This window comes from Stomoxys calcitrans, chromosome 3, assembly GCF_963082655.1.
Source record: "Stomoxys calcitrans chromosome 3, idStoCalc2.1, whole genome shotgun sequence".
Classification (NCBI taxonomy): Eukaryota; Metazoa; Arthropoda; class Insecta; order Diptera; family Muscidae; genus Stomoxys; species Stomoxys calcitrans.
Genome location: NC_081554.1, coordinates 58,667,540 through 58,793,793, shown reverse-complemented (window position 1 = coordinate 58,793,793; position 126,254 = coordinate 58,667,540). Strand labels below are relative to the sequence as shown.

Sequence of the window (126,254 nt, the reverse complement as noted above, 5' to 3'; positions counted from 1 at the left end):
ACTGCTTACTTACTACTTACGTTGTATATCCATTAGTCGATATTATGCTTAGTTTTATACTTTTTGGTTTAGTAGTTGATCTGTTTCTATAATAAGGCAATTGTAAAGGGTAATTTTTGGCTATTATCTTTTTGGCAAGACTGAATAGCCATACCTGTTTAGCTATGTTCGTTGGTTTGCCGATGATATTAAGCTTGAGGAATTGGTCATTTCGTTTGATAACAGGAAACGGACCTTCATATGGCGGTTGCAAGGTACGGCGTACTGCATCGGTTCAAACAAATACTGCAGATGAAGTGTGCAATTTGTTTTCGATGAATGGAGTCTTTTTTGCGTGATTGGATGTTGGTTGTGGTTTAAGACGTTGCATTATCGATCTCAGACTGTTAAGAAACTCACTCTCGAAAACATTTTTTCTTGTTGTAGTTTCCCCAAGAAACTCGCCAGGCAATCGTAATGTGCACCCGTAAACTAATTCAGTTGGGCAACTTTTAATATCCTCTTTATGTGACGAGGATACCCGATTTTCGGTTTGATAGCTCATTAAATCCGGATTTAAGGCTCTCGTCAGCTGATTTTTTAAAGGGAAAACAGATGATCGAGCCGTTAAATCCGTATTTAAAGAGGTAATACCTCCACCCATTTTTCGATTTGATAGTTCATTAAATCCGGATTTAAGGTAATACCTCCACCAATTTTTCGGTTTGATAGCTCATTAAATTCGGATTTAAGGCGCTCGTCAGCTGACTTTATAAAGGGAAAACAGATGATCGAGCCGTTAAATCCGTATTTAAAGAGGTAATACCTCCACCCATTTTTCGATTTGATAGTTCATTAAATCCGGATTTAAGGTAATACCTCCACCAATTTTTCGGTTTGATAGCTCATTAAATTCGGATTTAAGGCGCTCGTCAGCTGACTTTATAAAGGGAAAACAGATGATCGAGCCATTAAATCCGTATTTAAAGAGGTAATACCTCCACCCATTTTTCGGTTTGATAGCTCATTAAATCCGGATTTAAGGCTCTCGTCAGCTGATTTTATAAAGGGAAAACAGATGATCGAGCCATTAAATCCGTATTTAAAGAGGTAATACTTCCACCCATTTTTCGGTTTGATAGCACTGCTCATTAAATACGGATTTAAGGCTCTCTTCAGCTGATTTTTTAAAGGGAAAACAGATGATCGAGCCATTAAATCCGTATTTAAAGAACAGTGTAAACGGAGTTTAAGTAAGAAATTCGGTGATTCACATAAGAAATCATCTTCATTTTCCCCACATGCCCTACACATGCTATCACTTGCCGCATCGATTTAGTGTAAGTGAGATCGTAGTCCTATGTGTCCCGTTATAATACTAAAAGCTGTACTGACCTCCTTCTTACTTCCTTTCAGTAATTACCAAGAAATAGCGTTATGCCCTGCGCTTTCCAAGGTTATGGAGAGCATGATCAATTACCATCTTGTGAGATACTTAGAGTCCAATGGTCTTCTTAGCGACCGACAATATGGGTTTCGCAGAAATCCCTCCGCGGGTGACCTGATGGCATTCCTGTCTGAACGTTGGAGTCGCTCTATTCAACAGTTCGGTGAGAGTAAGGTAGTGGCTCTAGACATCTCCAAGGCATTTAAAAGAGTCTGGCACGGTGCACTCCTTTCAAAGCTTTACGCCTTTGGTGTCGGTAATAAGTTCTCTCGATTTATATCGAGTTTTCTCAAAAATCGCTCTATAAGAGTTGTTGTAGATGAGTTCTCCTTTGACCAATATAAATTGACCGCAGGAGTACCACAAGGCTCTGTTCTTTCTCCCTCACTTTTTCTAATTTTCATTGACGATTTGCTGGGTCTGACTTCGAATCCGATCTTCTCGTTCGCGGATGACAGCAACCTCAGTCATTCAATTTCATTCGACCATAGGCCGAGTCTTCGAAAGATTGAAGACAGTAGGGGGATTATGGACGTAACACTCTGCCAGGACTTGCTGGCCATTTCGGAGTGGGCTCGAATTAACAGAGTAGATTTTAATGCACGCAAAACACAGTGGTGTTTGTTGTCCCACAAACGATTTACTGACACTTTACAATCGCCATTATCTATCGACGGTGTAGATATCAAACAGTCAGAGGCTCTTGATGTTCTGGGCATGAAGATTCAATGTGATGTCCGTTGGTCAAAACATGTATTCGAAGTGTCGAAAGAAGCATTCAAGTGCTTGGGCTTTCTTAAGCGGTGTAAGATATATTTCACTCCCGCTGATCTTCTTAATACCTACAATACGTACATCAGGCCAAAGATGGAATATAACTCGCATATATGGGCCGGAAATCCAAAATCATCCTTGGAGCTGCTTGACCGTGTCCAAAGGCGAGCGTTGGCGTTGATTGGAGATAAAGGGGATTCCAACTCTATTGTTTCCCTTGGGCATCATAGAAAATGGCGTTGTTCTATCGATTCTTCCACGGTATGTATTCTTCGGAAATCAGTCTTCTGATTCCTGGCTTGAGGTTGTTTCTCAGAAATACAGCTGATCGGAACATGCACTGCCGAGAGAATTCTTTTCTCGTACGGACGGTTCGTTATGGAATAGATGTTTTACCCGCTACTTACGACACCCAGAAATTCAAAAAAGTGTCAATGAACACTACACCCTCTTTCCCCCTCCTATCCATAACTATCCCCTCCAACGTGTTGGTTGATTGAAAGAAAAAAATATCCTCGTCCTCTCATGATTCGGGCCAGCCCATAGGATTGTCATCGTCCTACCGACCGTTTCTCCGTTCCACAGGGTTACATGCGCATTCGTAGTCCATGCTCTTAACTCGGACTGCGTCGACCCGAAAAGCTTCGGGTTAACCAAGTTTATTGACGGCAGTCCTCTGGCCTTCACCGCCAAATCGTCTGCTCTCTCATTCCCCCTTACTCCGTTATTGCCCGGCACCCAAACGATACGGATTTTGCCTTTATCAGAGAAGGCGTTAATCTCTGTCTTACACTGCAAGACTGTTCGTGATCTTACCGTCCTGGTTGTTATTGCCCTTATGGCCATTTTACTGTCTATAAAAATGTGCACACTCGACATCCTCGCGTTAGCACCACACCACCTCAGGCATTGCGTGATCTCCCGGATCTCCGCCTGCAGGACCGTATTATAGTCAGGTAGTATAAAACAGATCTCAGTCCTTGGGTTCTTAATGTAGACCCCCAGGCCCACTCTTTCCTCTAGCTTTGATCCATCCGTGTAACATGATCTTCCAGATGGCAATGCTAGGGTTCCGTCGGTCCAAGACTGCGCCGCTAGCATCAGTGCCTCGCAATTGACCTCAAGTGTCGTCTCAGGAATCCGATTGGAAACCTCTTCCCTTCCTCCTAGGTTTCCTATCGTCACCTCCCCTATACCGGATGGTATGAGCTGGTCCCATCCTCAATCCATTCTCTCATCACGCTTTATCTGTATGTCTATGGGTCGGATATCTAGAATATTCTGGAGTGCCCTAGTGGGCGTGGTCCTCATCGCTCCACCAATGCCAAGACAACATGTTCTCTGAACCTGTTGTATGATCCTTATGTTGCACTTTTTCTCCACAGCAGTCCACCAAACTACTGAGGCGTATATAAGTATTGGTGTAATCACGCTCCTGTAGAGCCTGTGGACTATCCTCGGATTCAGGCCCCATTTCGAGTCTACGGGCCATCTACATAGTGTGCAACATCTGTGAGCCTTCTCAGTACGCTCCTTCGATGAGTTAAAATTGAGACACCTGGGTCTAGCCCTGTTATTTGCCATATGCAAGACCTTTTCGGCCATTCTGCATGGCTGGTTCGAATCCTTACCCTTTAGAAGTATTATAACATCGTCTGCACATCAGACGCGCTCAAATCCTTCCTTAGTCAGCAACCGTAATAGGTTATTTATGGTGGTCACTCAAAGTAGTGGCGATAAAATGCGCCCCCGTGGCGTGTCCTGCGCCACTTTCTCCCTTATATTTATGTCATGGGACCCACAATTTGTCCACCTGTTCCTTAGCCTATGGTTTATTCAGTACCTAAGGACCCGGTCCACCCGGTACTGGTCTAAGGATCTGGATCAATGTGTAGGTCCGCACATTATTAAACGCCCCCCGATGTCAATGAAAACCGCCAATGTGAACGTCTTGGCATCGAAGGATTCTCCTATTTTATGCACAACCTAGTGCAGGGCAGTCTCCACCGACCTTCCCTTGACATAGGCATGCTGTATGTATTTGAGAAGTTCGCTGGATGTCCTCCTTTTTATCATGGTATCCACAATACGTTCCATGGTTTTGAGTAGAAAGGCAGTTTATGGGCTGGTGGCATCATTGGACCGTACTTCTTCAAAGATGATGTGAATCGTAAGCGCTACAGTGAGATGATATCCAACTTTTCTGCCCAAAATGCAAGAGCTTGACTTGCAACAAGATGGTGCCACATGCCACACAGTTAAAGTTCATGTCTATACAGAAAGCCCGCTTCAATTGACAACATTGAAGCATTTATTCGTGAGATACTAACCGAAATGTTGGAAAAAGTGTGCTAACATTGGACTAAGCGGCGCAGTCACGGTCAACATTTGCATAAAATAATATTCAAAAATTATATGGACCGTACTGTCGATTCAAATAAAGACTTTTTCTGAATTTTGTGTGTATTTTTAAATTTACTATAGCTCTTTAAAAATCACCCTTTACTTTTTTGTTTGTTAATTGACCTGTTTCTATAATGAGGCAATTGTAGTTCGGCTATAAGAAATTTATTATACAAACCACCATGGGATGGGGGTATTCTAATCTAGTCATTCCGTTTGTTACCTCTCGAAAAATTCGTCTAAGACCCCATAAAATATATATACTCTTGATCGTCTCGACTACCTGAGCCGTTTTTGATAAAAAGTACTGTACCACTATTCTAGATAGAACCGATTGCAATTACGATATCCCTGTTAAAAGAAGTTACATAGTCTTCTATTCGAATGGTTTCAAACTAGACGATCTGGTGGGCTTTGGGTGTACTCTAAAGATCTAGAACTGGTCATATCGAAAAGGTTACCCGGCCACTGCATTGTGTATCAAGCGGAAATGGTGGAATGGGTAAGATATAATGTCATAATGATGATTGGCATAAATATCTTCTCAGACAGCCAGGCTGCCATTAAATCCCTGGAGAACGTATTTCTGAACACAAAAATTGCCCTCGAACGTTGCGGTTGCCGGCCCACAGAGATATCCCGGGGAATTGTAAAGCGTACGAGCTTGCGAGACTAGGAACCGCCGCACATATTGCAGAGAAACTGGAATCTGGGCTTTTGTTGGGCTTTTTAAAGCGATCTGGATGATTCAACGGTGGTAACTAGAAGGCATCTTCTTTCTTCTGTTCCTGTGGTATCAAAATGGAAGAAAACGTCTAAGTGAGTCTGATGGGAGACTTCCACTTAAACCTAACGTAACCTATATCAGGTTATCAACCGATTTAGACCATACTTGGCACAGTTGTTGGAAGTCATACCAAAACGACCTACGCAAAATTTCTACCAAATTGGATAAGAATTACGCCCTCTAGAAGCACAAGAAGTCTAATCGGGAGATCGGTTTATATGGTGGCTATATCAGGTGATGAACTGAGTTAGACCATACTTGCCATAGTTGTTGGAAGTAAATCATCAACGATGTGTGCAAAATTTCAGCCAAATTGGATAAAAATTGCGCCCTCTAGAATCTCAAAAAGTCTAATCGGGGGATCAGTTTATATGGCAGCTATATCAGGTTATGAACCGATTTTTAACCATATTTAGCACAGTTGTTGGAAGTGAAACACTACGGGCTAAATTTCAGCTAAATCGGATAAGAATTGCGCCCTCTAGAGGCACAAGAAGTCAAGACCCAAGATCGGCTTATATGGCAGCTATATTAAAACATGGCCCGATTTAGCCCATTTAAAGTCCCAATTGAACTACACTAATAGGAAGTATTGGTGCAAAATTTCAAGTGTCTTGCGTAAGCGTGTTTTCGATAGACAGGCGGACGGACAGATGGACGGACATGGCTAGATCGAGTTAAAATGTCATGACGATCAAAAATTTATGTAGTTGATGGGGCCTTGGACGCATATTTCCAGGTGTTACAAACGGAATGACGAAATAAGTATACTCCCATCAAATGGTGGAGTGTATACAAATTATCAAAGCATTTAATCACATTTTTATACCCACCACCATAAGATGGGGGTATACTAATCTAGTCATTCCGTTTGTAAGACCTCGAAATATTGATCTAGAAAGCCATAAAGTATATATATTCTTGATCGTCTCGAGATTCTGAGTCGAACTTGCCATGTCCGCCCGTCCGTCTGTCGAAATCGCGATAGCGGTCGAACGCGTAAAGCTAGCCGCTTGAAATTTTGCACAGATACTTAGTATTAATGTAGGTCGTTGGGGATTGCAAAAGGGCTATATCGGTACAGATTTGGATATAGCTCCCATATAAACTGATCTCCCGATTTGACTTCTTTAGCCCTTGAAAGCCGAAATTTTTGTCCGATTTGGCTGATATTTTGCATTGTTATGACTTCCAACAACTGTGCCAAGTACGGCTCAAATCGGTCAAGAATCTGATATAGCTCCCAATTTAAACCGATCTCCCGATTTGACCTCTTGAGCCCCTGGAGGCCGAAAATGTTTGTCCGATTTGGCTGAAATTTTGCATGTAGTGCTCTGTTATAACTTCCAACAACAGTGCCAAGTACGGCTCAAAACGGTAAAGAACCTTATATAGCTCCCATATAAACCGATCTTCCGATTTGACTTCTTGAGCCCCTGGAAGCCTCAATTTTCATCTGTTATGAATTCCAACAACAGTGCCAAGTACAGTCAAGAACCTGTTATAGCACCCATATAAACCGATCTCCCGATTTGTCTTCTTGAGCCCTTACAAGCTGCGATTTTTATCCGATTTGGCTGAAATTTTGCACATAGTGTTTTGTTATGACTCCCAACAAATATGACAAGTTCGGTCAACAACATGATATATCTCCCATATAAACCGATCTCCCGATTTGATTTCTTATGCCCATACAAATCGCGATTTTTATCTGATTTAGCTGAAATTTTGCATATAGTGTTCTGTTATGACTCTTAACAACTGTGCCAAGTACGGTCCAAATCGGTCTATAACCAGATATAGCTCCCATATTTTAGCACAATCCATGGTGGTGGGTTCCCAAAAATTTTTAAAAATATTTTTTTATTAATCAATACCATTTTTAATTGGCCAAATATAAGTCAATATTTTTTCTGTGAAGGATACAACATAGATTCATTTAATTAAAGCAATAGTAAGTACATTTCGTAGTGTAGGGTATTATGTATATAATTTGTTCTCTCTGACTTTGGCCTTTCCTTATTAGCTTTGCATTTAAATATGTTAAGACAATAATAAACCCAAAATATCTTTTAAAGGAACATCTGAAAAAGATTAATTTGCATTTAATAAACATTTATTTATTTTTTTTAACATTTATGCTAATTTAATGACAATAATATTTATTACCGATATTACTTGTATTACCACAACCAGTTGGTTTCCCATATTCCACTTTATTAAGATTGGCAAGAGCTTAATTCTTTATGGCATGCAGGGCATAAAACAGTGTCGTGGATTTGGTCCATCTCCAAGAGTTATGGAAAAAATTATATGAACTGCCTTTCACGAGTATAGTATCACAATTCACTGACAAAGAAAAAAATTAAGGTGCATGTATTAATAAATTATTATAAATATTTAATACTACATTCTTAAATAGTAAAATTTTTAAGTAGTAAAAATTTTTTTTCATAGGAAGATTTATACACTCAGAAAAATGCCTATCGTATAAATGAGTTGATTATATAGTGTATTATAGTTCATGATCTTTACTCGCGTTTAATTAAAAATTCGTAAGGGGTTAGAAAATTAACTTTGTACAAGTAAAACTAACTATTCATGAGTATAGATGAACCAGTTAAAACATCAGATGGTCTTGGCTGAAAGCATATCGTCGACGCTACCCCTCTTCTGAAATTTAATACTGAATGAACTACTCGAAGAAATTTGGAATTTTAGTTCAATATATGAACGAGGATTACCTTCTATATTTCGGGATTAGAGAATACAAAAACAAATATTAATCATCGAAAATTGCTTTATTGTTTTTCAAAATATTCCCCATTAAGATCTATACACCTTTGCAAACGTTTGAACCAGTTGTCGAAGCTCTTTCAGCACTCTGATGCATTCTGAATGCATCAACCGCTTCTTCAGATGTCGAAAAACGCTTACCTTTCATTTTATTTTTTACGTACGGGAATAAAAAGAAGTCATACGGCGGATGACTCATCAAATCGTTTTGAGTGCTCAGAAATGCAGTTGTTTCGTGTTTTTGGAGCATTCCTTTCGACCAATCGACAGGACCCTTTTTTTTTAAGCGATTAACAAATTGTGTGGGATCCACGCGAACAAATTTTTTGACGGTCAAATGTGCATGCAATATTACCAGCATACAGCTGGTCCCACTAATGCCTAAGGTTGTCTCAATCTCACGATAGGTCAGACGACGATCTTGCAATATCAGTTGGCGTATAACATCTTTGGAACAACAACTGATTTTGGACGACCTTCACGAAATTCGTCTTAGAATGAACTACGACCTCGGTTAAATACACCATATCATCGATAAACACTGATCCTTGATGGAGCTTCATCGCCAAAAATTGAATTAAGTTCATCGATGCACTGTTTTTGAGTTAATCTACGTCAAAAGTTATAAAAAATGGTCGCACAAAAATGTTCACGATTTAATTCCATTTTATGGGCGAGATGAATCTCTTAAGTTACTGTAAACAACACAAATAGCGCTCGTATGTCAAAACCTTTTGAGTGCGTATAACCTCAAAAATGTTAAGCTTTACGATAGAGCTGTCAGTTGGCAGATTGCAATACAAGGGTTGTCCAATCCCGAAATATAAAAGGCAACCCTCGTAACAAAAATGTTTAAAATTTTTAACATAACATGCTTGGAAATAAGCTTAATTTAATAACCGTTAGTTATTAAATTGTGAATCCGAGGATAATCCACTGGCTCTATAGGAGCGTAATTAGACCAACACTTACTTACTCCTCAGTAGTTTGGTGGACTGCTATGGAGAAAAAGTGCAACATAAGGAACATACAACAGGTTCAGAGAACATGTTGTCTTGGCGTCCACGTCCACTAGGGCACTGGAGACTATTCTAGATATCCGACCCATTGACATACAGATTAAGTGTGAGGCAGCCACTGCGGCTATAAGACTTAAGGCGATGGGAGGTGTGAGGCAGCCACTACGTCTTTGAGTCTGGCGATGGCAGCCACTGGGGCTATGAGACTAGGGCACTGGAGACTATGCTAGATATCCGACCCATTGACATACAGATTAAGTGTGAGGCAGCCACTGCGGGTATGAGACTTAAGGCGATGGGAGAATAGATTGAGGATGGGAGCAGCTCACACCATCCCGGTATAATGAGGCGATGATAGGAAACCTGGAAGGAAGGGAAAAGGTTTCCGATCGGATACCTAAGATTAACCTTGAGATTGAGTACGAGGCAATGCTGCCAGCGGCCCAGTCTTGGATTGACGGAACCCTGGTATTGCCATCCTGAAAATCATGTTACGCGAATGGATCAAAGCTAGAAGACAAAATGGGCCTACATTGAGAACCCAGGGACTGAGATCTGTTTTAGACTGCCCGATATAATAGGACGAGGACGTCAAGTGTGAACATCTTTACCGACAGTAAAATTGCAATAAGGGCAATAATAACCAGGACGTTAAAGTGACGAACAGTCTTGTAGTGTAAGGAGGAGATTAACGCCTTCTCTGAAAATGGCAAAATACGCATCGTTTGAGTGCCGGGCCATAACGCAGAAAGGGGGGATGAAAGAGCATGTGATTTGGCGGTGAAGGCCGGAGGACTGCCGTCAATAAACGTGGTTAACCCGAAGTCTTTGGGGTCGACGCAGTCCGAGTTAAGGGCGTGGGCGACGAATGCGCATGTAACACTGTGGAACAGCTAAACCGTCGTTAGAACGGTGAAAATCCTATGGGGGGATCCAGATCGTGAGAAGACGAGGCTATTACTGAAAGGAAGCAAGAAGGAGGTCAGTATAGCTATTGGTATCATAACGGGACACATAAGACTACGAGCTCACTTATGTAAAATCGGTGCGGCAAGTGATAGCATGTGTAGGGCATGCGGGATGATGAGACGTTGGAACATTTCCTTTGTCATTGCCCGGCTTTTGCGTTCAACAGATACCGGTACATAGGTGGAGACACAATATCAGACATGAACCAGCTTAGGGGAGTGGCATTGAAAACAATTAAGGATTTTGTAAGTAGCACGGAATTCCTAACTTAAAATTTTCTTTTTAGAGGTTACTTTATAGTTTTTGGAGGGCACAACAAGCCGATTACTGGCTTAGGAGTATGTTCATAGTGGCATGGGGCGGATTAATATCCGCACCCTCTTTTTAACCTAACCTAACCTATATTCCGTTAGTAACACTTTAAAATATTGGTGTGGTGAGACTTCGTTCACCCAATTTGTTTCAGGTTTAGATAAAAATGTTTATGTATTTAATTTGTGGTTTCCAACAAACATTCCAAGACCTCGTCTGTAGGGCTTGTAAAAAGGATTCGGTTGGTTTTTATTTAAGCATATATGTATTTGATATGTTTTATTTGGCGTTTTAACGTTGAACAACACTAAGCGAGAATATCCACTTATAAAAATAAAACAAAACTTTAATTGTTTTTATGTGTAAACACCAATTAGGTGATCTGATTTTCTCGAGCGTATAAACATTTTAAATGACGTCAAGAGACAACATTGAATTGGCTATTATCTTCCGCAGCCAAATGCTAGTTTTCACCTAGAAAACAAGTTGAAAATTGAAACTTATCGAGAAAACTACGCATGACTCTTAAAAACAACGTGACTCAAAGGCCTTTTGTTTATATATTACACTATTTTCGTATCAATAATATAAAATTTCCCGCCAGAGTTACAGCGACATGTCCATGGGAAAGCAACGTTAAGGTTTTATACACACATAGGAGGGTGAATATGCTCCTGTCAACAACATTTGTTTGTTGTTTAAGAAAAACTCACAATTATCTTATATATAAAACTAGCTGACCCGGGCCCGCTCCGCTGCGCCTTCTTTTACTTTATATGGAACAAAAGTTTCCTTGGAATATTTATTTTCGACAATTAAAGAGCTTTTAGTGAAATACCATGCTACGAAAATAGTATATCGCTTGATTAACAGTTTAACAATATAAGTGCCTTTGTCCGAATCCCATATGATCTTTATTGGTCTACGAATTTAAGTTTGGATGTAAGGTGTACTCCATTCTTAAAGTACTTTATTGCAGCCCGATATTCTCATGATGTCTGACTTAGGGGTGTTTTCGGCGGTGAGGTGGTCTCCCAGACACTTGGCCCTGAAAAAATATCAGAATCGTGCTCTTCTCTCAAATACCATTTATTTTAACCCCATATTGCCATTGCATTAAGGGGAGTTTACACGATGAGGCGTCCCCCAAACACATAGCCCCAAAATTGGTTATCAATTCCAATCTCAAATATCTTTGATTTGAGCCATATATTGGCATGGTCGAAAAATGTTTACCCTTTTGGGGGGTGTTTCGGAGGAAGGGGTGATGCCCTAAATACATGGTTCTACATTTGGAATCAATTTCGTATTCTACTCTCAAATATCTTTGTTTGAGCCCCATATTGCGATGGTCAGTAAAAAATTGCTGTTTGTGGGGTATTTTGGGAAAAGGGTAGACCCCCAGAACATTGGTCCCGACAGTTGGTATCAATTCTTGCTTTAACCCCCAATACCTTTCATTTTCCTATTTGGGTGGTGTTGTGGGGTGGGGTGGCCCCATAGACACTTTTCCCAAATATTGATATCAGATTCGTGCCTTACTCCCAAAGACCTTTCATTTGAGCCCCATATTGCTACGGTCGTAAATTTGTCCCCTTTGGGGGATGTTTTTGGTGAGAGGCGGCCCCCCAAACACTTGGTCCCATATTTGGATATCAGATTCTAATTCTACACTCAAATACCTTTTATTTAAGCCCCATATTCCCATGGTCAGTAAATAAGTCCTGTTTGGGTGTGTTTTGGGGAAGGGGTGGACCCCCAGAAACGTGGTCCCGCATTTGGATATCAGATTCGTATTCTACTGCCAAATACCTTTCATTTGAGTGTCATATTGCCATGGTCGGTAAATATGTCCGATTCAGGGGTGTTTTGGGGGTTGGAGTAGTCCCCCTAGCACTTGGTTCGATAAATGGATATCAGATACGTTTTCTTATCCTAAATACCTTTCATTTAAGTCCCATATTGTCGTGATTGGTCTAAATATATGTTTGGTAAGTTTAAGGGTGGGGCCCCCTAGGTACCCCATCTGAAATGTGGATACCAAATTTTTATTTTTAGGGTACTATATGAGACCACACAATATTTCGCTTAAATCGCACCACCCATCTCCGAAATCTGGCGTTTCTGAAAATAAGGGTAAGGGGGAGGGTCAGATATCACAAAATGTATTACCCTATTTTCACCACGTGATTATTATGCACCATCTGTGAAAATTTCAAGAAAATCTGTTCAGCCGTTTCTGAGTCTATAAGGAACACACAAACATACAAACAAACACAAATTGATTTTTATATATAAGATTGAATTTGTGTTTGTGGTTTGTTTGTTTGTTCAGTATAGACTCAAAACCTTGCCCCTAAAGTACTACCCAAAAATAAAAGTGGATCAATCTGGACAATGATGAAAGGTATTCAGGAGTAGAATATGAATTTCATATTAAAAATTGGGTCCAAGTAACTAGGGGGCCGCCCCAACATCAAAACCCCCCTAAAATAGGTTTTTTTGGACAATCATGACAATATGGGACTCAAATGAAAGGCATTCGGGAGTAGATTGCGAATATGAACAGGAAGTAGAAATAAGCTTTAAAATTTGTTGATCATTCTCTCTATGAAATTTTCTCAGAAGACAATATTTCTATGAGGACCAACATTTTATAAAGTTTGCTCTAAAGACAAAAATTCTATGAAATTTTCTCTAAGGACCAAAATTTTATGAAATTTTCTCTAAAGACCAAAATTTTACAAAATTTTCTCTTAGAAAAAAATTCTATGAAATTTTCTACACAAAATGTCTATGGAATTTTCTCTGAAGACAAAATTTCTATAAAATTTTGTTTAACACAAAATTTCTATTTTTTTTTTTTATTTTTTTTATGAAAATTCCTCTAAAGACAAAAATTCTTTGAAAAAACCCAGAAGTTCGATTTTGATTCTAAAAATTCATACTTTAGGTAAGGTTAGGTTGAAAAGAGGGTGCAGATATTAATCCGCCCCATGCCACCATGGACATACACCTAAGCCAGTAATCGGATTGTTGTGCGCTCTAAAGACTATAAAGTAACCTCTAAAAACAAAATTTTAAGTTAGGAATTCCGTGCTACTTACAAAATCTTTAATTATTATCAATACCACTCCCCTAAGTTGGTTCATGTCTGGCATTGTGTGCCCACCTAAGTGCCGGTATCTGGTAGACGCGAAAGCCGGACAATGACAAACGAAATGCTCCAACGTCTCATCATATTCACCGCATGCCCTACACATGCTATCACTTGCCGCACCGATTTTACATAAGTGAGCTCGTAGTCCTATGTGTTCCGTTATGATACCAATAACTATACTGATCTCCTACCTACTTCCTTTCAGTAATAGCCTCGTCTTCTCACGATCTGGATCCCCCCATAGGATTTTCGCTGTCCTACCGACCGTTTCGGTAGCATTCGTCGCCCACTACCTTAACTCGGACTGCGTCGACCCGAAAGGCTTCGGGTTAACCAAGTTTATTGACGACAGCCCTCTGGCCTTCACTACCAAATCGTCTGCCCTTTCATTTTCCCTTACTCCGTTAAGGCTCGGCACCCAAACGATGCGGATTGTGCCTTTATTAGAGAAGGCGTAAATCTCCTTCTTACAATGCAAGACTGTTCGTGAACTTACCGTCCTGATTGTTATTGCCCTTATAGCAATTTTACTGTCCGTAGAGATGTTCACACTCGACATCTTCCACCACACCACTTCACGCATTCCGTGATCGCCCGGATCTCCGCCTGCAGGAGCGTATTATGGTCAGGCAGTCTAAAACAGATCTCAGTCCCTGGGTTCTCAATGTAGACTTTTTACTTTAATTAGCTATTACACAACATTTGTCCCATTAGCCGAACTCAGAATGACGTCTCGATCTTCTGCGCTCCTTCTAAAATCTCAGACACCAAGTTTCGAGATATCATTCACCACCTGATCTTTGCGTATACCACAGTGACCACCTTCAAAACACTTCTTCGCTGGAGCTTCTTCATTCGTTCTGACAACATGATCTAGCCAACGCAAACGTTGTATTTCGATACGTTTAACTACGCTAACGCAGTCGTACCTCGTCTGCTTTCAAAAGTTACCATGCCTCGGAACCATGTAACAACATGGGTAGTATTAGTGTCTTGCAGAATATAATCTATTGTACTTCCGTCGAGAGGTGGCCTTCTTTCTAAACTGTTAATCCAAAGTAGCATCTGTTTGCATGTATTATTCTTCGCTTTATTTCAAAACTGTTGTCATTCGTTTCGGTTATGGCTGACTATCTCAAAGTTGTAGTTTCCAACTTTCTTCATCTGCCCGGGTTTACAGGGAGTTTTGGGAGTTGATAACACCCATTTTGTCTTATCACTAAATTTCCCTAGATAACGATTTTCACTACCGTAATAAATTACCTATCAATGACAATGATCATGTCTCATACTGGAAAGTGACTTGGTGGCGTATTAGTTTTTTCTTTCTTTAATTAAAATATTACGTATACGTGCGGATTTCCATTGCAAATTTGCTCTCGAAAACTCCATAAGCCCAAATAGCGACAAAATACCCAAAAATAAAGCTGTCTTATTGATAGAATAAAAATCTGAAGTAAGTTAAATAAAATTTGTCCGTCAAATAGCTCAAAAGTTCAATAAAAATGTTTTGAAAAATTCTTGGGAGGGAGATCTCTAGAAACTGTATTTCTTGTTGCATTTGATGGTTTGCAAATGCAAATTTTTCCATGAACATTTCATTAAGGAACAAGGGCAAACCTTAACTTGATGGTTTAAGCCGCTCTACCACACGGAAGCGAAAGATTTTCGTCTTCTTAGTTTGTCATCCTTTATGCTGAAAACTCTTGAGATGTTGAAAGGGCAAAGAAACAACCTTTCACGACCTAGTCGGCTAGCATTACTTGACGTTGAAGGTGCTTTCAATAATGTAAAGCCGACGTCAATCATAAAGGTGTTGGAGTTTCTAGGCATCAATTCTACCATAAGAAAGTTTATTAATAACTTACTTACTAAAAAATGCATTACGGCATGCTTGGGATCTGGGGATCTGTAGCTGAGTCAGCAAAGGAACACCGCAAGTAGGTGTACGGTCTCCTCTACTTTGGAATATAGCCATTAACATTATATTTTTGTCTCTGGACGAAAAAGTTGTGAAAGCGGTCGCGTGTGCTGATGACGTGGCTATTGCGGTTAGGGGTTTCCCAGCACTCTATGTGATATACTTCAGGAAGCTCTACCTGAAACAGCAAAGTGGGTTACCGAAAGTGGTATAGGTATAAATCCGTTCAAGACAGAAATAGTTCTTTTCAGCAGGAGACACAAATTGCCTACAGTGGAACCTGTCTCCTTGGGAGAAGGGTATGTTCCACTTACAGAAAGCGCAAAATACCTGGGTGTTTTGCTGGACAGGAAATTGAACTAAAAATCCAACATTTTGGAAAGGTCAAGAAAGGCAACTCTTGTCCTATACACCTGCAAGAGAGCCATTTGCAGACCTATATGCTATATGGTGTTGTGGTCTGGGGGACGGCGCTTCAAAAATCCACCTACTGCTTAATACTTAACCGGATCCAAAGGATGGCTTGTTTGTGCCACAGCCGCACTGAGGATGATACCATCTGATGCACTGAATTTATTGCTACATCTTATGCCTCTGAACATTGTGGCTGGACAAATTGTAGCGACCACTGCCGTGAGGTTAGGCGAGCTTTTCCATTGGTCATATACTGCAGTTGTCAGACCTATAATGCTATATGGTGTTGTGGTCTGGTAGACTGCGCTTCAACAGTCCACCTACAGCTCAATACTTAACCGGATCCAAATGATGGCTTGTTTGTGCATCACAGCCGCATTGAGGACGATACCATCTGATGCACTGAATTTAATGCTACATCTTATGCTTCTGAACATTGTGGCTAGACAAACAGCGACCACTGCCGTAAGGTTAGGGGAGCTTTTCCATTGGTCATATACGGCAGTTGTCAGACCTAGTCTGGTGGACGGCGCTTCGAAAGTCCACCAACTGCTCAATACTTAACCGGATCCAAATGATGGCTTGTTTGTGCATCACAGCCGCACTAAAGACGACACCATTTGATGCACTGAATATAATGCTACATCTTATGCCTCTGAACATTGTGGCTGGACAAATTGCAGCGACCATGCGGCGGCTACGGACACTGGTTTATCATTGATACAATATCCGATGTTCCAGGCAGTGTGGATTACACCCTACCTGAGCCGTTTTTTGATAAAAATTACTGTACCACTATTCCTGAACCCATTGGAACTACGATATCCCTGGCAACAGAAGTTGCATTTACTTCGAATGGTTCCAAAATAAACGACCAGGTGGGCTTTGGGGTATACTCTAAAGATCTATAACTGGTCATATCGAAAAGGTTACCCGACCACTGCAGTGTGTATCATGCAAAGATCCTTGCAATTAAGGAAGTGGTGGATTGGCTAAGATATAATGTCCTAACGACGATTGACATAAATATCTTCTCAGACTCCCAGGCAGCCATTAAATCCATGGAGAACGTATTTCTGAACACAAAAACCGCCCTCGACTGTCGCAGATCTCTCAACGAGATGGCTGAACAGTTCAAAATTCACCTGTTCTGGATGCCGGTTAACAGAGATTTCCCAGGGAATTGTAAAGCAGACGAGCTTGCGAGACTAGAAACTACCCTACACATTCCAGGAATACTGGAATCTGTGGATATGCCTCTAACGAGGATTACATCTTACCTGAACCGCTTTTTGATAAAAATTACTGTACCACTATTCCTGACAGAACCAATTGGAACTACGATATCCCTGGTAATAGAAGTTACATAGACTTCTATACGGATGGTTCCAAACTAGATGACCAGTTGGGCTTTAGGATATACTCTTAAAGATCTAGAACTGGTCATATCGAAAAGGTTACCCAACCACTACAGTGTGTATCAAGCGGAGATCCTTGGATATTCAACTCCAACTCGAATGAAAAATGCTCCCTTTATGGACTCAATACTCTATATCGGGAGATCGGTCAGCTATATCCCAATATGGTCCGATCTGGACGATATTCAACAAAAAGGTTTAGAGGGTTACCAGAACTCGTTGTGCCAAATTTCATTGAAATCGGATGAAAAATACTCCTTTTATAGGCTCATTGCTCTATATCGGGAGGTCGGTCTATATGGTAGCTATATCCAAATATGGTGCAATCTGGACCACATTTAACAGGAATGGGTAGGGGTCTACCAGAACACACTGTGCCAAATTTCATCGGGTTATAAATGGATCTTTTATGGCCTCAATTCCATATATTGGAAGATCGGGCAGTCGGTCTAAGGGCAGCTATATCCAAATATAGTCCAATTTGAACCATCCTTCACCGAAATGGGTAGGGGTCTACCGGAACTCACTGTACCAAATTTTATCGATGATGGGATGAAAAATTACCAATTTTTTGCCTTAAGACTTTAAATCTGAAGATAGGTCTATATAGCAGCTATATATAACTAAAATCCGATTTTTGAGATCAGAAGATCAGGTTTATATACAAAGAATACAAAATCAACAAAAATTGTTTGGAAAATATTTTTATGTCCAAGATATCGACAAAATTACAAATACCCAAAAAGGGTATTTATTGGGTATTTACCTAATAAATACCCAAACGTTGGGTATTTACCCGGTAGAAACCCATCTCTGCCCATACGGACATGCGAATGGTATGTAACTTCACCTTAACTTTATAATTTTCAGTACTTTCAGTTACGAATGCGGGTTAGGTCCATAGCTACAAGGTCAGCAGTAGTGGTTCAAGAAGTCCAATGAGGAGATTGATGTATAAGGGAAAAATTTGTGTATAATAGAAAAATAACAGGCTTAATAAACAAGTAAAAACATTTTGAGTTTGCCGAAAAAATTGCAGACTAATCGAATGAAAGTCGGGCGATTTGTCAACTTGAACTATTGAGCAGGTACAAGGAGAATTTCTAATCTAAATTAGGTTCTGTTCTGACTTCCAATATTGCAAATTGCAAATTTGCATATATCAATGAGTGCAGTCCGATTATAGTTTAAGCTCAATGATAAGGGGACTTTTTGTTATAGCCGAGTCCGAACGGCGTGCCGCAGTGCGACACCTCTTTGGAGAGAGGTTTTACATGGCATAATACCTCACAAATGTTGCCAGCATTAGGAGGGGAAAACCACCGCTGAAAAATTTTTTTTCTGATGGTCTCGCCAGAATTCGTACTCAGGCGTTCAGCGTCATAGGCGGACATGGTAACCTCTGCGCTACGGTGGCCTCTTCCTCTGACTTCCAATATACATGCCGATAATAGCCAACATTAGTTAAGTTTAACTTACTTGCATTTAAGATGTGTTCAACTTGCTCAGGTGATATCATTTTTCCATAATGATGAGTGCCAATTGGAATCATGCGCAGAATATATTCACCAATTAAAACCCCAACAATCCACATCGAGATAGTTTTGTTTAGAGTAGTTATAAACATGGACCCTCCTGGCTGCAAGCACAGACAGTAACGGAGTTATCATTAAGAAATAAATTTAAATGTATTTTATAAAAAAGGTACCTTCAAAGTTTCTACACTTGCCGTCAGAAATCCGAGTTTATCGTCTACATGCTCCAATACTTCCGAAATAACTACAGCATCATAATAATCTTTTCTATAGTTAGCATGAAGTTCTATGGGTTCAATTTTGTAATTAACTCGATTGACCAGTTGATGGTTTTGCTGCAACGATAGGTGCTGTCGAGCCAAAGTAATCAGTTCTTCACTTAAATCCAAGGCTGTTACAGTAGCACCTATTTGGGCCAAATTTTCTGTTAGAATTCCTCCACCGCAACCTATTTCCAAAATGTTTTGATTTTTTAAAGGTTGCGGTGTATTCAACGCTTCAGATGATATCTTATGCTGGGCCTTTAAACCCTCACATATAAAGGGGACTCTGAAAATTATGTTTTTTTTTCTTTTAATATTCCATCCATTTCATTATGGGAAATGTTTGATTTCACCTTAGTTTGTTCAAGGTGTGTAGACCTTTTAAAGGGCCCAAAGGATTCCACCAATAATTGGCCAAACTTGAATGATGTTTCACTTCGCTCTTCGTCTGATCACTTAGAGAAAATGGCTGGATAGATGGAGTCTCTACATCTCCTGATGAAGGAGTCAAAGGCTTTTCCTTTGTTTGCAAACATCGTTTACCAAGAGATGCCCGCGAGTGTTTGTTAACACCACTGTAGATGGATAGATAAGAAAATTTTTCCATAGTTATTGCATTAAAGCCAAGGTAAGGAGTATCTATACCTGATATGATTCAATCCACGAAGCAGACAACGATCAGACATGCTGTAAAGTTGAGTTGTTAAATAAAAGTGTTGGGAAAACTATCCCTTCATTTAAGAATTTGATTTGTGGAAAGCAAATGAAAGATTTAAAACTTTTACATAAATACAAAGTTGTTTGATTGAACGTAAATGATTGATTGTGAGATTGAAATCGAGATAAAAAAGTAATTAAATGCAATTTTACCATACCTCTGTAATGCGAATATATCATTGCAATTAAAGTGTAACGACTACGAAAAGAATAAACAGTTAGATACACTTAAACAAAATAACAACCCTAGTAAAAAAGTTGGAAGTTCGGGAAAAATTTGATATCTAATTACATCTTATTGTATCTGATTAGATCTAATATGATCTAATTATATCCGATGACAGATATAAATGCATCTGACCCGCCCGAATGAGAAACAACAAGTAGCAAAATCGGGAGAAAATCGGAATCGGTTTATATGGTAGCTGTATCAAGCCATTGATCGATTCAGACCATATTAGGCACGTATATTGAAGGTCATGGGAGAAGCCGTTGTACAAAATTTCTTCCACATCGGATGAGAATTGCGCCCTCTAGAGGCTCTAGAAGTCAAGATCCCAGATCGGTTTATATGACAGCTACATCAGGTTATATACAGATTTGCGCCACACTTAGCACAGTTGTTGGAGGTCATAACAAAACACCTCATGCAAAATTTCAGCCAAATCGAACGAGAATTGCGCCCTCTAGAGGCTCAAGAAGTCAAGACCCAAGATCGATTTATATGACAGCTATACCAGATTATGAACCGATTTGAATCATACTTAACACAGTTTTTGGAAATGATACCAAAACTCTCCGTGCAACATTTCAGTCATATCGGACGAGAATTGCGCCATCTAGAGGCTCAAGAAGTCAAGACCCAAGATCGGTTTATATGGCAGCTATATCAAAACATGGACCGGTTTGAAATATACTTAAAGCCGTTGTTGGAAGTGATACCAAAACACTACGTGCAACTATTCAGTTAAATCGGACGAGAACTACCGCCCTCTAGAGGCTCAAGAAGTCAAGATCACAGATCGGTTTATATGGCAGCTATATCAGGTCATATACAGATTTGCGCCACACTTAGCACAGTTGTTGGAAGTCATAACAAAACACCTCATGCAAAATTTCAGCCAAATCGGATGGGATTTGCGCGCTCTAGTGGCTCAAGAAGTCAAGATCCAAGATCGGTTTATATGACAGCTATATCAGATTATGAACCGATTTGAATCACACTAAGCGCAGTTTTTGGAAATGATACTAAAACTCTCCGTGCAACATTTCAGTCAAATCGGACGAGAATTGCGCCCTCTAGAGGCTCAAGAATTCAAGACCCAAGATCGGCTTGTACGGCAGCTATATCAAAACATGGACCGATTCGAACCATACTTGGCGCAGTTGTTGGAAATGATACCAAAACTCTACGTGCAAAATTTCAGTCAAATCGGACGAGAATTGCACCCTCTAGAGGCTCAAGAAGTCAAGACCCAAGATCTGTTAAATGACTGCTATATCAAAACATGGACCGATTTGAACCATACTTAACACAGTTGTTGGAAGTCATACCAAAACACTACGTGCAATATTTCAATCAAATCGGACGAGAATTGCGCCCTCCAGAGGCTCAAGAAATCAAGACCTGAGATCGGTTTATATAGCAGAAGCAAATTTTGCCCATGAACATTCCACTAAGAAACAGGGGCAAACTTCTCACATATCAATGAGTGCAGTCCGATTCAACATTTAAGCTCAATGATAGGGGGCCTCCTTTTTATAACCGAGTCCGAACGGCGTGCCGCAGGGCAACACCTCTTTGGAGAGAAGTTCTACATGGCATAGCACCTCACAAATGTTGTCAGCATTAGGAGGGGTAAACCATCGCTGAAAAATTTTCTGATGGTCTCGCCAGGATTCGAACCCAGGCGTTCAGCGTTATAGGCGGAAATGCTAACCTTTGCGCTACGGTGGCCTCCTCCGGTTTATATGGCAGCTATATCATGTCAACATGGACCGATTTGGCCCATTTACAATTCTAACCGACCTATACCAATAAAAAGTATTTGTGCAAAATTTCAAGCGGCTAGCTTTACTCCTTCGATAGTTAGCGTGCTTTCGACATACAGACGGTTGGACATGGCTAGATCGACTTAAAACAGGCAAGAACTTCGTGTGCCAGAGTACTTAGAAACAAAAAGTTTCTTTACGAACAACGTCTTCGTGCCAAAGTTATTGATTCTCCGAGGGGAAGCAAGAGGTTCTGGTCATATGTAAAAAGAGTAAAGGGCAACCCATCGGCAATCCCCACTCTTGTTAAGGATGATCAGTTGTTCACTGACCCGGTTGATAAGGCTAACTACTGGCGACTGGCTGAAATGTTTGCAGGAAATTATTCCTCGCCATTTAGCAATCAACCACTCCCCGTGATTGATAGTGTTCTTAGTTCGATGCGTCAGATATTCTTACGAACACGTGGAGTCAAAAGGGACCTTGCGGATCTCGACGTTAATAAATCTCCGGGCCCGGACGGTATATCAACACTTGTCCTTTGTAAGTGTTCTTCGACGCTTGCTCGTCCACTACGTAAACTTTCCAACCTTGCTTACCGTGCGGGAGTTTTCCCGGCGCATTGGAAGTTTGCGAACGTTCAGCCCACCACTTCGTTCGATTTATATCGAGCTTTCTCAGAGATGGCACTATACGAGTTGTTGTAGATGGGTTTCCATCATCTTTTTCTTATTTTCATTGACGATCTATTGGGTCAGACTTCGAATCCACTCTACTCATTTGCCGATGACAATAGTCTGTGTCTTTCATATTCATTCGACCATAGGCCCAGTCCTCAAGAAATTGTGGACAGGAGGCGCATTATGGATGAGACGCTCTCCCAGGCCATTTCCGATTGGGGTAGAATGAACAGAGTAGACTTTAACGCACAGAAGACGCAGTGCTGTTTCTTGTCTAACAAGCGATTCACTGACCCACTACAATCGTCGATATCTATTGACGGCATAGATATTGAACATTCATATGCTCTTGATGTTCTGGGCATGAAGATACAATTTGATATCCGTTGGTCAAAACACGTATTCGAAGTGTCGAAAAAAGCATTCAAGTGTTTGGGCTTTCTTAAGCGGTGCAAGAAATATTTCACCTCTTTTGATCTTCTCAATATCTATACGATCTACATCAGGCCGAGTATGGAATATAACTCTCATATATGGGTTCAACGGAGAGCGATGGTGTTAATTGGGGACAGTAGGGTATCCAACTCTATTGCTTCTCTTGAACATCGTCAGAATGTGGGTAGCGTTGTATTGCTCTATCGTTATTTTCATGTCGTGTATTCCAGGGATATTCGTCTTCTTATGCCTGACATTAGGATGTTCCCCAGGAATACAAGACTTGCCAAGAATTCACACCCGTTTGTAATTGATTGGCCAGTCGACCGAATCATGCATTACCGAGAAAATTAATTTTTCGCCCGGACCATTCGTATGTGGAATCGACTTCCGGCTAATGTCTTTCTTACCGACATTGACGTTCAGAAATTTAAGACGAATATCAATAAACACTACTCCCTCTTTACCCCCTCCAACCATTAACTTTCCTGATTGCCAACGGAATGCACTGCATATATAGGGGAAATCCACTGCGTGTTGGTTAGGTGAAAAAAATTTTTTTCTGCCAAATCGGACGAAAAATTACGGCTTCCCGGGGCTCAAGAATTCAATTGGAAGATCGGTTTATATGGGTTCTATATCGGGTTATACACAGATTTAAATAGTACTTGACACAGTTGTTGGGAGTCATAAAATTGCACTATGTGCAAAACTTCAGCCAAATCGAATGAAAATTTCGGCTTTCCGGGGTTCAAGAAGTCAAATCCGAAGATCGGTTTCTATGAGAGCTATATCAGGTTATAGACCGTACTTAACGCAGCTGTTGGAAGTCAAAGCATAACACTATATGCAAAATTTCAGCCAAATCGGATAAAAATTGCGGTTCCAGTGGCTCAAGAAGTCAAATCGAAAGATCGGTTTATATGGGAGCTATATCAGGTTATACGGACCGTACTTAACATAGTTTTGGAAGTCATAACAGAACACTATGTGTAAAATTTCAGCCAAATGGATGAAAATTGAGGCTTCCAGGGGCTCAAGAAGTCAAATCGGGAGATCGGTTCATATGGGAGCTATATCAAAATCTGAACCGATATGGCCCATTTGCAATCAATGACGACCTACATCAATATAAAGTTTCTGTGCGGCTTGCTCTACACGTTCCACCGCTATCGTGATTTCGACTGACGGACGGACGGCCATGGCTAGTTCGACTCAGAATATCGAGACGATCAATATTTCGAGGTGTTACAAACGGAATGACTAGATTAGTCATTCCGTGTTAGTAGACGAAATAGGTGTAAGAGCAGAGGCTTCTGATGTGAATGTATTTTCCACAGAATATGACGGGACACGCGAAGACACCAGCATTTTGGAACAATGAGATAGATCGATGGTTCATCATTCCGGAATTTATCGTTAAGGAAGCTTTGAGGAATTTTCAACTTTTTCAGATACCAGTACCTGGTGAAATATTTACTGCAGAGACAAGCGGCTACCTGGCTTCCCACCTGGCCGCTATTTACACAGCGACACAATATCGGACATGTACCAACTTAGGGGCGTGGAATGGAGAACAATTAGGAATTTTGTGAGTAATTGTGAGTTTTTTTGTATGTCCATAATGACATGTGATGGATTAATATCCTCCCTGTCTTTTTAACATAACTTAACCTAAGTCTAAGGCATTACAGATGAGCGATGGGTAAATACCCAAAAGGTATTTGGGTACATACCCAAAAGGTATTTGGGTAAATACCCAAAAGGTATTTGCGTAAATACCCAAAAGGTATTTACCCGGTAAATTGGGTAAATACCCGGGTATTTACCCATACATACCCAAATACTGGGTATTTATAATTTTACAGACATCTTGGGTATAAAAACATTTCATATTCTTTGTATATAAACCTGACCTGATCCCATAAAATCGGAATTTTGTTATATATATCCGCTATATAGACTGATCTCCAGACTTAAAGTTGAGATAATAAATTGGTCATTTTCCATCCGATTTCTATGAACACAGTGAGTCCTGGTAGACCCCTACCCAATTATGTGAAGTGTGGCCCAGATCGGACCATATTTGGATATATCTGCCCTATAGACGGGCTGCCCGATCTCCCGATATATGTTATTAAGGCCATTAAAGATCCATTTATTACCTGATTTTCATGCAAATTAACACAATAAGCTCAGGTAAAGCCCCACCCATTCTTGTCAAATGTGGCCCAGATCGGATCATATTTGGATATAGCTGCCATATAGACCGATTATCCCGATATACGGTATTGAGCCAATAAAAGTAGCATTTTTCATTCGATTTCGATGAAATTTGAAATAATGAGCTTTGATAGCTGCCTAATAGACCGATTTCCCGATAAAGAGTATTTGACTCATAAGTGGAGCATTTTTCATCCGATTTCTATGAAATTTGGCATAGTGATCGACCCCTACCCTTTCTTGTTAAATTTGGCCCAAATCGGATCATATTTGGATATAGCTGCCCTATATACTGATTTCCCGATATGGGGTATTGAGCCTATATAAAAGTAGAATTTTTCATCCGTGTATTTACCCAATAAATACCCAAGCTTTGGGTATTTTCCCCGGTAGAAACCCATCTCTACACTTAAGGCATTGGGAGTTCAGTATTATCGAGGCGATGATAGGAAACCTTACGTGTGTCGTCGTGTGTGAGTCAAACCAACTCATGTGTGAGTTGGTTTGACGGACTCCTGACATTGCAATTTGTTAACTCATGTTACATGTCCTTTGCCATGGAGTTTTCTCGGGTTTTCTGCCTAAAGGGCGGTATGAACCTCAAACGAAATTTTAATTTCCATTAGAAATGCATAGACATATCTTCATATAAATGCCAGGGCGGATTTAAAAAGGTGGTCTCACGCGAACAGCCGTTAGCAGTTGGGCAGGTTTGACGGTATCAAGATGATTTTTGTTTGCATTCTTTTTGTTGTTATCTTCATTCTCGCATATTCTCTGCTCATGTACGCACACGTATACACACACGCACACAAATTTCTTTGCGTGTGTTGGCAAATGGACGATCAGCTTGATGTCAAGATGGCAGATTGCACCATATGATTTGCGGCTGTTGTACAAATTAGACCACCTTTAATTGTTTCGCCATGACATTGAAAACTATTGCTTTTATAATTTTTTACACAACTAAGTGGATTTATTTCTACAAAATAACGCTTAATTTTGATAAATGCGTAATTTCGCAGCAAAATAGCAGACTGAAAATTTTGATTAAGATATGTCAATGCATCTCTAATGGAAACGAAAATTTCGTTTGAGGTGCGTACAGCCCTTTAAGGAATACGATTACCTTAGGCCACCCACGCATAGAATAAGCAAAATTCCAAGTAATAAGTTGTACTATATCTTAGTTCCTTCTTGTATCAATTTGCTTCATAGTGGCTTTGGGTCCTCTAAGACCGCACTGCGGATTCTAAAGCGCTCGTTCACCCCCTCTATCGAGGAAGATGTATGTCCCGATTGTAACCAGGGACCGCACGACACACGTCAACTGTTTAACTGCCGGCCAGATCCACTCGACTCAGACCCAGATCCCTGTGGACGCACCAATATTAGTCGCAGAGTTCCTGGGTCTTGATACTCAACAGAATCAAGCAGACGAAAGATAGAACACAATAAACTGCTACAACAATAACAACTAACCTCTGTCGAGTCACAAAAATCGACCCCTGAGTCCCTTAGACTCTTAGCTTTCTCAGTCGAACATTTCTTTGACTTTGGTATTTACTTGTAATTATCTTAGAGCTAGGTTACTTGTTGGACATTTTTTTATTTCGGTTTTTTTACTTTAGATTTATTACGCGCTCACGGTCTGTGGGAACGTGGACTTTTCCTTTTTTTCAATAAATAAAGATTCCTTTTAATGGGTAAGCTAATATGGTAATAACATAATAACATTATTAATGCTATATCAGGCTACATGGGTACAAACGTATATACAAACATCAAAATATCTAAATTATCGTGATTTTAAAAACAATTCAAATGTCTCCATGTCACTTTTTGCTATTTTTCGAACAAAATGAAAATTATTGCCTTCTACCATAATTTTGGGTGATATATACATGTCCTTCTGTGGATCGTATTGTGCTCGTCCTAACATTTTCAAAAATTCATGACGTTCTCTTAGACGAAATTCTCTTGATGCTAAAATTTCAGGTTGCTGAAGTAGCATTTCATGACTCAATTTCATTTCTTGGTGGGCATAAGCAAAACGTTCTACCAAATCATCAGGTTCTGGAAAATAACACAAAAATATGGTTAGTATATACAATAATGGTAAAATTTGCTTAAGAATGGGTAGCCTACTTAACATCCATAATCGTGGTTTACTTAGCAGCAGAACTTTAATTTCTTCCTTATTGAAACCCATTTCTTCCCTTATGCAAAAAGTTGCATCCTGTATGTGTTGCATGTTATAGGTAATAAGTCTTGGCTGCTTGCTGCTCAGGAATCGCACATCATCTCCACTCAAAGCGAACTCCTTTTGAAAATAACCCAAGCGCTTATCAACACGTCTGGTGGAGAACATTATCCAGTAGGGGTTCAATGTAAGTATTCTTTGAATTTGTTTTTTTGTGAACTTTTTCGACTCTAAGTAATTGACCCTGGTCTGCATGTCATCAAGTTCAACTTTAAATATTAAAGGATTCTTAGTAATTAATTCACCAAAGTGTTCGGCGGCAACTCCTTGATCTTGCAAGAAAAGTAAACGGGGATGCACATCTTTCTCCAGATCCAGCTTTAGCACAAATTCGGGCAAGCCTTTACGTTTTTCAAACGAACTTAAGTCCACACCCAATTTTATGAAGCCCTGCAATAGCTCCGATTTAGTGACATAAGCAGCCAAATTATATGTGGGTTGCAGTGGTAGTTTCTCCTCTACGGAATGTTGGACTTCTTGTTGTTGGTTTTCTTGTTTCAGGGTAAGGGCAAGTTTTGTGCCAGCTTTAGATGGTTTAAGCATTTGTTTTAATTGCTCTAAATCCATGCCGCCGGTTAGTTCAGCCAATTCTTTTCTGGCCATTTCCACTTCATCGGGTGGTTCTCCATTTTGACTTGGTAATATCCTTAAGACTTCCTTTTGACGAGGCAAACCTCTGATATAACGTTTTTGTGTAACAACATTTTCTATTAGTTTAAATTTGTTTTTGGGAAGTTTGGATAGAATTCGTAACATGCTGCACCGTACAAAAATGTTTTATTTACTAAATCAGCTGATTATTACAAAAACAAAAGTAAACATAGTCACTAGGGGGCTTTCAACTAGATGAGTTCTTTAACGTCGCACAGTGAAACAAAAAAAATTTAATAAGGGCTGGAGATTTTGTACTCTTTGAGATTAGGAGCTTTTATTATCGCAGTAAAACTGAGTATTCTGTTCAGTATTTCGAGTTAAGTGCTGTCAAACTCCATATAAAAAACAAGTCGCTGAAAACCGGCGGAAAAGTAGTACTCTGTTTAAAGTGAGCAAAATGGCAAAAAATGTTATGAACTTGAGAGGTACTGTTTGTTGTGGAGCTTGAAAGTAAACCTTTCTAAATCGAAAATTCTTGTTTTTCGTAGAGGTTCTAGAATCTCTTCGAATTTAAGGTGGTGCTTTGGAAATCAGAATATTGAAATTGTTAATAGTTACACATACCTGGGCGTTGAAATAACTTACAATTTGTCATTTAGAAAACACTTACAGAAGAAGCTTGCGGATTCCAAACTGGCCATAAATAGCACATGGTCGAAGTATATAAGTCACCCTAGTATTGCTAAAACTAATAAGATGAAGATATTCGATGCATGTTCCAGATCTATAATGTTTTACGCTGCACAGGTTTGGGGTTACACAAGGTTTGATGATGTAGAGAAGCTCTTTCGCTTTTTTACTAAGAAAATGCTTTATTTGCCTAATAATACACCAAATTACATGTTGTATCTAGAAACTGGATTTTCTTCTATGTTTTGTAACACTCTTAGAATCCATTTTAACTACATTAATAGAATATTGCGACTTAGCTCTCACCGCTTGCCCCGCTTGCTGGCGGAGAAAATCATAGAATTGAATGCATTATGGGCAAAAGAATGGTCAAATATTTGCCAAACCCTACAATATATTCCTGCTAATGCTACAAATCCGATATGCATGTATTCAGACAAAATAGTAGAATTACTGAGAATTCAAGAACAACGTGAATTTGAATCAGATGCAAGAAATTCACAGTTCCACGATCTTTATTCTGTGCTTGAGTATAATATAATTCCATTTCATACTGCTGACTTATCTTCACGAGCTACTAGCTTAATCATTAAAGCTAGAGGTGGTTTACTCGACCTTAACTCGAGATCATTCAGAAGTAACACCCATGGCACTTGTTCTATGTGTAATACAGATCAAGATGAAAATACACTTCACTTTATTGGCGCCTGCCCACTATACAGAGAATTTAGAAAAAGTTATTTCGGAAAATATTTCCTTAATGAGTCCGAAGTATTAAATATATTAAATGGCACGAATAACTCATCACTATATAAATACATAGAAAATTGTACTAAGTATAGAAAATTAATTATTAATGAATTCAGTTTTTAATAACCAAAATGAAAAAAGAAAAAGCAAGAAACATATAGAAACAAACAACAATTTAGTGATAAGCATTGTATTACGGCTAACAGCATTTTTGCTAAGCCTAACATAGATTGTATTTAAGAACTTTATGAAATACTATTCTTGAATTGTAATTTGAATTCAATCTATTAATAAATAATAATAATAATAATAATAAAAAATGGCAAAAAAAAAACTATTTTAGTGGCAACACTTGAAACTATTGTCGGCATCATTTTAGTTTGTTTTATTGGTTTCAATGGTTCCTTTTTCTTTATATATTTGAGAAAAAATATATAAAATAGAGAAAACCTATAAGTGCAGATAAAGAAACGTGTTTTGGTATGGGAACAAAAACATTTGATTGCTGTCAAATTCCGCTCGCGAAATAATTAAAAATTTCAGCGGCTATTCCGATAGCAAAATAGAATACCAACCCTAAATGTGTAGTTGTTGTTGCCAATAAAAGACTCAAGATTTACTCCACATCTATTTAAATCTTGTAGCAGTTATATATTAATATTTTTACTTGTTCATTGTGTTTTTCTTTCATATTATTAAATGTTAACGTCTTTTAATTTACTTTAACACATACTTTTGCATTGCAGTGTGTTAGATTTATTTTGAGTCAAATTTCGTTGATCAAGAAGAATGTGATCTAATGCGCATGACTGTTCCCAGTTTTAAGAAAGAGAGAGAGATAGAGTGAGAGACTCATTGAGTGTTACTTTTGCAATGTAACGCAATGTAATAGAGTCTTTTTGTGCCTGTTGTTATTGTAATTTTTTACAGTCATTACATTCTCGCTTGTGAGACAATAATTTAATAGTAATGTTTCTCAGGAACAGTTTCTTTTACTCTTATTGAAATATGCTTAAGTAATATTGTTTATCTCAAACATGGTTTCCTATAAAAGGCACTGCAATGCTTAAGTCTGTCTTGATTTTTTTTTGGAAACATTCGTTGAGGTATGAACTAAGGCTTCATGGAAACGCATTAGCGTGGCCGGTTGTCTTTAATCGTACTTTGCCGACGGCAAACAGCACTTGGCGAAAGCGAAAGCAGTCACTTGTGTGAATGCCTGAGGCAGTAACGAATTTAATTCAACCGTAAAGTAATAATTTTTCATTTACACCAATAAATTTATAACGTTTTGCATAGAAATCTTGTTGCGGGTTTGATTTACTAAGGCTGATATTTTGGTAAACCTGTCTACGCAATAAAACCTCTATAAATTTGGCGCCCAACCCTAGTGGCCTGTGTTAACCCCATTTGAATGAAAAATTCTAAAACTTTACGTAGTAGTCAAAGACTAACCATGTCTACAAATCCTTCCTTAACTACTGAGCAGTTTGAAAGGCTTATGCAAGCGGTAGCAAAAGCCAATGTAAAGTCTGGAACCTATAGTCACTGTACGGCTCGCTACAACGGCGAAAGAGATCCTGTCAAGCTTGAAGAATTCATAGCAGCTATAACCACTTTTAAAACGGTAGAGAAGATAGAAGATGATGATGCTATCAATAGCATGCCGATGTTGTTGCTGGGGGACGCTTCTGAGTGGTGGAGTGGTGTGAAGAACAAGGCGAGAAAGTTTGAAGATGTTGTGAGAATGCTCCGTGAATCGTTTTGCCCACCAAAACCTGCATGGCGTATATATGCAGAGATCTTTGAAGCAAAGCAGCAGAAAAACGAAGCAACGGACACATTTATACGGAAGAAAAGGGCTTTGTTTGCGAAACTTCCCAAAATTCCTCTAGAAAGCGATCAAATTGATATTTTGTTCGGTATGCTTCATGTCCAGATTCGAGACAGAGTTTTTCGTCACAAAGTGGCCAACTTCGACGAGTTGCTAAAGGATGCACGAGAAGCCGAAGATGCTATTAATGAGCGTGGTAAACCTGTGAATACCGAAAATCCGTCCGTCGGTGGTCCAGTCCGATGCACATACTGTCGAAAGAAAGGACATACAAGAGACAATTGCTTCAAAAAAGAAAAATTTGATGCCGAGGCCAGGCAAGAAGCTAATGTTATAGCCCAAACGACCACGGCCAAACCAAAATTGGCATGCTATGGATGTAATATGCCAGGATATGTTCGTGCTAATTGCCCAAATTGCAGTGGTGCTAAAAAGCAGCAGAATCCTGAAGGACATGTCCATTTTAATAATATTTCAATGCGCCTAGTCGGAAGAGAGATTCCAGTTGCCAACATTCAGATGTTCGGTGTCCCTGGGCAAGCTTATCTCGATACTGGAGCTCGAACCAGTATAGCCAGTGCGAACCTAAAGAAAATTATGGATTTTCATGATTGCATTTACAATAAAGTTCGAATGGAGATTTCTTTGGCCGACGGAAGTAGATCCGTCCAAGAATGTTTGTCCACGGTGTGTAAAATTGCAATAGGAGGAAAATCATTTAACATACAGTTTGTTATACTGCCCAATGCTCCGGACAATAGAACATTATTAGGGGCAGATTTCCTAGAACAGGCAGCAATTATTCTAAATATGGGCCAAGGATATTGGTGTTTTGAAGACGATCCTGGCGTACATTTTGAGTTTCCGGATTTGTTACCGTTAAATTTAAACTTGCTGGAGACCATAAAAACGGCGAATACAAATAAGGTCGTCAAAAATTCTTCTGAGGCCGGTAAAAGGAAGTCGCAAGAATGCGAACCAACAACACCAAAGCGTTATAACCGCCAAGTCCACTTGTTCGAATTTGAAAACTTTGGCCCTGACATAACCGGAAATGATTATTCGCCTCACTCAATTCAGGCAATTTTCAAAGATTGTTTACCTGAAAATGAAAAGGACACACCGGTTCGAAACGCCAGTTCTGAGCTGGTTGCCAGCTTTGAGTACGATGACGATTATATCGACTCGATATTCACACCAATTTTGATGGTGGATTTCAAGTTTTTAAAACCATCAGATGGTGAGTGCCTTGCTCAGCATGAAAGACATGAATTGGAGCGTATTTTGCAAAAACATGCCACTATTTTTGGCGGAATTGGCGAACCAACTCCGTACATGGAACATTTCATAAATACGGACAATCATCAGCCCATAGCTTCAGCTGCATACAGACTGTCCTTTGCTAAAACAAGAGAACTTAAAACAGAAGTAGACCAAATGCTGGAATTGGGTATAGTCGAAGAATGTGAATCTGCATGGGCCTCGCCTGTCGTAATGGTGCCAAAAAGAGATGGTGGTATACGAGTTTGTGTTGACTACAGAAAATTAAATAATATAACCACACCAGATAGGTACCCACTGCCACGTATTGATGACCTTCTTCATGCTGCAAAGAGCACCAAGTTTATGACCACGTTGGATCTGCAGAGCGGCTATTACCAAATCGCTGTGAATGAAAAAGATCGAGACAAGACCTGTTTCATTACACCTTTTGGACTATTTCGATTCACAAGGCTGCCTTTTGGTTTGAGAAATGCCCCAGCTACATTTCAACGATTGATTGATCGGTTCAAAATCGGATTAAAGGATATGCTTATATTAGCCTACTTGGATGATCTTATTATCTGTTCCCCAACTTTTAATGATCATTTACGCGACTTGAATCTGGTGTTTTTTCGTTTAGAGCAATTTAAACTTCGAATAAACAGGTCGAAATGCAAATTCTGTTGCCGCGAAGTTAAATACCTAGGTCATATTCTAACACTGGATGGCATTGCGATTGATTCAGCAAAGACTTTAGCAATATCCGAGAAAAGGGAGCCGAAAAATGTGAAGGAACTAATATCTTTCATTCAAACTTGTTCTTGGTACAGAAAGTTTATTGATAACTACGCCCAGATAGCCAAGCCCCTTACAGATCTAACCAAAAAAGGTTCATCCTGGTTATGGGGAGATATTCAAAGAAAATCTTTTCAAGAATTAAAGAGAAAGCTTATAACCCCTCCTGTTCTACGACAAGCTCGAGATGGAATTCCTTTTATTATAAAGACGGATGCAAGTTCTTTTGCACTCGGTGCGGTGCTAATCCAGGGGGAGGGGCCCGATGAACACCCTATTGAATACATAAGCAGATTGCTTTCAAATGCGGAAAGAAATTATTCAACGACGGAAAGAGAAGCACTCGCAATTGTATGGGCATGCGCAAAGTTTCGGGGATACATTGAAGGCGCTGAAATAATACTGATGACCGACCATCAGCCCCTAAAGTGGCTGCTCACTATGAAGTGTCCAGTTGGTCGTTTAGCCAGATGGGCCCTACAAATTCAGCAATACAACTTTCGCGTTGAATATACCCCTGGGAAAAGTAATTCTGTAGCAGATATGCTATCTAGACCCAATGGAAATGTTGAAGAACCTGATGCCGTTAATCTATTTAGCTTTCAGATCGATTTTCCCCACAAAAATCCTGAAAACGTACGTGAAGAACAGATGAAGGACGACCTTTTAAAACAAATCATAACATGCATAGAAAGCGAGGATGAAAACCTCAGCCACTGGCTCAATCGTGGCTATGTTATGAACGATGGAGTATTGTATCGATATAATAATGATGAATCAGATGAAGCGCAATTAGTAGTTCCAGAACATGAACGATCTGATATATTAAAGATATATCATGATGAAAGTACGGCAGGACACTATGGTGCAGAACGAACTATACAAAGAATTGCTAGTAGATATTTTTGGCCAGGCATGAGAGCCGAAATAACAAAATATACTAAATCTTGTATTGAATGCCAGCGGTTTAAGGCATCTAATGTCAAACCAGCAGGTCTTATGAAAACCACGAGTTGCAAACAACGATTTGAAGTGCTAGCTGTTGACCTCTTTGGCCCGTTGCCCACAACAGATGAAGGATATCAGTGGATCCTAATAGCTGAAGATGTTGCATCCCGATGGATTGAGCTATTTCCACTTAAAGAAGCTACCGCCGAAATGTGTGCTAAGTTACTTATCGAGGAGGTCTTTCTACGCTATGGAGTACCAAGGCGACTTAAAACTGATAATGGTGTCCAATTTATTTCTGCCATAATGCAACAAGTAACATTTTGCTTCAAAATACAACAACAATTCACACCGGTCTACCACCCACAAGCCAACCCAGTTGAACGCAAAAATCGTGATATGAAGGCACAGTTGGCAATCTTAGTGCAGTGTCACCACAATGCATGGGCCAATCACCTCAGTGCTATTCGATTCGCCATGAATACCGCCAAATGCCAGACAACAGGGTTTACTGCCGCATTCTTAACATTTGGACGTGAACTAAGAACCATTGATGACGTTAATAAAGATCTACGGTCCATTGTAGAAGGCGAAAACTTTTTACCCCAAATTTCTACGTATCTTCAGAATTTGTCTACAATTTATAAAGATGCTCAAGAATCTGAACAGCATCGCCAAGATGACAACAAGAACGCTTACGATTCTCACCGAAGACCTCAACCGAGTTTTGATGTTGGGACTACTGTTATGGTCAACACGCATGTCCTAAGTCAATCATCGAAAGGCCTAACTGCCAAGTTTATACCAAAAAGAGATGGCCCCTATGTTATAACCAAGAAAATTGGCTCTACATCCTACGAGATTGCTGCTCCAAACAACATAAATATGCCTTTGGGTACCTACCATGCATCAGCTTTAACTTTATTCAGAGATGACAACTGTAATGTGATGCCAAATCCTGTTCATCCAATACGCAAACGGGGAAGACCAAGAAAGTCCTAGGTGGTTGTCGTGCTCCCGAGCCGTCTTCGCACTCCAAAGGGGGAGAATGTAGCAGTTATATATTAATATTTTTACTTGTTCATTGTGTTTTTCTTTCATATTATTAAATGTTAACGTCTTTTAATTTACTTTAACACATACTTTTGCATTGCAGTGTGTTAGATTTATTTTGAGTCAAATTTCGTTGATCAAGAAGAATGTGATCTAATGCGCATGACTGTTCCCAGTTTTAAGAAAGAGAGAGAGATAGAGTGAGAAACTCATTGAGTGTTACTTTTGCAATGTAACGCAATGTAATAGAGTCTTTTTGTGCCTGTTGTTATTGTAATTTTTTACAGTCATTACATTCTCGCTTGTGAGACAATAATTTAATAGTAATGTTTCTCAGGAACAGTTTCTTTTACTCTTATTGAAATATGCTTAAGTAATATTGTTTATCTCAAACATGGTTTCCTATAAAAGGCACTGCAATGCTTAAGTCTGTCTTGATTTTTTTTTGGAAACATTCGTTGAGGTATGAACTAAGGCTTCATGGAAACGCATTAGCGTGGCCGGTTGTCTTTAATCGTACTTTGCCGACGGCAAACAGCACTTGGCGAAAGCGAAAGCAGTCACTTGTGTGAATGCCTGAGGCAGTAACGAATTTAATTCAACCGTAAAGTAATAATTTTTCATTTACACCAATAAATTTATAACGTTTTGCATAGAAATCTTGTTGCGGGTTTGATTTACTAAGGCTGATATTTTGGTAAACCTGTCTACGCAATAAAACCTCTATAATCTCTATTTATTTAATATTCGTATAAAATTGTGCGACAATTAATTCGATTAACTTTTACGAAAGTCTACAGCTGAAGGCTGAACAACTCACGAGCAGATGAAGAGTTGCCATCTCATTTACTCTCAGAAGTCGGCAAGTTCGGGGTTGCCACAAATGTTTTACAATTATATTGCAATCTCATGGCAGCCGTTTGTACATGCCGTATTGATCCGATGGAGTCCTTCATCGGTAAGGACTGCCGCCTCAGTGTACAACACATATACGGTAGGTGCAAAAGGATTCACTTTATAAGACGCAAGTGATGTTCATCTAATTAGCATATTACGAATTGTATGTGTATGGCCGGCCTAATAGAGATAAATCTTCTCTCTTTCTCTCTCTCCGACTCTCTATTTAACTGCAGGGAAATTAATTTATAGAAAAACGAAAAAAAAGGTAAATGAATGGGAAAATATCGTTAAAGAATGACTTCAGTGAGTACACTAGCATCAGTGAATTATCACCTACCCCAGTACGAGTTACTTCGATGAAAATTTGAGACATCATTAACGCCAGTGTTCACTTAAGATATAATCTATAATTGTACAATGGTTAATTCAGTTGCCGTTGGCTTTGTAACAGTCGGTTGAAGCCAGTGTTCACTTAAGATATAATCTATAATTGTACAATGGTTAATGCAGTTGCCGTTGGCTTTGTAACAGTCGGTTGAATACCACAGGTAAGACCTGATTTTCAGTTGTAGGATGCGAAACTTCCAGGGGTGCTTTGCACCGATCCTGCGAAATCTTTAGGGCACTTAAAGCACTGTAATTCAAGTGCCGGTATTGAAAAACTGCTCTATGGTTAAGTCACTCTCGAACTCCGGTTTCGGGGACGTAATCGTGACCGACGCAAAGAGATGCGTCAGATTGTTCAACGTTCAATTTATAGAGCATACCAAAAATGACAGAAAGAGGGGAGCCATTCGAAGTATACGTGGTCGTTGAGTCGATGAAGCATCATTTCTTTATTGCGTGGATGAAGTTACGAAAGTCACCCACAGCATCAAGTCTTCCAATGGTTTGGGACCCGACCAAATACCTAAACTAATGCTAAAACCTATCCAGATGTTTTAGCATTAGTTAAGGTATTTCGTATGTGAAATTTAAGGATAAAAAGTCGAAGCCCCATTATGCAAAGGCTCTATTCCTTACCTCCAGATTGCATATATTCAGTCCGTTGCTTTTTTTACATAGACTAAGATGAGGGAAATTTGATGATCTCTAAGACTCAATCTTCAGTCACATTGGGCACTACATGGCCAGTGGAAGTAAGCTGAAGGCTGATGTAAGTGTCGACTACGAAACGATTTTGAACACAAACTTTCCCAAAATAGGTAAGCTAAGTATTCTGTTCAGCTTTCGGAATAGTTGCAAAAACTTTAACAAAATATCATATCAAATATTTTTTAATAATTAAGTATAACAATCCATAGAATTTTTATTTCTAGTATAGCATAGCATAAATAATAAAAAATATAAACAAAATAAATAGTTAGTTACAAACTCGCTTTCAACATTATTGTGATATAAAATGTATCTTAAATCTCTGTCTTAACTGCTTGTAAAGCATAACACATGCTCGTTGAGTTAATCCATCGCCACGAGTTGTTCCAAAAATCATAGGTGCTACCATTTACCAGCACAGTGTGACATCCCACTGTACAAAAACAAATTGTAAAATTTTATATAAATGCATTAAGTGTCTCGAGTTAAAAAAAAATCTTACTTGTATCCAATATACGCTGAACGTCTAGTGGCGATATCATTTTTTCATAATGATGGGTACCCTTGGGAGCAATGTTCATAACATACTCTCCAATCAAAACACCTCCAATCCACATGGGCAAAGTTTTATTTAAGGTGGTAATGAAAATAGAACCTCCTGGCTAAAAAGGAATCAATAAATTGCTTTTATCACAATGTGTTATATTACCTTTAAACATTGTACACTTGCAGTTAGAAAACCAATTTTGTCGTCTACGTGTTCTAAGACCTCAGAAATGACCACAGCATCATAGAAATTTAAGTGATGGCTATCTTTGGCATGAAGCTCTATTGGCTCCAGTTTGTACTTTATGAGATCACATAGTTTGGGATTTCCTTCTTGTGATAAATGCTTTCGAGCAGCCTCAATAAGATCTTCACCTAGATCTAGGGCGGTTACAGAAGCTCCTAGTCTTGCCAATTGTTCCGTAAGTATGCCACCTCCACAGCCTATCTCCAAAATTGTTTGAGATCGTAAAACATTTGTTGTACCAATTAAGTTTGGCTTAATATTGCCATGGGAAACCAAGCCATCACGTATAAAAGGTACTCTATATAAATTAAAAAAAACCGGCCTTTGTAATTTCTTTCTATGCGTTACATTAACAACTACCTTAAAACATTTAAAGCATGCAACGCTTTCATGGGTCCATTTCTATCCCACCAATCAATGGCCAATTTTGAGTGATGCTGAACTTCTCGTTGAGTTTCTTCGTTAATATTAGCCGATTTTTTGTTCTCCTTTGCATTGCTCTCTGTTTGCACATAACGTTGCGAAGCTTGAAAGTTATTTGCTGTCCAACAAGCAATGGGTCTCCTGTATATATAATATATATAAATTAATGTATATAAGAAATCAATATATGAAATTTTTCACACCTTGTTTGCCTTAAAGCAAAAGGAAGTATTTTTATTAAGCTCGACATAGTTTTCTTCAGTTTCCTTTTCTCCCACAAATCAAAACAATTGAATAACAGCTGTTTTTGTATGTTTTCCACAAGGCCGTTTTTACACATTTACTTACCTAAACTCAGAGGCAAAACATTACCAAAATGTCATTCTGTGTCAGCCAGGGTTGACGGTTTTAATATATCAGTTATTATTTGCATTTTCTTTGTTGTTATCGTCTTTCTGGCATATTCTCTGCTCATGTACTCACAAGTATACTCGTATTCACACAAATTTCTTTGTGTGCGTTGGCAAAACGTCGATCAGCTTGATGACAAGATGGCGGATTGCACCATATGAGTTGTGGTTGTTATACAAATAAGACCACCTTAATTGAAAAGAGTCTGTCGGATTTCGCAACAATTTAAAAGGCATTTTTGCTGTGAATGAAGTCAGTACTAGGCTATAAAGAAAAACGAACCATTGAAACCTATAAAACATAAAAAATATGCTGGCAATGGTTTCAAGCGTAACCTTATTGATTTTTTTTTTCATTTCCCTCACTATATACCAGAGTGCTACTTTTCCGCCTATTTTTAGCCAACGTTTCGCCGACATTATTTTATATGGAGTTTGACAGCATTTCGCTCGAAAAGCTGAACAGGATACTCAGCTTAAGGGTTGCTACTCTATTCTGCTTTAGGAATAGTCGCGGAAATCTTTAGTTGTTTCGCGAGCGGAAATTGACAGTTATGTTTTGTTTATATTTTGATACCAAAAGAAGATTTTTTATCTGCAATTATGGTTTTATTATTTTTTTTCGCAAATAAATAAAAAACAAACCATTGAAACCAATAAAACTAAAATGATGCCGACAATGATGTTAACCGTTGCCACTAAATTTCTTTTTGCCATTTTCCTTACTATAAACAGAGTACTACAATTTGTTCACCTATTTTCCTCCAGCGTTTCGCCGAGGATTTTTTATATGGAGTTTGGCAGCATTCCGCCTGAAAAGCTGAACAGAATACTCAGCTTAAGCAGAGTACAACTTTTCCGCCTATTTTAAACCAACATTTTTTATATGGAGTTTGACAGCATTCCGCTCGAAAAGCTGAACAGAATACTCAGAAATCTTTGATTGTTTCGCGAACGGAATTTGACAAATGTTTTGTTTTTATTTTGATACCAAAAGACGTTTTTATCTGCACTTATGGTTTCATGATTTTTTTTTCGCAAATGAATAAAATAAAAAGAGAAAACGAACCATTGAATCCAATAAAACAAATATAATACTTTTATTAATTTTTTTACAAGGGAATGAATGAAATCTACAAGTCTTTTTGCTTCCAAATCTTGTATCTAAAAAAGTAACCACGAAAAAATTTTGCGAAAACCGAACCATTAATTAATACAAACTAAAGTTTAACTAATATCAGGACGTACAACAATCCTTTTTCAGCTCCATTGAACAGAAATGACATTTTAGCAACTAGTTTTTCTTCGAGCTGAATTCCCCCAAAGTTGGATATGACTACATAACCCCCCTTTTTTAATTAAAAGCACTGCCTTGGCAACTCTATTAAATGCACGTGTATCGTGTATAGTGTAGCAAGCAGATTTTGTTTTGAGTTACTTTACTTTTGTGGATCAGAAATAGAAAAATTAAGATAAAATGAAGGTTTTGGCTAAAAACCCCTTAAAACCCAAGTCTCTGGACAACATTGAGAAAAAGAAAAAGTTGGTAAAACCCCTGGGTAAAGCCAAGAAAGTTAAAAAGCAAGATGCTATCAAAAAGACTAACATCTTGGAGGAGGCAAAAAAGCCGCATAAAAAATTAGACAAGAAAATGTCAAAGGAGTCCAAAAACACTGAACAGAAAACCAAAAACAAAGAAAAGAAGAAATCCAAATCGCACAAGGAAGACTTGGAGGGCTTGAAAGATATTGATCCCGAGTTCTATGATTTTTTAAAGAAAAATGACAAGCAACTGCTGGAATTCAACATGTTGGATAGCGATGATGATGATGATGGAGATGATAAAGTGAGTGAGGTAAAGGAAAAAACTAAAGCCAAAACGAAAAAGAAGTCTTTAGAGTCGGATGACGAAGAAGATTTCTCAGACGAGGAAGATATAGAAGATGATGATGACAATGGTAAATACCACAAACCCAATGCCGATTTGGAAGTAGCCAGTGATGAAAGTGATTTTGAGGATGAAGATGAGCCCGAAATGGCTCCCGATGGCACACAAAAAGTTACCCTGAACCTATTGCGCCAATGGCAGCTGCAATTGGAAAAAGCTCAAGTGCCCATTGACATCATTCGTAAAGTGACACAGGCTTTTAGTTCAGCCTTAGCTAGCATTACACCTGACTGTGAGCAAGCACAGCTGGCCTATAAGGTTGTTGGCTCGGCAGCCTTTAATAGTATCATACAATTGTGTGTTTTGCACCTGCAGCCAGCCATATTGAAATTTTTGGGCGTTAAAGAGAAGTCTGCCATGCCGTTGCATAAAACCAAGAAATGGAATAAAGTTCGTGGTTGTTTGCGTTACTATTTGACCGACTTGATACGTTTGGTCGAACAGGTTTCCAGTCCACATATTCTGTCAGTTCTGCTGAAACATTTGCATCAAATGGCCAATATGGTTGCTCCCTTCTCCACGCTTGGCAAGACCATATTAAAGCGATTGATAGTGTTATGGTCCACGGGAGATGAAACCATAAGGGTAGTGGCATTTTTATGCATTTTAAAGATTACTCGCAATCAGCAGGTAGGTTTGAGGTAATATAAACTTGTACAAATTTCTGATACTAATTCGGATTTCCTTTTGCAGTTTACCATGTTAAATCATGTTCTCAAGGCTATGTATCTTTCCTATGTACGCAATTCCAAGTTTGTCTCTCCCAACACTTTGCCCTCGATCAACTTTATGCGCCGTTCTTTGGTGGAAATGTTCGCCTTGGACTTGAATGCCACCTATCAACATGCTTTCTTGTATATACGTCAATTGGCTATACATCTACGGAATGCTGTTATTCTTAAGAAGAAGGATAGTTTCCAAGCCGTCTATAATTGGCAATATGTCAACTCGTTACGCCTTTGGTGTGATTTGTTGGGTCTTACAGCGGACAAGCCACAATTGCAACCGCTGGTTTATCCTTTGGTCACCATTGCCATGGGAGTCATACGTTTAATACCCACAGCTCAATATTTCCCCCTAAGATTTCATTGTCTGCAATCTTTGATAGATTTGGGAAAGAGCACAAATACTTTCATACCTGTACTGCCCTTGATACTTGAGGTTTTGCGCAGCAACACCTTTAACAAAAAGCACTCGACAGTGTCAATGAAACCCATGCAATTCACCTGTGTATTGCGTCTAAACAAAGCCCAGCTAGGTGAAAATGGCTTCAGAGATGAGGTTATTGAACAAGTGTGTGGTTTAACTTTGGAAATAATGGCCCATGAATCAAATTCATTGGCGTTTTGTGACTTGGCTGTACACACCGTCACAGCTTTGAAGGCCTATCTAAAGGAATGTCGCAACGCCAATTATTCGCGTAAAATAAAGCAGTTGCTTGATAAAATAGCAGAGAATTCCAAATTCATTGAACAAGAAAGGCGCAAGATTACCTTCGGCCTCAAGGACGTTGAACAAATACGAGCTTGGGAAGCTAAAGTGCGCAACAAGGGCACCCCCTTGGATATCTACTATAACGCGTGGGTTAAGACACACGAAACTAAAAAGAGACGTCAGGCGGCACAGGCCGATCGTGTTAACGATGATTACGATTTGCCCAGCATTAAAAAGCCCGCCAAGAAGGCTGTGTCCATTAAAAATGAAAATGGCGAAGTTGAACTATTTCCCTCCGACTCCGAAGATGAAGTTGTTTCCAAATTGCCTGGAGCTAGCGAAAGCGAGGAAGACATGGACATGGAAGATAAACCTAAAAGGGTTCCCAAAAAGGACAAGAAAAAGAAGAAGGATAAATTGTCAACAGCAGCAGCAAAGGAAAGGGAGTTTGAAGTGCCCCTGGAAGAACCTGAAGATGAAGATTTGGATATTGTTAAAGATTTGGATATGGACGATTGGTAGAATAAGAATTTTTCATTTGATTTTTAATATTAGCAATTAAGTAACAAAAAAAACGAGAAAAATATATATTCAATATATGAATGTTTTGAATTCTTTTGTTGATGTACTAGCATACGTTGAATAATATAGAATATTGCGGTTAAGTTGGAGGTAAGCATATTTCTGAAATTGTTGCAATCGTTTTTTCTATTTTCCCTTTCTTCCTTCTCAGCTTACCGTTCTGCACCACCTTTGCAATACATGGTTAAACATAATAAAAATGATTTTGTAAAACTTAGCATTACATTAAACAACAAATTCTTTATTGTACTACTTATAGCTACACATATTCATCCTTTCCATATTTTAGAGCACAGAAAACTTAGTATTTCTTCTCTGGATCTTTGCTTGGTATAATCTCATACTCCTTGTACTTGGGAAATGTGCCAACTGTTTCCTGTGGTGTAATAAGTTTCCCAGCGGCATCTTTTTTGCCATATTTATCATCCAATTCAGCAGCGTTCTTTTTCTTCATATCCATAATTTGTAGATTTCGAACAAGTTCTTCTTTCGTTGGAGGTTCTTCGCGGCGTCCCCTTAACCAAGCCTCCCATTCGGCGGTTAATTCCTGATCAAATGCCTCCTTGTCGGCCGGCTCAAACCATCTCGATGCCTTACGCTTACCAATTGATGGATTGGGTGGTATCTCATAGTATTTATTTCCAAAGTAGTCCTCGCCCACATAATTGCCACGTATTTGACGCGGTCGAAGAGATTTGAAAAGATTTTGAAATATAATCTTAAAAATATCCCTTGTTGGTGGTTTGGCCATTTTTAAGAGGACAATCTTTTAATAACTATGCAATCCAATTTTTCTTATAAATAATTTTTTTGGTTATGTTTTTGTTATGACATGTATCAGCTGATCAAATATGAGTTGCAGCTTTTATACCAATAAGCACAAAATCTAAACAAAAGGTCTGTTCGCTTACTTTTCCAGTAAAATTTGGCAGGAGAGTAAGAACAGAATTTACCGTCTTATGCTATTTATTTGAATTACACAGCTGCTTTTCACAAAACAGTTCTTGGATGCCGCAAATACCCCTCCAGTAGAAATTTGCAAGCTCTCAATTACCAAACTCTCAAAATTCTGCTTGCTCTCGCGCACTCTCCCGCTCTGTTATACTGGCAAATGACTTTTATTTTAGTGCTATATAGTGAAGTGCAATGAAATGTGCATGAAAATTACATCTGTCCAGGACAACGAAGTTCTCAATTTTGACAAACATTTTCAATTACATCTGAATACAAAAGTGAGATGTCACAAGACATCTACATGCCGTGTAATATCGCCTTAATTCTCGATAGCAGTTACTCTTGTTCTTGAACATGGTACAATTAGGAGGTAGTGTCATTAATACAACAACAAAAAACTACCCCTAACGAAACTACCTTGAGCGGCAAATGCCGTAAATTGTAATGTCAAAGTGGTCTTAGAAAATTTGTCTTACAACTTATCTTCTTCAAATGAATTTTATATTTGTATTTCATCTTTATAACACAGTTTTGTTGCTTATGTGTGGAATATCGGATCAAATGGAATATCTTTTGAAGATTTTAGAAAAAAATCACAGTTGTGTTATCAAGGCTTTGACATATAGATTTGCTGCAAAATCAAAACACAAATAAAAAAAGTACTCAGCTGTTCGCATGACCAAGTACGCAAGATATATTAATTTACTGGTAGTGGCAGTTGCGCAACAACAAAGTCTTGAGTGCACTATTTGTCAAAATCAGTGATTAGTACAACTGTGATTTTGAGTACATCACTAGTTCGCACCATTTTCCACTGCTTGGATATGTATCGTTCTTAACAATAATACACAGCCACACAATCAAAACTCGTTGACAGATAGTGTATTTCGCGAAAAAAAATTGTACTCAGCTGCTTACGGTACTCTACCTGTTAATAATGTCATGAAAGTACGTTTACACTGCTCATTAATTCCGGATTTAAGGCTCTCGTCATCTGATTTTATAAAGGGAAATCAGATCATCGAACCTTTAAATCCGGATTTAAAGAGCAGTGTAAACAGAGTTTAAACGGGGTTTCACACTGCTCATTTAATCCGGATTTATGCCCTTGTCAGCTTATTTTTTAAAGGAAACAGAGGCGGTTGAGCCTTTAAAGAAGTTTTAAATTAGCCGGTGAAACAATTAAATCTGGTCTCATTTGTTCAACAGCCACAAACCGTATGGTGCAATCCGACATGTTGTCAACCAACTGATCGACATTTTGCCAACACAAACCAAGAAATTTGTGTACGTGTGTGTATATGAGTGCGTACATGAGCAAAGAATATGCGAGAAAGAAGATAACAACAAAGTGAATGCAAGCAAAAATCTGACATCTTAATGCCGTTAAACCAGGCTGGTAACAGCAGTTCGCGTGAGACCACCTTTTTAAATCCGCCTTGAGTGAAACAAAATGCGTTGAACTCTGTTTTGAGCGCTGCATTGAAAAAATGCAACTCTTCAAACAAATGCCAAAAAAGTAACGCGCATAAGTTTAACAATTTTTAACTTTCTTACCAAAAAACAACGTCACCTATGTCATTTTCCTCGTTTCCATTTTATGCGTTCCGATCAAAGATGGGCACACTAACACAGTTTAAAATACTAAACTGTGTTTGTGTGAGGGGCAGTAAAATCCGAACAATCAAGTAAATGAAGATGCTGTGTAAAAAACGACAATGCGTCAGCCGAATGAAATCACACGAATCTGTTTACACTTTACGTGTGCACTGTTTGTTTTTTCTAAACCCTAGGGCATAGGAATTGATGTACGGCTGTGTGTTGTTGCCCATCTGTGGTTTTGACAGTTGTCCGGGTGAAAAGTCCAAGTCAATACTTGGCGTCTGATCCATTTGCAAAGGTTCTTTTTCGACAGGCATTGACGTAATCATATCCAACTTTTAAACTGGTATTTTCGTAACCGGCAAACCAGTAACTGGTACTGGGGTATCAATCCTTTGTTGAATTTTCGTTGTCGTGTAAACACGGCTGAACTTCTGTTGCGGGACAGAAAAAGAAAATAAATCCGTATTAATTTAAAAAAGGGATCATTTTAGATCCTTTTTTATAGGTTGCAATTTGGAAAAAAGTTGTTTAAATATTAATACAATGATTGTACAATAATACTTCGTGAAGCGGAGGTTGGCTAAGCCATCAAAAATATGGTGACTGCTACACGCGTTTCAGATCACAGTTGGTAGTGTTAAGTGCTAAAAGCAAGAAGCTGGAATGGAAGAAAAAAAGTGAACAATTGAAACACGTCCCCGCAAACGAACGAACATACAATCAGCAACCATGCTGCAAAAAAACGCAAGAAAAAGACAACTTAACCAAAATCTAATAAAATCTGCTAATTACAAATTAATTATCCTATAATAAAAAAATAAGGAAATTTATGTGAGAGTGAGTGAGTGAGTGAGAGTGAAAACGACATAAGATTGTGTGGAACAGGAGGAAGAGAGGGAGCAGAGGATACATAGCTGAAGGAGAGAATTAAGTAGGACGGGAAGAAACAAAACGAAGGAAAGATAGAGTAATAAAGAAGAAGCATAGTGTATTGAAAATAAAACGAAAGAGTGGAAGCTCGAAAGCAAGAAAAAAAAACAAACAAAACAAACAAGTAAATAAATAGCTCCTACATGCATGTTATTGGACATAATTCACAAATCAAAGTTTTCCGGTAAACGTGTAAATCTCTTCCAAGGATAGTTTGAACAATCATTAAACAGAAGTAAGTGCGTGCCTGTGTGGCTTTTGTTTATTGTGGCTGGTGGGCATCCTTTACCAGCATTTACAAATACATTTTAATGTTTACTTTTGTTTATCCCATAGTGTTCACTTCACCATTACATTACTCCACAATGAGACCCCAGCCCCCCGGGGCTGGACAAACATTAGACGCTAATGCCGAAGAACTACGCAATATTGAATGGTATTGGGGTAAAATGACACGTGAGGAAGTTAAAAACATTTTGGCCGGAAAACCGGATGGTAGTTTTTTAGTCCGCGATGCCCTCTCCAAGGAGGGTGAATACACATTAACCCTAATCAAGGATGGCACAGAGAAATTGATAAAAATTTGCCACCTGAATGGCAAATATGGTTTTGTTGATTGCAAATTCAACTCCGTGGTTGAGCTGATCAATTATTACAAAGTCAATTCCCTAAAGTTGTACAATAAGACATTGGACATTACGCTTAGTAATCCCATTATTAGGCCCATTGATGACGAGGAGCTACAGCCCAATGCCGACCTGCGCAAATTGGCCGATCAATTCTTGGCCCTGCACCACCGGTTAAATAAGCAACAGCTGAGTTTGGACCAAAAGCTGAAAAGTTTCAAATCCATCGAAACCGAATTGAATGATAAGAAACTGCACCAGGAGGTTTTTCAGCGGGCCGAGAAAATGTTCCAAAGTCAAATAAAAATATTGGAAAATTTCATTAATAACCAACCGCCGGCCGGTTTGGGCTCGAATATGAATTGTTCCAATACCTCGTCAACAATACCAACGAACAATACCACCCGCCAACAAGAACAAGAACAGTTGCAACAAAACGCTGCCCTTATGAAGGCTCGCCTCAGTGATCTCTGCAGTGAAATGAACAAACTGAATCGTTATGTTGAGTCCAAAAAGGAGGAGTATAAAGGACTAGAGCGACAAATCAATGCAGCCAAGCCCGAACTGCAAGCCATTAATTTGAGAAAAGAGAAATTTCTAGAGTAAGTACACAATACCTTTAGATTTTATTTTTGTTACTTAAAGCTAGAAACCAGAATTACTAGCAAATTCTGTTAAAATATTGGCTAGTTCCATTTGGAAGGCACTAGACCTTCTTATCCAACATTGGTTTTGGTTTCCTTCTTTTTGTCCAGACTTTTCGAGTCAATGACTAAACCATGGCGTAGCTTTTGCGCTTTTCATTCATTGCATTCGCCAAAACTCTGTGACTATTGAGTTTCACTAGGTCAGCGAAAATTTTGTCTTGATACATGAGGAAATGTGTTTTTTTTTATATACATAAGTACATAATAACTTTAAACGACATAGTGATATATGTACGTAGTTTGCTTTAAAAAACTGGGATAGCTGATGTGGGTTTTTATGGCATATAACAATTGTTAATTATTGGTATTCTGAACTATATATGCGTGTTGTAATGTTCAAATATCATCTAAAGACTTTTCAAAAAATTTTCTTTAAAGACTAATTTTTTAAACAATTCTTTCAACGATACAATTTCAAAAAAAAAAAAACATTTCTCTTAAGACAAAATGTACAAGAAATTTTCTATAAAGTCGAAATTTACAAAATAATTTCTTTAAGACAAAATGTCTAAGAATCCATTTCTTTCAAGGATAAAGTCTCTAAAAAAATTCCTATAAAGACAAAATAGGTCTGGTCGCGTAATTTTCCAATAAAAATTTGCCTGTTAAAATTTGCAGGAGAGTAAGAACAGCCTTTACTCCCTTTTGCTTTTTTTTTAATTTTGAATTAAACAGCTTAATTTCCTAAAACAGCTCTTCGATGCTGCAAATTTTTGGTGGGGGAAAAAACCTCAAGTAAAAATTTGCAAGCTCTCAATTAGCAAACACTCCCGGCACAAGATAGCTGTGAGCACCACACAGGCTAGAACATTGAGGTCCGATCTGTGTGCTGTTTATTGGTGTCACAAGAAGCTTATCTGGGCGAGCGCCCGGTAGCGTCCTAATGTTGCGGATAGTGGAATGCTGGAATACAGAGTAGCTGCAACGGCAGTCGCGGACAACGAGCTGAGAGTCTCAGTGAGAGGCCGGGCGGCACCGGCTCTTGTACAAACACTGAGTACCTATGATGCTCGATATGACAAGGCCATTCATTGGCGCCTTTAAATAACCTGCTGCGATCGGTCCTTTGGACCGGAATGAGCTTGCTCATACAGGAGTTTTACGAGGATCGCCATATTTACATGAAGATGTCACTACAACAACAACCAAACACTCGCGGGATAATTGTGAGCACCACACACTTGAGGTCCAATCTTTGTGGTGTTCATTGCTGTCACGAGAAGCTTAGCTGCGAGCTACCGGACAGGTACATAGGTTGCGGATAGTGGAATGCTCCATACGGAGTAGCTGCAAGGTCAGTCGCGGACAATCAGCGATATCGAGCGAAAAGTCTCAGTGAGATGCCGGGCGGCGCAGGCTCTTGCACACTTACTGAATGTCTATAATGCTCGATATGACAAATGACAAGGCGAATCTTTATATAGCGAATGGCCACCTTGTTCCCGTGGCGATCGATCCAATCCTTTTCTTTTGGACCCAAACGAACTTGCTCATACAGAAGTTTGACGAGGATCGTCACCTCCACATGAACAACCAAACGCTCAAAATTGTGCTCGCTCTCACGCAGTCTCTCTCTGGCAAATATAGAACGCGAACGACTTCCAGCGACAATTTTTGCGAATTTTCCACATTTTTGAGCATGTCGAAGAAATTTTCACGAAAGTAGAGCGTCCCGATAGTCGAGTTGTTAGTATACCGGATTGTTTCGATGGAGTCCTTCATCGGCAAGGGATGCCGTACCAGTGTACAACACTAGCAACCAGTCTGTCAATACTGTAGGCTTAAATTGCCTAAGCGAATCTGTTTTAAAGGCCGCCACTCTAAAAAAAACCAAAGAAATATGTCAAGGGGGGAATTTCATAAAGGTTAAATTTTGAATAAATTTTCTTTTGACCCATTAAAGTCTGACCTTCGATTCCCTTGTCCGATTTTGATGAAATTTCATAAATTCAATTTAGAGCATTTAGGTGATGTATACATATTTTAAACAAACTTAGCTTTACTTTTTCAAGACCTGCAATAACTGATTTGAAAAAAGCCCAGTGATACAAGTCACTCTCTTCATATTCTTAAATTCTTTACCCCATCAAATAATACAAGATTTTCAAGAAAATTTATCAACATCTAAATTTCGCTAAGAAAACTTTGCTGTATCTCCCAAACTATACGTCCAAAAAAATCGAAATTTCATCGGAAATCCATCCTAAACCTAAAAATCGCCAAGAAAACTTTAAATTGAATGTATCACCTAAACTATGCGTCCTAGAAAGAAATTTAGGAGGCAAAAAATTTTAAATTTCATTTGAACTTGATTAAAAACTGTAATTTCACCAAGAAATCCTTAAAAGCGCCCGCAATATCAAGAAATTCTACCAATAAATATTCCTTGACAGAGTATAATTGTCGAAACCGTTAGATGTGACGAAGACTTTAAGAAAATCGATTAGGTCATTGTTAAGGCTATATGGGCATGCAAAAACAAAAAATAAATTGATTTTTTTACATAATAAAGCTATGAGCCCATCACTTATTGCAAAATACTGCATCCTCTCCCTTATTGCTTTAAACCGTCCACCAATTATTTCGTTCATAGAGAACATAGTATAGCCACACAACTAGCTACTTTGGCTGAGCAGAATCGTTAACTGGTAACATTATATATTTCACTTCTATGTTTAAGTACAAATAAGTGACACACCCACCTCCCCCTTACATTTTCCATACGACCTGTACTGTAATTACACGATTTTATATTTTGTTATGCATGCTCGCAATAGATATACAAACAACAACAGAGCCTTAACCAATTGGCTTACCTGTAGAACCATGTACATCACACCCCCACAGCACTCTCGCCGAAATAGTGAAACTTTCTCTCGCACATCTACCACTTGCTTCCCTGTCTCTCTTATTCATCTCATGCTCTCACAATATGACATTATATTCATACAAATAACGAATGCTTAATAAAAAGCAACAAAAATTTGCCGTGATGCTTCTTCTTCTTTTTTTTTTTTGATAATTAATTCTTTGAATTCCTCATTTTCAGCGCTTTTCTGTAAGAATAATAAAATTTTATATATTTTCTGTACATCTTTCGATTGAAATTTCTTTAAAATCCATTTAGCCGTTTGGCCGTAAAATGCATCTCAAACTCTCCTTTAGGAACCCGCTCTGCTGTGCCTTCTACAATACACAGAATTTAAATTTATTAATAATTAAAATCTAAACTGCTAGGTCTCATGGGTGTTTCTTGACTACAAATATATTCCACATTATTGGCATACACAACTTTCCAACAGCTTTCGGTTGCATGCAGTGCATATTCCAAAAATTTAAGATTGTGAAGCCGCACAGGCACTTAACCCAAAATGTTGTTTTTTCTTTTCAATTAATTGTTTGTTGGATTCGAACTCTTCTTTTTATATTTATGCCCCATATTGTTATTATCGGGCTATTTATCCGTTTGGTGGGAATAGAATGCACTGCAAGCTTTAGAAACTTGTTGCCTTCTGAGGTAAAACTCTCTGAAAGTTGAACCCATATTCTCGCACATACCAGTCACCTCTCGCACTCTCACCACTAATACACCCACCTCTGGCTTTGCATTCACACAAATGAAGGATGCTTAAGTAAAAAGCAACAACAATTTGCTGCGTTTCTGCTTCTTCTAATTTAATTGAAAATTAATTCCTCATTTTCATGGATTTCGTTTTCGAAAAATTAATTTTCATGTATATTCTGCACATCTCTGGAAAAATATCTCACGATTGATGCCAATTTCATTAAAATCCATTTAGCTGTTTGACCGTTATATGTACCACAGCCTACTTATAAAACCAACCTAATGCATATGAACTGTAGTTATAAAATTATTTGTATTGTTGTGCAGCCTCGTAAAACATATATGAACAACAACAACGAAAATGTAAATGCCTTGCACGCAAAAGCCGAACTCTAAGAAATTAGCTGACCTTCATGCCAAGTAGGGCCACGCACAGAACACCCCCACATCACCCTCACCTAAAGAGTAACAGTTTCTCTCGCACCATTTGTTTCTCTTACTCTCACCATTAACACTCCCACCCATGGCTTTGCATTCACACACATAACAAATGCAATAGAAAAAACCAACAAAGTTTGCTGTATTAATGCTTCTTCTTTCTTTATTGAAAATTAATTCCTCTTTTTTATGGCTTTTTTTTAAGGAGAATTATTTTTCATATATAAAGGGTGATTTTTTTGAGGTTAGGATTTTCATGCATTAGTATTTGACAGATCACGTGGGATTTCAGACATGGTGTCAAAGAGAAAGATGCTCAGTATGCTTTGACATTTCATCATGAATAGACTTACTAAAGAGCAACGCTTGCAAATCATTGAATTTTATTACCAAAATCAGTGTTCGGTTCGAAATGTGTTCAAATTTTGACAAATTTTGTTCAGCGATGAGGCTCATTTCTGGTTGAATGGCTACGTAAATAAGCAAAATTGCCGCATTTGGAGTGAAGAGCAACCAGAAGCCGTTCAAGAACTGCCCATGCATCCCGAAAAATGCACTGTTTGGTGTGGTTTGTACGCTGTTGGAATCATTGGACCGTATTTTTCAAAGATGCTGTTGGACGCAACGTTACGGTGAATGAACACATTTCGAACCGAACACTGATTTTGGTAATAAAATTCAATGATTTGCAAGCGTTGCTCGTTAGTAAGTCTATTCATGATGAAATGTCAAAGCATACTGAGCATCTTTCTCTTTGACACCATGTCTGAAATCCCACGTGATCTGTCAAATACTAATGCATGAAAATCCTAACCTCAAAAAAAATCACCCTTTATTTGTCGCTTCTCTGAAAAAATATATTTCGATTGATGCCAAATTCATTAAAATCTATTCAGCCGTTTGGCCGTAATATGTACCGCAAATCGGCTTTAGGTTATGTCTTACGAAAATAACATACACCTGTATGTTATTTTCGCATGATATAACCTTGAAATGTGAGCAAATCTGATTTTTATGCGTAAAATTGTTAAAGTTGTGAGAAAGGTGGCAAAAAATCCTGAACTTGTGAAAAATTAATTTAGTTTTGCTTTCATGCGACTGACAACAAAAACAGCCGATTTCTTTATATTTTTATCAGAAGGAATAGAGCATGCTTTTAATCAAAAAAATTACATTTGCTAAGATCGGTGTGCTGTAAGGAAGCTTTTCTATGTTCTATGCAGAAACCAGAATGGATGAAGAAGCTCCAACAAAGAAGTCTTTTGAAGGCAATCGCCCATAGGACCGGAAGACCAAAAGCCCGATGGAAAGATCAAATGGTGGGAGACAACTCGAATCTCGATGTCAGGGATTTTAGAATGAGCGAAAAGGATCGAGGCGCTTGAAACGCCATTCTACGTTCAGCTAGTAGAACAAATGTACTGTCATAGCCAATTAAAGAAAGAAGAAATCCAGAAACCAGGTTGTTATGTGTAAAAATGACTAATTTTAATGGGCATTGAGATTTGAAATTTGTTTCTTGTAAATATTTAGGAGGAATTCTTTCTCATGTCGATTTTTTTTGTCAGGGCTTAAAGAATGGTAATTGGAGATATCAACAAATTCTTAGTTTTCTTAATCTTTTCTAATTGCTTCTTCCCATTTGGGCAACAACAAAATTCAAAGATGTTCTTAGTCTCTTATGAGTATTAAAGTGAATCACTCGGGCATTAGCAATAATTTCGAAAATTGATATCAGCTTAACAATCGCTTTGTCACCTATAATGAAATACACTGACGTAGATTCTGACACTGGTTATACAAATGTTGTGTAATTTAGCTGATTTAAATGATATTTTATGTTAAAAAAAAGAATTTTTAATTTGTAATTTAAAAAATAATTTCAAATATAAGATGGAAAACAAAATATGGTTAAAACTATAAGATGTGGAGCACAATTGCAACTTGCAGATTTGCCCATAAACATTCCCTTTAAGGAACAGTGGGGATACTTCTTCCATAGCAATGAGTAGTGCAAATTATCTCATGAACATTTCATTAAGGAAAAGGGACAAACTTCTCACATATGAATAAACACCGCTAAAAATGTTTTCTGATGTCATCGCCAGGATTCGCAACCAGGCGTTTAGTGTCAGAGGCGAACATGCTAATATTTGCGCTACGGTGGCCTCCCATATAAATGAGTGCTTAACGATAAAAGTTTATGCTCATTAATCTGTTGAGAGCAATTACAAAGTTGTATTCCTTTTTATACCCTTCACCATTGGATGGTAGTATACTAATTTCGTCATTCTGTTTGTAACTAATTGAAATATTCGTCTAAGTCCCGATAAAGTATGTATTTTCTTGATCGTCGTGACATTTTAAGTCGAACTATCCATGTCCGTCCGTCTGTCCGTCCGTCCGTCCGTCCGTCCGTCTGTCCGTCCGTCTGTCCGTCTGTCCGTCTGTCCGTCCGTCCGTCTGTCCGTCCGTCCGTCTGTCTGTCTGTCCGGTTGTCCGTCCGTCCGTCTGTCCGTTTGTCTGTCTGTCTGCCCGTCCGTCTGTCTGTCTGTCGGTCCGTCTGCCTGTCGAAAGCACGCTAACTTTTGAAGAAGTAGAGCTGGCCGCTTGAAATTCTGCACAAATACTTCTTATTAGTGTAGGTCGGTTGGGATTGAAACTAGGCCAAATCGGTCCATGTTTTGATATAGCTTCCATATAAACCGATCTTGGGTCTTGACTTCTTGAGTCCCCAGAGGGCGCAATTCTCGTCCGATTTGACTGAAATTTCGCACATAGTGTTTTGATATCACTTCCAATAACTGTGCTAAGTATGGTTTAAATCGGTTCATAACCTGATGTAGCTGCCATATAAGCCGATCTTGGGTCTTGACTTCTTGAGTCCCCAGAGGGCGCAATTCTCGTCCGATTTGACTCAAATTTTGTACAAAGGCTCCTCCCATGGCCTTCAACATACGTGTGTGCAATATGGTCAGAATCAATCTATGGCTTGATACAGCTCCCATATAAACCGATCTCCCGATTTTGCTTCTTGAGCCCCCAATCGAACTATAACTTGATATAGCTGCTCCACCGTCCTTATTCATTATACCTTGTTTGCCTAAAAACAAATACTGCGCAAAGAACTCGACAGATGCGACCAAGGTGGAGGGTATAAAAGATTCGGCCGGGCCGAACTTACCACGCTCCTACTTATTCTAATTTACAAAGTTATTAGACTTAAATATGAAAATATTATCACTATCTAAGTACATATTCATATTAATAAATAATTTTTTTTAAAACTACTCTTCCATAGGATAAAAAATGTGGGCTAAAAATAACCCAGCTCTTAATTTTATGTACAAGTGAAAGTAACAAATTATATTCTCACTTGGAAACAACCATCGATTGCAACAAAGTCAGTCATTTGCAATATTAAACAGGTTTAATTTTGATAAATTGCTTAAATAATGAAAAAAAATGAAGTAGCATTCACATCTTCTTAATTTATTGAATCTTCAAAAAAAAAAAAAAAACAAAAACACACACACACACATGTATACTTGTGAATATGTATGTATGTATGTACATAGATTTTTTCACACCGTCATGCTTTGATCGATAGGCTTTTTTTGCTTTCTGAGTAGTACAGGTTTTGAGCAAAAATTTTACTTCTCGTATGCTTCTTCACCTCATAGACATACAAACTTACGAGCGTATCTAAACATATTTAGCACAATTGCAAAATTTCTATTATCTACATTTTTAATCTAAGAGAAAAAAAAAATAAAAAATAGACGACAATGTGCAGAACAAGAACTTATCAAATAATTTGGCAGGTTTCGATTTCATTTTTTTTTCTTTTGAGTATGATAGATAGGTGACGTATTGGTTAGGGAACTAATGGCAAAAAAAAACTTAGAATATGTTGAAACAAGTATTTAGGGTCAAAATTTGGGCAAAAGGGAAATTTCTCTAATTTACACCAAAAAGCACCGAGGATATGATAGTAGCAAGCCTTGACATTAGTAAATCACACTTTGTACTGGATGCAAATGCAAATTTTGCCCATGAATATTGCCGTAAGGAACAGGGGCAAACTTCTCACATATCTATGAGTGCAGCCCGATTCAAGTTTTAAGCTCAATAAGCCGAGTCCGAACGGCGTGCCGCAGTGCGACACCTCTTTGGAGCGAAGCTTTACATGGCATAGTACCTCAAAAATGTTGCATTAGGAAGGGAAAACCACCGCCGAAAATTTTTTCTGATGGTCTTGCCAGGATTTGAACCCAGGGGTTCAGCGTCATAGGCGGACATGCTAACCTCTGCACTACGGTGGCCTCCTGTACTGTATGGCTTTCCTTTATAAGGCATACGATTCAGAGATTTCGCCTTAGAACCTAAAGTTGCTGTTAGAAGACTCTTCTGCGGGGAAGTATAACCTCAATATGGGTAGTGATGCTACCACAAGATATGGGCAAGTTCGGATGTAAATGTCAGCGATAGAATCTGTCACTGGGAAGTCTTGGGCGACAACAGTTTAATCATCGTTACATTAGCTTCAGCCTTGGTGAAAATACTAGAGAAGTGGTCACTCTGCTAAACTGAACGAAGTCGGATGGATTGGGATAAGTCTCTGCACACATTTTAAAGTAACATTTCCTATACACCTGAGATATTAGTGGACACTGTGCAGGACATTGATATGATATGATGGTCAAGTGGGTTAGGAAAGCCCAAAACGACTCGCTTAAATCTGCACTTTCTGGAACTAAACCTATGAGGAAACAACAACTGTCATGTTGAGGCATGCAATCTTAGTGCTTTTCGCACTGGATTTGGTGCGATACCATCTACTGCCAAAATGAAAAAAATTTTCAAATATCTGAATGCTTCACAAATTTCGCCAGCATTAACGAGGGGAAAATTAGCACATTTTTTCTAGAGGTCCTCCACTACTTTGAAGCTGCGTGTTCTAATGGGTAAACCAAATCAACGACGTCCCAATTCGTCAATTCGTTCACTCGTTGCCTTGAATTTTTGACTTATTCCAAGAACAAGCCTAATGCTAGTCCACAGCACCAATTTTGTTCCTTAAAATTGTACACATATATCACAAAATTTCCAAAAATCGAAGTTGGTGCTTTTTATACCCACCACCATAGGATGGGGTTATACCAATCTGGTCAATCCGTTTGTAACACCTCGAAATATTCGCCTAAGACCCCAAAAAGTTTTTATATTCTTTATCTCCTCGACGCTCGGAGTCGATCTAACCATGTCCGTCCGTCTGTCGAAATCACGATAGCGGTTGGACGCGTAAAGATAGCCGCTTGAAATTTTCCACAGATTCTTAATATTGATGTAGGTCTTTGGGGATTGCAAATGAGCCATATCGGTTCAGATTTAGATATAGCTTCCATATAAACCGATTTCCCGATTTGACTTCTTGAGCCCTTACAAGCGTCAATTTTTGACCGATTTGGCGGAAATTTTGCATGTAGTGTTCTGTAATGACTTTCAACAGCTGTGCCAAGTATGCTCCATATCGGTCTATAACCTGATATAGCTCCCATATAAACCGATCTCCCGATTTGACTTCTTGACTCTTACAGGCCCCAATTTTTGTCCGATATGAATGAAATTTTGCATGTAGTGTTCTGTTTTGACTTTCAAAAACTGTGCCAAGTACGATCCAAATCGGTATATAACCTGATATAGCTCTCATGTAAACTGGTCTCTCGATCATCCTTGTTTGGTTCCTAGAGATTTAATTTTTGCTGGTTTGACCGAAGTGTGGTATGTCGAATAAAATTATGCCCTTTAAATTAACTTATTTTGTATAAATTTCTAGCGGAATCGATGGTGGTGGTTTCCTAAGATTCGGCCCGGCCGAACTCAGCACGCTTTTACTTGTTTACTCTTTTTTACACAAAATTTAAATATTTTTACCCTTTTTACAATTTTGGTTTTGCTTTTTGCTGGTAGATTGTTGGCATCACGGATCATGGTGGTCGAATGAACTCGTTGGTCAAGGTTTACAGATGATTCTTCAGCTCCATGGAAAATACATCCCAGGCCTTTAGGCTACGGACAATTCTATCATCCATAGCTTTTACTGTAGGATACAAAGAGGTAACAATGGAACTTCTCATGTATACTCATTTCCTTGTTGTTGTTTGTACCCACATTTGCATGTGGAGATAGCAAGGTGGGCAAGCTCGTTTCGATCCATTGGACCGATCACCGCGGGAACATGATGACCATTGGTTATTTTAAAGCGTCAATAACTAGCCTTGTCGAATCGAACTCAGTATTTATGCAAGAGCCGGTACCGCTTGGTCCCACACTGAGACTCTTCACTCGATAACGCTGATTGTTCGTGACTGCAATTACATTTACCACGTATGAAGCATTTCACTATCCGCAACTTGTGGACGCGCCCTGCTGAGAAACGCTAAACACTACATAGATCGGAGCTCAAAGTTGCAGTGTAACTGTGGTATTTAGGGACACAAAGGTCATTTTTATTTTGACACACAAAAAAACAATTTTTTTTCGCTAATCGATACCCCTGATTGTTGTTGTAGCAGTATGTTGTGTGCTATCTTTCGCCTGCTTGATTTTGTTTAGTATCCAGATCCAGGAACTCTGCGACTAACATGGGGTGCGTTCAGAGGGATTTCAAATAAACCCATAACACCATTAAAGTGAGCATCGTCACTAGAAAAAAGTATCACGTCTTCAGGCAGGTTGTCAATCAGCAATTCTCATGCATTTTGACGGGCACAACAGCCAATTTATTTTTGGTAGAGAGCGTGCACTGAGTCGAGTTGGGATAGAATTGATCCTTTTTTTCGTCGCCGTCGGGTTCGGTTGGCGCTTAGCATTGTACAATGGATATTTTGCGGAATTTTGAATTTAATCTTGCCGTCATGATGAGTTCAGATATAACATTGCATGATAGAAGAGCTCGGTGGATTTCATTGCCTGAAAAAATAAAATGGTAGCCACCTTGAAGATCCATAGTTCCGGATTTTAGCCATCGCACTTCACTTAAACCGATGATGTCTAGGTTGTAGTTTGACATTTCGTTCTGGATTGGGTAAAGTCTCGATGCCTCAGATAGTTCTGACGTTCCATGTTCCTATCATAAACCGTGTTCTGAATCTATAGATCGTCACCGGGGGATGTCAGTTCCATTATTTCTTATTCCGGATTTTAGCCATCGCACTTCACTTAAACCGATGATGTCTAGGTTGTAGTTTGACATTTCGTTCTGGATTGGGTAAAGTCTCGATGCCTCAGATAGTTCTGACGTTCCATGTTCCTATCATAAATCGTGTTCTGAATCTATAGGTCGTCATCGGGGGATGTCAGTTCCATTACTTCTTGTTGATGTTTCTGTAATCGTGTTTTCTTTAGTTGAATGGCGGATCGGGCCTTCGCATCGATGCTTAATGCTGCCAGCGACCAACTAGGCCGGCCTTTCTTGATGGTTAATATGGCAACAATATGAGAAATAACATCAACATCAGTAACAGCGGATATCCTAGCAATAAAAGAGGTGGAATGTTGTTGTAACCACATTTTCATGAAGAAGTGAAAATGTGGTGAGCAAGCTCGTTCCGGTCCAAAGGGGCGATCGCCGCGGGAACAGAGTGGCAATTGGTTATTTAAAGGCGCCAATAACTCACCTTGTCATATCGAGCATCATAGGCACTCAGTAATTGTGCAAGAGCTAGTGCCACACGACCTCTCACTGAGACTCCCCACTCGATACGGCTGATTGTCCGCGACTGCCGTTGCATCTACTCCGTATAGAGCATTAAGGAGGCCCCTTTTCATTGAGCTTAAACTTGAATCAGACAGCATTAATTCATATGTGAGTAGCTTGTCCCTGTTCCTTGATGGAATGTTCATGGACAAATTTTCATTTGAGTAAAGGTTGCAAGGAGCGAAAGGTTACAGGTTATGATTTCTGCACCTGTGTGCATCTGTGTGGACGCGGAAGAAGAACATATGCTGTGTGACTTTCTGGCACTTGCAAGAAGAAAATGTTAGGCTTTATATGGAGCGTGACCAATACTTACTTATGTCTCAGTAGTTTGGTGAACTGCTATGGAGAAAAAGTGAACATAAGGGCCATACAACAGGTTCAGAGAACATGGTGTCTAGATATAGGGGGAGCGATGAGGACCTTACCGACAGAAACGGTCGGTAGGACGGCGAAAATCCTATGGTGGCAGCTATTGGTCATCATAACGGGATACACGAGCTAACTTATTTAAAATCGGTGCGGCAAGTGATAGCATGTTTAGGGCATGTGGGGAAGATGATGAGACGTTAGAGTATTTCCTTTACCATTACCCGGCTTTCGCGTCTAACAGATACCGTCACTTAGATGGGGACACTGTATCAGATATGAACCAATTTAGGCGAGTGGCATGGAAAACAATTAAGGATTTTGTAAGTAGCACACAATTTCTAACTTAGATGTTCTTTTTCGAGGTTACTTTTTGGTATTTAGAGCGCAAAAAAAGCCGATTACTGGCTTAGGTGTATGTCCATAGAGGCATGGGGCGGATTAATATTTGCACCCTCTTTTCGACCTAACCTAACCTAGGCTTTATATGCTTAAAGACTTATCGAGAATTAGCTGATCTGAACCTTCGCGATCTGGCTGGTTCAACGGCATCTTCCTTCTTCTGTTCCTGTGACATCACGGAGCATATCGCAATTGGTCTGTAATTCGTAGGATAATTTGTCACACCCTTTTTGGGGATCGGCTGAACGTTCGCAAACTTCTAACGCGCCGAGAAAATACGGGTAGGGAATGTTAAACAGGTTGCGTAATTGACGAGCAAGCGTTGAAGAACACCTAGACAGGACAAGTGTTGAAATACCATCCGGGCCCGGGGATTTATTTACATCGAGATCCGCAAGAAACCTGTACGAAAGAATATCTGAGGCATTAAACCAGATACGCCTTCAATCACAGGGGGTGGATGATTGCTTTCCAGCAAGGAAGATTTCCCTGCAATCATCTCAGCCAGAGTAGGTTAGCCTTATCAACGGAGTCAGTTAATATCTGGTCATCTTTAGCTAGAGTACACTTTGTCGGCCTTCTTGGATATTGAGGGGGCCTTCGATAATGTGGAGATAGGGGCAATAGTTGCCGCACTGGACCTGTCGGGGCTACACCCCTTAATCTCCCAGTGAATCAATAGTATACTTTAGTGCAGGATTATTAATGCGAAGCTGGGAGATAGTGTGGTCAGAAGGCGGGTGACCAGAGGAACGCCCCAAGGAGGGGTGTTCTCGCCGATTCTGTGGAACCTCGTGATTAATGAAATCCTAATGGATCTCGGTGGAGACAGCACGAGGAATAACGGTTATGCGGACGACGTCATGCTGCTGTTGCGAAGCAGGTTTCTGTCGACGATCAGCAGGATCATGGTAGGGTCACTGAGGAGGTTGTCACCATGGGCTACCAGAAATGGGTTGAGGACCAACCCAGGAAAGACGGAGCTGGTGCTCCTCACGCGTAGATATAAGATACCGGAATTTAGACTCCCTTCCTTGGACGGGGTCACCCTGCGGTTATCGAAGGAGCCTCGTGATTAATGAAATCTTGATGGATCTCGGTGGGGACAGCACGAGCATTAACGCTTATGTGGACGACGTCGTGCTGCTGGCCCGAAGCAGATTTCTGTCGACGATCACCAAGATCATGGTAGGGTCACTGAGGAGGTTGTCGCGATGGGCTACCAGAAATGGGTTGAGGACCAACCCAGGGAAGACGGATCTGGTGCTCTTCACGCGTAGGTATAAGATACCGGAATTCAGACTCCCTTCCTTGGACGGGGTCCCCCTGCGGCTGTCGAAGGAGGCGAAGTACCTAGACATAGTCCTCGATTCGAAACTGTCCTGGAAGAGGAATACCTAGGAAAAAATCCGGCTGGTTCAACGCCATCTTCCTACTTCTGTTCCTGTGACATCACAATGGACTGAAAGGTCTGTGAGTGAGTTTCATCGCAAATTGCAACTAAAATCTTACATAACCTGGTTTTGGAGACCACATGATTGACTTTACCTGAAAAAAGTCCTATACTTATTTTAGCCAAAACAAAGTAATTCTTAATCTAGGAGGCCACTGCAGCGCAGTGGTTAGCATGTCCACCTATGGCGGTGAACGCCTGGGTTCGAATCCTGGCCAGACCATCAGAAAAAAATTCAGCGGTGGTTTTCCCGTCCTAATGCTGGCATCATTTGTGAGGTAATATGCCATGTAGAACTTCTCTCCAAAGAGGTGTCGCACTTCGACACGCCCTTCGGACTCGGCAATAAAAAGGAGGCCCCTTATCTTTGAGCTTAAATCGCACTCATTGATATGCAAGAAGTTTGGCCCTGCTCCTTAGTGGAATGTTCATGGGCAAAATCTGTATTTGCAGTTATCTATGCATTAATCTTAACAATAAGGACCATTCCAATGTGCCATTCCATTGTGGTTCGAATCCTAGCGAGACCATCAGAAACAATTTTCAGCGGTGGTTTTCCCGTCCTAATGCTGGCAACATTTGTGAGGTAATATGCCATGTAGAACTCCTCTCCAAAGAGATGTCGCACTGCGACACGTCCTTCGGACTCGGCAATAAAAAGGAGGCCCCTTATCTTTGAGCTTAAACTGCACTCATTGATGTGTGAGAAGTTTGGCCCTGTTCCTTAGTGGAATGTTCATGGGCAAAATCTGTATTTGCAGTAATCTATGCTTTAATCTTAACAATAAGGACCATTCCATTGTGGTTCGAATCCTAGCGAGACCATCAGAAACAATTTTCAGCGGTGGTTTTCCCGTCCTAATGCTGGCAACATTTGTGAGGTAATATGCCATGTAGAACTTCTCTCCAAAGAGATGTCGCACTGCGACACGTCCTTCGGACTCGGCAATAAAAAGTAGGCCCCTTATCTTGGAGCTTAAACTGCACTCATTGATGTATGAGAAGTTTGGCCCTGTTCCTTAGTGGAATGTTCATGGGCAAAATTTGCATTTGCAGTAATCTATGGTTTAGTCTTAACAATAAGGACCATTTCAATGTGCCATTCCATTGTGCCATTTGGTGTAAGGCATCAAAAGAATGACTTTACCCAACCCAAGTCCTCATTACTATTATTTCTTTAGAATTGAAAATGTTGTCCATAGCTTAACTGCTAGGTGAACCCTCAAACAAGTGTCACATTGAAAGACCTTGAAGTGTGGATCACAAAAAAAAAAACGTTTTTGCCTAGCAGTTCATGAGAATTTTATTTGGTTGCCTTTGTGTATGAAAGTGTGCCTTTATCTAATTGTCTCCTTTTTCCCAAAAAGCAAACTACTATCCTCTGTGGCATATTCCACAAGAGTCCATGATTTGTGAGTCTTTTGTAAACAACTTTGATTCAAATTTCATTTCTGCGCAATACACTAAGTAATATTTTCTGGTGTTTTCCTCCCTTCATTCAACATAGCCACCAAGTCTTCATGTTACTGTCGCAAATTATGTGCTGTAAGTAGTAGGGATGGCTGTGACTGAGTGATACGATGGTAGCGGAGGGGGGAGCTAATAAAATTTTTGTAGTAAAAATTACAAACGTAGTATTTTATATTTCTTTTTTTTCGTGTGTTTTGTTTTTTTTTTCTATACAATTCGTCGTCGCCACATTTTGTGTACGTGCCTTTTTTAAATTTCAGCATATATGAGTTCATATTTTTGTGCATTGTCTTTATTTTCCTATATCCCTACATCAGATACACATAGTATTGTTTATTGTTTAATAGAGTACATTTGCAATGTGATTCATTCATTTGTAATCTTTTGAATTTTTTAAAGCAAAATATTTTTTTTTCCTAAAACAAAAAGTACATAAGGTTTTGTAGGGGAAATTCCGGGGGAATTCGATTTTAGAACATGCAAGTTATTGGAACATTTAAAATTCATATTGGCCCCAGACATATGCCGAAAGAGTTATTGAATACTACTTATGCAAAAATATCTACACCAAACAAATTATTTGCAAATGGCAAACATATATGAATGACAATGGAAGCAATTGTTTTTTTTATATATATATCGATTGATAAGAATATTTTTGTTGCCTTCAGGAGTTTCATATTAGCAGTCTTTATAGAGTACTATCTAAATGCGACTGGCTTTGTTGCGTCTTCCATTGCAATAGGCGATATTTATTAATGTTTGCATAAGTGCAATCCCCTTGCATATCTTCTTTTCAATGGTTTTCTTTGTATAACTTTTCCAAATTTCTCCACGAACATTCGAGTAAGGAATGGGGCACACTCCTCTCTTATCAATGAGTGCAGTCTGATTTAATTTTAAGCTGAATGATAGGGGTCTGATTTTTTTTTATAGCCGAGTTCGAAAGGCGTGCCGCTTGACAACATCTTTCCCTAGGGAAGTTTTATATGACTGAATACTTCAGAAATATAGCCAGCATTAGTAAGGTATTGGGCTGCCCAAAAAGTAATTGCGGAATTTTTTAAACGAAAGTAAATGCATTTTTAATAAAACTTAGAATGAACTTTAATCAAATATATAATTGCCATTTTGTTCGATAACCTTTTGCCATCTTCCTGGCAAATTTAGTATTCCACGCTCATAGAACTTCTGGCCTTTATCTGCAAAAACTGAACCAAGTGCGATTTTATAGCCTCATCATTGCCGAAAGTTTTACCATTTAAGGAGTTCTGCAAAGATCGAAATAAATGGTAGTCTGATGGTGCAAGGTCAGGGCTATATGGTGGATGCATCAAAAGTTCCCAGCCAAACTCACTCAGTTTTTGGCGAGTGACCAAAGATGTGTGCGGTCTAGCGTTGTCCTGGTGGAATATGACACCTTTACGATTGACCAATTCTGGTCGCTTCTCCTTGATGGCTGTATTCAATTTATCCAATTGTTGACAGTAAACATCCGAATTAACCGTTTGGTTCCTTGGAAGCAGCTCAAAATATACCACACCCTTCCAATCCCACCAAACAGGCAGCATAACCTTCTTTTGGTGGATATCAACCTTTGAAGTGGTTTGAGCTGGTTCACCATGCCTGGAGCATGATCGTTTTCGACTAACGTTGTTGTATACAATCCATTTTTCATCTCCAGTTATGATTCGTTTTAAAAACGGATCGAATTCATTGCGTTTAAGGTGCATATCACAAGCATTGATTCGGTTTGTTAAATGAATTTCTTTCAATACATGTGGTACCCAAATATCAAGCTTTTTCACCAGTCCAAGACTTTTTATGTGATAATGAACGGTTGGTTTTGATATATTTAACTTCTCTCCTATCTCACGCTCAGTTACATGACGATCCAATTCGATTAATGCTTAAAATTTGTCAACGCCGACTATATAAAAAATCCGCAATTACTTTTTGGGCAACCCAATATTACAAAATATGGCATTTATAGTCATAGAAGTGCATTTCAGATGAATGATATTTATGGAGGCTACTTTTAAACCTCCACCAATTTCAATGAAATGAGCGAATCAGCCAAATCAAACACCTTGTATAAAATTTTGTACATATCGGACTAAAATTGTGGCTGCTACAGCCATAATAATGAAAGATATATATAGGAGCTATGTCTAAAATTGTATCGATTTTGCGGAAAAGATAGGATTAAAACTGTGGCTGCTACAGCCATAATAGCTTATATTCGATGAAAGATATGAATGGGAGCTATATCTAAATCTAATTTTTTCCAAAATCAATAGCGTTCGTCCTTGAGCCAAAGAAATGGCAAAATTTGATGTTTAAGTTAGGTTAGGTTTCAGTGGCAGTCTGCCATCAGACTCACTTAGACGCTTTCGCCTATTGTGATACCACAGGAACAGAAGATGGAAGATGTCTTCTAATTCCTACCATTGAACCATCCAGATCGCTTTAAAAAGCCCAATAACTTGCGATTGTTCACATTCGCTACATCAGACAAGTTCTCTAAGAAATGAGCACCTAAAATATAACTCCTTCTAACTGCTAGTGCGGTACACACACACAGAAGGTGCTCTATAGTCTCTTTAGTCTTCTGTCTGTCAGCATGTTAATCAGAAAACATGCTGACAGACTGAAGACAGTGACCTGTCATGACGGACACAATGACTGAGACGTCTGTTCTAGCCAATGACAGCAAAGCAGTAGAATCTCTTCAAGTCTAGATTAGGCCACATAGTTTTGGAATGCTCACAGCCCCCTCTTTGTGACCATCTATCATTCGTTGTTATTCGGGCCTGGTCCTAAAAACTTAGCTTACATGTCGCTAGAGGCATACCCACAGATTCCAGTATCCATGGAATGTGTAAGGTAGTTTCTAGTTTCGCAAGCTCATCCGCTTTACAATTCCCTGGGATATCTCTGTGGCCCGGCACCCAGAACAGGTGAATTTTGAACTGTGCAGCTATCTCGTTTAAGAGATCTTAGAAATACGTTCTCCAGGGATTTAATGGCTGCCTGGCTCTCTGAGAATGTTTATGCCAATCGTCGTAATGACATTATATCTTAGCCATTCCACCACTTCCTTAATTGCAAGGATCTCTGCTTGATACACACTGCAGTGGTCGCGTTACCTTTCGATATGACCAGTTCTAGATCTTTAGAGTACACTCCCAAATTCCATCTGGTGGTTTAGTTTGGAACCGTCCTGGTCGTTCAGTTTGGAACCATTCTATTCCCTCAACAAACCTCAGGAGAGATACCAGAGGTACGTTTGCAAGTTCACCCAGATCACAGAAGAAACCGCTCCCCAGAAAGGAGAACCTCCGTCTTTGTAGACCCGGATAGGAACACAGCAGGTGCTCAATAGTCTCCTCTTGATCCTCATCGAGGCAAATCCTACAGAAGTCATTGTGCGGTATCTCCATTCGCGCCGCTATATGGCCTATGGCACAGTGTCCAGTTATGACCCCTGTCAAAGTACTCATCGATCTCTTATAGAACGCCAGCAACTCCCTCGTCCTCCTCCGGTCGATGACCGGCCATCTACCGAGTCCCACCTCGTCACCGACGCCGCCCTGGCCATCTCATCTACTGTGTTACGTAGCTCAACAAACGGCACGTAGGCAAGACCGATGACTGGTCCGCCCGGCGCAGACGAACCCCTTCTGGTGCACTCGTCCGCCCTCTAATTTCTTGGAATCCCCTCATGCCCGGGAACCCATTTCAGCGGCACAGATTCGGGACATACTTAGCTTAGATATTGGAGACCATAGTAGATTGTGCAAAATTTCTGCCAAATCGGATAAGAATTGGAACCTATAGGGGCACAAGAAGTAAAATCGGGGAAACGGTTTATATGGGAGCTATAGCAGGTTATGGAACGATTCAGATCATACTTGGCACGTTTGTTGGGGGTCATAGTTGGAAGTCATATCGATGGATCCGTTTATATGGTGGCTGTATGAAAATCTGAACCGATATGGCCCATTTGCCAGGTAGAAAGACCATACTAGGCACGAATGTTGGGGTCATAGTTGGAAGTCATATCGATGGATCGGTTTATATGCGGAATATATCCAAATCTGTACCGATATGGGCCATTTGCCATTTGCCCAATACTAAACGACCTACACCAAAAAGAAGCCTGTATGCAAAATTTCAAGAAGCTAGCTTCGCCCGTTCATCCGCAGTCGTAACTTCTGCAAACGATCGAACATGACTAGATCGACTCAGAATGTCGAGATGATCAAGAATATATATACCTTATGGGGTCCCATATCAATATTTCGAGGTGCTACAAACGGAATGACTAGATTAGTATACCGCCATCCTAGGGTGAAGGGGATAAAATTTTTTGTTTCTTTGTATTAGTAACACTTTGTGTCGGCTACCCTGTACTATCAACAGTTTAGGAATTTTTTAATAAACATTTCCGAAAAAGGTTTCCTCCACTATTATTATCTTCTATTGTCATTTGCTTTATTCTCCCTTTCTTTGTCAACACTGCAATTTGATATGACGTTCAAGTATTTTTTTTTTGCCAATATAGGTCAAAACTGCCTCTAATAACGATGAATCGCCATAAAACATCTTAATAAACAAGAATCGTAAAACGTATATGGTAAAAACTTGTGATAAAATTTTATGAAAAATTCTTTTTTAACTTTGGCCAGTATCGCAACACAGCTAGCCTAAGTAGTTTTTTTTTCAATAAGAGAAAAAATGTAATCTCTTATCATGGATATCAATTTCAACGTACAAAGGTAATTGACCTGATCTCGCATGTAGAAATATGCATTTACTGATGCATATTTTTTAAAAGTTAAATAATTTTAAAGACATGACTCAGAAGGTGAAAACGATGAAGACTATATGAATTTAATGAGTATATAGGTCTCTAGGTCATTGCTGATGGGTTAGGTCAAATTAATGTGGCGGTAAGGTATCGATGTAGGGAAACTACGCTAAGCAGAGTCCAATAAGGCACACCAAATCGAGGGATCACTTTATATGGGAGCAATGTCTAAATCTATACATGCTTAATATAATCGGTCATTTACATACTAAAACATAAATAGATAACAAGTAAATAGGGATTATGTTCGGCTCGGCCGAACCACCTTTCGTTATAATCCGGTGAAAATGTGTAATCTATTCACCCATAGTAGCTATATCGAAATATGGCCAATTTGGACAAAATTCGGCACTGCCATTGAGTGGTCTAATGAATACAAGTCACTGTTCAATTTTGTAGAACAAATTATTAGTCTTTTTGGCAGCTATATTCAAATATAGTCCGATCTGAACCATATAGGACACGGATGTCGAAAAGCCTAATATAAGTCCCTGTGTCAAATTTCAGCGAAATTGGATAATTAATGCGCCTTTATGGATAATAGATGCAAGACTTTAAATCGAGAGATCGGTCTATATGGTAGCTGTATCCAAATCTGGACTGATCTGGACCAAAATGAAGAAGGATGTCGAAGAGCCTAACACAACTCACTGCCCCAAATTTCAGCGAAATAGGACAATAAATGCGCCTTTTATGGGCCTAAGAGCTTGAATCGGGAGTTCGGTCTATGTGGCAGCTATATCCAAATCTTGACCGATCTGGGCCAAAATCAAGATGAATTTCGCAAGGCCTAACACTACTCACTATCCCAAATTTCAGCAAAATCGGATAATAAATGCGCCTTTTATGTGCCCAAGACCTTAAATCGGCAGATCGGAATATAAGGCAGCCATATTAAAATTTGGACCGACCTGGGCCAAATTGAAGAAGAATGTCGAGTGGCATAACACAACTCACTGTCCCAAATTTCAGCAAAATCGGATAATAAATGTGGCTTTTATGGGCCCAAGATCCTAAATCGGCAGATCGGTCTATATGGCAGCTATTTCTAAATTTGGGCCGATCTGGGCCAAATTAAACTAGAATGTCGAGGGGCCTAATACAAATCACTGTCCCAAATTTCAGCATAACCAGATAATAAATGTGGCTTTTATGGGCCTACGTACTTAAATCGGCAAATCGGTCGATATGGGGTCTATATCCATATATAGACCGATCTGAACGATAAAAAGGACGGATGTAGAAAACCCTAACATGGGTCACTGTGCCAAATTTTAGCGAAATCGGGAAATAAAAGAGGCTTTTATGGGCCCCAAGACCTTAAATCGACAGATCGGTTAACAGCTATATCCAAATCAGAACCGATCTGGGCCAAGTTGAGGAATGATGTCGAGTGGCCTCACACAATTCACTGTCCCAAATTTCCCAATAAATGCACTTTTTATGGGCCCAAGACAATAAATCGAGAGATCGGTCTATATGGCAGCTATATCCAAATTTGGGCCGATCTGGGGCAAATTAAACTAGAATTTCGACGGGCTTAACACAACTCACTGTCCCAACTGTCGGCGGAATCGGGAAATAAATGAGCCTTTTATGGGCCCAAGACCTTAAATTGAGAGATCGGTTTATATGGCAGTTATACCTAAATCTGGAGCGATCTGGGCCAAATTGGTAAAGGATGTCGAGTGACCTAACAACTCACTCTCCCAAATTTCGACGAAATCGGACAATACATGGTCATTTTATGCACCCCAGACCTTAAATCGAGAGATCGGTCTGTATGGCAGCTATATCCAACTCACTGTCCCAAATTTCAGCAAAATCGGATAATAAATGTGGCTTTTTTGGGCCCAAGACCTTAAATCGAGAGATCGGTCTATATGGGGGTCTATATCAAGATATAGTCCGATATAGCCAATCTTCTAACTTAATGTGCCTATGGACAAAAAAGATTCTGTGCAAAGTTTCAGCTCAATATCTCCACTTTTAAAGACTGTAGCCCAATATCAACAGACAGACAGACGGACGTGGCTAGATCGTCTTAGATTTTTACGACGATCAAGAATATGTATATACTTTACAGGATCGGAAATGGATATTTTGATGTGTTGCAAACGGAATGACACAAATTAAAATTAAAGCTTCTAGGAACCGAACAAGGATGATCGAGAACTGGTTTACATGGGAGCTATGTCAGGTTATAGAGTGACTTGGCACAGTTGTTTGAAAACAAAAAAAGGACACTACATGCAAAATTTCAACCAAATCGGAAAAAAATTGCGCCTTTTAAGGACTCAAGAAGTCAAAAATCGCGCGATCAATTTATATGGGAGCTATTTCAGGTTATAGACCGATTTAGGCCGTACTTGGCGCAGTTGTTGGAAGCCATAACAAAAGACTGCATGCTAAATTTCAGCCAAACCGGACATAGATTGTGGCTTCCAGGGGCTCAACAAGTCAAATCGGGCGATCGGTTGATATGGAGCCATATCAGGTTATAGACCGATTTGAACCGTACTTGGCACAGTTGTCCAAATCGGACAACAATTGCGGCTTTCAGGAGGTCAAGTTGTCAAATCGGGAGATTGGTCTATATGAGAGCTATATGAAGTCATAACGGAACACTATGTGCAAAATTTCAACCAAATCGGTCAAAAATTGCGGCTTCCAGGGTCACAAGAAGTCAAATCGGAAGTTCGGTTTATATGAGAGCTATATCCGGTTATACACCGATTTGGATCGTACTTGGCACAGTTGTTTAAAATCAAAATTGTGCAAATCGGAAAAAATTGCGGCTTTCAGGGGGTCAAGATGTCAAATCGGGAGATCGGTTTATATGGGAACTATATCTAAATCTGAACCGATATGGCGCATTTCCAATCCCCAACGATCTACATCAATATTAAGTATATGTGCAAAATTTCAAGCGGCTAGCTTTACGCGTTCGACCTCTATCGGGATTTCGAAAGACGGACGGACGGACATGGGTAGATCGACTCACAACGTCGAGACGATCAAGAATATATACACTTTATGGGGTCTTAGACGAATACTTCGAGGTGTTACAAACGGAATGACTAGATTAGTATACCCCCTTGCTATGGTGGTGGGTATAATGAATATACCCCCATCCTTCGGTGGTGGGTATATGAATACACCCCCTTCCTTCCGTGGTGGGTATAAAAATAAATGGTTCTACACCGATATGGCCCATTTGCCCATGCCAAACGTCCTATATTAATAAGAATATCGATTGAATATCATTGTTCTTTGGATCACTATCGTGAATTCGACAGACGGACTTAGAATGTCAATCCTATATATATATATATATAATTTATATATAATTTAACCACACCAGTGGTTATAAAAAGTGGACACAAGGCCATCATCAAACGCAATTAGATTATTTGGCAATACTTGAACCAGGGCAATTACATTTATAGTGGAAATTGATTTTTTTTTAGTTTACGAAACAATATTGAATAGAGTGATAAAGAAATTCTCTATACTCCAAAGTCCAATTTTTCGATATTAGTAATAAATCGATTGGCTTAATCAAAAAATATTGTCCAACCTATTCCATAATCACCGTTCATTATTTTACACATTATCACTGTTAATGGATATTTCATCGAATTGCAAAATTATTTGATAAAGGGACACATTTTCGCAACAAATATATATATGACAAATAGTCTTTGTTCTGCAAGTAGTGAATCCTAAAATATCTTAACTTAAACTTTTGTCCATGGTTTATTTTTATTAATTTCTTTTTATTTATTTTTTTTTAATTTATTTTCTTTTTTTTTTCAATTTTTTTTCATTGCACAGGTAATGGGTTTTATTGCTCCCCGCCTGTTGCTAATGAGAAAGATAAGGTGCTGCAATTGCAGTTTATACCTCGTTCACAGACAAAAGAAATTGTGTTGAAATTTATTCTGAACGACACATTATTTTTATTCTAGATGACTGTTACAATAATGTTTGACCAAGATATTCATATGTGTATGTAGCACAAGTTGCACAGAAAAAAAATGTTTGCACAATATTGTGCAATAGAAAATATAGTAGAAATAAAAGAAATAAAAACGTCGGTCATGCCAAACATTGGATACCTACCACCACAGATACATTTATTACTCTATTTTATTATCTACTACACTTTATCCATAGGTTAGGTTAGGTTAGGTAAGAGTGGCATTCCTTTACAGACTCATTTAGACAATTTTAAGTCCATTGTGATACCACAGTAGCGACAGATCAAGGCTTCTGGCGGGAATCGAACCCACGACCGTTGCACTGGTTATCCAAGCGGGTTTCTAACTCGGCTACCGGGACGCCCTAATAATTGTATATTTTATGGGCTTAGGACCCTTTAGTGGAAGATCGGTCTATATGGCAGCCATATCTAAATAGGGTTCGATCTGGATCAAATTCGGTTCTCAATCCAATACCCCCAACGGGCTCACTACAATATAATACAAAGCTTCAGCCAAACATACTGATTTAGTACATACAACATAATTTTAAGTTTATTCAGCAAAGAAAGGGACAACATGTTAACTTAATTTGAGTAAAAGCTTTCTCTATGTGACAGCGAAAGGTTTAAGATGACCGCTTTGTTCATCTTATGGTATCTAAGAATTCATTTCATTTTCAATTTTTATAGTTCAATCATTTGTGGAACGGAGTTCAACAGTCATTTCTATCGAAATATTGTCTGATCGGGACCATATCCGGCAAGTTTGTCAAAATAAATCACTGTTCCAAGTTTATCGAAATCGGTTAATAAATGAACTTTTAATGGTCTTAAGACCCTAAATCGGCTGATAGATCTATTGGGTTGCCCAAAAAGTAATTGCGGATTTTTTAAAAGAAAATAAATGCATTTTTAATAAAACTTAGAATGAACTTTAATCAAATATACTTTTTTTACACTTTTCTAAAGCAAGCTAAAAGTAACAGCTGATAATTGACAGAAGAAAGAATGCAATTACAGAGTCACAAGCTGTGAAAAAATTTGTCAATGCCGACTATATGAAAAATCCGCAATTACTTTTTGGGCAACCCAATATATCTATATTCTAAGTTAATTTGCATGTGGACCATACTCGGTTCATATATAAAAAGGCCTAATGTCACTCACTGTTCCCCATTTTAGTGAAATTGGGTTATAAATGCGCCTATGGCAGTTATACCTAACTATAGTCAGATCGGAACTACATTGGGATAGATGTCAAGTGGTGTTATAGAACTCACTGTTCCAAATTTCAGCGAAATCGGGTAAAAAAATGAGTAAAATTTAGTATGCCTCCTTATGGTAACCCAAAAACACAAAATTGGGTCAATTAATTGTGGGGAACGCCCTACCCTAAAACCCAACCAAACGGGCATGTTTACCGATTGCAACAATATGGGTATATATATATTCTAAGTATATTCGTATGTGGACCATACTCGGTTTAGCTACAAAAAGGCGTAATGCCACTCACTGTTCCCCATTTTAGTGAAATTGGGTTATAAAAGCGCCTATGGCAGTTATATCTAACTACAGTCAGATCGGGACTACATTGGGATTGATGTCAAGTGGTGTAATAGAACTCACTGTTCCAAATTTCAGCGAAATCGGATAAAAATATGAGTAAAATTTAGTATGCCCCCTTATGGTAACCCAAAAACACAAAATTGGGTCAAGTAATCGTGGGGGACGCCCTACCCTAAAACCCATCCAAACGGGCATGTTTACCGATTGCGACAATATGGGTATCAAATGAAAGATATTTGAGAGTAGAGTACGAACTTGATATAACAATTCGACCTTACGTGTCGGGGTGCGCACTCAACCTCTAAAAACCGCTCAAAATTTACATGGTTACCGATTGGGGTAATATGGTTATCAAACGAAAGATAATTGGAAGTAGAATACGAAACTTATAAAAATATTGGGATTAAGTCCTAGCGGGGACGCCTCACCCCAAAAATCACCCCCAAACGGACATGCGGGCCGATCGGGACAGTATGGGATTCAAATGAAAGGTACTTGCGAGTAAAATAGGAAACTTATATAAAAGTTTAGGATCTATTTTCAGGCGGGTCGCCCCTCCTCAAAATTATGGACATATACAACCAACGGAACAATATGTGAATCAAACGAAAGGAATTTATTTGAGAGTAGAATACGAAAATTATATAAAAATTTGGGTCAATTTCCCGGGAGTCGCCCCAACCCAAATGGAAATTTATACCAAACGGGGCAATATTGGATTAAGAAAGTTTTTTGAGAGTTTTAAACAAAAAGAAATGTAATCTCAATTCTAATTGGATTTGGTTAAGATACACGAAGACTTCATATCAGGTATGGTCCAAATCGATTTCGTAACCTACTGCGAGCTCTCGTATAAACCGATTTTTGCATTTGACTGCTTGAGCCTTAAAGAAGGAGCAATTTTTAAGCTTTTTGAAAATTTGCACTATGAAGTCTGTTATGGCTTTCGACATCAGTGCTTAGTATGCTCCAAATTGGTTTAAAACCTGATATAATGGACATATAAACCGATCTCCTAATTTGGCTTAAAACTTGCACAGCGACCTTTTATTGTTTCTCATTGATAAACGTCCGGTCGGAAGTTCACGACGCTGTAATGATACAGTGTTTTATACCTTGCCCATATAAATAGAAGATCGTGTTGTTTTCACAAAAAAATATATTTGCATTTATGGTCTAAAGAACAAAATTCTATAGGAGTACCAATGCCATTTTACCAAAATAGTTTCAAAATGATAACAGACTTCAGTGGGAAATTATCTATTTAGACAAGCTTTCATTCATGTGTCCTACTTTTTTTGTCATAATCCATAATAATACGAAGAAAGTATCTAGTGGGTGACCGATAAGATTTGTGAGTGGTTTCCAGTTATATATTTTTTTATTTTTGATAAAAATTAAAATATATAAATTAATATGTATGACTTTTCTTCATTTTGAACCTTGATTTTTTTATCTTTCATTTGATCTATATAACGTAATTATGTTCCTAAAAAATTTATTATAAATTGAGGTTGTGCTCTATGATGGAAAACGGGTATAAGAACTGAAAACTTAAATTTTAAATTACGTTTCAACTTCGTTCGGTTTTATCTATGGACATATACACAGCAGCTACCCGTTTCATTTCAGCCGGTCGAATACAGGCCATTAGACTAAATATCCCAGCCGAAGCAATGAGATTGACCGAGGAACTTGACGAGCTTGGCCTGACCAATCCTGGCAGTATAAGGACAAGTGATCTTAACGGAGTGATTGACAGATGCTTTAAATAGACAACAGACACCAGAATCAAAATGGTGTGTAAACCAATTTCGTTAGACAATTTATCCAGCTCCCAACTTGAGACAAGGCAAGAAGGAACCCCCTAAAAAGACACCGATACTCCCGTTCAGAACTGCACTACAATTATACAATATATTGGGTTGCCCAAAAAGTAATTGCGGATTTTTCATATAGTCGGCGTTGACAAATTTTTTCACAGCTTGTGACTCTGTAATTGCATTCTTTCTTCTGTCAGTTATCAGCTGTTACTTTTAGCTTGCTTTAGAAAAAAGTGTAAAAAAAGTATATTTGATTAAAGTTCATTCTAAGCTTTATTAAAAATGCATTTACTTTCTTTTAAAAAATCCGCAATTACTTTTTGGGCAACCCAATAGAAGACATTGCAGAAATCATAATAAAAGCTAAGTCATCAAAGGCTATGGGCCCTGATAGAATATCGATGCTAATGCTCAAGCTATTGGGTAAAGTAGGAATAAAATACCTGACGGATACCCTAAATCTGTCCATATCCTCCCTGGTGATTCCAGATATATGGAAAGTAGGTGGAGTGGTCCCCTGTTCTAAAGCCGGGTGAACCTGCTTACTAAGGTCAGTCTCTCTTTTGTTCCCGGTCAAAGACACTTAAGGCGCTGCCCTACCTATGCTTGTCTGTGATTTTAGCGGATCATCAACACTGATTCTGGATTTCGCATGCATAGCACTACAATAGCACTCACCGCTATAACCACACCACATCACTCATTGAGCGAATGCTCAAGCAAATGAGTGAAGTGTGAATGAAATAAATGAAATACCTGACGGATACCATAAATCTGTCTGTCTCCACCCTAGTGATTCCAGACATATGGAAGGTAGGTCGAGTGGTCCCTGTTCTAAAGTCGGGTAAACCTGCGGACCAAGGTCAATCGCGCTTTTGTTTCCGGTCGCAAAAACACTAGAGGCGCTGCTCCTACCTAGCCTAAGCTCGTCTCTGATTCTAGCAGATCATAAACACGGATTCTGGAAAATGCATAGCACTATAATAGCAATCACCGCTATCACCACACATCACCAATTGAGCGAATGCAGGCATGAAATACCTGCGGGATACCCTCTACATCTTTCCACCTCAAACCTGGTGATTCCAGACATATGAAAGGTAGGAAATAAACTTGAAGAGGTGGTCATACCTAGCCTTAACCGTCCCTGACTCCAACGGATCATCAGCACGAATTTCGGATTCCGAATGCGTAATACTATATGGGCGCTTTCACCACACATATCAGCCAGGGTCTGAAAATGAAACAACCTCATGAAAGGGTATTTGACACGGACGACCACACCATTCTATTCAATGACATCATTAAGTCCTATCTCAAGAACTCGACGAAGAGGTGATTGTATGTGAACTATATGTGCGACAATCATATGTGGAGTTCAGGAATACTCCCACAATTGGTGTCCTCTCCCCAAAACTGTTTAAACTCTACCATTCCAAACTACCTCCAAAGCCCTCTGACATGTAGATAGTATCATATGCTCTGTTCTGGCGAGGGGTAATAACATCAATGGACTGTGTGAACAAGTAAATATTAACCTCCGGGTAACCTAAAAATCTGCCTTACCAAATTATCAGCATCACTTTTCAGTAACTGGATAACTGATTACACCAGAGAGCTTGAGATACAGGTCGACAGAAGAACGATTTCAACGGTTAGGCACCCAAAGATTCTGTGAGTAACCCTATACCATTGTCTCTCAATATCGGTCCACACTGGGAAAGGGCAAGGAATCAGAACAGAGTCCTTAAATTATTCCTCGACAGCAACTGGAGAACGGACAATAAAATCCCTTTGATGACCTGCAAGGCGCTTGGGGATAAACTATGCGTCCGCACAAGCGGGTGTCCTCTCCCCAATCCTGTTTAACCTGTACCTTTCCAAACTCCCTCCACCTCCTCTGGCGTGGTGATAATATTATATGCAGATGACTGCTCTGTCCTGGTGGGGGAAACAGCATCGATGGACTGCGCGATCAAATATATATTTACCTCTGAGATTTGGTACAATTTTTCAAAATTATCAGCAACACTATTCCGGCACTTGGCAGTATTTTTCAGCAGCCGTAACCTGAAAATTGCGCCACAAAATCATCAGCAACACTATTCAGTACCTGTATAACTGATTACACAAGAGTGGTTGAGATAGAGGTCGATCTTGGGAGTAACCCTCGACAATTGTCTCCCAATGGCGGCCCACGTTACTGCGGTTTGCGAAAGGGTAAGGAACAATAACAGAGTCCTCAAATCAATGACTGGCAGTAACTGGCGAACGAACAAGAAAATCCCATTGACGACATATAAGTCGATTGGGCGACAGGTGATAAACTATACGGCCTATTATAGACCGCGGGCGCGTGCGAAACACACTGCCGAAACCTACAAACCTGACAAAAAATGCGACACTAACGACCATTGCAGGATGTTACCACATGGCAAGCAACGATCATCTACATGATGGGGTGCCATCAATGGAACCACATGGACTAACGACTACCTGCCTGCCCCCCCTCCCCCCTTCACCTCCCAGGAACAAGAAGAATATATGGATTCTTAAGAACTCAGTCCACCAGCATCTCACAGTTCCGCTCACAACAGACTCACACAAGGCGCGTTTAAAAATTATGCGACCTTGTCTTACCGACCGAATATAGTCCTCAGTAGGCGCCCACCACGCATTCCTGACGTCGAGAAAGACCTGCCCAGAAGGTCCAGAAAGACCAGGTTCAACTGAGATCGGGATGGTGTAACAGACTGAACTCGGATCGCTTAAAGTTTGATGATACTCTCCTTAAACCTTGACACCAATCACCTATTTCGTTGCGCTGCAAAACCACTAAATCTGACTGCAGAGTCGCTACGAACCGTTTGAATTTAGTTGCTAGATTTTTAGAGGTGGATCTGGGGACCATTACCAAGTCAGAATGGTCTGAGAGGGGGAGAAGATAAGACTAAGAGGACAAGACGCCCTGTGGCTTAAATCAGATGAAAATTGAGGGCTCTAGGAGCTCAATAAGTCATATCCGGCGATCGGTTTGTATGTGGCCTATATCAGTTTATAGACCGATTCGGATCATACTCGGCGCTGATATTGGAAGTCAGAACGGAAGCCCATGTGACAAATTTCAGCCACATCGGAATAAACTTAGGCTTCCAGGGGCTCAAGAAGTCAAAACTGGGGATCGTATTATATGGGGCCTATATTAGTTTATAGACCGATATGGATCATATTCTGCACTGACATTGGAAGTCAGAATGGAAGCCCTTGTGGCAAATTCCAGCCACATCGGATGGAAACTGAGGCTTCCAGGTGATCAAGAAGTCAAAACAGGGGATCGGTTTATATGGGGGCTATATCAGTATATAGACCGATTCAGATCATATTTGACACGGACGCTGCCAGCCAAATCGGATGAAAACTGAGGCTTCTAGGCGCTCAAGAAGTCAAGTCCGGTTATCGGTTTGTATGGGGGCTATATCAGTTTATAGACCGATTCGGATCATATTCCGCATTGATGTTGGAAGTCAAAACTCAAATCCTTGTGGCAAATTTCAGCCCACTTGGATCAAAATGGAGGTCTCTAGGTGTTAGAAAAGTCCAAACTGGGGATGGTTTTTTATGGCGCCATACGATATCCATATTTGAACCGATGTGGCCCAATTGCAATCCCCAACTAAGTACATCGATAAGAAGTATCAGTGGAAAATATCAAGCGAGTATCTTTATTCGTTCGAAAGCTATAGTGATTACGACAGAAGGGCAGACATGACTAATTCGATTCAGAATGTAACCACGATCAAGAATATATATTCTTTATAGGATCTCAGGTCAGATTAGATTAGTTTACCCGCATCATATGATGGTGGGTATAAAAACTACGAGTATGTAATGATACTCGTACAGTTTAAAAATAATTTCCAATTCTGTGAAATTTGAAAAAAAGTTCTTATACCTTTGTGCATATTATCATTAATAGTTTATGAATACATATAGCATAATAATAATAAACACATTTGGGGTATAATATAAACAAACAGTGTTGGGCAAAATAAAAGCAACACTTCCTATATTAAGATTTGTTTAATGGGTCGATTATGGAATACAACTCGACTACAGTTCCTTTGCCAGGAGACAAAACCACGAAGTAAAAATTGGTATGAAGTTGAAATTTTTTGTCAATTTCATTCAAATCAATCAATTTCTGGAATAATTTTGGCCGTTGGCTCCAATTGCATGGTTATTTTTATCCATGCCTATAAAAAGATACCGGGCAAAGAATTTGAAAAATGCGATCCATTGTGGAGGGTGTCTAAGATTACGCCCGGCCGAACTTAGGCCGTTATTACTTGTTCTTACTCGTACATTACCGGTAAGCCAAACTAAATGAAAACTTTCATTGATAATCAAATGATTGCTATTGTTTTGCACACCACTGTGTAAATGTACTCTGTTAGTAGATGTGTTAGCAGACAATAAGACGCTTTCTGCACTCATTTCTTGTTGTTGCTTTATGATAACACAAAACAAAATTGACACATTCAATTAAATATATAGCCTTGATTATGTTTCCATTGAACTTTTTTATAGATTTATATTGTTTTTTTTTTTTTTTTCAACAGAAAAAACTAAGTAAACTAAAGTTCTTTTAGATTGCCATTAAGTTCAAAAACAAGTGAGAAATATAATACATATGTGATATTGTTTTAATTTTTGGGAAATTCCTACTTTGTCATTGCAAAGTAGATAAAAACTCAAAAGATTAACGCGGTCTTTGTATACCCCTTTAGCATGTGTCTCAGTTAAGTTTAGGCAGGAATAGAATAATACCAAAATTGTCCATGAATGATTTTAACTTGAACAAAAGACGTTTGAGAACCCTTCATACTTAATATGATAATGTCTAAGTGTCAAATCCTTATTAAAAATGCTTTCAGTGTAGTTCCCTATAGTAGTTAAAACAAGGGATTGAACTTAGCAAATGCTTGAGCGTCTCCTTCTTATCTTAATCATGACAGCATTTTCATGTCATGCGGGATTTCAATGTACGCCTGCATATGAGCTATCACACAGGGCCGATTTATAACTACTGTAATAGTGCCTAAGCCAGTCACTATTACAGGCCCGCCGTGGACGAGCCCTTTCTGATGTATTCGTCCGCCTTTTAAATTTTTTTTTGATTACCATCGTGTTACGAAACACAAGTCAGCGCACATGAGTCAGAAGTTTATTCTGGTATTCATGATATCGACCTCCGCCATACCGGCCCCCTAATGCCTTATTCCGAGGATAGTAGATATTTTTACTATGATACAGGTTGCGCCAGAGAAACTTATTTACTTAAAGGTCAACAAAAACGAAACTACTTCAGTTACTATTGTAATTCTTTTTATACCCACCACCATAGGATGGGGGTTTACTAATCTTGTGTTTCCGTTTGCAGCACCTCGAAATATTGATCTAAGACCCCATAAAGTATATATATTCTTCATTGTCGCGACATTCTGAGTCGATGTAGCCATGTCCGTCCGTCCGTCCGTCCGTTCGGCTGTCAAAATCACAATAGCAGTCGAACGCGTAAAGTTAACCGCTTGAAACTTTGCACAGATACTTAATATTGATGTAGGTCGTTGGGGATTGCAAATGAACCATATCGGTTCAGATTTATTGGGTTGCCCAAAAAGTAATTGCGGATTTTTTAAAAGAAAGTAAATACATTTTTAATAAATCTTAGAATGAACTTTAATCAAATATACTTTTTTTACACTTTTTTCTAAAGCAAGCTAAAAGTAACAGCTGATAACTGATAGAAGAAAGAATGCAATTACAGAGTCACAAGCTGTGAAAAAATCTGTCAACGCCAACTATAGGTCCCATATAAACCGATCTCACGATTTGATTTCTTGAGCCCCTTGAAGCTGCAATTTTCGTTCAATTTTGGCTGAAATTTTGCAGATAGTGTTCTGTTATGACTTTCAACAACTGTGCCAAGTACGGTCCAATAAGGTCCATAACCTGATATAGCTCCCATATAAACCGATCTCACGAATTGAGTTCTTGAGGCTATGGAAACCACAATTTTTGTCCGATTTTGGCTATAATTTTGCAGATAATGTTCTGTTATGATCTACAACAGCTGTGCCAAATACGGTCCAAATCGGCCAAGAATTTGATATGGCTCCCATATAAACCAATATCCCGATTTAACTTTCTGAGCCCCTGGAAGCCACAATTTTCATCCGATTTAACTAAAATTTTGCATTAGTATTCTGTTATGACTTCTAACAACTATGGCAAGTACCGTCCGAATCGGTCTATAACCTGATATAGCTCCTATATAAACTGATCTCCCGATTCGACTTCTTGAGCCCTTAGATATAGGTTTAAGTGGCAGTCTACCACCAGACTCACTCCCGTTTTCATCCATTGTGATATCACAGGAACAGAAAAAGCCTTCCAATTTCTACGGTTGAACCATCCAGTTCGCTTTAAAAAGCCCAACAATATGCGACAGTTCACATCCGTACGGGCCACAAGCACAGAATGTGTTCTGTAGTCTCTTCTTTTTCTTCGATGTCCTCACAGCTTCCGCAAAAGTCTTTACTGGCAACCTTCAGTCTGTCAGCATGTTTTCCGACTAGACAATGACCTGTCATGACGGACACAATGATTCAGACATCTGTTCTAGCCAATGACAGCAAAGCCGTAGACCTCTTCAAGTCTAGAGAAAGTCATATAGTTTAGGAATGGTCACAGCTCCCTCTTTGTGACCATCTACCATTCGTTGCCCTTCGGGCCTGATCCCAAATAACTTAGTTTCCCTGGAATGGGTAAGGTAGTTCCTAGTTTCGCAAGCTCGTACGCTTTACAACTTCCTTGGGATATCTTTGAGGACCGGCACCCAGAACAGGTGAATTTGTAACTGTTCAGCCATCTCGTTGAGAGATCTGCGAGAGTCGAGGTGGGTTTTTGTGGTAAAAAAAAGTTATCCAGGGATTTAATGGCTGTCGTTATGACATTATATCTTAGCCATTCCTCCACTTCCTTAATTGCAAGGATCTCAGTCGGGTAACCTTTTCGATATGACCAGTTTTAGATCTTTGGAGTACACCCCAAAGACCACCTGGTCGTCTAGAGAAATGACCAAAGAGAAAGCTCCCTTAACCTCACAGCACTGGTCGCTGCAATATGTCTAACCACAATGCCCAGAGGCATTAGATGTAGCATTAAATTCAGTGCATCAGATGATGTCGTCCTCAGTGCGGCTGCGATGCACAAACAAGCCATCCTTTGGATCCGGTTGACTATTGAACAGTAGGTGGACTTTTGAAGCGCCGTCCACCAGACCACAACACCATATAGCATTATAGGTCTGACAACTGCAGTATATGCACAATGCATGACGCGCGGTCTTAACCCCCAACTTTTGTCAATGGCTGTCTTGCAGGTGTATAGGGCAAGAGTTGTATTTTTTGGCCAAAAATTCCAAAATGTTTTATTTGAAGTTCAATTTCCTGTCCAGCAAAACACCCAGGTATTTTGCGCTTTCTGGAAAATGAACATTCCCACGTTCCAACAGAGCCACAATGTCGTGTTTAACGCAGATACCTGCCATCACGGCCAAAAACCCAAGGCGAAATGCTCAAGAGTGAATACAATGCGTCTACCAACGCCCCCACATGTGGTAACTCACACATGAGTACCAATTTGATCCCACGTATTTGGACGTGTTCACCTCCTTGGTTAGGAGCGGAGCACTACCTAAGACTCCTTCCGATCTATGGGTCACGGCATTCGGTTGAAAACGAACTCCACACCGAACTTATGCTCTTCCCGCGATTTGGGTACAAACCACAGCCACCACGTTGATCCCCACTGGGGCCTCACCATTGTCAGGCTGGAACCGAAGTTCTAAGGGCTCCTGACACCCGTGGTACCAGATAAAAGTCTCCGGTCAGACTTCGTAGCCTTAAAAGACTACTACCATTTGAACCCCAAACAGTTCTGGACTGCTCTCCCGGGAGAAAGAAATCGCACTAAGCCGACCAAATTAAATCTCTAATGTTTGCATAGTACGGGCATTCCGTCAGTACATGCCTCCCACAATCGCACGGATCAGTCGCGGACAAGTTCCTCTGATGCATTAAAGGAGCCATATCCCATCAGTATGACCCTCATACTAAGGCCGAAGCCTAACGCCTAGACAACATTTGGTAGCTCACTTCGTTGTTGCACGTAGAGCTTCCTCTCTTAGAGTGATGGGAACCTTTCCCCTACCCCAATAGCCACGTAATCAGCATACTCGACCACTATTACACGCGTCCCAACATATAGTAACCAATAAAAGAGTACCAACTCCTTCCCACGTTTTTGGACGTGTACACCTCCCCTTGGTTAAGAGCGGAGCACTATCTAAAACTCCCTTTGATCTATTGGTCAAGGCATTCGGTTGAAAACATACTCCAACTCAGCTCTATCCTCAATTTGGATCTAAACCAAGCCACCACTTTGCTCCCATGCGGTTTCCCATCATTCTAGGAATCGAAGTCCCGGCGCCTTCGGTGGTACCAGATTAAAGTCTAAGGACAGACTTCATAAACAAAAAGACTACTATAAGTTGGACCCTTATTGTCGTGGGCTGGGCACCTGTGAAAGGCAGGGAATCGCTCTAAACCGATCTACCACCAGCATACACAGTGTGCTCCAAAAAAGGAACATACACAAGGACGACATACAAATGACTTACGAGCTATGCCACAATTCAAAAGGAACTCAATTGTAATCTCGGCTGCGTTAATGCAGGACAGACTCCAGCACAAGGTATGCGCCGGGCCATGTCCTGCAAATGCAAATGTGCAAATGTTCATTAACATTCCAATAAGGAACTAGGGCAAACTTCGCACATATAAATTAGTGCTGTCCGATTCAAGTTTAAGTCCGATTATAAGGGTCCTCCTTTTTGTAGCCGAGTCAGAACGGCATGCCGCAATGCTACACCTCTTTGGAAAGAAGTTTTCACATGGCATAGTACCTCACAAATGTCTTCAGCAAAAGGAGAGAGGATATCGTATCTCGCCAAGATTGGAACTCAGGCGGTCATACTAACCTCTTTCTTTCGTCTTCTTTCGCTAATGTGTATCTCATATTTGGTGTTGCTAAGGCTCAATTTTGCAATTTCATCACTCCATTCTATAAATGACGGTATGACAGACTAAAGGGGTTTGTTCGGGTTAGCAATTACGTATCAGTATGGTAGATAAATCCAAAGTTACCATGACAAAGTGTAACGAAAAATTGATTGAGAAATGCTCCCAACCACAAATAGGTATGTCGACGTGCTGTCTAGAACGTTTTTGTAAAACAAAAAACAACGTATTCTGCGATTTTCTTGAGAAATAAGACATGACTAAAGAATATATATGTATAAACTCTTCTAATTCTGTAGATTATATACAGTTATGTGCGAAAAAATAGAGACAGCAGCTAGACTCTATTTTGCAATTTCATCACTCCATTCTATAAATGACGATATGACAGGTTAAGGGGTTCGTTGTTAACAATTACGTAAATCCAAACTTATCATAACAAAGTGTAACGAAAATTTGACAGGGAAATTCCCCCCCCCCCCCCCAAAAAAAAAAAATATGTCGTCGTTCTGTCTAGAACGTTTTTGTAAAACAAAAAAACAACGTATTCTGCGATTTTCTTGAGAAATAAGACATGACTAAAAATATATAAAAACTCTTCTAAGTCTGTAGATTATATACAGTTATGTGCGAAAAAATAGGGACAGCAGCTAGACAGACATATAAAATATTCGAAAGCGCGTAAAATGAGAGCGTGAGCGTCTTCGAAGACTAAACCGTGGTTTGACTCATCAATTAAGGCATGTATTAAAGAAAGGGATATCGCTTACTCCAGATGGAAGAGATTTAAGACACCAGAGCTGTATGAGGAGTTTCGTTGTGCTGGAAGAACGATGAATACCTAATAACGATTAGGTCTGTTTTGGACTCGAAGAGTAAGTGGAAGGTAATTAGTGATATTTGTTCAGGTAAATGTAAGGTTTCCGGCCATTGTCATGGTGATGCTGTCGATCTCAAAAGGACGTTTATCCATATACCTTCTCCGTATACTGACCCTTCCTTTTATAGATATACTGTTTTCGAACTCCGTTGCCAATGAGGAAGTTTTGAATTGTTTTACTGGAGTCACTGTTCACGCAGGGACAAAGCGCTGGCAACAGTCGCCCTTATTGTGCGTGAACGCTGCCTGCCTGTAGGACTAGAGCCGGCGGTTGCCATTTGAATTTGGGCTCTGTCCTTTAGAATTGTTTTTTTTATCATTATTAGTTCTCTTCCTCGTCGGTGACACAGCGCCAAAGAATAAATTGTTAAAAATTAAGTGAGAAGAAGCACGAGTTGATCCGTGAATTTCTTTAAAAAGTCTTTGTACAGACATAAGTGTTCACTCGAATAAAATTAAATCCAGACAAAGAAAGCAACTGTTGTGTGTTCTTCATCCAAGTGGAATTTCTATATCTGAACCGATGGCGGTTTAAAAAGCGGTCACTCGGGGGTTTATTAAAGGCCCACTCCTTTTTTCTCTATATGCGAATGACCCAGCCGAGTACACATGTATGCAGACGATGTGCAGGTCTATTTGAGCTGCTCACTTGATAACTTAATTCGACGTTTACAGGAACTGAATAGTGACCTCACTCGCATATGCGAATGGGCTAGGGCAAAAGGCTTACTTCTCAATCCACTCAAATCGAAGTGTTTGTTTATACATGGAAGTAGAAATTTCTCACTACGAGACATCGATATACTTGTCGACAGCTAGAAAATAGAGCTCGCCTCCAGCGCCAAGGATCTGAGTGAAACTTTCGACAAGTCTCTAAGCTGGACAAAGCATATAAACGCTGTCGTTGGACAAAGCTATTCGAAACTTCGTGCCTTATGGCTAACCCTCCACTGGACATTCGTTGCCTGTTGGCAAAAACTTACTTGGTGCCAGGTTTATTGTACGGTTGCGAACTGTGCTAATTGCGAATCGTTGAGTCGCCGTAAATTGAACGTAAAGTTTAACAGCGTAAGGCGTAATGTATATGGTTTAAGGAGTAGACGGAATGTTACACAGTTCTTCAGATCCCTTTGTGGTTACAGTTTTGACTCTCTCCTTAAAATAAGAGCCTTACAGTTTTCTCACAAGATTATTATCAAAGGCAATCCGTAATATCTCTTTGACAGACTTTTGTTCACGAGATCCAGGAGGGGAAGGAGAATTTTACCTTTTACGAGGAGCTGTCTGGTTTCTGAAAAGCAATTTTTTGTTGGCAATGCATCAACAATGTATTTAAATTAAAAAGAAGACTTAAAGAATATTTTTCACAACCTGCCACGTTTTTTATTAAATGATCATAGTATCTTTGTTTATATACCCTACACTACCACTGTGGCACCGGAATTCTATTCCATATACGAACGTTCCGGGCGAAATAAGAATTCTCACTGTAGTCCATTGTTCGGTCCGCTGGCGAATCAATTTCAAACGCGTATGAGTTCCTGGAATATCTAGTATTTCTGACAAATGCTCGTACATCAGGAATAAGAAGACGTTCAAGGCAGGCAATACTGTCTCCAATCAACGCCATTGCTCTACACTGAAACTCCAAGGATGATTTTGAAGCTCTAGCCCATACATGTGAGTTGTACTCCATTTCCGGCCTTATGAAAGTGGTATAGGCGTCAAGAAGATCAGAAGGAGTGGAGTAATTTGTGCATCGTTGAAGGAAGCCTAAGCCCTTTAATGTTTCGTTCGAATACATGTTTGGTCCAACGGACATCACTTTGTGTATCTTCATTCCCAGAACCTCAAGAACTTCTGATTTCTCAACATCTATACCGTTGATAGAAAGAGATGATCGTAATGGGTCAGCGAATCGTTTGTGTGACAACAAACAGCACTGAGTCTTCCGTGTATTAAAATCTACTCGATTCGTTCGACCCCACTCAGAGATGACCAGCTAATCCTGGCAGTGTATGGTCCATAATCTGCTACTGGTCCTTAATCACTCGAAGACTCGTCCTATGGTCGGATGAGTACAAGTGACAGAGATTACTGTCATCCGCAAATGAGTAGGTCGGATTCGATGTCTGACTCAACAGATCGTTGAAGAAAATAAGAAAAAGAGAGAGAACAGAGCCTTGGGATACACCTGCGGTTAATTTATGTTCATTGGAATCCATATATAACCACTCGTATAGTGCGAAATCAAAATAAATCGAACGAAGCCATTACCGGCACCAAATGCGACAAGATTTGTAGGTAGTGCACCATGCCAGACCCTTCAAATGCCTTTGAGATATTCAGAGCCACAACCTTACTTTCACCAAACTACTGAATTGAGCGACTCCAACGTTTTGACAGAAATGCCATGAGGTCGCCCGTAAAGCGATTTCTGCGGAACCCATTCTGTTGTTCGTTAAGAAGGCCATTAGACTCTTAATACTTCACAAGATGGTTAATCAAACCATGCTCTTCATAACCTTGGAGAGAGCATAGCGGACCATATCGCAATTGGCCTTTAATTCGCAGTGTTCTGATTTAGATATAGCTCCTCAAACCCTAAGCACGCCGTATGAACTGTCGAACATGTCGGTGGAAATATCATAGTTTGGGAATGTTTCTGGGTCTCTGGCATCGTTTACATGACATCGTAATATCTACAAATTACGCTGAATTTAACAGAATTGAATTCTTACATTGTCTGAAGACCATAGGCAAGTCAGATTAATTTTCCAACTGGATAAGAGCTTTAAGCACACTTATTAATATAGACAACGTGGTATAGAAGCAAAAACATGTCAGTCCTGGAGTCGCCCCCAAAGACTCCAAATCTAAATTCATTTGAAAATCTGTGGAATATCGTTAAATCTCAAAGAAGAGAATTACATCCTCTCTTTCAATGTTTGCTCTTAAGTATCCTTTATTTGCCTGCCTAGCTGCTGTCTCTATTTTTTTGCACATAACTGTAATCATGTGTCTCTCAATGTTCAAACGTTCATACGTGTGTGAGCTCATAATACTACTCTCGTACATACTACGACAAACATATGTACATATATACATATATTATTTCTACTCGTTGCCAAACAATGGGTCGCAGTCACAAATCGTTTAATGTGCGAAAAGTGAATGATTGAATCGAATAGAATTCCTTATCAGTTGTGTTCTCAGAAGGGCAAGGAGGAGGGAGGGCACAAGTGTTCGTGATGTACTCTTCAGATTTCGTTTATTGTGTGTTTTGGTAATTATTTTGTTACCCCATATTTTGTTGTTGTGTTTGCCGCGAGTGAAGCGACCATATGAGTGGGACATCGAAAGATGGCATGGATGGATGAGTCACAGTTAGTAACGATCGATCTATGGCACACTCTTCCCCATTTATTTCAAACTAAACATTATTTAAATCAATCGAGATTAAGGAGGAGGTATATAATGCAGGGCCATTGATTGTTTAGAGTGTTTAATTGTGGTATAGGAATTGTCGTCTGTCTGTCTGGCAAATAAAGCTACGAATATCTGGGAAACGATGTAATGCTTTTTGACATTTGTCTTACATTTATGAATGTCATACTGGGTGGGAAAAATATAAGCGGGATGTCGATTCCATATACGAACGGTCCTGGCAAAATAAGAATTCTCTCTGTAATGCATTGTCCGATCCGCTGGCCAATCAATTACAAAAGGGGTGTGAGTTCCTGGAATATCTAGTATTTCTGACAAATAATAAGAAGACGAATATCAGATGAACACACACCATGAAAGTACCGATAGAACAGCGCCAGACAACCCCTATTACGATAATGTTCAAGGCAGGCAATACTGTCTCCAATCAACGCCATCGCTCTCCTCTGAAGCTCCAAGGATGATTTTGAAGGTCCATCCCATATATGTAAGTTGTACTCGATTTTCGGACTTATGAAAGTGGTATTGGTGTTAAGAAGATTAGAAGGAGTGAAGTAATTCTTGCAGCGTTTAAGGAACCCCAAGCACTTTAATGCTTCTTTTGACCTCAAGAGCTTCTGATTGCTCAACGTCTAAACCTTTGATAGACAGAGATGATCGTAATGGGTCAGCGAATAGTTTTTGTGACAATAAAACGCACTGAGTCTTCCAGGCATTAAAAACTACTCTATTCGTTCGATCCCACTCAGATATGACCAGCAAATTCTGGCAGTGCAAAATGCAAATGCAAATTATGCCCATGAACATTCCACTAAGGAACAGGGGCAAATTTTGCACTTATCAATGAGTGCAGTCCGATTCAAGTTTAAAGCTCAATGATAAGGGGCCTCCTTTTTATAGCGGAGTCCGAACGGCGTGCCGCAGTGCGACACCTCTTTGGAGAGAAGTTTTACATGGCATAGTACCTCACAATTGTTGCCAGCATTAGGTCTCGCCAGGATTCGAATCCAGGCTTTCAGCGTCATAGGCGGACATGCTAACCTCTACACTACGGTGGCCTCCACAGTGTATCGTCCATAATCCGCTTCTAGTCCTCAATTACTCGAAAACTCAGCCTATTCAAGTCTATCCGCAAATGAGTAGATCGGATTCGATGTTTGACTCAACAAACATCGAATCCGAGGGACAGCGCACTGGGCTACACCTGCGGTCAATTTATGTTCATTGGATGAGAACCCATCATAACCACTCATATAGTGCGATCTCTGAAAAAGCCCGAAATAAATCGAACGAAGCCATTAGCGGACCCAAATGCTACAAGCTTTGTAGGTAATGCACCGTGCCAGATCCTATCAAATGCCTTGGAGATATCCAGAGCCACAACCTTACTCTCACCAAACTGGTGGATTGAGCGACTCCAACGTTCCAACAGAAATGCCATGAGGTCGCCCGTAGAGCGATTCCCGCGGAACCCATACTGTTGGTCGTTAAGAAGGCCATTAGACTCTAAATACTTCATAAGATAGTGATTAACAATGCTCTCCATAACCTAGGAGAGTGCAGAGTATATTGCAATTGACCGGTAATTAGCAGGGTTGTTCGCCTCACTCTTGTTGTTGTTATATCAGTGTGTTGTACACTGAGGCGGCAGCCCATACCGACGAAGGACTTCATCGGGTCAATCCGGTATGTGCAACCGGCTGCCATGTTTGCCTCACCCTTCTTGTGCATTGACAGAACGTTCGTAACCTTCCAACGCGCCGGGAAGTCAACCGAAAGCAAGGTTGAAAAGGTGGCATAAGAGCGAGCAAGCGTCAAAGAACGCTTGCGTAAGACTAGTGTTGATATGCCATCCGGGCCTGGGGATTTATTTAAGTCGAGCTTCTCAAGAACCCTTTGAACTCCAGTTCGAAAAAATATATTTGAAAATGTATCGGGCATGACGCCAGATACATTTTCGATTAGGGCAGTGGTTGATTGCTATCCGACAGGGAAGAGTTCCCTGCAAATATATTAGCCAACAGGTTAGCCTTATCAAACGGGTCAGTGAACGTTTGATCGTCCTTGACAAGAGTTACCCTTTTCACGAACGACCAAAAGATCTTACTTCCTCGTATAGAGGTAACAACCTTGGTACGTAGGCGCTGTTCGCAAGAAATTTTTCGCGCCTTAGCACTTTGGTACATGAAGGTCTTGCCGGTTTGCGCAGCAGTTCTGTATTGACATTTTTATCTAAGCGCCAGTTCTTGAATGTCACCTCTTGCGATCTGACAACATCTCTGCATGTCTGGTTCAACCATCTTTTGTCGTCTGATTTAACCGCTATAGTCTTAACTGGAATGAATGTCTTAATTTCGTTTACAATTTTCTTCTCAATCATTTCAGCAGTAGAATTTATATACTCATCATCAGAAAACATAGTTTCCAATTAAAATGCTGAAAGAATCCATTGAGCTCAGCTTCGGGATTGTGGAGGAAGCAATACCAAGAGCAGAATACGAAAAAAATGCTGAAATAATGCAGTGATCGAAGTTAACAAGAGGTGCAAGAATATTAACTTCATAATTTTCGGGGTGTAAAGTTAAGAAAATGTAAAGAGTACTATTTTGGTGTCCTCGGGCACACTAGATATGTGTCGGCTCGTTCACTAGGTGCGCCAAGCTATTATGCGCAGTGAATAGCTTGTTGTGGACATTAAAATCTCCAGCGACAACGATTCACTGCCCGAAAATTCCTCCAAAATATTTGTAATGGAATCAGCAAGGACGTCAAAGCCTTTCATGGAAGCCTTCCATTCCCAGTTTGGATTTCTATAAAGAAGTCCGAAGTGCAGTAAATGTATTCCAATCCCGAATTTAACCCAAAGGGAGTTAAATTCAGGATCCTGTGAGTCCAGGTGTTGTCGTTTTTGGAACACTACATCATTACGTACATGTACCACGAGGCCTCTGTGCGAAATAAAAAGAGACAGAGTGTGGTACCCAGGGATGTGAAAATCCCGTGGATCAGAATCCTCAGGCAGCTGAGAGCTTTCTAGCTCTATGTGAGACTCAGCTGCTAGGGCGGTGAAAATGGATATGTGCATGCACTGCAAAGAAATTTGCCCTCAGCCATCGTATACTGGCCGAATGCAATTTAAAGTCACCCCTCATTTAGGCAACCAGAAGAAAAAGAGAACGATGATCAGATCATGGAAGGTCACTAAGGAAACTGTCGATATGGTCAATGAGAAATGAGTTTGAGGAGAAGAACCCTTAGAAATGTCATATACCGGAATCACTTGAAGATAAAAGATACATGAATAGGGGTGGTTATCCCCTTACTAATGAGGGCTACATATATGAGGAATCCTGCCATGTTAAAACTTCTCTACCACATGGTGTCGCTATACGGCACACCGTCCGGACACTTTATCATTGAGCTTAAACTTTAATCGGACTGCACTTATTTATATCAGAGAAGTCCCTGTTCCTTAATGCAATGTTCATGAGAAATTTAGTACTTAGAAGGATAAAACTTAGTGGAGGCGTGTGAAAAGGTGTTGCTGGTTTGGGGCGGCCGAGTGATTTAGGGCTGCACATGACATGACATGGTACTTGCCTTGCCCCGTTTGCTGCTGCGCTGTATAGTCCTCTTGTTTTCTGTTGCCTTGAGCTGGTGTCGATCATCCATGAGGGTGACCGTGTTTATTGTTGAGTCCCTGTTGAAGCTAATCTGTGTTGTGTAGTCCGTAACCGGTTTAGTGTATTGTGTATCGTACAAGCACTCTTAGAGATATACTTCAGGAAGCTCTACGTGCGACAGCAATGTGGGCTACCGAAAGTGATCTAGGCATAAATCCGTGCAAGACAGAACTAGTTCTTTTCAGCAGGAGATACAAGTTACCTAAAGTGGCACCTATCTCCTTGGGAGGAGAGAATGTTCTTTTTTCTGAAAGCGCAAAATTCCGGTATATTCTGCTGGACAAGAAATTGAACTTTAAATCTAACATTTTGGAAGGGCCAAAAAAGACAACTCTTGTCCTATACACCTGCAAGAGAGCCATTGGCAAAAGTTGGGGGTTTAAACCGCGTGTTATGCACTGGGTATACACTGCAGTTGTCAGACCTGTACGGCGCTTCAAAAGTCCACCTACTGTTCAACACTCAGCCGGTTTTAAAGGATGGCTTATTTGTGCATCACAACCGCACTGAGGACGACACCATGTGATGTACTAAATTTAGGCCAAGGGAATTTTCTCTTTGGTCTGCGGCGGCTACAGACACTGTGTTATCCTTGATACAATGCCCGACGTTCCAGGCAGTGTGGATTACATATTGGCTGAGCCGCTTTTTGATAAAATGTACTGTACCACTATTCTTCATAGAACCCATTGGAACTACAATATCCCTGGTAATAAAAGTGTATATAGATTTCTATAGGGATTATTCCATATTAGACAACTAAGTGGGCTTTGGGGTGTACTCTGAAGAACTAAATAGGACTGGTAATATCGAAAAGGTTACCCGACCATAGCTGTGTTTATCAAACGGAGATCCTTGCAATTAAGAAAGTGGTAGAATGGCTAAGATATAATGTCATAACTATGATTGGCATAAATATTTTCTCAGACAGCCAGGCAGCCATTAAATCCCTGGAGAACGTATTTCTGAATACAAAAACTGACCTCGAATGTTGCAGATCTCTCAGTTCAAAAGTCACCTGTTCTGTGTGCCCGGCCTCAGAAATATCCTAGGAAATTGCAAAGCGCACAAGCTTGCGAGACTAGGAACTACCTTACACTTTCCAGGGAAATTGAAATCTGTGGGTATACCTCTAGCGACATGTAAGCTAGGTTTTCAGGATCAGGCCCGAAGGGCAACGAATGATAGATGGTCATAATGAGGGAGCTGTGAGCATTTCTAAACTACGTGGCCTAATCTACACTTGAAGAGGTATAACGCTCTGCTGTTGCTGGCTAGAACGGACGTCTCTGTCATGGCAGGTCACTGTCTGATCGGTAAACATGCTGAAAGACTGAAGGTTGCCAGTAACCACATTGGCAGAAGCTGTGGGGACGTCGAGAAAGAGGATGCTAAAGAACATCTGCTTTGAACATCACCCTAGGTTCTTTCTTTAAAAACTTGTCCGATTTAGCGGATTCGCAAGTTGTTGGGCTTTTTGAAGAGATCTGGTTGGTTCAACGGAAAGAAATAAAAGGCATCTTCCTTCTCCTGTTGCTGTGTTATCACAATAGACAAAAACGTCTGAGACTGATGGCAGACTGTCAATTAAATCTAACCTAACCTAACCATGTCATTATTGTGTATGTTCTTTTTTGGATATACTTTTTATGCTGGCGGTAGGTCGACTTAGGGCGATTTCCTTCTTTCACTGGTAATAAGTGCACGACGAATTGGGGTCCAACTGGTAGTAGGGTTTTTGTCTTACTGGAGACTTTAAAATTGTACCAAGGGTGTCAGGATCCCTTTGGACTTTGGTTCCAGCAATGGGAACCGAAAAAAACTAGTAAAAATTAGCCGTTTGGGAATGAGAAGAGATAACACTTGGACATTTAGAATTGTTAGAGCTGAAGTGTTTGAACGGACGCCTCCCAGCAGACCCCTTATTTTACAAAAATCCTTCAAAAAAGTTCGCTTGAGGTCTACAATATTACGACCTCGTTAAAACCTCTGCTCTAAACATTCAAAATTTCAAAGCGTTATCTCTTAGCCTTTCTCAAATAATAAACTTCTTAACATTTTTTTTTTCGATTTAATCCCACTGTGGTTTAGGCCCAAACTGCGCATTGAGTTGAGCTCAGCGTGGAGTAGTGTTTTCAAACGGCTGTCGGGCCAATAGATCGGTAGGAGTTCCAGATAATGCTCTGCTCCTAACCAAGAACATGTCCAAATATATGTCATGGAATTGGTGTTGGTGGCCACCGTAGCGCAGAGGTTAGCTTGTCCGCCTATGACGCCGAACGCCTGGGTGCGAATCCTAGCGAGACTATCAGAAAAACATTTTCAGCGGTGGCTTTCCCTCCTTATGATGGCAACATTTGTGAGGTACTATGTCATGTAAAAACTTCCCCCCAAAGAGGCGACCGTAGCGCAGAGATTCGCCTATGACACTAAACGCCTGGGTTCGAATCCCCTCCTAATGCTGGCAACATTTGTGAGTTAATATGTCATGTGAGGAACTATGTCATGTGCGGCACTATGTTACTGTGGCACGCCGTTCGGACTCGGGTATAAAAGGAGACCCCTTATCATAGCGCTTAAATTTGAATCGGACTGTACGTGGGCTTATACGCGTAAATCAAGCACCGCGATCGTATTTTTGGAGCATTTCTTTGGACCAATCGACTCGAGCCTTTTTTTGAGCGATTGGCAATTTGTGTGAGATCCAACGCGAACAAATTTTTTTGACGGTCAAATGTTCATGCAATATTGAATGTATGTTGGTCCCACTAATGCCTAAGGTGGTCTCAATCTCATGCTATGTCACATGACGATCTTGCAATATCAGTTGGCGCACAGCATCAATGGTTTTTGGAACAACAACTGATTTTGGACGACCTTCACGAAGTTCGTCTTGGAGTGAACTACGAGTTCGGTTGAATTCATCATACCATCGATAAACACTGGTCCTTGATGGAGCTTCATCGCCAAAAATTGAATTAAGTTCATCAATGCACTGTGGTTGAGTTAATCCACGTCGAAAGTTGTAAAAAAATCGCTGAAAAATGTTTACGAATTTCCACTTTTTGGGCGAAATGAATCTTTTAAGTTACTGTAAACAACACAAATAGCGCTCGTATGTTAAAACATTTTGAGTACGTATAACCTCAAAAATGTCAACTGTTACGGTAGAACCAACACAACAGATTACAACTCAAGGCTTGTCCAATACCGAAATATAAAAGGAAACCCTCTATATAATGCCTCTATGATACAAATACTACATTAACCACGTTCGACAACCCTCTCCATTAGTTGTACTTTTCCCAATGCATGTGTTTTTGTGTAATGGCAGATGTTTTGTCTACACAATATACACTACTTCCAGGTATACACATGATTCTGTGCATCTGTTGGAAGTTGTATTGATGGCTTCGAACGCCAGACAACGGCTCTCGCTGTTTATGCACATAGGATCGGAACGAGTTTGCCCATCTATAGTAGCTTGACGAGTATCACCACCTCCACATGAAAATGTGGTTACAACAACTATGGGACGCGTTTCGTAATTAGCTTGTTTGTTTATCCCCTTAGAAATGGTTCCTTGGAGCAACATTTTTGAGAATATTTTTTTTTTTATTCAAAATCGGGTTTCGTTCAATACTTCCTGTTCTAAGAATAACACAGCAAAGAATTTTTTTTATTCATTTCAACGTTCCACACTAATACATCTAGATAATATTAATTATTACTGTATGTCGACGATAGGTTTTTGTAACGGCGGAAACTTTGAGTACTGATATAACAAGTATTAATTTCAGTGATGCCAACTATTAACAATATAAACTGAATAAGTAACAAGTAAAAACTTGGTGGCCGGACCGAATCTTGGGTATCGCCATCGCAAATACTGCTAAAAATTTGGGTTAATCAAATCAGTTCGTATTTGAATTATTTAGGGAATTGGGTGCGGCTGCTATGATCTTAAGCAGTGATATTGAGGAATCGGTACTTAAGGGAGGCCACCGGAGCGCAGAGGTTTGTATATCCGCCTATGACGCTGAACGCCTGGGTTCGAATCCTGGCGAGACTATCAGAAAAAAATTTCACCGGTGGTTTTCCCCTCCTAATGCTGGTAACATTTGTGCGGTACTTCGCCATGTAAAACTTCTCTCCAAAGAGGTGTCGCACTGCGGCAAGCCGTTCGGACTCGGCTATAATAGGAGGCCCCTTATCATTGAGCCTAACCTTGAATTGCCCCTGTTCCTTAGTGGAGTGTACATGGGCAAAATTTGCAATTGTATATCGTATATCGAAAAAGTAAAATGTTTTAACCGATAAACGACCGAAATAACCGATCCGACACTTAAAGTATCCTTTAAGATACATTGCGCCTATAGAGGGCGCAATTTTCATTCGATTAGGCTAACATTTTGTACAATGATTTATCTGATGACTTCCAACTGACTTTATTAATCTTGGTATATAAATCGATCTCCTAATTTTTACTTCTCATTTTCGTTTGAAGCAAAGATGATGGGACATAAACGATAGTATCGATATGTATTATTAAAACTATCGAAAATACCGAATGTTGCGATTATAGATAGTTTGCCAGCTCTACATTACCGTCCAAAAATCGATGTGACCATGGCAGAACTGATCTGTTGTTTTCGGTTAGTCAACCAAATATTTTTTTTTACCAAAAACACTAAGTTGGCATGCCGTATCGATACTATCTATGAACGGCTACTGCAATTAGACATTCTTACCTCGTATCATTCGATTGCGACCATGCCAATGATCACTACCAGTGCAACAGGGTAAATGAAAAATTGCAAGCTAGACCATTAGTCGTCGTTTGACGTGTTGTTAATTGTTCTTGTCTCCGGCGACTTTCGCCCCCAACCGGCTTTCTTACCAACAAAACAAAACAGCACACACCAAACACGAGATAGTTTCATTCACTCTTCTCCTCGCTTGGCTATCTGAAAAAAAGAAATTCGTAGACGAAAGGGCGACGGGGGCAACATTTGTTACCAAGTCACCTGGTCGTTTTTCGGTGGGATATTGGTTTGTCGTCGATCTCAAACGCGATCAGCCCCCAGTTGGCGGTGGATTCATTATGACCCACCCTTCAAGCAGCAGCAAACTGCAGCGACAAAGTAAGACTGAACAAAAGCATTTCTCAGCTTCGAAAACGTTCTGTCGTCGTTGCTCTGTGAGCAATAAAATAATAAATTTAAAGAAAATTTCTGAAGGAAAAGGCTATTGGCTATTTTTAAACATACATTTGCGCTACGGTTACGTTTTGCGGATGATTAGATGTCCAAAAGAATAAAAAATAAAACCACGTTCTTACATTTGTAAAAACTACTGAATTGTTATCATATATGTTTGCGTTGAAGTCATTCGAAGACAGACGTGAAGAGTGCTCTTTATTGACGAGTGGCGATTAGATTGTGTCAGTAAAAATTTATTAGTCCGTCATCGCGGGTGTTCCACAGCTAGTCGAGTGTAATTAATTGTACAAATAAACCGGCACAACAGCTCTACTGCACTAGAAGTGAGTACTTGTGTTAAATTAATTATTTTTCCGAATATTTAAATAATTCTATGAGATAATTAAATCAAACAAGTTTTGTATTCAAATTAAGAATATACTAGTATACAGTAATAAATATTTGCCAAGTAACCAGGACATTGTGTGTAAGTTGGATCAAATTGATGCTCCATGGTTGTAATTGGTGAAAATCTTTGGAGACATGCGGAACCCAAGGTTTACGATGTAAAATACAGGACAGCAGGTTGATCAAGGAAACCTGGATTGGAATGATTATTGAAAGTTGAAAATTATGTACATTGTGCTGGATCAAATTGAAATTCCATGGTTGTGATTGGTGAAATTCTTTGGAGACATGCGGAACCCAAGGTTTATGATGTAAAATACAGAACAGCAAGTTGATCAAAAAAACTTAGATTGGAATGATTATTGAAAGTTAAAAATTATGTACATTGTATAGGGTGATTTTTTTGAGGTTAGGATTTTCATGCATTAGTATTTGACAGATCACGTGGGATTTCAGACATGGTGTCAAAGAGAAAGATGCTCAGTATGCTTTGACATTTCATCATGAATAGACTTACTAACGAGCAACGCTTGCAAATCATTGAATTTTATTACCAAAATCAGTGTTCGGTTCGAAATGTGTTCATTCACCGTAACGTTGCGTCCAACAGCATCTTTGAAAAAATACGGTCCAATGATTCCACCAGCGTACAAACCACACCAAACAGTGCATTTTTCGGGATGCATGGGCAGTTCTTGAACGGCTTCTGGTTGCTCTTCACTCCAAATGCGGCAATTTTGCTTATTTACGTAGCCATTCAACCAGAAATGAGCCTCATCGCTGAACAAAATTTGTCAAAATTTTAACACATTTCGAACCGAACACTGATTTTGGTAATAAAATTCAATGATTTGCAAGCGTTGCTCGTTAGTAAGTCTATTCATGATGAAATGTCAAAGCATACTGAGCATCTTTCTCTTTGACACCATGTCTGAAATCCCACGTGATCTGTCAAATACTAATGCATGAAAATCCTAACCTCAAAAAAATCACCCTTTATATTGAAGCTCCATGGTTGTCATTGATGAAATTCCTTGGAGACATGTGGAACTCAAGGTTTATCATGTAAAATACAGGACAGCCGGTTGATGAAGGAAACTTAGATTGGAATGATTATTAAAAGTTGAAAATTATGTTCATTGGGTGTAAGTTGGATCAAATTGAAGCTCCATGGTTGTGATTGATGAAATTATTTGGAGTCATGCGGCTTGCCTAGGCTTGTGATGTAAAATACAGGACAGCAGGTTGATCAAGAAAACTTTGATTGGAATGATTATTGAAAGTTGCAAATTATGTACATTGTGTTTAAGTTGAATCAAATTGAAGCTCCATGGTTGTGATTGGTGAAATTCTTTGGAGACATTCGGTACCCAAGTTTTATGATGTAAAATACAGAAAAGCAGGTTGATCAAGAAAACTTAGATTAGGAATGATTGTTGAAAGTTGAAAATGATGTGCATTGTGTATTCGATTAAATTGAAGCTCCATGATTGTGATTGTTGAACTTCTTTGGAGACATGCGGCTTGCCCAAGGCTTGTAATGTAAAATACAGAACAACAGGTTGATCAAGGAAAATTAGATTGGAATGATTTTTGAAAGTTGAAAATTATGTACATTGTGTATTGAAGCTTCATGGTTGTGATTGATGAAATTCTTTGGAGACATGCGGAACCCAAGGTTTATGAAGTACAATACAGTGCAGCAGGTTGATCAAGGAAATATAGATTAGAATGATTATTGAACATTGAGAACTATGTTGATGGTCAATATTTAATCCAAATGAGCTATGAATTGGGTCCTCCAGGCATGCTACATATTGAGTCAAACCTTTTATGGGGTTAAATCGCATAAAACCTGTGGTCTTTAGGGGCTCAATAAGTTAGGTTAGGTTTAAGTGGCAGTAATTCATCAGACTCTCTTAGACGTGTTCGTCCATTGTGATACCACCGGAACAGAAGAAGGAAGATGCGTTCTAGTTCCTATCGTTGAACCATCCAGCTGTTCTAGCCAATGACAGCAAAGCAGTAGACCTCTTCAAGTCTAGATTAGGCAACATAGTTTTGGAATGCTCACAGCCCCCTCTTTGCGACCATCTATCATTCGTTGTCCTTCGGGCCTGGTCCTAAAATCTTAGCTTACATGTCGCTAGAGGCATACCTACAGATTCCAGTATCCCTGGGATGTGTAAGGTAGTTCCTAGTCTCGCAAGCTCATCTGCTTTAGAATTCCCTGGGATATCTCTGTGGCCCGGCACCACAAAACAGGTGAATTTTGAATTGTTCAGCCATCTCGTTGAGAGATCTGCGACAGTCGTGGTCGGTTTTTGTGTTCAGAAAGACGTTCTCCAGGGATTTAATGGCTGCCTGGCTGTCTGAGAAGATATTTATGCCAATCGTCGTAATGACATTATATCTTTGCCATTTCACCACTTCCTTAATTGCAAGGATCTCCGCTTGATACACACTGCAGTGGTCGGGTAACCATCCGTATAGAAGTCTATGAGACTTCTGTTACCAGGAATATCGTAGTTCCAATCGGATCTATCAGGAATAGTGATACAGTAATTTTTATCAAAAAGCGACTCAGGTAGGGCGTAATCCACACTGCATGGAACATCGGATGCTGTATTAAGGAAAACACAGTGTCCGTAGCCGACACATGACCAATGAGGAAGCTGCCTTATCCTCACGGCAGTGGTCGCTGCAATTTGAGTAGCCACAATGTCCAGAGGCATAAGATGTAGCATTAAATTCAGTGCATCGGATGGTGTCGTCTTCAGTGCGGCTGTGATGCACAAACAAGCCATCCTTTGGATCCGATTAAGTATTGAGCAGTAGGTGGATTTTTGAAGCGCCTTCCATCAGACCACAACACCATATAGCATAATAGGTCTGACAACTGCAGTATATAGCCAATGCATGACACGCGGTCTAAATCTCCAACTTTTGTCAATTGCTCTCTTGCAGGTATATTGGGCAAGAGTGGTCTTTCTTGCCCTTTCCTTTTCCTTTCGCTACTATATGGAAAGGTGCTATTGCTTGTCTCCATTAAGGGTCTGAGCCTGCTCGAGAGAGAGAGTACCATTTATGTTCGCCAGTATGTCTTCCATGCGCATATCTACTGGGATATTCTTTATTTTTTATGGATTGGCAACTACGTTTTTTGCATCACAAGTTGCAAACCATGGGAGTTCAACCAACCATTTGTTCTATGCTTTACTTGCCGTAGTTTACACTCTAGAAGGGGACATAAGGTTGGCATAGAAGCCCGTTGTGTAGGATGATGTTGATGACGGTTGGTACACATAATCGACAACAAGCATTCAATAATCGACATCACTTGTGGTCAATATTGCTAACAACATTTGGTTATGATAATGACACTACTAGCGCATAATTTTCCAACGTCTTCTTCCTATCAGTGAAGACTTAAGTTCCACGATTGAACAAAATAAAAGCGGATTGTTACATATTTGGAAGGAAAACCTTCAACAGGTTCGACCTTCGACCCTTTCTTAATCAAATCCATGGTGTGACTTCCTTAACCCCTAGAAGAGTCAATCCTTACACGATTTGACGTCTTGGAACCATTTCAGAGTTAAAAAATTTAGTTAATATGTCTAAATTGTTAGCAGAATTTATGGTGATGGGTAGCCAAGTTGCGACCCTGCAATTTGTTAAGCGGGTAACATTTTGGGGAATATGCCTTTTTACAATATTAGAAGTTTTTTGCCAGGCTTTCCACGCATTAATATCCTCAAATTTCTCTTGATTTTCTCTTGCAGACGTCTCAAGGACTTTGGCATCTCAGAGGAGGACATCAAGCAGCTTATCGAAATGGGTTTTGAAGCTTGGCAACAACGTTATGAAATCGAATGCAACCAACCCCATAACGATGAATCTATGTGGTTTCTTAAGGATGTATCACGTCAAGAATCTGAGGAGCTCTTACGTGGTGCTCCCACAGGCACATTTTTAATACGTGCCCGTTCTGCCGGCCATTTCGCTCTGTCGATTGTGTGCAAGAATTGTATCAACCATTGTATCATCTATAAGACCGATAGTGGTTTTGGATTTGCGGCACCCTACAACATCTATAATTCTCTCAAGAAATTGGTGGAACATTATGCTACCAATTCGCTGGAGGAACATAATGACACCTTGACCACCACTCTCAGTATACCAGTGGTGTATTGGCATCAAAATAAGGAGATGATAACGCAACAACTCAAAGAGCAAATGGAGATGGAAAGGCAGCAACAGGAAATGGAGCAACAGTTGCAGGAACACATGATGTTGCCACCACCAGGTAATGTCTCAGCACCGATTGCGGTAACGGGAGCGGCCTCATTAATGCATCTCAATGACATGGCGGCTAGCCAAACACCACCCATAGCTACACCACCTCAAGCACATTCCTATGGCAGCAGTAGTGGTGGAGGTGGTGGTGTAGGTGGCGGCAGCGTTATGGATGGCGATGCCGGCAGTTTTACAGGCAGTAACCTGTAGTCATAGAACACATAGCCAGCCATAATATATGAATGAACGGCTTTGGGCGCCTTCCTTAAAAATTCAACAAACACCACCACAGTTGGAGTAGCAGCACATCTGTGCTAGGTAAGTAGTAGTGCAGATGCTGATATTTTGGATATGGATGATTAATTGCTTGATAGCAGATATTACTTGCTGTAAATTATCTCATAGCCCAGAGAGAGAGAGAGAGAGTATGTAATATGATGTAGTTGTAGATGTGTAAAAATTATATGAGTATATGTAAATTAGAGAGCAAGTGGTGCTTTGTTATACATATAGAGAACCTCCACTTCAGGTCTAGTGCTACAGCTGGCTGTTGATTTTGTACAATTTTTCTCTGTTTTGCACATTTCGATGAAAGTAAACAAAAAAAAACCTTAACTCTCAATAGGGGTTTATACATACAACATACATAAATACATACATAAATTTAGTATTAAGATACATGAAAAAAAAAACAACAACAAAAACAAAAAAAAAGTTATTGTTAAGTACTACCAAGAGTGATTTTCTAATGTTCTATGTCGACAAACAAAAAAATGATGATAATCTCCTGGCAAGAATAATAAGGGCATAATTGAAATGAAAAGAAATCTTGGCATTATTGCGTGATATATTAAGTGACCATGATAAGATGACGATGTTTCCATAGTAATATCGTAAAAAATTTATGAGATATTAACAAAGTTCCCGAGCTTCCTTCCTGTTTTGATACCAGAACCCTCTTTCCCTCGCCCCTTCCCACTACAAGAAACTCACATGTATGTATATTCTCTATCCCTTGATAAATGTTTCGTATTTTCTTATTGTAACCTTTAAATTGTAAGAGAAACCACCACAAACACACACACTATTTTTTGTAAATTATTTTGTTTTTATTTTGTTCTAAATATTTAAATTATTTAATAATAAAAGAAAAACTTTATTAAGACCTACAAACACAAACTTTCTATACCGTTTTCTAGTTTTCTTTTCTACTACCTACCCCAATATCTTTTCTTTTTAAGTAAAAGTAAACTTAAGTAGCTTTGAAATGTGACATAAGGTTTGTGAAAAATAACTGTTTAACAACAAATTTTCAAAAGTAAAGCAATGCTCAAAGTCAAATTGAGTAGAGTATCATAGAGAGAGAGAGAGAGAGTAAAAATAGTTTTAAATCTCTTTGTCTCTAAATACAAGCATACAGTAGGTATGTAATGAAGCCACCAACAGTTGAGTATTGTTTGAACAAAGCAATGCTTTAAATGAGAGTGAGAGAGAAAGAGAGAGAGGGTAAGAATATTTTAACTCTCTTTATCTCTACATACAAGAAGAGTATTGTTTACAAAGTTACATTTGGTGACCTAAGTAAAGCAATGCTTTTATTCAAAGTTGGTAAACAATAAGAGTAAGAGAGAGAGAGAGAGAGAGATAGTTAGAACGATATAAAGCCCGTTTACACTGCTCATTAAATCCGGATTTAAGGCTCTTGTCAACTGATTTTATAAAGGGAAAACTGACGATCGAGCCATTAAATCCGGATTTAAAGAGCAATGTAAACGGAATTTTACTCTTTTTGCCACTAATGCAAGACAAGCATTCAGCGCAAATTTGTAGAAAAAACTTTCCAACAACAGCTGAGTATAATTTACAAAGTTTGATTGCTAACAGCAACTTTAGGTTAGGATTTAGTGATAATTTGCGATCAGACTCATTTAGACATTTAAGTTCACCAGTAAAATGAAGATTTCTTCGAGTTGTTAATGTTTAATGAGCCAGATCGCTTCAGAAAATCGCTTTCTGCCAGTGCAGGATGGGAAAAAAGCAGATCTTCTATTATTCTCCAGAGATTTATTGGCTGCCTGGTTGTCTAAGAAAATACTTTTACCATTATATCTCAGCCATTTTAATTCCTTTTTTATACCCACCACCGAAGGATGGGGGAATATTCATTTTGTCATTCCGTTTGCAATACAACGAAATATCCATATCCGACCCCATAAGTATATATATTTTCTTGATCGTCGTAAAAATCCAAGACTATCTAGCCATGTCCATTCGTCTGTCTGTTGAAATCACGCCACAGTCTTTAAAAATAGAGATACTAAATTTCCCATGAGCATTCCATCAAGGAACGGGGAATACTTCTCTCATATCAATGAGTGCAGTGCGATTAAAGTTTTAAACTCAATGATAGGGGGCATCCTTTCTTATGCCGAGTCCAAACGGCGTGCCGCATAGCGATACCATTTGGTAGAGAAGTTTTAACATAGCGGGATACCTCACAAATGTAGCCAACATTAGTAAGGGGATAACCATCGCCAAAAATTTTGCGATGTTCACGCCGGGATTTGAATCCAGGCGTTCGGCGTCGTATGCGGACATGCTAACCTCTGCGCCATGGTGGCCTCCGGACAAGTGCCTATGTTTTCTAAAAGTGACATTCCTTGGTAGCTCCCACAATCGGATCCTCTTGATGGCGGTCTTGATGCAGAGACTGTGCTTGATCCAGAGACTCTTTTTTTTTTAGAATATACAACCCGATGATTGCCTATCTAAAGGATGGTGGTTTCGAAGACAGCTGCAATAGCTGCCCAGGAAATACTGCTTCGACTAGTTAAAATTGTAAGATTGAGACAAAGATTGTCTCACAGATAGTATGTTTGTCTCCTGATGTAGGTGTTTAACATGAGAACTGTGGAGACAGCCCTTCGCATTTGGTAGAGCAGCATTCTGGGAGGTCTGAATCTTATTCCACTACATGTGGCTTAACAGTCCAATTTACACTGGCGCTTTATAGGCTACCACAGACCAGAGAACTGCATGAGATTCAAAATTTGGCACTCAATAGCCACTCTGGCCAAAGCAATTGTATGTTACGCATGCCACCTAAAAAAAGAGGGATAGAAACGCACGCTTATATACAATAGAGTGAGAGATGATAAGTCTGACTTATCTTATGACGATGGCGGCCTTGGGGTTCTGCATGCAGGTTGAAAAATTTGTTAAAGATTTGTTTAACCTAATTTAAAGCAAAAAAAAGGCTATACTAACCAAGAGGCAATTTCTAAGTTATGTGGCGGTATACTTTTTTGAGGGTTTTGTACTCTTTTGCTCCATTTTAATACCTATTAGTTTTTAATGGTATAAAATCTCGTATTTGTCCGAGAATGTTATCTGTAACCCATAATCATGCAACATTTCACCATTCTACACAGCAAAGATATTGGAGGCCACCGTATCGCAGAGGTTAGCATGTCCGCCTGGATTCATATCCTGGCAAGAACATCAGAAAAAATTTTCAGCGGTGGTTATTCCCTCATAGCTCTGGCGATATTTGTGAGGATCTATGCCATGAAGAAAAATGGTATAAGGGTTCCCCCAAACACTTGGCCCCAAAATTTTTCCTCCCAAATACCTTTATTGGAGCCCCATAATGCGATGGTCAGTAAATAATTTCTGTTTGTGGGGTGTTTTGCGGAAGGGGTAGAAGATCCCGAAAGTGGTTATCAATTTCGTGCTCTACTACAATACCCCTCATTTTAGGCCAACATTGACATGGCCGGTAAATATGCCCGATTTACGGGTGTTTTGGGGAAAGTGGGGTTGTCCCCCAGCATCTTGCTCTATTCTCAAATATCATTTATTTGAACCCCATATTGTCATTGGCCTCAAAATTGGATATCAAATTCATTTTCTAATCTCAAATACTTTTCATTAAACCTCAGATTCATACTTTACTCCCAAAAGCCACATTTAAGCTGCATATTACTATAGTCGGTATATATGTGTGGTTTATGGGGAGTATATGAGGTGAGGAGTCCCTGAAACACTTGGCCGTAAAACAGATATCAGTTTTAAGCCCCTTTTTGCCATACTCCACAAACATGTCTAGTTTGAGGGGTATGTAGGGTAGGGAGGTCATCCACGCACTTAGCCCTGAAAAATATCAGCAATTGTCATTGGTTTAGGGGAAGTTTATGGGGTGAGACGACCGCCCAAACACTTAGCCTCAAAATTGGATATCGTTTTGTACTGTCCAACACCTATTATTTATTGCCATAGTAGTGCCGCAAACATGGGCGGCTTGAAGGGAGTTTAGGGGATGGATTTTGAAATAATATTAGCATCTCGTTTGAGCCCTTTAATGTTCAGCATTTAGATGGTGGCTATTAGACCCTCAGACACGAAGGAATAAATTTTTACATCATATTTCTACTCTACTCTTAAATACCTTTCATTTGAAACCCATATTGCCCAAAGCGATATGTGTCCTGTTGGGTGGTGTTTTTGGGGGTGGGGGACCCCCCGACACTTAGTGTGACATTTTTATGCCAAGTTCGTACTCTACTAGTAAATACCTTTCATTTGATACCCATATTGTCCCAATCGGTAAACATGTCCGTTTGGTTGGTTTTTGGGATGGGGCGTCCCCCCAGGTTATTTGACCTCAAATTTGTTTTACCAATTTTGAGTTTTTGAGGTATTATAAGGTGGCATCCAAAATTTCGCTTAAATCGGTGCACCCATCTTCCAGATCCGGCGTTTTTGAAAATGGGAGAGGGTCCGCCCCCCTTCATATATCAAAAATGTAGTACCCTATTTTCACCGGAGGCTCAAACTCTACCATCTGTGAACATTTCATGAACATCGGCTTCGCCGTATTTGAGTCTTTACGAAACAGACAAACTGACAAATAAACAAACAGCCAGCGACCAACATTTTGGCGGTTTGTTAATTGAGAGCTTGCAAATTTCTGGAGGTTTTTCCCCAGTAGAACTTTGCAGCAGCTGTTTTATAGAAACCAGCTGTTTAGTTCAAATAAATAGCAAAAGAAACTAAAAGCTGTTCTTATTCTCCTGCAAATTTTTACTGGAAAAGTAGGCGAACAGAACTTTTGTCACCCGAATCGTTTGCCAATTGATTGAAATCAGCTGATTTTAATTAGTTGGCGAACGAATCGATTTACAAGATTTTAGTGTTTTTTTACGGTAAAAAAAAAAAATAATACAATTTTTTTTTTTTTTATTTTTCAACATAAAATTAAATTTGTTTTATTTTGCCTAAATTGTTGTTATTTTATGTAATATCATTTTTGTGTATATCACAAACCTTATGTCTTCAAAGCCGACAGACACTTTTACACACCCTGTCCCTGTTTTACATATTTTCCCTTTAACAACTAACACCTGCCAATTTGTAAATATTTGTTATAATTTAAAAAAAAAAAAAAAAAACAAAAACTAGATACGAAAATAAACAAAAGAAACCCCACTGAACCATATTGCAATATAACAAAAAAATATTTCATACAATATTTATCCTATTATATAACCAAATGCCGAAAGAAAAAAGCAAAAAAAAAAAAAACGAAAACATAAAATGTCATTAATTTTTCCAATGATAAGAAAAATATATTTTTTTTCGATTAGCTTTTAGTGTTTAAATTAAAAAAAAAATTGTATATTAAGATATTTTTTATGTAAAAATATAAATAAGCATATATTAAGAAGAGAACAAATTATGTTTTTATAAATGTTTTTATATTAAAAAAAAAGAAAAACAAAAAAATTTCAAAAAAAGTTTACATTTAATTTGAAATTAGTTACCGAAATACTTGAAACAACTAACGAACGATGATGCGATAATATTTCATAAAAGTTATAAAAACTAAAAATAATAAATCGTATGCAATAACATTTGAACCAATTTTTTATAAAACAAAATTAACAATGCTAACCCATATTATGTAAACAACTGAAGAAGAATTCAATTTGTATTTTGTAAAAATATGAAAAAAAAAAACGAAAAACACAACAAAACTCTTACCTATAACACCAAGTGTGCAGTATGGAAGTTGCAAATGGAATTTGTCAGAAAAAAAAACGAGTCAAGTTATTCCGTTATCATTTTAAAGCATTTTAAATAAGTTTTAGTTTATTTGATTTTATAGGTTAAATACCCCAAAGGAAAAGAACCATCGAGCAAAAGACCAGGAAAATGATATTAGAAAGGGGGAGACTCTCTTTTTTATGGTTGGAGGAAAAATATGCCAGTTTTAAAACAATCAGCACAATTTAACGTCATTGTGAATTAATATTCATTCACAATAGCACTGATGACTTTGAGTAAACCACCCTCGAAAACGATCTACCAATGAAGTGTTTTTAGTGCTGACTGTCTGACAAAACTTTGCATATTCTTTCCTTACAGACAGTCGGCAAACATACATCGCACCAAAGGGAAACACGTCTCAGGAATGGTTGAAGTCAACTCATCAGTGCCATTATGAGGGAATATTTATTAAAATGGCAATGATGATTGGGCTTAAATGACTCATGAAGAGCGCCTGCAAATAGTGCCATGTTCTAGCTGGCTGTTAAAACTGGAAATTTCGTAAACTTAATTTGGTCTTGATGACTGACATTGGTGCTATTGTGAATTAAAAAGTCCGTTCTCATACTTTTCCACTAAAAATTTGCCAGCAAAAATTTGCATAGAGTAAAAACTACATTTAATCTCTTTCGTTATTTATTTGAATAAAGCAGCTGAAGCCGAATTATCACATATATGATGGAGGGCGCTTTGCGTTCTTACATTTCAAAAATTCATGTTCAATAAAGAAATACATAATTCACAATAGATAGATTTAGGACGATTTGACTCGTTCACGTATGCAGTAATTCGCCCCCTGATTTTCACAACAGATGGTTCGAAGCTGCAAATTGCTGGTGGGTAAAAAAATCACCAGCAGAAATTTGCAAGCTTTCAATTATCAAACTTTCAAAATTTTGCTTGCTCTCTGCCACTCTCTTTATTTGCCAGTAGACGACTGGCACATAAAGACTTCCAGTAAAAGTTGTTGCAATTGTTTGAGTTCGTGAACACACTTAATATTCGCTTACAATGGCACTGATGACAGAGTTTAAATCACCCTTGAAACGTGTCTGCCCATGGTTTAATGCTTCTATTCTCACCGCCTTTCAAGTCTGGGGCCGAATTAGGTTAGGTAAGGTGATCGAGTGCTCTTTCGAATCGAATGAAATTTCATCTCCTATTTAATGGATGTTATACCTCTTCTACAAACATTTAAATGTAAGTTTTTTATAAATTATGGGCGACGTAAAGATTTGCGTTCTTAAATTTCAAAAATTTTCCTTCAATAGAGAAATACATAATTCACAATAGAGATATTTCGAACGGTTTTACTCGTTCACGTATGCGATAATTCGGCCCCTGACTTTTTGTTGTTGGTTTAAGCCCAATCATTAAGCTTAAAGAAAGCTAAGCCAAACTCGGCCATCAAAGCCATTGTGAATTAATATTTAATTACTTCTTCAAAATGCACTGATGATTGGTCCTAAAGAGAGTTGATGAAATGAGAATTCACACCATTGGCAGATGGGATTCATGTGTGTTTCAAACCCGTTCATAAGTACCATTGTGAATTGATATTGATGACTAGGCTTAAACCATCCATGAATCAAAGCCATTGTGAATTAATATTTAATCACTTCTTCAAAATGGCACTGATGATTGCCTCTAAAGAAAGCTAAGGAAATGAATTGCCTGTTTTAACAGTCATTTAGGCTATAGAATTCACACTATTGGCAGACGGGCTTCATGTGTGTTTCAAATCCGGTCATAAGTGCCATTGTGAATTAAAACTTATTTACTGTAGTATTGATGACTAGGCTTAAACCATCCATGAAACGTATCTGTCAATGGTGTGTTATGCGTGGCCTGAAAGTCTGTTGAAACTAAAAAATATATTTTCGTTAGAAACACAGACCATATCATCGTCAGAAGCGTTCCATGGGTGGTTGAAGTGTAGCCATTAGTTCCATTGGGATTTATTTATGTCCGTTCACAATGGGATATATGAGTGAGCTTAAACCATCCTGCAAGGATTGCAAGGACACTAATGAATGGTATTAGCCACACATGAAATGCGTCTTTCGATGAAATAAACTCCATGATCTAACTGAGCTATTGTGAATTAATATTCGCTCAATGTTTCCAGAGCAATGGCCGAATTACCGCATACGTGAACGAGCAAAATCGTTCGAAATCGCTATTGTGAATTATGTATCTTTTTTTTGAGTGGTTATTTTATAAATTTAAGAACTCGAATGTTTAAAGCGATCATTATTTATAAAAATTTTGAAAATAAAAATGTATATACAAAGAGAGCGGGAGAGTTCATGAGAGCGAGCAAAATTTTGAGAGTTTGGTAATTGAGAGCCTACAAATTTGTACTGAAGGTACTCTAGACACACGTTTTCCTCCCTATCATAATGGACTGTTATGTTCCCTCATAAAATAGAGGTTCTAATGCCAATTTCGTGATCACTGGCTCGAATGACCGTCTTTGGGTAAAAAACTAAAAAAAATTTAATCAAATGACCGATTGGCTATAACGGCGTTTATTACATAAGGTTTTCCAAATATAAATCCATCTTTTATCACCCTTTTCATGTAAATATTACGTTTGCATTTGTTTTAGTCAACAAATTTAATAAAAAATTGTTTTAAAATTTGGTCTAAGAAAACATTATTTTGATATTTTGTCTTAGAAAAAACTTTTTTACTTAAATTTTGTCTTTAGAGAAAATTTGAAATTTCTATACACGCTTTTTCCCAGCAATTTTTTTCTTAAGAAAGAATTAAAGTGAAATTTTTAAAAAACATTTTATTTTAAAACATTTTTTATGAAGACAAAATGTCAGCAATAAGCTCTATATGACAAAATTTCGAAAAAAAAATTTTCAAAAGCAAATTCTCAAGAGACAAAATTTTGCTTATGAGAATTTTTTTTTGGAAATTTTGTCTTTATAGAGGGTATTACTGAAGTTTTGTCTTCATACAAAATGTTTAAAAAAATACTTTTTTTCATTGAAAATTTCACGTAAGTTCTTTTTAAAAAAAAATTACTGGAAATTTAGCTTTTAGAGAAATTTTGAAATTTTTTTCTTGGAAATTTTGTGTGCTGGTCGTTTTAAGCCCAGACTTCCTCTTCATTGTGAATTTATTATAATAAATGTGAAATTATTATATAAACACTGATGAGAGAATTGTTTTTTGGAAATTTGGTTTTTAGTACTGTTTTTGTAAATTTGATTGTTAACAGAACATTTCTTAGAAATTTTGCCCTTAAAAAATTTTAAATTTTTTCTTGGAAATTTTGTGTGTTGGGCAGCTTTAGCCCAAACGACATCTTCATAATTGTGAATTAATTATAATGGCACTGATGTCTGTGATTCCACTTTTTTTTGGAAATGTTTTTTTTGTAAATTTGATTGGTAAGAGAATATTTCTTGGAAATTTTGACTTTAAAATTTTTTCCTACGAAATTTTGTCTTTAGGAAAAATTTCTAGAATATGTTGTCTTTGAAAAAATTAAAAAAATTGTTTGCGAAATGTTGTCTTTAAGAAAATATTTCTTGAAAATGTTGTCTTTCATGAGTGATTATAGCACAGGTCAATTTTCCTAAAACCAAATTTTAAAAAAAATTTTATCAGAAACAAAATTTTTTTCAAATAAAAAACGCATTTTACAGGTTAGGGGTCTATTGTGATTAATTCACAATTACACCCCGGTGATTGGGGCCGCATACGTGAACGAGTAAAACCATTCGATATCTCTCCATTATGATTGATGTATTTTTATTGAAGGAGAATTTGTGAAATTTAAATTTAAAAACACATAATTTATTAAAAAAATTGCCGTTAAATGTCCATGAAAGTGTTATAACGTCCATTAAATATGAGATGAAACTTCATTCGATTCGAAAGCGCACTAAATCACGTATGCTGTAATTTAGCCCCAATCATCAGTGTAATTGTGAATTAATCACAATAGCGCTTTCAAATGTAAAATACGTTTTCATTTAAAAAAAAAATTATTTGAATTTTGGTTTCTGATAAAATTTTTATTAAAAATTGTTTTTAGGAAAATGTTACTAAAATTTTGTCTTTAGAAAAATGTCAACAAATTTTTTTTTTCTAGAAAAAAATTGTCTTCAGAGAATTTTTGTTTTGGAAATTTGGCCTTTGGAGGAAATTTTCTTAGGTCCTTAGAATTTTGTGTTTTTTTTTTTTTGTAAATATGGTTTTTAGAAGATTTTTCTTGAAAATTTTGCGTTTTATGGGTGTTTTAGGTCCGGACTTGTTGATAATTTGTTGAAATTTCATCTTTAGAAATATTTAGAGGTCTTAGAGAAAACCATCACTAAAGTTTAGCTTTTTAAAAATTTTATTAAAATTCTGTCTTTAGAGGATGTTTTTTTTTTTTTTTTTTTTAATTTTGTCTTTAAAACAAATGTCTTAAAAATTTTGTCTTTAGAAAAAATTTCTGGAAAATTTTGTCTTTAGAGAAAATTTCTGGGATATTTTGTCTTTAGAAAGGAGAATTTCTGGGAAATTATTGTGCTATTGTGAATTGATCAAAATTACACTGATAACTAATTAATAATTACTAGATTGTTGTTGGAGATTTTTTTTTTAATTTTATATTTTGTTTTAGAAAAAAGTTCTTGGAAATTCTGTCTTTAAAAAAATTTTCTTGGTAATTATGTTTTTAGAGAAAATCTCTTGGAAATTTTGTCTTTAGAGAAAACATTTTTGATATTTTGTCCTAAAATTATTTTTTTTTTCTAAATTTGGTGTGAAGGGCAAATTTTGCCTATAGGAAAAATTTTGTCTTTCATAAGTTTAAGCCATTGTGAATTAATCACAATAGCACTGATAACTGGGTTTGGGCTCACTGGTAAAAATTACAGTGTATTTAATTGATTGAAAAGATTTTACTGAAATTGTGTTGTTGGAAAAAATTTTATTAAAATTCGTGCTTAAAACAAAATGTCTTCCAAATTTCTTGCAAATTCGTGTTTTTATACCTTGGAATTGAAATTTTCTCGGCCTCTGGAAGAAATTTCTTGCTAATTTTTTTTCATGAGTGGTTAAAGCTTAGACCACATGACCATTGTGAATTAAATCACTATAGCACTGACGACTAAAAAAAATTTGTCTGAAATTTGGTCTTCAGCGAAAATTTGACTGAAATGTTTCTTCATAGAAAATTTTACAGAAATTTCTTTTGAGAAAATTAAAAAAAAACTTTTTAATAAATTTCAATTCTGTAAAATTTGAAACATTTTCAAGAAATTTTCTCTTTAGAAAATTTTTGGATTTTTTCGTTTTATGGGTGGCTTAAGCTTAGACATCAGTGACAATGTGAATTAATCACAATGGTATCTATTACGGGGCACATTTCCATTGTAAAAATTCCTTTTTTCATTGAAAAAATTGTATTGAATTATGTCTTAGGAAAACATTTTATAAAAAATTAGTTTTAAAGAATTTTTTTTTGAAATTTTGTCTTTACAAAAATGTTAATAATTTTTTGTTTTGGAAATTTCGTTTTCAGAGATATTTCGAAAATTTTGTCTTACCTGACAACTTCTAAGAAATTTTGACTAACGGAAAAAAAATCTTAAAAATTTTGTCTTTAGGGAAAATTTTATAAACATTTGGACTTTAGAGGATATTTCGTGGAAATTTTTTCTCTGTCTTGAAAATTTTGTTTAGTGAAAATTCCTTGGAAATTTTGTTTAGAAAAATATTTCTTGAAAATTGTGTCTTTAAAGAAAATTTCTTTTAATTTTTTGTAAATTTGGCTTTCAGAGAATATTTCTTAGACGTTTTGTCTTTCATGAGTGGTTTAAGCCCAGGCTTCAGTTCCATTGTGAATTAATCACAATAGCACTGATAACTGGGTTTGGGCCCACTTGTAAAAGTTGTTGTGTATTTAATTGAAAAGATTTTACTGAAATTTTGTCATTAGAGAAAATTCTATTACAATTTGTGTTTTAAAAAAATTTTACTTTAAAATTTGATCTTTTGATGAATTTTCTTGAAAATCGTTTTTTGAAATTTTTTTTTTTTTTTTATGAAATTTGCTCTTTGTTGAAATTTTTTTCGGAAATTTGGCCTTTGAAGAAAATTTCTGGCAAATTTTGTTTTTGATGAGTGGTTAAAGCCCCGACGTCAGTGCCATTGTGAATCATTCACAATGGCAGTGATTGAAAAAAAAATTTAAAATTTTTCCTTTAAAGGCTATTTTTTTTTTAAATTTTGTCTTTAAAAAAATGTTGATACAATATTTTTTGAAAAAATTTCTTGTAAATTTTGTTTTAAAAGGAAATGTTGAAAATTTTTAAAAAATTTTGTCTTCAGAAAAAAATTCTTTAAAGTTGTGTCTTTAGAGAAAATTCCTTGGATGATTATTTTTTGTGCGACTATTATTTGGAAAACCTTAGGTAATAAAGAACCTACAATACTTTTTTCGTTACATCAGCTTATCATAATTTGGAACGGTTTATTGTTCTTTAGTAGTTTATTTAAAAAAAAAGCACACACTGTGTTATCTCTATCTACAGGGTGGCTGATGAATATTGCTACAATGATGAATATTGCTACATTTTTTTTTCGGTGTATGGAATACATTTTTCTTTTATTCATGTTAAATTAAATTATTAAATTAATTATTAAATTATTATTAATTAAATTAATTAATTAATTAATTAAATTAATTATTAAATTATTATTATTAAATAGAAAAAAAGTTATTACATTTTTTTTTGGTAGCGGCTTTCATCAGCCACCCTGTATATATATATATATATTTATGCATAAAATAGAGCAAAAAATAAAAAAAAGCTATAACTTAACTCATAATGTTGGCTTATTAATTACTGTGAAATCTATTACAAATAAAACTCATACATACACTAAAAACATACTATATACCTACCTACATTTATAATAGATCTAAAAATACTTGTTGTTATCTGAAGCAAAGAAAAAAAAAAGAAGAAAAAGAGAAACATAACTATCTATTAATTTGTTTAGCGAATATTATCATTCGTTAATGTGGAATAAATGCAAGCAAGCAAATAAAGCAGATTTATTGCAAGTGACGTCAAATGAAAAGTGAAATTCTTTTGTAAATAAAAGCTAATTCACTTTTGAGACTAATAAATCTCCGGCCTTAGAGGTGGTTTATTTCATATCTTTGTCTGATGTCATCTATCTGTGAAATTTGTGAATATTTTGTAATATTTAAGTAATTATAGCTTTTTATATATATACTATTATATATAAATTTAAAAATTTGAAAACAAAAAAAACAAGAACATAACATTTTTTTATTACCTATTAAGAAGATACAAAGGAAACTTTACTTTTATGTTGACAATTGGCAAACCAAGCAAGTTGCTTTGTGAAAACCCTCTTATTCCAATAAGGAGTTGTAGTGTTATGGTAATGTGAAGAGTTCTTAAATGTCTTTATAGTGTCCTTAATTAAAAATTTAAACTTTTTTCTCGGAGCTATGTATGGACCCCCTCCCAGTCATATAAGGTTAGTGGAACCGTTTGTTGATTTCTGAAAACGAGTTCTCTTTACAAATGAATTCAAGTATAATATTTTCCAAAGTGAAGGGATGGCATCTGGAGTAGGAAATTCGATTTTAATAGACGTTAATATGAATCGTTTTTAGTATTAAACCATGTTCGAACCATACCTGAAGCCATGGGTTTCTCCATATCATAGAACTTGGTGAGACTTAAATTTTCCAAGAATATGAAAATACTTTAAATACTGCCAAAAAAGTCAAAGAATGGCAGTTTTACCCTGGACCTCTTCAACTGTACAACCCACCAGAAAGCCGGAATTTAAAAATTAGCAGCTATCCAAAACTCAGATGCCAAGAGAGAAGTTACAGTTGAACAAAAAAGAGTTGCCCAGCAACACGTCGTTTGGTCTCGTCTATCGGTGAGCTAAGGTTTGCAACTCCTCCTTTCAAGCTGAATGTTATAATTTCGGGGCTATGGCGGCCTATACATTGATTAAATCACACAGTGTCCCGTAAGGTCATTCTAATTGATCGACCCTTTTGGGATGAGGTGGTCCGCTAGATATATGAGCAGAATAATGATGATCAGATTCGCAGTACACAACCTTATACCTTTAATTTAACCTCATATTGTCATGATTGGTGTATACAGCCGTTTGATGGAGGGCGTCTATATGAGGGTTGTGCGCCACACTGCCACTTGAGCACAAATTTGAATGACGCACTCAACTCAAAAAATCCAATCACTTGATTTTCTCTGTGAATGTTTAAGCCTGCTGAACTGGAAAATTTAGTTTCATCAATGTCAGGCCAATTGCAAGCAGTTAAAGAAGCTCTTGTTGGACAAAATATTTCACGTAAATCCAATGTTTCGCATAGAATCCATGTTGTGCTGACATCGCAAATCACAGGCTAGGGGTATACCCTGGAATGGTTAGGTTAGGTTTAAGTGGCAGTCTGCCATTAGACTCACTTGGACGTTTTCGTCCATTGTGATACCACAGGAACAGAAGATGGAAGATGCCTTCTAATAGAAACCATGTCGTGCTGACTTCGCAAAACACAGACTATGTGTCTACCCTGGAATGGTTAGGTTAGCTGTAAATGGCAGTCTGCCATCAGACTCACTCACGACGTTTTCATCCATTGTGATACCACAGGAACTGAAGATGAACAAGCCTTCTAATTCCTACCGTTGAACCATCCAGATCGCTTTAAAAAGCCCAATAACTTGCGAATGTTGACATCCGCTAAATCAGAAAGGTTCTCAAAAAAATCAGAACCTTAAGTGGAATTCCTTCTGACTGCCAGTGCGGGACACAAACACAGAAGCTGTTCTATAGTCTCTTCTTCCTCGATGTCCCTAAAGCTTCTGCAAAAGTCAGTCAAAGCTGGCAACCTTCAGTCTGTCAGCATGTTTTCCAATTAGACAGTGACAGTGGCCATCCAGATACCCAATAACTTGCGAATGTTGACATCCGCTAAATCAGACAGGTTCTCACAGAAATGAGAACTTTAAGTGGAACTACTTCTGACTGCCAGTGCGGGACACACACACAGAAGGTGTTCTACAGTCTCTTCCTCTTCGATGTCCTCACAGCTTTTGCAAAAGTCGTTCAGTCTGTCAGCATGTTTTTCGATTAGACAGTGACCTGTTATGAGGGACAAAATGACTGAGGCATCTGTTCTAGCCAATGACAGCAAAGCAGTGGACCTCTTCAAGTCTAGATTAAGCCATATAGTTTTGGAATGCTCACAGCCGCCTTTTTGTGACCATCTATCATTCGTTGTCCCTTGGGCCTGGTCCTGAAAACTTAGCTTACATGTCGCTTGAGGTATACCCACAGATTCCAGTATTCGTGGAATGTATAAGGCAGTTCCTAGTCTCGCAAGCCCTGGAATAGAGCTTGCAAAATATCGATACTATCGATATTTCATTTTTTGTCTGAATATCGGTTGATACTTTTCCTATCGATAGCATTGGCAAAGTAAAATTGAACAAAAATAAGCCTGGGGAAAGAGGATGCCCCCATTAGGATCACAAGTAGGTTCAGCAGCTAGTCTGGCATTTCCATTACATCCCCTGATATCCTGAGTGATGTATCCTGGCAAGCCATCATTTCTTTGGTATCAGACCGCCTACCCCTAATACTCACCATCGACCGACCACCCTACTTTATTAGCTCTGAGCGCCTAAGGTTTATCAAACGGAATAAAGCCGATTGGGCCGGCTTCAGAGAGTACACCGAACGCCGGTTTTCAGTGAGCTGACAAAATCTTTGTCAATGGCACAATGGCGAACACAATAATACCTGGTGGTATTGGCAAAGTACCGTCATTTTTCTATCGGTGTAGGATCAGCGAGCTGAATCTGGAAATAAACAAGATAGTCGGCGGACTGAAACACTTGGAACAATGCTACTTAGGTAACGGTTTAGGCAAGCTTTGGCCTACTGTTAACTCTCTCGCGAACTCTGTTGGAAGGGATGACAGGATCTCATTTTCTTGTGTCGACGTTATTGTCACTGACCCGAGGAGATGGACCAGGTTGTTCAACCGTCAATTTATTGAGAATCCCGAGGGTGACAAGGCTAGGAGAAGAGCCATCTGTGGTCTCCATATCCCGTAGACATATTCCATAGCAGAAAATATGTGTGGATGCTTCCGACAGGTATCCAAGCCATGTTTTCAGCTTCGTAGGTCGACCGCAACTTTCATTTTATATACCTTGGCAGCGAGTTATCCTTTTATGTGGCCGTCAATGGGTAAACTTCTGCAATATGGCACGGATCGGTCCAGATTTGGATAAAGCTGTCATATAGACCGATCTTTAGATTTAAGGTTTTGGACCCATAAAAGGCGCATTTATTGTCCGATGTCGCCGAAATTTGGGACAGTGTGTTAAGTTCAACTTCTGGATATACTGCTACAATATGGCACAGATCGGTCCAGATTTGGATATAGCTGCCATATAGACCGATCTCTAGATTTAAGGTTTTGGACCCATAAAAGGCGCATTTATTGTCCGATGTCGCCGAAATTTGGGACAGTGTGTTAAGTTCAACTTCTGGATATACTGCTACAATATGGCACAGATCGGTCCAGATTTGGATATAGCTGCCTTATAGACCGATCTCTCGATTTAAGGTTTTGGGGCCATAAAAGGTTCATTTATTGTCCAAAGTCGCCGAAATTTGGGACAGTGAGTTAAGTTCAACCCCTGAATATGCTTGTGCAAAATGGCACAGATCGGTCCAGATTTGGATATAGCTTCCATATAGACCGATCTCTCGATTTAAGCTTTTGGGGCCATAAAAGGCGCATTTATTGTCCGATTTCGCTGAAATTTGGGACCGTGAGTTGTGTTAGGCTCTTCGAAATTTTTCTGCAACTTGGCCTAAATCGGTCCAGATTTGGATATAGCTGCCATATAGACCGATATCTCGATTTAAAGTCTTGGACCCATAAAAGGCACATTTTTAATCCGATTTCACTGAAATTTGACACAGTGACTTTATTAGGCTTTTCGACATCCATGTCGTATATAGTTTAGATCTTTTTTATTTTTAAATATAGCTACTAAAAAGATCAATATATTGTTATACACAATTAAACAATGACTTGTACTTATTAGTATTTGGTCCAAATCGGAACATATTTCGAAATATCTGCTATGGGGAATAAGGTGTGCATTTTTACCAAAAGGTGGTTTACATATATGCGCGAGGTGGTGGATATCCAAAGTTTTGCCTGTCCGAACTTAACGCCTTTTCACTTGTTTCTCTCTAGAATTCCCTTTTACTATCCCCCCATTTCATTAATTTGTAAATGCAAATTTTTCCCATGAACATTCCACTAAGGAACAGGGGCAAACTTCTCACATATCAATGAGTGCAGTCCGATTCAAGTTTAAGCTCAATGATAAGGTGCCTCCTTTTTCTAACCTATTCCGAACGGCGTGCCGCAGTGCAACACCTCTTTGGAGAGAAGTTTTACATGGCATAGTACCTCACAAATGTTGCCAGCATTAGGAGGGAAAAATCACCGCTGAAAATTTTTTTCTGATGGTCTCGCCAGGATTCGAACCCAGGCGTTCAGCGTCATAGGCCGACATGCAAACCTCTGCACTACGGTGACCTCCTCATTATTTTTACAATTTTTTTTTTTTATTCGAAAAAAAAAATCAATGGGTTGACTCTTTGCAAGATCTCAACGGTTCACTTCGGTGCGTACAATCGGCTGGCATGGAATTGCAAAATTGAATTCTAGAATTGAATTCTAGAATATCAAAATTGAATTCTAGAATATCTTTGTTGTTTAGTGTATTAAGATGTTTGGTTTAGGTAGTTTATCACTTAAAGTAGAGCATACTTTTAGGAGTTGCAAAAACATTTTGCTTTGAAGGGTAGCTGTTACACCATTTCCTTTAGCGAGGTGAAGATTTTTTTTTGGCATTACCATTTCTTATTGGAATTAGAATAAGATATATTAAAAAAATCAACGAATATATTGAAAAAACATCCACATCATTCGAAACACTCAGATTTTCACTGAGGATAAAATATACTTTTAGCTTTTTGTGTTATTTTTTTTTTTTTGAAATTCATCGAAAGTAATTAAGATGTAAGATGACAAACAAAATCAAACCCACAAAGAATATCAACATTTTTTTTTTTACAAATTCTTAAACTAACCAGAAAAAATAAAGAGAAAGAAATTAAAAATGATATGATATCTATAACAAAAGACAAAGTCTTGCAAAAAAATGGAAACCATAACAAATATTTGTATAACATTATGATTATGATTAATATTATTATGATTGGCAAAAGTGATATTTAAAAGAAAACAAAAAAACAAATATTAAGGATTTTTTTATAACAAGAATATTATTAAGCAGCAAAAAAAAATTATTAAAATTTTTTTTTTTAAAAAAATTTAATTACAAAAGATAACATCAAAACTTTTTCTTTAAGTTTCTTTATACTAAAAAAAAAACAATGACATTTCATTCTATTTTTTTATTAAAAAATACATTTTACGTTAATTTTTTTATCATCACCAACTTTCCAAAAAGTTTTCTTTATAACAAATTTCTTACAAAAAAGAGCTTCCGTAGTCTTAGAGAGACAGACAGACAGACAGAAAGAAACAAAAGTTAAGAGGATAGCAAGCCATAATCATATATTGTGCGCTTTTTTTTAACTTTTCCACACTAATAGTTACGTTAGAGATTGCGAAATAGAGAATTGTTCCGAAAAATAAAAACAATTAAATGCAAAAACTTCAATTGTTTGCCATATATATATATATATATACATATATATTATTTACATGCAATATTTACTATATTTAAAAATTTAAAACCTATGTACAATGTATGTTTTATTACAAAAACAAAAAAAAAAGACAAAAAAATCCAACAAAGAAAAGACGACGATGAAACAAAAGGAAATTAAAAAGAAATGAGAGGGAATAAACAAAAACATAAATTAATGGCTGTTTAATTGTACATGTATTTAACATATTAACATTAACTTATATTTAAACCGAAAGAAAAAATAGTAATTAATAATAATCGATTAAACAAACATACAAGCAAAAGAAATAGAATTTAATGAAAATAGAATGTTACAAATCAATCCTACTACAAGCTCTGAGAGTATAGCAAAATGATAATGCCAGAAAATGCAATAACATAGCCCAACAAAATGCGAAAAAATAAACCTCAAAATTTTTCAAAATTCCTTAAAATCTAAGACGCATTGTTTCAGTAACGGCCTGGGTAAACTTCAATGCTAAAGCCAGGGCAACTAAGAAGCAAACGAAAGCCCTTCGTTCCAGCATCTCAGTCCTTGGTTGACCTGGCTTTTAATATCCAATTAATTAGAGAAAAGTCTTTTTAAATCCTTTATTCATCAAAACTAGATGCTATTAGTTATTTATTGTGATGTTATCCACCATCTTTATTTTTATTACAAATTTCTTTTGTATCCTTTTTTGGACTTTATATACATATATACAAATACTTAAAACAAAAAAAAAAAACCAAGTTATATGTCTATGTAAGCATTCTGTTTTAATTGTAGACTCTGTGTTTTTTTCCTACTTTTACAAAGTGTGCTACACACTTGAGCCCATATGTGTGAATGTGGTGTTTACACCAATCGATATTTGTTTGTTAAAAAAAAACTCCCATTTTTTTTAAATTGTCAAAAGTAAAGAAGAAAAAAAAAATCCCTATTTATTAGTAGGTATCCCATTTTCGATTATATCCATGATATACTTCTACAAGTATATATAAAAATCTATCACTATGTATTTATACAATTTATTTAAGTTACTAATATACAAACATCAAGAAAAACAACAACAAAATATTATATATGTATGAATGTAATATTTGTTTTTTTTTTTTTTTAATTTGTTTCCCAATTACATATGTTTTAGCATATAAGAAATTTAAAGAAAAAACGAAAAACAAAAAAAAATATAATTGTCATACAAAAGAAGAATAAAGAAAAAAAAAATTAAAAAAAAAAAAATAAAAAACTGCATATTTTTTGGAAATTTTATAGGATTAGGTTTGATTGAGGTTTCAAATCGGGAGATCGGTTAACATGGGAGCTATATCAGGTACTTGGCACAAACGTTGGAAGTCATAGCAGACCACTACGTGCAAAATTTCAGCCAAATCGGACAAAAATTGCGGCTTCCAGGGGCTCAGAAAGTCATATCGGGAGATCGGTTAATATGGGAGCTATATCAGGTTATACACAGATTTGGACCGTACTTGGCACAAATGTTGAAAGTCATAGCAGAACACTACATGCGAAATTTCAGCCAAATCGGATAAAAATTGCGGCTTCCAGGGGCTCAGGAAGTCATATCAGGAGATCGGTTTATAAGGGAGCTATATCAGGTTCTTTACCGATTTGGACCGTACTTAATACAGTTGTTCAAAATCATAACAGAACACTGCGTGCGAAATTTCAGCCAAATCGGATAAAAATTTCGGCTTCCAGGAGCTCAGGATGTCATATCGGGAGATCGGTTTATATGGGAGCTGTATCAGGTTATAGACCGATTTTGACCGTACTTGGCACAAATGTTGAAAGTCATAGCAGAGCACTACGTGCAAAATTTCAGCCAATTTGAATGAAAATTCAGGCTTCCAGGGGATCAAGAAGTCAAACCGGGAGATCGGTTTATATGGGAGCTATATCAGGTTCTTGACCGATTTGGACCGTACATAACACAGTTGTTGGAAGTCATTACAAAACACTTCATACAAAATTTCAGCCAACTCGGACAAAAATTTCGGCTTCCAGGGGCTCAGGAAGTCATATCGCGAGATCGGTTTATATGGGAGCTATATTAAAATCTGAACCGACATGGCCCATTTGCAATCCCCAACGACCTACATCAATATTAAGTATCTGTGTAAAATTTCAAGTGGCTAGCTGTACGGGTTCGACCGCTATCGTGGATTCGACAGATGGACGGATATGGCTAGTTCCAGTCAGAGTGTAGAGCCGATCAAGAATATATGTATGTATTTTATGGGGTCCTAGATCAATATTTCGAGGTGTTACAAACGGAATGACTAGATTAGTATACCCTCATCCTGTGGTGGTGGGTATAAAAAGAAAATCTTAGTTAGGAATTCCGTGTTACTTACGAAATCCTGAATTGTTTTCCATGTCACGTCTGGTATTGTCTCCCCACCTAAGTGCCGGTATCTAATAGACGCGAAAGCAAGATAATTTAGATTGTCCAATCATAGAAGACATTGACGAAAATGTCAACAGGATTATGACTGCACTCGTGGGGCCCTATAGGTGACCACCATAAATGACCTATTACGGATGATGACAGAGGAGGGATTTGAAACCGTCTGCTACGCAGACGATGTCATCGTACGTCTAAGGGGTAAGGACCATAACGGCCTATGCGGAAGGCCAAAAGGATCTTCATATGGCATATGACTGGGCTAGACCCAGTAGACTGAAAATGCCGGATCACGAGGAAGAGGAAGGTGGGCCAATTTAACGCACCACGTTTCCTCAATAAGACAATTCCGATATCTGACAAGGTCAAATACTTCGGTGTGATCTTGGACAGGAAATTGAATTGGAAGTGCCACATTAAGGAGAGTACTGAGACGGGCCGTTGGCTCAAAATGGGGCCTGAATCCGAGGATAGTCCACTGGGTCTACAGGAGCGTATTTAGACCAATACTTACTTACGTCTTAGTAGTTTGGTGGACTGCTATGGAGAAAAAGTGAAACATAAGGACCATATAACAGGTTCAGAGAACATGTTGTCTTGGCATAGGCGGAGCGATGAGGACCACGCCCACTAGGGCACTGGAGACTATTCTAGATATCCGACCTATTGACATATAGATTAAGTGTGAGGCTATTCTAGATATTCCACCCATTAACATACAGATTAAGTGTGAGGCAGCCACTGCGGCTATAAGACTTAAGGCGATGGGAGATTGGTTTAAGGATGGGAGCAGCTCATACCATCGCGGTATAATCAAGGCTACGATAGAAAACCTGGAAGGAAGGAAGAGGTTTCCGATCGGATATGAGACGAGACGACACTTGAGGTCGAGTGCGAGGCACTGCTGCCAGCGGCACAGTCTTGGATTGACGGAACCCTAGTATTGCCATTTGGAAGATCATGTTACACGGATGAATCAAAGCTAGAGGACAGAGTTGGCCTGGGGGTCTACATTGAGAACCCAGGGACTGAGATCTGTTTTAGATTGCCTGACCATAATGCGATTCTGCAGGCGGAGATACTGGTGACCACGGAATGCGAGAAGTGGTGTGGTGCTAACGCGAGGACGTCGAGTGTGAACATCTTTACTGACAGTAAAATTGCCATAAGGGCAATAACAACCATGACGGTAAGGTCACGAACAGTCTTGCAGTGTAAGAAGGAGATTAACGCCTTCTCTGAGTATAGCAAAATCCGCATCGTTTGGGTGCCGGACCATAACGGAGTAAGGGGAAATGAAAGGGCAGACGATTGGCGGTAAAGGCCAGAGGGCTGCCGTCAATAAACTTGGTTAACCCGAAGCTTTTCGGGTAGTGACCAAAGAATTGCTCCAACGTCTCATCATCTTCCCGCATGCCCTACACATGCTATCACTTGCCGCACCGATTTTACATAAATGAGCTCGTAGTCCTATGTGTCCCGTTATGATACCAATAGCTATACTGACCTCCTTCTTGCTTCTTTTCAGTAATAGTCTCGTCTTCTCATGATCTGGATCCCCCCATAGGATTTTCGCCGTCCTACCAACCGTTTCGATGTTTCAGAAGGTTACAAGCGCATTCGGCACCCAAGCCTTAATTCGGACTGCGTCGACCCGAATGGCTTTGGGTTAACCAAGTTTTTCTACCTATGCCAAGACAACGTGTTCTCTGTATCTGTTGTATTATTCTTACGTTGCAATTTTTCTCCATCGCAGGCCACCAAACTACTGTGGCGAAAGTAATCATGCTCCTTTGGAGCAGTTAAGAGGACTGGATTCTGGCAGATTTGTAGTCTTTGCCATTTCATAGGTACACTGATGAAGCATGCGTCCCCCGGGCCTCTTTAATGCGCAATTTTTACTCGATTTGTTCGAAATTTTTCACAACTTCAACTATGACCTTCAAAATTCGTGCCAAGTATAGTCAGAATCGGTCCATAATCTTACAAAACTCCCACATAACCTATTTTTCAATTTGGCTTCCTTAGCAACTACAGAAAGCAAGTTTTATTTATTTATTGCCTATCGACCTTTTAAGATAAATCGTGCAAACAACGGTTGAATACTTCAAACTTTCATCAGGTTCTATGAGTTCATAAAGGGTTAAGTGTACGGTCGTATGCCATTATCGGACGCCACCATCTTTGTATTGTATGTCAGTCGCGCGACTTTCGGACAAGAATATTTACTATACATGCCAGAGCATACAAACATATCACTATATGTATGTATGTATTGTACAAAC

General features: G+C 38.7%; 6 protein-coding genes across 6 annotated transcripts; 2 read left to right on the top strand and 4 right to left on the bottom strand.

The window, feature by feature from the left end:
- Nucleotides 1–7,292: 7,292 nt before the first annotated feature.
- On the bottom strand, nucleotides 7,293–19,883 carry LOC106081744 (ubiquinone biosynthesis O-methyltransferase, mitochondrial-like). Its single transcript, XM_013243923.2, has 6 exons — nucleotides 19,843–19,883; nucleotides 19,551–19,772; nucleotides 19,108–19,483; nucleotides 18,879–19,038; nucleotides 7,560–7,739; nucleotides 7,293–7,474 (listed from the first exon to the last, which is right to left on the bottom strand). The coding sequence occupies exons 1-5, from the start codon at nucleotides 19,881–19,883 to the stop codon at nucleotides 7,627–7,629; spliced, it is 912 nt and encodes a 303-aa protein (XP_013099377.2). The 3' UTR covers nucleotides 7,293–7,474; nucleotides 7,560–7,626.
- Nucleotides 19,884–27,016: 7,133 nt separating this feature from the next.
- LOC106081741 (transcription termination factor 3, mitochondrial) lies at nucleotides 27,017–28,277 on the bottom strand. The gene is made up of 2 exons (XM_013243920.2): nucleotides 27,393–28,277; nucleotides 27,017–27,320 (listed from the first exon to the last, which is right to left on the bottom strand). Exons 1-2 carry the CDS (start codon nucleotides 28,261–28,263, stop codon nucleotides 27,043–27,045), a joined length of 1,149 nt encoding a protein of 382 aa, XP_013099374.2. The 5' UTR covers nucleotides 28,264–28,277; the 3' UTR covers nucleotides 27,017–27,042.
- Nucleotides 28,278–37,618: 9,341 nt separating this feature from the next.
- On the bottom strand, nucleotides 37,619–38,952 carry LOC106081742 (ubiquinone biosynthesis O-methyltransferase, mitochondrial). The gene is made up of 5 exons (XM_013243921.2): nucleotides 38,849–38,952; nucleotides 38,583–38,786; nucleotides 38,139–38,520; nucleotides 37,932–38,091; nucleotides 37,619–37,862 (listed from the first exon to the last, which is right to left on the bottom strand). Exons 1-5 carry the CDS (start codon nucleotides 38,893–38,895, stop codon nucleotides 37,744–37,746), a joined length of 912 nt encoding a protein of 303 aa, XP_013099375.1. The 5' UTR covers nucleotides 38,896–38,952; the 3' UTR covers nucleotides 37,619–37,743.
- A 1,362-nt stretch (nucleotides 38,953–40,314) lies between these two features.
- LOC106081740 (nucleolar complex protein 2 homolog) lies at nucleotides 40,315–43,065 on the top strand. The gene is made up of 2 exons (XM_059365344.1): nucleotides 40,315–41,633; nucleotides 41,697–43,065. Exons 1-2 carry the CDS (start codon nucleotides 40,533–40,535, stop codon nucleotides 42,957–42,959), a joined length of 2,364 nt encoding a protein of 787 aa, XP_059221327.1. The 5' UTR covers nucleotides 40,315–40,532; the 3' UTR covers nucleotides 42,960–43,065.
- A 168-nt stretch (nucleotides 43,066–43,233) lies between these two features.
- Nucleotides 43,234–43,849, bottom strand: LOC106081746 (NADH dehydrogenase [ubiquinone] 1 alpha subcomplex assembly factor 2). Its single transcript, XM_013243925.2, has one exon. The coding sequence runs from the start codon at nucleotides 43,768–43,770 to the stop codon at nucleotides 43,321–43,323; it is 450 nt and encodes a 149-aa protein (XP_013099379.1). The 5' UTR covers nucleotides 43,771–43,849; the 3' UTR covers nucleotides 43,234–43,320.
- Nucleotides 43,850–45,989: 2,140 nt separating this feature from the next.
- On the top strand, nucleotides 45,990–109,402 carry LOC106081749 (phosphatidylinositol 3-kinase regulatory subunit gamma). Its single transcript, XM_013243934.2, has 3 exons — nucleotides 45,990–46,743; nucleotides 46,845–47,736; nucleotides 102,095–109,402. Coding segments are annotated over exons 1-3 (1,617 nt in total). The 5' UTR covers nucleotides 45,990–46,742; the 3' UTR covers nucleotides 102,819–109,402.
- Nucleotides 109,403–126,254: the final 16,852 nt, after the last annotated feature.

What these genes read in the sequence shown, in the direction of transcription:
- LOC106081742 (XM_013243921.2), bottom strand. Translation starts at nt 38,895, where the DNA reads ATGTCGAGCTTAATAAAAATACTTCCTTTTGCTTTAAGGCAAACAAG. An exon ending in TTTGCTTTAAGGCAAACAAG is followed by an intron (nt 38,787 to 38,848) that starts GTGTGAAAAATT and finishes TTATATATACAG; the next exon opens with GAGACCCATTGCTTGTTGGA. An exon ending in CAAGTGTACAATGTTTAAAG is followed by an intron (nt 38,092 to 38,138) that starts GTAATATAACAC and finishes ATTCCTTTTTAG; the next exon opens with CCAGGAGGTTCTATTTTCAT.
- LOC106081746 (XM_013243925.2), bottom strand. Translation starts at nt 43,770, where the DNA reads ATGGCCAAACCACCAACAAGGGATATTTTTAAGATTATATTTCAAAAT.
- LOC106081740 (XM_059365344.1), top strand. Translation starts at nt 40,533, where the DNA reads ATGAAGGTTTTGGCTAAAAACCCCTTAAAACCCAAGTCTCTGGACAAC. An exon ending in AGATTACTCGCAATCAGCAG is followed by an intron (nt 41,634 to 41,696) that starts GTAGGTTTGAGG and finishes TTCCTTTTGCAG; the next exon opens with TTTACCATGTTAAATCATGT.
- LOC106081744 (XM_013243923.2), bottom strand. Translation starts at nt 19,883, where the DNA reads ATGTCTGATCGTTGTCTGCTTCGTGGATTGAATCATATCAG. An exon ending in CACACCTTGAACAAACTAAG is followed by an intron (nt 19,484 to 19,550) that starts GTGAAATCAAAC and finishes CATAATTTTCAG; the next exon opens with AGTCCCCTTTATATGTGAGG. An exon ending in CAAGTGTAGAAACTTTGAAG is followed by an intron (nt 19,039 to 19,107) that starts GTACCTTTTTTA and finishes CTGTGCTTGCAG; the next exon opens with CCAGGAGGGTCCATGTTTAT.
- LOC106081741 (XM_013243920.2), bottom strand. Translation starts at nt 28,263, where the DNA reads ATGTTACGAATTCTATCCAAACTTCCCAAAAACAAATTTAAACTAATA. An exon ending in ACCACGATTATGGATGTTAA is followed by an intron (nt 27,321 to 27,392) that starts GTAGGCTACCCA and finishes GTTATTTTCCAG; the next exon opens with AACCTGATGATTTGGTAGAA.
- LOC106081749 (XM_013243934.2), top strand. An exon ending in AGAAAAGAGAAATTTCTAGA is followed by an intron (nt 47,737 to 102,094) that starts GTAAGTACACAA and finishes TTTCTCTTGCAG; the next exon opens with ACGTCTCAAGGACTTTGGCA.